A 121,896-nucleotide genomic window follows, 5' to 3' on the forward strand; every position below is an offset into this window, starting at 1 on the left:
TTTTAACTTTTTTAATACTCATTTATTTTTAAGAGAGACAGAGACAGCGTGATCAGGGGAGAGGCAGAGAGAGGGGGAGACACAGAAGCTAAAGCAGCCTCCAGGCTCTGAGCTGTCAGCACAGAACAACGCGGGGTATGAACTCACGAACCGTGAATCATGACCTGAACTGAGGTCGGACGCTTAACCGACTGAGCCCCCCAGGCGCCCCATTTTTTGTGAGCTTAGATTTGTGCAGGACATCAGACCCTTAGTATGAACTAGTGTGTGAGTGGCTGGAATCACAGGGTGGATGGATTGTTGTGTATTTGGTATGATTTCAAATCCACTCGTTTATGACAAAGACTTAAAAAAGTTTATTTTAGGAATATAACTGTTTCAATACCAGAATAAAGTAAGTTGTGTCAGGGTGTCACCATCTGCTCAACCAGTCACTCAGCTGCTGAGGGACCTCAGTTAGGGTTTATCAGTAGGAACATACCAAGAAGCAACTACAGCGGCTCCTGACTGGCTCAGTCCAACTAACAGGCCATTCTTGATTTTAGGACTATGAGTTTGAGCCCCACCTTGAGTGTAGAAATTACTTACAAATAAAATCCTAAAAAAAAAAAAAAAAAAAAAAAAAAAAACAACTATGGCAAGGGACATTTGGACTATAAACACTGAGCATTTGTAAGGACTATCTGACAGTGTTCCTTCTGGGCAAAGCTACAACTTGCTGATCTGAAAGGGCCCTTGAAGACCGTGGGGCTCCCGTCCTGGGAGTAAAGCCAACTTTTTCACTGGTGACCATGTTTCCTAACAATGTGCTGTAGCAACACAGGACTTTTACTTTTGCACTGGCACCTGGACTTCAGCTCCCAGTTAGCTGGGCCACCTCTCCCAAGTACCAACTCCTATGAAGGTACAACTTCAACTATATTTGGACTTTAGTCCTTTCATCTCCCCTTGCCCAGAACAATACTATGATTAATCTACCACTGGTTTGGAATATGTTACTCCTTTATTGGCTAATTAGAAGACATTATCCTATATGCAACTTGCATGTGAAATTCACAGACTGAACCAGTGTTACAATACGTTGTTGCAAAGCCAAAATCTCTGCCTTTACTTGCCTCCCTAAACAAAATAGCCATCAGAAATGATCAGCACTTTTGTGTAAATTAAGCCTTGGAATTAGGCAGATACTAGGTACGCCCAACAGCAGGCTCCTATGTCCTGGCCTTACCCAAACCACCCTGTTCCAGGTCCCTGGCTACCCTGACCTGCACCACCTGGCATTAACAGTCTGCATCCTGTCAGGCACCCTTGGCCAGTACCGACTTTCCAGGCCTGTGGAGCTAAGTAAAGCTCATCCCCAACCACCTGTATTGCCTGGAGGGTTGGAGGAACCCCACCAACCCCATGATGGCTGAGAAGGCCACTGAAATGGGCGACAGTCAGTCCCCATGAGTACTTACCGTTTGCTGGTGTCCCGGGCTTCTGCAGCAATCAAGGTTTCCAAGCGTCTCTTCTTGGAAGATGTATCAGCCAGCTCGTGAAATCCAGCCCTAGCGAATAGGGAAAGGGTTAACATTAGAGAGGGAGAGAGATAAGGGACCTTCAGGGAGGCAGACTGCAGCTGCAAGTGGGAGGCTGACCAAGCTACAATGGCATTGGAGTTGGGGGGAAAAAAGAGGATGAGACGAACCTGCTCCCGACCTACCTGAGCTGGGTGCCGTGCATGAAATCTCACAAACCCTCTTCTGATAAGGCCCCAATAAAAAGTCAGGGACAAAAATCCTTGGCAGGAACCCAGTCGGGACCCCCTCTCATTCTTGAGCTTTATACTTTCTCTCAAGAAACTCTATCGCTTTCCTCACTCTCTGTGGTCCCTGAGATTTTCGACTCCATGAGACAAGGACCAATGTCTCTCCCACCCTCCTGTAACACGAGCAAGGCACCACAGCCTCCTCCAGCTCTGCCTGCGAGGGGAGACGGTCTACGCGCAGGTTAGGGGTTCGAATTAGGCAGACCCCAGGGACCTCCAACACCCTCACCCTGTGATCTGGCCTCACGGGCATGACCCTGTTCCAGGTCCCCGGCTACGCTGACCCCGGTCTCTCGAGCATGCGCAGTTACACCTCCGCAGCTGGCTTTTGGCTGCGCAGGTCCTGCAGGCCCGTGGAGCTCAGGCTGTTCCCAGCCACCTGCTTAGCCTCCACGGTGGGGGCAGCCCATCACCTGAAAATCTTTCTGAGGTGGTAATCAGCCCCCACTCACCCAGGCTGCCTGCCTGATAGGGGTCTGGGGTTCTCCGGCCATCAAGGTTCCCACGTGTCCGTCAGCCAAGGCTACCCCAGCCAATCCCCAGCCCTGCCCCGGGCATGGTAGTCCAGATTCTTCTAGCATTACTTTCCACAAAAGTATGTGCAGTAGGGGCGCCTGGGTGGCGCAGTCGGTTAAGCGTCCGACTTCAGCCAGGTCATGATCTCGCGGTCTGTGAGTTCGAGCCCCGCGTCAGGCTCTGGGCTGATGGCTCAGAGCCTGGAGCCTGTTTCCGATTCTGTGTCTCCCTCTCTCTCTGCCCCTCCCCCGTTCATGCTCTGTCTCTCTCTGTCCCAAAAATAAATAAAACGTTGAAAAAAAAAAATTTAAAAAAAAAAAAAAAAAAAGTATGTGCAGTAGTGTAGGTTAGAATTGGAATTAGATTGGAATTAGTTTGATGCCATGGACACCAAGAGTCCACTCTCAAGACCTGGATTCTCGCGACTTCGCCCATTTCCAGGTCTCTGGCGTCCCTGAAGTGTGCGGCCCGCGCATGTGCATTAAGAACCCGTCAGCTGCCCTTGAGCTACCTGGATCGTCCATGCCCGTGGAGCTCACACAGGTCCCCTACTGCACAGCCTCCGGGGCGGAGGGAGCCCAACCGCGAAAATCATTCTGAGGCGGCAGCTTTTACCAGAAACACAGTCCAAATTTAGACTGGCTGCCTGACGGGGTCTCAGCTTACCAGTTCAAGGCTCCCGGGCGTCTTTAGGGGAAGGGCACTCCAGCCAGTCTGCCTGGCCCAATCCTGGCAAGGCAATCCAGAATCCCCCAGTTTCACCTTCAGGGGGAATATGCATGTCGGAGTAGGTTAGGGCTTGGAATTAGGCACATGCTATGGACCTCCAAGAGCCCACCCCGTGACCCAGGCTTTCCCAACATTTGCCCTGTTTCAGGTCCCTGCCTAGTCGGATCTGTAGGGCACACACATTTGCAGTTTCCCTCATCAGCTAGCCTTGGGCCATAGGGGGCGCTCCAGGCCTACAGAGCTCCAGCTGACTCCAACCAACCTGAGTAACCTCAGGCTGGAGGGAGCCCTCTCCAGGAAACCTTTCTCAGACAGCAGCTTTAAACTGTCAATAGTCAATCCCCATTTACAGCAGCTGCCTGATGGGGTCCCAGGCTTCTCCAGCAACGGGGGCTGCAAGGTATCTGTTACTGGAGGACTCCCCAGCCAGCTCACCCTGCTCCCTCGGACAAGCCAGTGCAGCGTCCTCCAGCTCTGTTTTCAGGAGGAAGATACACATTTGTGTAGGTTAAGGCTTACAGTTTGGCAGTTGCCATGGAACCCCAATAGAGTGTTTCTGTGGCCTGGCTATCCAACACTTGCCTTTCCAAATCCCTCGCTACCCTGACCCGCACGGCCTACACATGTGCATATACACCCTTAGGCTGACATTTGGTAGACCTGTCCCTTCAAGCTTGTTAAACTCCGAGCAGACCCCAACTACCTGCACAGCCTCCGGCATGGAGGGAGCCCACCTTCCAAAATTTGCTGAGGCAGCAACTGCAAATGTATGACAGCCAGTCTCCATGTGGACTTGCTGTCTGCAGGTGTCCCAAGCAGCTCCCAGAACCAGGACTTCTGGTGTCTTCTAACAGAGGATACCCTGTCCTGCCCACCTGGCCCCTGCCTGTAAAGGCAGTTAAAACACCTATGGCACTTCTGTAGGAAGAATATCCCTAGCAGGTCAGCAGACCTTGGGATTAGGCTGACACTTGGTACCCCCAAGAGCTCCCACCTGTGACCCAGCCTTTCCTGATACTCAACCTTGTGAAAGAAGATTCCAAAGGTAAGTAAGCATTGCTAGGAGAGTCGTTCAAAATAGGATCTGGAGGATACTGAGGAAGAAAGGCTTAGGCACATCTCCTGTTTCAAATCTCAGAGCACAGTGCACTTTTGACTTTTGTCAGTTGCCACTCCACTACCTTCTGGATCACATCCTCCTACTTTGGAGGGAAAGAGAGACAATGTAACACCTGTTAGTTAAACAGCCAATTGTGTATTAGATAGTTTAAGTCGGCCCACACCAATCATTCTTTCAAAACAAGCTATATAACCTTGTGGATTTGTCTTGCTCGCCCTTCTTGCAATTCAGAGCAGGTTTTCCAAAAGGGTCAACTCAGTGCCTCCCAGACTGCACTCCATAAAACCACAAATAAACATTTTGGTTGTTTTACATCCTCTTCCTGAACACCCTGTTCTAGGAACCTGGATACCCATGTCTCTGCTCATGCTCGTGCAGTGCGCATCCCTGCAGCAGCCCTTGGCTGCCGGGGACCTCCAGGCTTTTGAAGCTAAGGCCCACCCCCACCAGCCTACATTACCTTAAGGGTGGAAGGAGCCCAACCTTGAGAATCAAAATTCACTCTGAGGAAGCAGCTGGATGGGCAACAGTCTGTATCCATATGGAGTTGCTGTCTGGGGATCCCAGGCTTCTGGGGTAACTGGAGGCTCCCGGGTGTCTTTCTTATTGGAGGATAGGCCAGCCAGCCCACCTGGCCCAGTCCTGCAAGGCATTCAGATTACTCTGGCTTTGTCTTCAGTAGTAATATGTGCACTGCTATAGGCTAGGGCTTGGAATTGGGCAGACGCCAACTACTTCTATAAAAATGAGTAAAGGAAACCTCGTTAAAAACAGTCAGGGGGCGCCTGGGTGGCTCAGTCCATTAAGCGTCCAACTTCAGCTCAGGTCATGATCTCACGGTTCAGAATTTGAGCCCTGCATCCAGCTCTCTGCTGTCAGCATGGAACCTGCTTGGGATCCTCTTGTCTCCCTCTCTCTCCCTCACTCTCTCTGCCCCTCTCCCTGCTCGTGCTCTCTCTCTCTCTCAAAAATAAAATAAACATTAAGAAAAAAGAAAAAAACAGAATCAGGAGCCCTGAAGAGGGAGCTGCCATGTTCTTACAGGCAAAGGGAAGATAATTCACAAGTGAATGTATCTCCTACTTTGAAGAAAAGATCTCCCCCTGCCCCAGCAACAAGGCACTGCCCACCATTTGCAGTCAATGGGACATCACCGCCTCGAACCCTTCTCCAATGAACTGTTATTCAAAACACCTTGCACAGTTTCCTCCTAAAACCTAACAAAAGCTGACCTTCCAGTTGTCTCTTCATACTTGCCTATGGTTTGCCATAGTTTGCTTGTCCCGAATTGCGATCCCTCTGCTATTCCCAGATGAACTCAGCTTGCTAGGAAAATAACTGGCCGTTTTATATTTAAGGTTGACATTAAATGGTGTCCTAGAAATGAGATCCAGAGAAAACCCCCAACAACTCTGAGGCTGGTGAACAACAGGCATCCACAGAGACAGATACCCACAGAGCCTGTTTGGCTCACTGCTTTCTTGCTGACCCTGGACTTTGAAGGAAAGTCTCTCATGGGCTTCTAGCTCAGCTCCTTTTGTTTTTTGGGCTGTCAGGCTTTATTCGAGATCCATTTTTTATGAATTCATCACCCTTCCTGGTGAGGACTCTTTTGTTGCTGTTTGTTGAAGCTTACTAGTATTTACCCATCTTGTTCAAAAAGGGGACAAATGCATAATTTGCAGTGTTTTAGCACAGCTGTTGGGAAATGGGGCCCCTCATAATTAAAATATTTTGAGGACTCCAAAGGCAAAGTAGGTTCCACCTGTTCCCTGGACCAGGCTCTTGTGCTTTTTTGGAAAAGAAGTGGGTGAACTTTTGGATATTTAGAAATTATAATCACTATTCTGGGGCAGGCTTGTTTTAGGTAAGTCCATTTTAAGGGGCAACCTTAACAGAGTATTCCCAGCCTCTCAGAGACAAGGGAATGATTTGATTCATATGTAGAATCTTCTAAAAGACAAAATTGATGAGGAAAACAAAGCAAGAGAAATGTAGCTAAAATCTCCCTACCGCTTGCAGCCCACTGTTAGATATACCTGAAACATACAGAGTGTGACTTTCCTCAAGGAACTCATGGCTGCCTTACTTCCTTAATGTTTTGTTGTATTAAATACTAAAAGTAACTTTACCTTAACAGCTCCTCAAGGTCCTGAAAGCCTTGCTTTCAAATTCCTTAGAGACTTATGCTGTCCCTAACCCCCACTGACTTAACAGTACATAATCAGTCACTCTTCATAACCCCAGTGCAGCTCTTTCTGCCCACGGGTCGTGTCTCTGTACTTCAATAAAATCACCTTTTTGCACCAAAGACATCTCAAGAATTCTTTCTTATCCATTTGCTCAAGAACCCATCAAAAATGGCTCCAACAGGGGTGCCTGGGTGACTCAGTCAAGTAAGCGTCCGACTTCAGCTCAGGTCATGATCTCGTGGTCCATGAGTTCAACACCGCGTGGGGCTCAGAGCCCGGAGCCTACTTCAGATTCTGTGTCTTACCTCTCTTCTCTGCCCCTCCTTGGCTTGCACTCCATCTCTCTCTGTCTCTCTGTCTCTCTGTCTCTATCTCTCTGTCTCTCTCTCAAAAATAAGTATACATTAAAAAAATTATTTTTTAAATGACTCCAAGAACAGTTCTAAAAGAATGGTTACAGCATGCAAACTTGGGCCATAGAGCTCATAACCTTAACTTAGTCTACCTGCCAGAAACACAATTCGGATCCAATTATTTTCTTTTGACTTATATACCTGACACATGGTTAACATTTCTAAACAAAAGCTATAAAATATCTAGGTCTATCTACATGTTATGTATGTCTATGCTATGTATGTTATAGGTACATAATATTTTTCTACCTCTAGATGATATGACATTTAATTCTTTATTTTTTTTTTATTTTTTTTTTTCAACATTTATTTATATTTGGGACAGAGAGAGACAGAGCATGAACGGGGGAGGGGCAGAGAGAGAGGGAGACACAGAATCGGAAACAGGCTCCAGGCTCTGAGCCATCAGCCCAGAGCCCGACGCGGGGCTCGAACTCACAGACCGCGAGATCGTGACCTGGCTGAAATCGGACGCTTAACCGACTGCGCCACCCAGGCGCCCCGACATTTAATTCTTTAATTAATTTAATAAATTAATATTAATTAACAAATTAAATTATAATTTATAATTATAAAATGTTCATTAATAAATTAAATTAATTTGTAAAGAGTTCTAAGTAATTGGCTTAAAAAAAACTAAGAACTTATAGAAGTCAAATATATTCTAAAGAAATACAAAAACTAACCCAAGTGTTTTTCAAGTTCATATGATCCTAGATAATCTTTCATAAATAAACCTAAATTAACATTGTTGGTTTAGGGGCATTTAGGTGGCTCAGCCACTTGGGCATCTGACTCTTGATTTTAGCTCAGGTCATGATCCCAGGGTTGTGGGTTCGAGCTCTGTGTTGGGCTCCAAGCTGAGTATGGATCCTGCTTGAGATTCTCTTTCCCTCTCTCTCTCTCTCTCTCTTTTCCCCTCTCACACCCTACAAATAAGTAAATGAACATAAATAAGATCACAGTTTATACTAAATTAAGCCAAATAATTGATACTCATTGAATGCCTAAATTATTTCCAAGTAAGACAAACATTAAAGGCTAAACATAAGTTTATCTATTTTTGTCTTTGTCATGAGCACACGATGAAGGCACACACAAGTTGTGTCTTTCCACAATGTCAGTTTTATTCAATCATAATGATGGGATCTAAAGTTTGGGTTCCAGAGCGTATGGCCAAGAGAGAATTCTTGAGACATTTTTGGTGCAAACAGGTGATTTTATTATAGTAGAGGGACAGGATCCATGGGCAGAAAGAGTTGCACTGGGGCTGTGAAGAGTGATTCATTATATACTTTTTAGTTAGTGGGGGTTAGGGACAGCATAAGTCTCTAAGGACTTTGGAACCAGGGCTTTCAGTACCTTGAGGGGCTAGCTGCTGTTAAGATAAGGTTACAGTTAGTCTTTAATAAAACATAAACATCAAGGCTTTAAGGCAGGCATGAGCTCCTTTAGGAAGGTCACACTCTGCGTGTTTCAGGTGTCTATTAAGGGGCTGCAAGCTGGAAGGAGATTTAATTTAAGTTACATTTCTCTTGCCTTTGTTTTCCTCATCAATAAAGCCAAGTGAGTCACAATCATAAAGCAGGTCCCGGATTCCAAACTCAGTGACATTTCACCATGTGATTAACTCGGCTTCTTAGAAGGCACGTGGAGCAGAACATAAGATAAGCCACGCAATAAACAAGGTAACAGAAGGATGTAAGAAGTTAACTAACCAAATGCAAAGTCAGTCTGTGGGCCTACAGTTAAGATGAGGCCTCGGTCCGGTCAGGGTCAGCTCTCGGCGCTTACTTACTTATTATGCTCAAGAAGTGAAGGACCTCGGTTCTGTTCAGAGATCAACTGGCCAGAGCCTTCGGTGGAAGCTGCCTTTTTTTTCTAAGTTTTATTTATTTTTTTAAATTTATTTATTGTTTACATTACCCATTTTTCAAATCTTCATTCTGCCTTCTCAACTTTATTGAGAGAGAGAGAGAGAGTAGAGGAGGGGCAGAGAGAGGGGGAGAGAGAGAATCCCAAGCAGGCCTACATTATCAGTGTGGAGCCCAACACAGGGCTCCATCCCTCAAACTGTGAGATGGTGACCTGAGCCAAAGTCTGACCCTTAACCGACTGAGCCACCCAGGCGCCCCGGCAGCTGCCTTTTTCACGGGGTCAGACATAGAGGGCACATGTCTGAAGAGTCTGACAGTTTGCTGCAAAAATCCTCCCCTTTTCAAAGGGAATTCATCGGTCTTGGGCCCCTGCCGACCTCCTTTGCTTCTGCCTGTTATCAGTTCTCGGTCAGCTGATGCAGGTCCTGGTGATATCTTGTAGCTACAACATCTTTGACTGCTTGCATCATTGCTTGACATAGTCTCCTGCTTGACATGAGAGACTCCATTTTGCTCTCTACAGGCTTTTTAACTTTTACAGAGAGACAAAAAATATTTGCATCTATTAATACATGTTTTATGCCATACTGAGAAAAATTTGTTATAAGGAAAAATATGCTTCAAAAAAATTTTAAAGGTCTTTGTAAGTTTGCTAACCTTCTACAGGATGCTAGTATATGATAATTCATATTTGCCTGCTTCCAAATTTTCACCTGAAAATAAAGATTACAAAATTTTTTTTATTAGAACAGCTGAGAATACAAAATGAACCTTAAAATAATTGTCAGAACACTTTTTTTTTTTTGACATTTATTCATTTTTAAGAGACAGAGACAGTGCATGAGCGGGAGAGGGGCAAAGAGAGAGAGAGAGAGAGAGAGTCACAGAAAGAATCTGAAGCAGGCTCCAGGCTCTGAGCTATCAGCACAGAGCCCCATGCAGGGCTCCAACTCATGAACCGTAGATCATGACCTGAGCCAAAGTCAGAGGCCTAACCGACTGAGCCACTGAGATGCCCCAGAACACTTAGAGTAATAAGCATAAGTTAACCCTTCCTTCCTCCCTCCCTCCCTCTCTTCCTCCCTCTTTCTCTTTCTTTTTCTTTCTTTCTTCCTTTCTTTCTTCCTCTCTTTCTTTCTTATACCCTCTCTCTGCCTTTAAAAAAACTCTATATTTTGTTTAACTTGATGGAACATCTCTCTACTTACCAAATGGGATGCTGCCCAAGTCGTGAATCGATTAATAAAACCAATTAGATCTTCAATTTCACTCTGTTGAATTTTTGTTATTTAACAACTGGAAAATCCTCTAAAGAGGATGGATTTTTAAATTTTTTTTTTTTCAACGTTTATTTATTTTTGGGACAGAGAGAGAAAGAGCATGAACGGGGGAGGGGCAGAGAGAGAGGGAGACAGAATCGGAAACAGGCTCCAGGCTCTGAGCCATCAGCCCAGAGCCCGACGTGGGGCTCGAACTCACGGACCGCGAGATCGTGACCTGGCTGAAGTCGGACGCTTAACCAACTGCGCCACCCAGGCGCCCGGAGGATGGATTTTTAAACAATGTCCCAATTAGCCTCTGGGCTAAACATGCAAATGAAGTGGGGCCGCTTCTAAGTGCAGAGCCTGTGTGATTTCTTGGAAAACGAATAAACCATGTCCATCCTTAGCTCAATATACCCTGTCTCCAGAGATGCAAATAATTAACCTTATAATAGATTCTCTCCTGAAACAGGGCATCCTTGTCTTTGCTATTTCATCTTGTAACACCCCAATCTTGCCAGTAAAGAATGAAGGCAAATTTGACTTCAGCAGGAAACCAAATTTACCAATTTATACAGGATCTAAGGACCATAGACTCTTTTGCAATTCCCTGGCACCCTGTGGTCCCAAATCTGGCTGGTCTTCCCAAGTCCTGCAATGCAGCCTGCTTTACAGTAATTGACCTCTGTTCTGCTTTCTTTTCAGTCCCATTGCACCCTCACACTTTACATTTGCATTTAAAGGGAGAAAATTAACATGGACTGGAATACCTCAAAGTTTTGGTGTCTCCCTCGACATTTCCCCAAGTCCTAGAAGCCAGCTTACACTCTATAATCTTGATCCAAGCTTCCACGCTGGTGCAATATGTTGATGACCTTCTGCTCTGTTATCAAACTAAGGGAGGAGCTCTTATACACTCCCTCATTCTCTTAACAGCACTAGGTAAACAAGGCCATAAAAGCTCCAGATCTAGGGACGCCTGGGTGGCTCAGTCTGTTAAGTGTCCAACTCTTCATTTCAGCTTAGGTCATGATCTCACAGCTCTTGAGATCAAGCCCCACATCCAGCTCTGTGCTGACAGTTCAGAGTCTGCTTGGGATTCTCTCTCTCCCTCTCTCTCTGCCCTTTTCCCACTCACACTCTCTCTTTCTCAAAATAAATAAACTTAAAAAAAAAAAAAAAAAAAGCTCCAGGTCTAAATTTCAATGGGTGCAAACAACTGTTAACTACTTAGGACATGACATATCTCCAGGCATTCAAAAGCTGACTGCAAAACACCTTGAGTCAATCCTTGTCTATCCCTTTTCCCAAAACAAACAAAAAATTGTTACTTAAATTTGTAGGGGCCACTGACTACTGTGGCCAATGTTTTCCCAGATGTCACTCCAAAGCTATTTCCTGGCCTGAGAGGCATTAACCTCCTTTGAAGCCTTAAAATGAGCTCTGTCCACACCCCAGCTCTTGGCTTACCTAATTTTGATAAACCATTTCATCTATAGTGACCTTCTGCCTCTCAGCTATGACCTATGGCATATGTTTCTCATGCCAATTAGACCCTGTCACATTGAGCATGTCCCCATGCTTATGTGTGGTGACCACAGCTACTGATGAAGGGTAGAAGGACAAAAGTGTTCACCTTTAGCCCAGCAGGTTGACCTACAGCCTGCATAGTTCCAATAAGGATCAAGCAGGCACTGGCTGCTACATTCTTACGGGATCTCCTGACTGCCTGTACATCTCACCCATAGTTAATGTTGAGCTAAATGATAAGCAGCAGAGAAGTCTTGTGAAAGTAGTTTTATGAGTAGAAACATGAAGAAGACATTTATGATCTAATACCCCCAGCATGTCCCGTCCCCCTTGAACACTAAGCATATAACCACCAGCTTTATACAGGAAAAGTGCAGCTCTTTCTGCCCACAGGTCCTGACCCCATTCTATAATAAATGCACGTTTATGCACGAAAAACATCTCAAGAATTCTTTCTTGACCGTCAGCTCCTGGCCTCACATCAGCTGCCACCTTGATTAACAAAGCCAGTATTCTTACACTAAGCTCCCTCATTCACATGTGAGTTCCCCATGCTGTCTCTGCTCCTTTATAGGTCATAAGACACAGCACCCCTCACACAGTATTAAAAAGAAAACCACAATCCCAAAATGGCATCTCTTAGGCCAAGTCCCCAAACCAGAGGACTCGCATAATCTAATTGCAGTTTCAATCTCCCCCAGAAATGTAGTCTTAACAGGTCAGGAACTTTTCCATTAGCATCAGTGAGTCTGCCACATAAGCCCTCCCTGTCCCCTAGAGGAAGATGAAGTACTCTGGTGGAAACCCCTTGCTCCTCTCCCTAAGGGAAAGCAACCTTGCCTAGAACATTTCTTTTCTTTTAATAACTTTCTTGTCCCACCCTTCTTCTATACAAACCTCCCATTTTGTACAACTCCTCAGAGCTCCCTTCTGCTTGCTAGATGGGATGCTGATCAATTCATAAATCACATAATAAAGACAATTAGACCTTCAAATTCACTCCGTTGAATTTTGTCCTTTTAACAGGACAATGCTATTTCCTAAGTGAACTTCTGATGGCATGTGGGGATAACAGGAGACACAGGAGTGGTACCCCAAGAACCCTTGTGAGGTCACTGTCTTTCTCACCATTTCTGAGGGCTGTTGGTAAGCCCCTCTCAATTTCAGCTCTGGTTTTTTGCATTCAAGCTACAAATCTAATTGGCTTTCCAGTCCGAAGTTAATGGGTCAGTCGAGATTGACGGGAGGCTGTAACAGAGCATCAGTCCTTAGCCCTTGGTTCAGTCTACCATCTAACCTTTCCCCTGCAATTCTTTCCCATCTAACCTCCCCCTGAAAGGAGTCTGCTGGTTTAATCCACACTGGGGATTGCTGGCGGGGCACATGGCCTCCTCTTGGCCAGTCCATAGTCCATAAGGTTTTGGGGGTGATAGTGGGGTTCATGGGGTCCGGAGCCGACGGCCAAAAAAGAATTCTTGAAGACGTCTTTGGTGTAAAAAGGTGGTTTTATTGGAACATGGAGACAGGACCCATGGGCAGGAAGAGCTGCTCCGGGACCATGAGGAGATACTGGTTTTATACTATGGAGTTGGGGGACAGGGGAAAGTCTAGGGGAAGTTTCCAGTGAGATTTTCATATGCTAAAGACTTACAGGATATTGGAGAACTAGCTATTGTCAAGCTAGAGTTGTTTTTCCCCCTAGCAAAGCATTAGCATTAGACAGTAGGGAGTTCCTGGAGAAATATTTTACTCTGCTGGCCTCAAGTATTCATCAATGGGCTGCAAATTGTAAGGAAATTTAGTTCTATCTGCCATTTCCTTCTGCCTTTGTTTCCCACATCACTATCGAGGGGTGATGGAGACTTAGGTCCTTCATGACAGTGATCTCTATCAGTTAACCATTGGTTTAAGTGCCAGAGGAATATCACACCTATCCCACCTGGGGGTGGGGTGGGGGGATGTTTGCAGCAGCAGTCAGCTTGCCTTATGCTCCCTCATCAAGTGACAGACTTTTTTTTTAATGTTTATTTTTGAGAGAGAGAGAGCATTAGTGGGGGAGAAGCAGAGAGAGAGAGAGGGAGACACAGATTCCAAAGCTGGCTCCAGGCTCCAAGCTGTCAGCACAGAGCCGGACATGGGGCTTGAACCCACGAACTGTGAGATTATGCCCTGAGCCAAAGTCAGATGTTTAACCGACTGAGCCACCCAGGCGCCCCAGTAGTGACAGATTTTGATTATTGCTAGTATGTTGAGGTGCACTTGCTTGTGCTGTTTGTGTAAATAAAACTCAGCTATTGCTAGCTGGGATCTCAGAGGCCAAAAAGTTGCAAGAGTTGGTGGGCACATGTTGGGCATTCAGGACCTGTTAGAGCTTGCCACCTCAAGTAAACTCCCATGTTAGATTAAGTCTGTCACAGAATGGATTAAACTGACACCAGGTCACTCACCAAACTCAAGAAAATTCCATACAATGAGGCGTACCGTAAGACACGCACAATCACCAAGCCCCACAGCAGCTCTCTTGTAGGTATTATTTTGGCTCTGAGAATCCCAAAGACCTAGCTAAAGGAAATGGGATTGTTCAGATCCAGAATTGAGCAAACTACCTTCTGGTGTTATGGAAACTGGTCTGGATCACCTGGCAGAATAACCAAGCAGCACTCAGAGATCTTGGAAGGCAGAAGGTTTGTTTTATACCGGTGGGCTCATAGGAGACCATTCTCCAGAGGTCTGAGCCCCGAGCATCAGCAGAGGGGCCAATTTATAGTCTCTGTTACTTCCGCATTCCTCATTAGTAGTAATGTGGCACCAATGGCAAGCAGGGTGGGAAGAAGAACCAGGTAGGGGAGTCTTCAGGCAGGGACTGAAATTCCCCTATCAGTCCTGTCGGCCATCTTGTAACAGATGTTTCCCTATCACTGGCACACCTGTTTATTTTGTGTCTAAAAACTACCATCCCAGAAGTTGCAGATAACTAGCAAAATAGAAAAAATTTACTGAAAACAACGTGGAATTACAATGGCCATTATGGGGAATGTTTCCATTAGATAAGATCATCCATTTAAAAAGTGCCCTCAAGGGGCGCCTGGGTGGCGCAGTCGGTTAAGCGTCCGACTTCAGCCAGGTCACGATCTCGCGGTCCGTGAGTTCGAGCCCCGCGTCGGGCTCTGGGCTGATGGCTCAGAGCCTGGAGCCTGTTTCCGATTCTGTGTCTCCCTCTCTCTCTGCCCCTCCCCCGTTCATGCTCTTTCTCTCTCTGTCCCAAAAATAAATAAACGTTGAAAAAAAAAAAAAATTAAAAAAATAAATAAATAAATAAAAATAAAAATAAAAAGTGCCCTCAAAAGCAAGGATTCCCAAGGTAAGCAGAATGGGATAACTGCTTTAACTGGCAAGCAGAAGCTCCGAAAGGTTTCAAAATTCCAAAATAGTTTCATTAAAAGATTTATTGCAGGGGCACCCGGGTACCTCAGTCGGTTGAGCATCTGATTCTTGATTTCCGCTCAGGTCATGATCCCAGGGTCATGGGATGGAGCCCTGGTTAAGATTTTCTGTCTCCCCCACTCAAGCGCTCTCTCTCTCTCTCTCTCTCAAAATTAAAAAACAAAACAAAACAAAACAAAAAAACGGAAAAAAAAAGGTTCATTGCAAAAAGCATTTGAAAACGTGTACCTAAACAGGCCACAAGACTGACATAACTCCTACCACTCCCCTCTGTCCTTGGAATACTCCTCCTAGTGATCCTGTCTGAATTGCTTTTCTACTCTGAAAATACTGTTAAAGTTACCTTTAAAATAAGATCACATGAGGAAAAAAAGACAAAAGAGAAAATTAACCAATTAACTAATTAATTAATTAATTAAAATGTAAAAAGACCGCTTAAGCTATAGGTGATCTTCAGGTCTCTGTCACTCCTTGGTCAAGTTAAAGAATTTCTTAAACCTCAGAAGTCTTCTCAAGAGTATTTTTTTAAGATTTTTTTTTTTTAATTTTTAAGTAATCTACACACCCAACAAGGGGCTCAATTCTACAACCCCAAGATCAAAAGTCAAATGCTCTTACCCACTGAGCCAGCCAGGCACTCCTTAAGAGTGTTTGTGAAAAGATTACTTTCTGAGCCCAGAGGGGAATAAAATTTCCTGTTCTCTCTTCCTTTCCAAATCCAGATCCAATGGTTATTGTCTTTTTAATATGGTTTTGGAGTGGTGGTGGGGGTTCAAAGCCAACTGCCAAGAAAGAATTCTTGAGATATCGGGTGCAAAAAGGTGGTTTTATTAAAGCACAGGGACAGGACCCCCTGTGCAGCAAGAGCTGCACTGGGGTTGTGAGGATTGACTGATTATATACCTGGGAGTTGGGGGAGGTAAAGGCAAGGGGAAACTTCCAAAAGGATATTCATATGCTAAAGAGGACTCATAAGATACTGGAGGCCTAGCTATTGCCAACCTAAGGTTGTTTTTCCCCCTAGCAAAGTATTAACATTAAGACAGTAGGGAGTTCCTGGAGAAATGTTATACTCTATCTCAAGTATTTGCCAATGGGCTGCAGGTTATAAAGAGATTTAATTTAATTTACATTTTCTTCTTGCCTTTGTTCCCCACATCACTATGGAGGGGAAGGTGATGTTAGGGCTCCAGGAAACTGAGCCTATACGCTTCTGCAGATTGCCTTTTTTCTTGTAAATCATTGAGACAGTTGCAAAATGATAGAGACTCATGTCCTGCATGACTGCGATCTCTATCAGTTAACCATTTGTTTTTCTCCTTCCCGTGTTCTTGGGCAGCCAGAAGTTCCTGAGGAATGTCACACATGTCCTTCCCAATGTGGGAGGGGGTGTGCGGGTTGTCAGCTTGCCTTCTGCTCTCTCCTTACTTTCACTCCTGGGAATAACTATTTCCTTCTTCTGCTGCTTCTTCTTCTTTTTTTTAAAAGTAAACTCTGCCTCCAAGGGGCTCGAACTCATGACTCCAAGATCAAGAGTTCCATGTTCTATTGACTGAGCCAGCCAGATGCTGCTAGCTCTTTCCTTCTTGTTTGTCTCATTTTACATCCTTATGACAGTGGCTTGGCTTTCTGCCTGCCTGGGACATGCAGGTTGTGGGCTCCATCTTCAGCTATCTTTGAGAATGAGCCCACTCACCCCATCAAAGGAGGGATGCGGAAACTCGGAGCACAGTGAAACGAGGCTTTAATCAACATTCTTGCTAGAGGGGTGTCTGATGAACAGGCACACTCGGGGCAGTTACAGCAGACGACTTATCTCTTACCATGCATGTCCCTCCCCTGATTCCTCATTGGCTGAGTGCTACAGAGCTTTACAGCCTTACCCAGTATAGCCTATGCCCACGTAAGGCAAAAACTAGTCTGATTGGAACAAATGTACATTTCCTAAGGTGACAGCAGAGACTTTCCGTCCCTCCTTCGTTCTTTGGCACATGCTCACTGCAAAATCTGAGAAAATAAGCCTGTGAAATGGAGAGGGGAAGAAGAACCAGGAAGTGAAGTGTCCAAGAGTTTGGGACTCCATTCTGGGAGAGAGGGGTGTCATATATATTTCCAAAAGTTGTAAACCTACTGTTAACTAGACAGCACAGCTTTTATTTGGTATTTCTGAAAGTGAATCATCTCCCTTACTTTTCACACTCTAGATCTTTTGAAGATGGTATTTTTTACACTGTCTTTAAGGACACCTCTTTGGTCTATGAGGTTGTTAATACTGCCAGAAATAGTTACTAGTTGTTCTGGCTGAAGCCTGATAAGGTATTTTAAAGGATTTAATAATTCTATGATCAGAAATCTGGCCAGACTGGAAGCCGATATTCAGAGACTTATAGGAAATTTTTTTTTTTAGGTCTTCTTCCCTAAGCTGTATGTACCCAGACAGAGGGAAGGTATTTTCATGGGTGGATGAGTATGTCAGTCCTTTGATACCTTTTAGGTGGCAACTCCATTCTTTGAGGAATTAAAAAGTAGCTGTCCTTTGTTTTACAAATCTAGTCTTCCCAGGCTCCAGAAACGATTCAAACACCACAAATATCCTTTTTATCAATTCAAAAACCTCCCCTTTTTTAATCTCAAAAGGTCTGTAAGTATAAAAATTCTGGTCCTGGAAAAACTTGCATTTATTTTTCCTTGTGCCTTTAAAATGTAAATGTTCAATACTGTACCTGGTATTCTCCAGGAACTCTATCTAGTCTGTCTCTTTTAAATGCAAATTACAGGGAGGTAATTCTTACCAAGAAAAAACAAACAAAGGGAAAAAGTCATTTGGAACTTGAATTGCCAAGGACAAATACAAATCTTAAGTATCTTCTCCACAAATGGAAAAAAAAAAAAAAGCTTTAGCCACCTAAACAGATAACCTTAACTTATTCCATCTACCAGAAAAACAAACTCAGATCCAACTTTTATAACTAGTAAATTTTGTATATATTTCCATATGGCAGTAATTTTAAAACAGAAGCTATAACTTCTCTGTATCTGTTCACCTATGTCTATAAACATGCATTGCAGGTATGTGGTATTTTCTACCTTTAGATGGTATTGCTAAAATTAATTTGTAAAAGAGCTCTACTTAGTTGGTTTGGAGGCAAACGCTTGTAAGGATTGGACATTCTAAAATTCTCAAAAAATAGAAACTAACCCAAATGTTTTTCAAGTTCATGTGATCTGGAAAACTATTTGATATAAAAGCTAGTTTAAGGTTGACAGTTTAATTAAAACAAACATGTCTGTAGAGTCATCAAGATTAAATATAAAACTTTGATCATCAAGATTAAATATAAGACTTTGATTCTACCTGAGTTTACAAGCCAAATAAAATAAATACATGGTATCTCTTACAAGATCTGTCCACAAATAAAAATAATAGCCTGGGATAATGGCCGACTTTGTTTAATGAAGTTTTTTTTTTTTTTAATTTTTTAAAGTTTATTTGTTTATTTTGTGAGAGAGAGGGCACAAGCAAGTGCAAGCAGGGGAGGGGCAGAGAGAGGGAGAGAGAGGGAGAATCCCAAGCAGTCCCTGGACTGTCAGCACAGAGCCTGATGTGGGGCTCAAACTCACAAACCGTGAGACCATAACCTGAGCCACAACCAAGAGTCAATTGTTTAACTGACTGAGCCACCCACGTGCCCCTGTCGCTCCTTTTGATCAGGAGACCAGATATACGTCAAGGTCTTTAGAAGAAAATAGATGTTGCAATTCAGTGGAAAGTAACACTCACCACCTACGCTGCCATCAAAATGAAAGAAAGATCGTCCTGGATGGGTGCAAGCCACATCAAAATAGATCCAGACCATTGCTGTCAAGACAATTGGGAATTCACCGCTACAGGTGATCTTAAATTAAGGATTTCCAGGGCCATCCAGGCCCTAGAAACACAAGGCATCATGAAGTAGACAGCTTTCCCCAAGATCACAGATCAAGAAATTTCTCTTTCACCTACCTTCACTTTTTAAAATCCCCTCTATATATATTAAAAAAGCTCCCCCCCCAAATAAATAAATGAATGAATAAATAAATAAATAATAAAAAGGCCCAAACCTTTCTTATTAATACTTTTTAATTATGATTACTTTTTAATGTGTTAATACTAGTATTAATACATTAATAATAAAAACTTTGCATTAAAGAATTTAATGTAAAGTATTTTACATTAAAGCACATTAATACTTTAGTAATAAAGTATTAATTATTAATACTTTTTAATGTATTAATACTTATTAATACATTTATTAATCATTCATTAAAAAGCTGACTAGAGAGTGCTTGTCCCTATCTGTCCTACTTCCCTTAAGTTTCCTCTGTGGACTCTTTTTTAACCTGTGTCTTGCTCTTACTGACCCTCTCTTTTTCAAAAGGTCAGGTACATGGGAATGCAAGGTGGTGTAGCCACTCTGGAAAACAGTATGGAGGTTCCTCAAAAAACTAAAAATAGAACTACCCTACGACCCAGCAATTGCACTACTAGGCATTTATCCACAGGATACAGGTGTGCTGTTTCGAAGGGACACATGCACCCCCATGTTTATAGCAGCACTATCAACAATAGCCAAAGTATGGAAAGAGCCCAAATTTCCATCAATGGATGAATGGATAAAGATGTGGTATATATATATATAATGGAGTATTACTCGGCAATCAAAAACAATGAAATCTTGCCGTTTGCAACTACGTGGATTGAACTGGAGGGTATTATGCTAAGTGAAATTCATCAGAGAAAGACAAAAATCATTTGACTTCACTCATTTGAGGACTTTAAGAGACAAAACAGATGAACATAAGGGAAGGGAAACAAAAATAATATAAAAACAGGGAGGGGGACAAAACAGAAGAGACTCACAAATATGGAGAACAAACAGAGGGTTACTGGAGGGATTGTGGGAGAGGGGATGGGCTAAATGGGTAAGGGGCACTAAGGAATCTACTCCTGAAATCACTGTTGCACTATATGCTAACTAATTTGGATGTAAATTTTTTTAAAAATTAAAAATAAAATTAAAAAAATAAATTAAATAAAATATAGAAATACAGCTAAAATATAAATGTCCTTCAGATAACAGTAACAAAAAAATTAAGGGAAAACAGCCATATTCATTAATTTGGCATGAAATGAATTAAATATTTATATGACCAATGTGTTTATTTAACTGGGTAATTTTTTCAGATCTCAGGTGCAAATTTGAATAAAGTGTATTGTTAGTTTCTTGAGAATAAAAAAAAAGGTCAGGTACAGGCCAAACACCCTCTTATGCCAGTTTAGCAAATCCTGGCCACAGTAACTGATCCGTCTGACTGTTGGCTCTGTCAACATCTAGATAGTGCAAAAGAACTTGAACTGGTCTTCATTCCTGCAGATGCAGTGTGGAAGATGGGATAAACAACAAGGTATAATATCCACGACCAGAAAATACTCCAGTCAGAAATTAACATCTTAGCCTGAGTGGTACTCCAAAATTGTCATGTCCTAGCTACATGGACTGCCCAACAAGGAGTTTGTGCAATCATCAGTGAAAACTGTTGCTTCTATGTAAACTAAACGGGACAATATCTAACTTAAGTCTGTTAAAGGAAAGAATTCTTATTTTTCATCAGACAAATGAAGCACAGACATTCTGTTGGACTGATCTATTTCCAGCGTTGGGGGGACTGATTTAATGGGGTGTGAGGTCATGTGCTTCAATTTGTTCTTTTCTGTTTGTTCATCTTCATTCTAATCTATGATCTTTTCTCTCTTTGCAGATCTCTTACCACTCAATTACTAGCTCAATTTCTTTCTCTACAGTGACTAGCTCTGCTTTCAGTGTGTGAAACTTCCAGGAAAGTTTCAGAGGAGGGAACTGTAAAGTCCCAAGGCAGGCTGCCCCATGATGTGCCACAATGGCATATTGTCTATGTGGAGTTAAAGTTACTTAAGAAATGGCCAGTGCAGGGGCGCCTGGGTGGCTCAGTCAGTTGAGTGGCCGACTTCGGCTCAGGTCGTGATCTCACGGTCCGTGAGTTCGAGCCCCGCATCGGGCTCTGTGCTGACAGCTCAGAGCCTGGAGCCTGTTTCGGATTCTGTGTCTCCTTCTCTCTGACCCTCCCCCGTTCATGCTCTGTCTCTCTCTGTCTCAAAAATAAATAACGTTAAAAAAAAAAAAAAAGAAAGAAATGGCCAGTGCAGGAAGAGCACTCTGAACTTCCTTTGTCTACAGGAACCAAGAAATAGATCTTCCATGGGAAAGGTGCCATACCCCTACCAGGAAGTAGAAATAAATAAAGGATTCAGGGCTGAGAAGACTATAAACAAACCTTGTTATTTTACCAATTTACAACCCAGCTCCAAATCTTGTTCAGAAGTCCTTACTGTTTGAAACTCCCAAACATAAGTTTTCTTTGTCCTGTCAATTCCTCACAAATTTATTGTCTCTTTGTCTACAAAGTATACAAGCTGGATGCTTTGGTCATTTCTTGGTTATTCAACTTAATTCTTTTTTTTTTATTTATTTATTTTGAGAGAGACAGAGTCAGTGCGAGTGGGGAAGTACAGTGAGAGAGGGAGAGAGAGAGAATCCCAAGCAGGCTCTGTGGTGCCAGTGCAGAGCCTGATGCAGGACTTGAACTCACAAAACTGTGAGATCATGACCTGAGGAAAACAAGAGTCGATGCTTAACCGACTGAGGCACTCAGGCGTCCCTGAACTTAATTCTTAAATAAGCTAGAATATTGAAGATAAGAGTAAAAATTTTCCTCCCCAACAGAGATAATATTAAAACACATTTATGAAATAACATGTAAGAGTGGGGAATTTAGACGGACAGAGATTCAAAAAGCAGTCTTTGCTTATTTAAAAAAGGCTCTCAGAACTGTTAATACATTGACACCAGCTAATAAGGGCTTTAAATGTAGAGTGCCTGTACTCACAAGGGTTTGCAACATGGTCACTATGGACTAAAACACCTCAGGACCTCAATTTTTACCCAATTGCATTTTGGACTCAGAAGTTCCCCTGGCCCAAGAACAGATATCAACCAATTCAAACACTCACCTAGGCACTCTATGAGGCCCTACAAACTACAGGGCCCCTAACAGAAAATGAACTAATTATACTTAAACTCCAACAGCTTATTCTGGAACGGGTAAAGAAGACCCCTGACAAACAGAGGGGAAGTATTCCTGACCATAAAGTGCTAACAGAAATGGTATATTTCCAAGCAAGGCATATAGATGGAGGGTTGACCCTCTCAGTTAATTAATGCCAATGGTGGACTTGCTAGAATCTCTGAGGGGTAAGACTATCTAAGCTCAAGCAGTTGCACAGTATGGAGCACCCTGGTCCCATGGCACTCAACAAGGCGTGTTTGTTTGTTTGTTTGTTTTTATTTAAAACCTTTTTTAATGTTTATTTATCTTTGAGAGAGACAGACAGACAGGGTGCGAGTTGGGAAGGGGCAAAGAGAGAGAGGGAGACACAGAATCTGAAGCAGGCTCCAGGCTCTGAGCTGTCAGTACAGAGGCTGACGTGGGGCTGGAACCCACGCACTGTGAGATCATGACCTGAGCTGAAGTCAGACACTTAACTGACTGAGCCACCCAGGCGCCCCAACAAGGCATGGTTTATCGGTGGGTCAGTCCCCGTAACGCCACATGGAGTCCACTGGCAAGCTGTGGCCTTAAGAGCTAATGAGAGTCAGCACAAGATATTGAAACAAGAGCCATAAAATTGGTACGAATCTGCTAAGGAGAACCAGAATGGGGTCTATCTTTTCTCAAACTCATCAGCAATAGCTAATGAAATAACTCTTTGGTCAGAAACATAGTCAGAAAACAGCTGGAAAATAGGAAATAGGAAAATATGGGGTAAGGACACATGGCAAAAAATATCACCGGCTGACATCTCCATTTTCTTCACACATGTCTCTGGACATCAGAAGAACAAGTTTGAAGTAACCAAATTTGATAACCGGGTAGACAAACTCACTAGGAAAACTATAAAGAGGTGAAGATTCCCAAAGTTTGTGTTTAAAAAACACACTGATGTGTGGCTGAGGAAACCAATTAAAAATACAACCATACATAATAAGCAGAAAGCGCAATGGAACGCACAACCTGAACAGAGATAGGCCAAATGATAGGGTCATTGCACGGCCACATAACCAAACAGGCCTGCTGGCACACATGTCACTAGAGCATAATTGGAGACAAGGAATATGTATGTACCTACCATAAACCTCCGGATTCAAATTTAAAAATGTGGGAATTGATGACAATTTAAAGCTTGGGGTCGTTAATGAATACTCAGATGACATGACAGCTGACAGACCCTTCAAAATTATACAAATTGAGGGGCGCCTGGGTGGCTCAGTCGGTTGAGTGGCCGACTTCGGCTCAGGTCATGATCTCGCGGTCTGTGAGTTCGAGCCCCGCATCGGGTTCTGTGCTGACAGCTCAGAGCCTGGAGCCTGTTTCAGATTCTTTGTCTCCCTCTCTCTGACCCTCCCCCGTTCATGCTCTGTCTCTCTCTGTCTCAAAAATAAATAAATGTTAAAAAAAATTATACAAATTGATTATATAGGATCCATGCCTACATCAGACAATAAACTGTACATGTGCATCATTGTAGACACATGGTCAGGAATAGGATTACTCTATCCTCACAGGAAAAATCATCAAAAGTGCGCCATCAGAGCATTAGAAATAGAGATGCTTGCTATGGTATCCCAGCCTTCATAAAATCAGCAGAGCACCCACTTCACAGAAAGAGTAATATCAGAATGGGTTATGGAACAAGGCACGATGTGGAATTTCCTCTTGTCCTGTAACCCAACTGCCTCTGGGTCAATTGAAAGATATAATGGCTTACTCCAGCAGAAGTTTAGGTTGCTTACTAACGATCCAGATGTGAAAGCTTGGACTGAAACAGTCTGGGAGGTGGCAAGATCTCTAAGCCATAGATAGAGAAAGGACGGAATAATTGGGGCACCTGGGTGGCTCGGTTGGTGAAGCCTCCGACTTTGGCTCAGGTCATGATCTCATGGTTCGTGAGTTCAAGCCCTGCACAGGGCTCTCTGTTGTCATTGCGGGGCCTGCTTTGGATCCTCTGTCTCCCTTTCTCTCTGCCCCTCCCCTGCTCATACTCTCTCTCACTCGCTCTCAAAAATAAATAACATTTAAAAATACATAAATAAATAGGGGTGCCTGGCTGGCTCGTCAGTTAAGCGTCCAACTGTGGCTCAGGTCATGATCTTGTGGGTTTGTGAGTTCAAGCTGCACGTTGGGCTCTGTGCTGATAGCTCAGAGCCTGGAGCCTGCTTCGGATTCTGTGTCTCCCTCTATCTCTGCCCCTCCCCCACTTGCACTCTGTCTCTCTTGCTCTCAAAAATAAACATAATAAACATTAAAAAAAATTTTAATAAATAAAAATGCAGAAAAACACCCATTTAAAAAATGATGGAAAAATTCCTATTGAATTAGTACTGTAGACACCCACAGAGGTAAGAATTAGCACTAATTAATCCAAATCAAAAACCCCAGAATCTAAATTAAAAGGAAAAGTATTGATCATTATTTATTAGTAGCACCTACTGCCAATAAAACCTACTGGGGAACCAAAGGAAAAAGCATATTACATCAATTAAAGAAAATAATATGGTGCTTCTATAAAAATTTCAGGCATGAAGAACACCATCTTTTATAGTAGGTGTCTAATATTTAGCCTAGCATGGTGCAGTACAATCATGCTTTGGGCCATGATAACAGGGTTTCTTGAGTGGCAAGAACATCAAGAAAGAATTAAAAATTTATAGGGCACTACCTTTATTTTGCGGGCATGAATTTGCTATGCATCTTTAACTATTTAAAAAAATTTTTTTTAGCGTTTTATTTATTTTTGAGACAGAGAGAGACAGAGCATGAACAGGGGAGGGTCAGCGAGAGGGAGACACAGAATCTGAAACAGGCTCCAGGCTCTGAGCTGTCAGCACAGAGCCCGACGCGGGGCTCAAACTCACGGACCGCGAGATCATGACCTGAGCCGAAGTCGGCCGCTTAACCGACTGAGCCACCCAGGCGCCCTGCATCTTGAACTATTAATATTCCTAAGCGGGCAATACAGCATGCGGCCTATTGCCATTGTCGGATACCATACCCACTATGGTAGCAACGGATGCTCCTCCCACAGCACCAGCAATTTCCAATTGAAATGCCACCTTCTGGTCCAGATACAAGTCCGCTGTCTGTGACATGCTCCACTCCCTCCACTCACCTTATTGCAACTGAGGACTCACCAGCATCACCAAGCCCCACCTGTCTCTGCCACCCTTCATTATTGGCACCATCTGTTTTCTGGGAAACCTTCAATCCACGAGAAACCAAATACTTAGGGAAGCCGATAACGCAGTCGCAACCTCCACTTTAATTTCTGCAAGAATCAACAAGGATCCTGAACAAGGGAAAATTCCTATTAAATTAGTATTGCAGGCATCCACGGAGATAAGGATTAGCACCAATTAGTTCATCTAAATTAATCCCCCAGTATCTAAATGAAAAGGAAAAGTATTGATTTAAAAACATAATGATATATATAGTACTGGGGAAATTATAGCACCTGCTGCTATAGAACCCCTAAGAGATACTGATGTGGAGAATGAAGATTGGCCTGAACTGCTAACTGGTTTTTGGTATTACAACCCAGAGTATATACCAAGACAACCAGGTGGTGACTTTCATACTTATCTTACCGAATCAAATGCAGCATTGCACACATGGCAAGAGACTGCATAAAAATGAACCCAATTTAATTCCTGATTGACTTTGTGTGCTAGCAGTTCTTTGGGAAAAAAAAGCAGCTGCTGATTATGCAGAATGGGCAATTAGATCTTTAAATATAAATAGACAAAAAAAAAATGGATCATTTACTACACTCTCAATTTATACTCTTTAATCCCTATTCACCTATTACAAAAATAAGGGTAGGGGTGGCTGGGTGGCTCAGTTGGTTAAGTGTCTGACTCTTGGTTTTGGCTTAGGTCATGATCTCAGGGTTCTTGAGTTGGAGCCCCGCATTGGGCTCCTTGCCATCAGCACGGAGCCTGCTTAGGATTCTCTTCCTCTCCCTCTCTCTCTGCTCCTCCCCTGCTCATGTTTGCTCGCTCTCTCTCTCAAAATAAATAAGCTTAAAAAAATAAAATAAAAATAAGAATAGAACCTGGGGTGCGTGGGTGGCTCACTCGGTTAAGCATCTGACTCTTGATCTCAGCTCAGGTTTTGATATCAGGGTCATGAGTTCAAGCCCTGCATTGGGCTCCACACTGGGCATGGGGACTTAAAAAAAAAAAAAAAAAAAAAAGGAATAGATCCTTAGTCACTATGTCCAGACTTTAAAAGAACAAGGACACCCTATAAGGTATATGGAGGACACATAGGAAACTTAGCATAATATACATATCATATCTGTCATGATATATACATTAGACTTCTATCTCACATCACAGACTTCTACCCCAAGAATATGGGAACCTATGTTAATAAAACCTCTCCCAGTTGTATCGGGACCTATATACCCTGAAATAGTAGTAGCCTATACCCTGAAATTTAATATAGACAACTTTCAAGCCAGACACAGATCCCCAAATTCTGCTCAGTTTTATCCACTTTCACTTATGCCCAGTTTACAACCTATGCCCAAAACAGATTTGCTAAAAGGGAAGAAACAGTTACAGTTCCTTATGGGACTCATAGGAGGTTTAATGGGAAGAACAGTGACAGCCACTTTTTCTCAATTTCAGATCGATCAAATCACGTTAGATTTTTAAAATTTTGAAAGCAAACAATCTCGAACACACACGCATGGTAGCTTTGTCAACATTGTGTATGTGGATGGATAAAATTAGCAATATATTACAAAACATAAATGAATTTCATATGGAAGTAAACAGAGCAATGGGAATTTGACATAAAGCAGTTGGAGAAAATGCTAAAAATAATGAAACACTTAAAAAAGTGCCATAACGTATGTTTCTCTAACTGTAGATTGTCAATGTTGAAGTTAAAATTGAAACCTTAGAAAAGCTATAATCTCAGGGCAATATTGGTCACCTGAGACAATAGACAACCCAACCAGAAGTAGAGTAGATACCACACATCCTAAGTGGTTGTGATTCCTTGGATAGCTGTGAAATCATGAAATCAGATATTGATACCTGAAGGGTGAAATATGACATTGGGTATCACACTTTTTCAGTTCCCTGATATCAAAAGGGAGAATGGAGTCTATAGGCCACAGAAAGGTCCCTTATGATGGAAGGAAAACATGTTTGTAAGGATATGTTGTTGGAATGGAACCAAAATACCTTTATAACTGCTGGACCTTTGAATATACCTACCTATGATTACAAGGACCTTTGACTAGGGCCTTGATGCCTTCTTTCCCAGTTACATATAACATGGGAAACTGAACCAGGATAGTATGCCCTAAGCCAAATCTCATGTTAGCCTATTGGAGTCAAGGGAAAAATAAGGAACATGACAAGATAGGATGTGTAAAAATAGAATAGGTAATAAATATGTCAATGGAAGGTAAAAAGGTATTTAGGTCAATGGAAGATAAACTATTAAATGAAAGACAGATACCATATGTTTTCACTCTTATGTGGATCCTGAGAAACTTAACAGAAACCCATGGGGGAGGGGAAGGGGAAAAAAAAAAAAAAAGAGGTTAGAGTGGGAGAGAGCCAAAGCATAAGAGACTCTTAAAAACTGAGAACAAACTGAGGGTTGATGGGGGGTGGGAGGGAGGGGAGGGTGGGTGATGGGTATTGAGGAGGGCACCTTTTGGGATGAGCACTGGGTGTTGTATGGAAACCAATTTGACAATAAATTTCATATATTGAAAAAAAACTATTAAAATAACCAGAGAAATATTAGATGTCCTGAAATTACTTTAATAAATGTAGAGGACGCCTGGCTGGCTCAGTTGGTGGAGCATGTGACTCTAGATATCGGGATCATGAGTTCGAGCCCCACATTGAGTGTGGAGATGAAGGAAGGAAGGGAGGGAGGAAGGAAGGGAGGAAAAGAAGGAAGGAAGGGAGGGAAGGAAGGTACTTTAAAAAAAAAATCTAACAAATGTAAATCATACATTAGAAGTGAAATTGTTTTGGGGCGCCTGGGAGACTCAGTCAGTTAAGCGTCCGACCTCGGCTCAGGTCATGATCTCACGGTTCGTGAGTTTGAGCCCCGCGTCTGGCTCTGTGCTAACAGCTCAGAGCCTGGAGCCTACTTCGAGTTCTGTGTCTTCCTCTTTCTCTGCCCCTTCCCCGCTTGTACTCTGTCTCTCAAAAATGAATAAATACTTTTAAAAAATTTTTAAAAGAAGTAAAATTGTTTTGATACTGATTATGGAAACTTTCAACTTTTAATGCTTGTGGGCCCTGCTCCTGGGCTCCTAGGGAAGCTATACTTCAACAGTTAACAAGGTCAAAATGACTCAGCAAAACCTCAAAGCATGGGCTCTATTTCTGCCCCGAGCACACATTGTACATCTACTTCACTAAAGAAAGTAACCAAAATGGAGCATTCTGAACACAAAAGATAAGAAGGAAGAAACTTCCCTGGTTTCCGTAAGCTTAAAGTCAGTCAGCCCTGCATATACTAGAAACTTAAGGTCTGCAACTTTATGAAATGTCCTTTGTCTAATAATCTGTAACTTTTTCTGTAAAAAATGTATATAAGCCTACACCAAATGTTCCTTTCCCAGATCTTTGCGAAGATTGTGTATCCTGGGCAGATGTTCTACCTTGGGCTCTAATAAAACTCTCTTCCTTTTTTTTTTTTTTTTTTTTCTTCCTTTTTTTAGGAATTCTGAAAGGTTTGTTCATTTTACATCAAAACAAAGTGATACAAAACAAAGTAAGTTGTGTCAGGATGTCATCATCTCATCTGTCCTTGCAGATAAGAGCTCAGTCACTCAGCTGCTGAGGGGCTCCACTAGGGCTTGTCAATAAAAACATATGAAGAAACAACTATGGCAAGCAGACATTTAGAACTTCAAATACAGAGAGGGTTTTTTTTTTTTAATACTTTGCCATTTTTTTTTTTAATGTTTACTTCTTTTTTAGAGACAGAGTGAACAGGGGAGGGGCAGAGAAAGAGGGGGACAGAGGATCTGAAGCCGGCTCTACGCTGACAGCCCGGTGTGGGGCTGGAACTCACAAACCATGAGATCACGACCTCAGCTGAAGTCCGTCACTTAACCGACTGAGCCACCCAGGCGCCCGCCCCATGGAGAGTTTGTGAGGACTATTGGACCGTGTTTGGTCTGGGGGAGGCTACAATTGGCTGAAATAGCAACCTGAAAACCACGGGGCAGTTAGTTCCAGCAGCAAAGGAGGCTCTTTTACCAGCAGTGGCAAAAACCATGCAGCGGCTCCTGGAGGATTGTCTTGCCCATCAACACCATCACCCTTGTTCCCTAGCAACGTGCTCGGGGCTCCATCAACGCAGGACTTTTACTGTCGCACTGGCAGCTGGAAGTCAGCTCCCAGTTGGCTAAGCTGGCTCTCCCAATACCAGCTCATATAAAGGTGCATCTCCTTTATATAAGGTCCAACTAAATTTGGACTTTTTTTTTTTTTCATCTCCCCTTTACTGGAATGATAGTGTGATTCTTCTATCGTTGGTTCGGATTATGTCTTTATGGTTTATTAAAACACATTATCTTGCATGCTATTGGCTTGTGAAATTTGCAAATGCCTTGTGTTAAATACATTGTTGACAAAGACAAACTCAGTCTCTGAGCATTAATTTGCCTCCCCGAAGAAAACAGTCTTCAGGAGGAATACGCACATTTGTTATGAGGGCCTGGAATTCCTCAGACGCCCTGTACCGCCAATTCACCTTGGTGGCCTGGTCTAACTCAACACTTTTCCTGTAATAGGTTTCTGGCCACTATGAACAGCAAGGCCCATTCATGTACCATATATGCTCCCTCAGTTGGCCAAGGACAGCCAGATCCTCCAAGCCTATGAAGCTTGGGCCATCCCCAACCATGAGCATAACCTCCAGGGCAGGGGAACCCACCTCCCAAAAACATCCTTCTGAGGCCCGCACCTTGAAACCGGTGACAGTCCCCATTTGGGCTGGCTGCCTGATGGAGTCCCAGCCTTACCAGTAATCAAGATTCCCAGGTGTCTTTTAGTGAAGGATACCCAGCCCAGCCCATGAGGTTCCACCTTGACCAGGCAGTCCAGATTCTTCCAGCACAGGCTTCAGAAGACAAATATGAACACCTGTGTAGGTTAGGGCTTGGAATTGGGCAGATGTCACGGACAACCAAGAGCCCATTTGTGTTCTAGTCTCTCCTCACACTTCCCCGGTTCCCAAATCCTGCCTTCCCTGCCCTACACATCCTATATGTGCAATACACATCCCATTAACCAGATTTGGGCAGCCAGGGCCTTGCAAGCCTGTGGAACTCAGGCAGTCCACAGCCATCATCATAGCTTCCATCGGCAGAGTAGCTGACCCACTGAAGATCTTTCTAAAGCAGCAGCTTTAAAGCGGTGACAATAAGGCTCCGTGTGGCCTGAATGCCTAATGGGGGTCCTGGGGTTCTGCTGCGATCAAGGTTTCTAGGTATCTCTTATTAGATACCCAGCCCAGCCTTCAGGAAGCAAGTCCTGGCCAGGCAGGCCAGATTCCCCCAGCTCTGCCTCCAGGGGGAGTATGCACATTTGCGTAGACAAAGATTTGGGACTAAACATATGCCACATACCCCAAAGTTGCGTCCTGTTAATCTGCCTCACCAGACATTGCCCTATTCCAGATCCTTGGCTATCCTGACCTCTGCAAACTGAATACACACTGTCCACCCTATGTCATCCAGCCTTGGGCTGCACCTGGAGCCCAACCACCTGATCAGCCTCACAGCAGAGGGAACCCACCTCCCTAAAATCTTGTTGAGATGACAGCTTGAAACCGGTTAACAGTCCCAATACGAACTGGTGACTTGACGGGTCCCAGGCTTTTCCATCAAGCAAGGCTCCCAGGTGTCTCTTATTGGAGGTACCCCAGCCATCCTGTCCGGCCTCACCCTAGCAAGGCAGTCCACATTCCTCCAGCACTGCCTCAGAGGAATATGCACATTTGTGTAGGTTAAGACTTGGAATTAATCAGATGCCATGTGTTCCTACCACCGTCTCTTCTCACCCAACACTGCCCTGTCCTGGGTCACTGGCTATCCGGACCTGCACTGCCCACTCATGTGCAATCCACACTCGGTCAGCATTTCTTCGGCTGCCAAGGCCCTCCGGCCTCTGGAGCTCAGGCAGGATGTCCACCATCTGAATAGATTCCAGGGTGGAGGAAGCCCACCGTCAGAAAACTGCTCCAAGCCCCCAGCTGTGAAAGGGTGCCAGTGACTCTCCACAGACTTGCTGCCTGATGGTCCCAGGCTTCACAAGGCACCAGGACTCCCAACTGCCTCCCAATCAAGAGATACTCTGTCCTGCCTGCCCAGCCTCTCCCTCACAAAGGAGCTGAAAAACCTCCAGATCGGCCTTTGGAGGAATATCACACAATGGGAGGTAGACCTTGTGATCAGGCCAACGTTCTGGCCTTCTCCTAGACCTCGGCCTCTCCTGATGCTTGCTCTCTTCCAGGTCCCCGGCAAGCCTAACCTGCACGTCCCTTCACCCAACATTGGGCAGCCAAGCCCTCCAGGCCTGTGAGGGTAGGGCCCAGGCCCAACCACCTGCATTGCCTCAAAGGTAGATGTAGATCCCCGGCTGAAAATCAGACTGAGACACCGCTGAAGTGGGCTACTGTCCTACCCCTGGAGGACTGGCTGCCTGATGTGGACTGGGCTACAGTGGTAATTAGGCTCCCAGGTATCTGTTATTGGTGGATACCCCAGCCAGCCCCCGGGGTCCAGCCCTGGCAAGGCAGCCCTGAGGACTACAGCTCTGCTTTCAGGGGAATGTACCCATGTGTGTATGTTAGGGATTAGAACTAGACAGATGACAGTTATCCCCCACAGTCCTGCCTGTCCAGGCCTCTCCCAACTTTGCCCTCTTCCAGACACCTGGCTATCCTGATATCTCTCAGCCAGCCTTGGCCTGCAGGGGCACTCCAGGCCTGTGGAGTTCCAGCCTGACCTCAACCGCCTGATTGGTCTCAGGGTGCAGAAAGCCTACCCCCTACGCCCTGAAAAATCTTTGTGAGGTAGCAGCTTTAAACTGGCCACAGTCGGTACCCATTGAGACCGGCTAGCTGATAGGTGAGGCTCCAACAGCAAGTAGGGCTCCCAACTGGCTCTTTTTGGAAAATCCCCTGGCCCGACTTCAAAATCCAGCCTTGACAAGGCAATTTACATTCCTCCAGTTTTGCCTTCAGGGGGAACATTTCCATTTATATAGATTAGTTAGAGGCCATGGATCCCTGCAAGAGCCCTCTTTCGATCTCCTGACATTGCCCAGTTCCAGGTCCTTGGCTCCCCTCATCAGTGCAAACAGTGCACGAGCAGTACGCACCGTTAACAGCAGTCCTTCCCGACCAACTGCATAGCCTCCGGGGCAGAGGCAGCACCCCTCGAAATCTTTCTGAGGTGACGGCTTTAAACTGGCGACAGTCAGTCCCCATTTGGACCGGATGCCTAATGGCATCCTGGGCTTCTCTTGCAGTCAAAGCTCCCAGGTGTCTCTTAGTGAAGGATATGCCACCAGTTTGCCCATCCCACCTTGGCAAGGCAGTACAAATTCGCCCAGCTTTTCCTTCAGGGGAAATATAGGTAATTGTGTAGGTTAGGACTTGGAATTAGGCAGATGCCATGGTGCCCCAGGAGCCTGCTTTGAGACCTTGCCTCTCTTGCCACTTGCCAGTTCCACGTTCCATGGCTTCCTTGACCTGCACAGCCCATATGTGCACAGCACACACTGCCAGCCAGACTTGGGCAGCTAGAGCTCACAGGCCTGTGGAGTTCAAGCCCATCCCCGACCACCTGCGTGGCTTCCAGGACAGAGGGAGCCACCCCTCGAAAATCTAATGGGCGGCTTTAAACCGGTACTATTAAGTCCACATTTGGACCGTCTGCTTGATGGGATCCAGGGCTTATCAGGGATCTAGGCCCAAATGTCCACTGACTGATGAATAAAGGAGATGTGTTAGAGGAGCGCCTGGGTGGCTCAGTCAGTTAAGCACTGGACTCTTGATTTCAACTCAGGTCATGATCTGGTGGTTTATGAGTTTGAGCCCCCACTCAGGGAGGAGAGGATTCTCTCTCTCTCTGCCCCTCCCCCATTCGTGCACTTGCACACACACACTCTCTCTCTCTCAAAATGAATAAACTTAAAAAAAAGATGTGGCATATATATATGTACGTACACACACACTCACACACCCACAATGGAATACTACTCAGCAATCAAAAAAGAATGAAATCTTGCCATTTGCATCAATGTGTTTGGAGCTAGAGTGTATTATGCTAAGTGGAACAAGTCAGTTAGAGAAAGACAAATACCACATGATTTCACTCATATGTGGCCTTTAAGATACAAAATAGGTGAACATAGGGGAAGGGAGAAAAGAGGGAAGCAAACCATAAGAGACTCTTCAGTATAGAGAACAAACTGAGGGTTGTGGAGGGAGGGAGACAGGGGTTGGGCTGAATAGGTGATGGGTATTAAAGAGGGCACTTGTGTTGAGTACTGGGTATTATATGTAAGTGATGAATCACTAAGTTCCACTCCTGAAACCAATATTACACTATATGTTAACTAGAATTTAATTTTTAAGTTTATTTTGAGAGACAGCACACACACAAGCAGAGGATTGCTGAGAGAGGGAGAGAATCCCAAGCAGCCTCCACACCATCAGCACAGAGCCCAATGAGGGGCCCGAACCCATGAACCATGGGATCATGACCTGAGCCAAGGTCAAGAGTTGGATGCTTTACCAACTGCGTCATCCAAGCGTCCTCAACTAACTAGATAAAAATTTGAGGAAAAAAAAAAAAAAGTCTAGGCTCTCAGGAGTCTCTTAGTGGAGGATATCCCAGCTAGCCTGCCTGGCCCTGCCCTTATAAGGCAGTCTAGATTCCTCCAGCTTTGCCTTCAGGGGGAATATGCATATTTGTCAAGGTTAGGGCTTGAAATGCAGTAAATGCCACTGACCCCAATGGCCCATTCATGAGATCTGGCCCCTGCCTACCATGATCGGCATGGCCCACATGTGGGCCCGGTCACATACTCACCTGGTCAGCTGGCCTTTGGCAGCCGCAGCCGTGGTCTCACAGACCTAGAGCTTAGGCTGGTCCCCAACCACCTGTGTAGCCTTGTGTGGTGGAAGGCCACCCACGGAAATCGTTGAAGCTGCAGCTTGAAACTGGCAACAGTCGAAGCACCTGGGTGGCTCAGTCAGTTAAGCGTCTGACTTCGGCTCAGGTGATGATCTCACAGTTTGAGTTTGAGCCCCACATCCGGCTCTGTACTGACAGCTCAGATCGTGGAGCCTGCTTCAGATTCTGTGTCTCCCCCTCTCTCTGCCCCTTTCCTGCTCATTCTCAGTGTCTGTCTCTCAATAATAAATAAATGTTAAAAAAAAAAAAGTCTAAAAAAAACCTGGCAATAGTCAATCCCTGTTTTGATGTGGCTGATGTGGTCCCAAGCTTCTACAGCAATCAAGCCCCTTGGTGTCTGTAACTGGAACATACTCACTCCAGCTTTGCCCTGGCAACGAAGTCCAGATTTATCCAGCTCTGCTGTAAGGGAAAATATGTGCATTTGTGCAGGTTAAGGTCTGAATTAGGCAGATATACCCCTAATAGCCTGCTTCTGTGATGTGGCCTCTGGACCCTTGCCCTGTCCCAGGTCTCTGGCCACCATAAATTGCACAGTCCGTTCATATGCAGTACCACTCAGCACCCTCTCAGGCCTTGGGATATTGTGTCTTCAGAGCCTGTGATGCAGCCTCCAGGGTGAAGGGAGCCTACCCTCCAAAAATCTTGAGGCAGTAACTTCAAACTGGGAACAGTTCCTATTTGGACTGGCTTCTTGATGGAACCCCAGGCTTCTCCACCAATGAAGCCTCCTAGGTGTCTCTTACTGTAGGATATCTGGGCCAGCTAGCCTAGCCCTGCCATGACAAGGCACTTCAGATTCCTCTAGCTCTGTCTTCAGGGCAACATGTGCATTTGTGTAGGTTAAAGTTTGGGACTTGGCAGATGCCCAAGAGCCTGCTCCTCTGACACAGATGCTTCAGACACTTGTTCTGTTCCAGGTCTCTGGCTGCCCTGACTTGCGTGGCCTATGCACGTCATCAAGGGATGTGGTGCCAGGGCTCTCAAGTCATGTGGGGCTTGCACCCATCCCAAACAGCTGCACAGCCTCCACTGTGGAAGCCCCACCCCTGGAAATTCTGTGGCGGTGGCTTCTCATGGGTGCCAGTCAGTCCTTATTTGGACTGGCTGCATGATGGGCTAGCAGGCTTTTCTGGCAATCAAGGCCACCAAGTGACTCTTACTGGTAAGTGGTGATATAAAAGAAATGATAGAAGACACCAAAAAATGGTTTCTTCATGTTGCTATTTTTAAATACTTCTCTACAAATAAACTGCATGGATATAAGCTTCATTTCCATTTAAAGATAACCCTAATGGGATATGTTTTCTATTTAACATTAGATTTTGAAATGTTCAACACCTATGTAAGCTACACATAAAAATTCTGGTCAGATGCATGCAAAAAACAGTCCCAGTGAAGATCACCTTGATGAATGATCACTTTCACATGTTTGTTTTATTTTAACATCAATGCTCATTATGCTTATTGTTTTAACAGATAAAAGTATAACTCCAACAATTAAAAACTGTGAAAGGCTCCAAAGCACCACAGTAGCTAGCACTGTTCAACTGGGTCACTGGCTGGACGATGATAGGTCACAGGTCTGCTGAGCCTTACCACCTGAAGTTTGGAGGCTTTCAAATGAACTACATTGAAACTGTTTTATTAATTTAAAAAATAGAAACAAACAGCATTACTACCTTCAGTGATAGGAATTTCCTGGAACTTCTCTGCCAACTTGGAAGCTAGCTGGGAAACTTAAAGTTACCTCACAGGGGAAAAAACTCCAAAGTCCAGAGACAGTGTCTGATTCTACACCAGTTTCTTCTTAGAACTCTGGTACCACTCAAGAAGCAATTTATATTAACATAGAATGTAGTCATTAGAATTGTTCTGTGATAATAATTAAACAATGATGTATGGTATCATAGGTCCACAAGTCACTGTTCTAAGTCAAAACAAACAAACAAATAAACAAACTGTAAAAGTAATGAAAGGTGAACTACTAGATATGCAAAAGAAAATCTGGAAACTTAAAAAAAGAAGAACTGAATAGAAATGAACTTAAGAGTACATTAGATAATCGATTTTAATTGGTACATTAAAAAAATATAAAGTTTTATGCTTTAAAAATAATCATTTTATTCATGAATAGATCCAGAGCTAATATACTGCTTTTTAAAATAAGTTTTGAAATAGCAAACAGAAAACTGACAATAGCTTCAGATGATTGCACTTACACATGGAAGGAAAAGTGTTTTTTAATACAGGCTAAACATTAAAAAAAAAGTGCCATTTTAAAACCTTTTTCTTAATCGTATGAAAAGGAAATGATGAAAAACCATATTCAACTGAATGAAGAAACTAAAACTTTTGTTTCATCTGTGTTGCGAATCACTGATATATATGCACATTTTATACTGGTTCTTCATAGATCTGAGGTAGCACAGGTCAGCAGACCAACAGAACAATTCTACAAGGCACCATTGGTTTTGTGACAGAATGCTAGCTGACACCTGAGATCTAGAAATACAGAAAAAAAAATTCAAACATTAGTATATAGATTTTTCTTCAATTTCCTCTGATTTTATATTGGATTGATATTGATACTATATTCACTATGGTTTATCTTCTTGTTCAAGCAGGTTTTTCCTCAAATCTATTTGAAAGATTCCTTCACAGAGTCACAAATGAAAATAGTTCCTTTAGGTGTGCCCCTACACTCAACTGAACACCACTTAAGACTGTGGTTAGAACAGATTTATGTGTTTTTCCTGTGACAGATATTTCCAATAGATTCTTCCCCTATGTCTTTGTGATCTCTTTTTAGGTATCAATAAAGATCCCTGTATCTTCCTAGTGTTTCTGAAAATCCTTACATGCTTTAATCATGTGACTTATTTCATGCTTTAATTGGCAATATGATTAATGTACAAAAGAAATCACATGATTAAAACCTGGAAGGATTTTGGGAAACACTAGGAAGATACACACACACACACACACACACACACACACACACACACACATTATATATACATATTCTTCTCTCACAGCAGCAGAGAGGCCGAAACCTAGTTGAAATATTACAGGATCATGGTGATAGTTCCTATAGCCATGCCATGCCATGCCATGCCATGGAACAGACCCTTCGCTGGATCAAGATAATTTTACTAGAGTTCTGCTTTCAGAGCTGCAAGGCAAACCAACAACTATTGTCTCCATAAACACTGTTCTCAATCTTACTTGCAATCACAGAACACGGTCCAACAATTAATACTGGTCATTAAAACCTCTTAGAATCAGGGGCGCCTGGGTGGCTCAGTCGGTTAAGCGGCCGACTTTGGCTCAGGTCACGATCTCTCGCGGTCCGTGGGTTCGAGCCCCGTGTCGGGCTCTGTGCTGACAGTTTGGAGCCTGGAGCCTGTTTTAGATTCTGTGTCTCCCTCTCTCTGACCCTCCCCTGTTCATGCTCTGCTTCTGTCTCAAAAATAAATAAACGTTAAAAAAAAAAAATAAAAAAATAAAACCTCTTAGAATCTATTTTCCATGTCTGCTTCCTTTTACTAAGTATAGTATCTCTTGCATTTCTAACCATCTAGTTAAGAAATGGGCTGCATTATATAATATGCCATCACTGCGCAGCAAGTAAACCAGGATGGTAAAGTTATGCTACCACACCCATATAAAACCTATTCAATTAGTTATTAAACTCTATTCTGCTTAAATTGTACTCAAATTGTCATCCTAGACAATTATAAAACTCCCTTCAGGGGAGACAGAAATGATGATTAAGAGAAATTAACAAAATCATCAGAGAGATGCTTAGCAAATACTGAGGTGCCTGGGTGGCTCAATAGGTTAAGCATCCCACGCTTTTTTTTTTTTTTTAACATTTATTTATTTTTGAGAGACAGAGAACGAGTGGGGGAGGGGCAGAGAGAGAGGGAGACACAGAATCCGAAGCAGGCTTCAGGCTCTGAGCTGTCAGCACAGAGCCCGACGCGGGGCTCAAACCCACAAACGCGAGATCATGACCTGAGCCGAAGTCAGTTGCTTAACCGACTGAGCCATCCAGGCGCCTCAAGCATCCAACTCTTGATCTCGGCTCGGGTCATGATCTCACAGTCACAAGACTGAGCTCTGCGTCAGGCTCTGCTCCGAGTGTGGAGCCTGCCTGAGATTCTCTCCCTGCCTCTTTCTCTATCCTCTCCTGCCCCTTCACTCTCCTGCACACACGCTCCTGTGCACACACTCGCTTAAAATATATATATATATATATATATATATATATATATATATATATATGTGTGTGTGTGTGTGTGTATATATATATATATATATATATACATATATATATATGCTTAGTAAATACTAGTTTATACATTCTGCTGTTCATCTATAGGTCTTTATCTTTCATAAACAGCATGTGTATACAATAAACCTGTATTTCATCCTCTTCCAACTCATGAGTTCTAATACATTCATCATTTTCCTACCCATTTTCCTATCTTCTAAGATTTTTTTTTCACTTAATCAGCAATTTTCAAATTTCATTATCAGTGGAACTCTTTGTTCCAATTATATCTTATGTAGAATCCCACTACCTGAAGCAATCAAATGCAGAACCTCCCTGATAAAAAGAATAGGGTTGCCAGTGGACATAGCTTGGAAATCATGGTTCTAAAACATTCAAGAAAGCGAAGTAAAGATACAGCCAATTGGAATTTCTTCATTTCCAATGGTTATAGTTAATTCCTTCCCTTGTTTCCAATTTTCAAGAACATTTCTTAAGAACAGTTGCTTTTACCTTAGCCCGTTAATGGAATAAAAGCACAGTGCCTTACATACAGTTAAGTACTTGAATTCATATTTCTTTTCAAACTATTCAAAAATGCAAATTAGTAGATGTAATCCCATGACTAGGTTATTAAAATCAGTTTTTAAAATATTTTAATATGTGATAGAAAAAACATTTTTTAAATTATCCTTGCTTCATAACTGTAACTGCTGTAGTTCAGTCCAAACACTACCCAAAAGACTCCTTAGACTCTCAAGAAAACAAAAATCATTTTAGTCATTCTGAGAAGATTATCTTCCCATGCAATCATTCTGTTGCTCTATTTCTGGATTAAAAAAAAAAAAAAAAAAGCCTCAGTTATATATTCTATGCAGATTTCAAACCTGATTTGCTTCAAAGGCCAGGGAAAAAAGTCAAGTTTTGTCAAGCTTAGAAAGATTTTACAAAAGGTAAAAAATGAGAATTTTTTTCTAAAATAAGCTCATTTGTGTTCTCCAGGCTTTTCATAACCTCCTTCCAACAGAAACAGAAGGCTCTTCAACTAACTTTTTAATAAATCTAGGCCTCAAAAACCAACTCCATGCTTAGCTTACAAAAGGCACCCCTGTTCTTCAATGTCCCTCACAGGCTGGACGGGCAGCACCAGGTGTGAAATCCGGCTCCAGAGGCCACTCAATTTGTCAGAGTCCATGTGGTTGAAGGAGCTGGGAGTGTCTGAGTTGGTAAACCTGGCCCAGAGGAAATCTCTCACTTTTTCTTCAGTTTCCCTTGGGCCGACACTTGCTTCTAATGTTTCCTCCTCTAGGAGAACAGTCAGGACCAGGGCCACATCTTTAAAGGCAGCATTCTCATGGTCACAATACTTGTAGAAGATTAAGGTAGAGCCTGCGGGAAGGGATTCAAAGTGGTGCACCACAGCAGCCTTCTGGCCATTCTCAAATCCTGAGCTCAGCTCCGTGTCAACCAACTGCTTGACCACATCACTGTCCTGCAAGGTTCTTGCAGCCCCGTCAATCTGAATGGCAGAGACTTTCTGGGAAGAGGTATAGGCATCCGCAACGAGGTGGCTCAGGCACTTCAGGGTCTCTCTTCCCTCCTGAGCTGCTGTAAATATGATGGTGGCTGGCTCAGTGGGGTTTGAAGCATTGAGGTGTTTCTGGAGAAATTTACGTCCTCTCTGCCACAAAAAGGAACTCTGGCCTGGGAATTTATCCTTCAGTTGGCTGAAATGAACCAAAAAGGCCTCCAAAGCTGGATTTTTGGGCACTTGCTGTGCTGAAGAGGAATAGTAGCTATTACCCCAATTTAGCAAAACAAGAGTCGTGACCACAGAGCCAAAAAAGATGTAGCCTGTCAGAGAATGGGAAAATAAAACACAAAATTAGAGAGAAGGTGGATCAGAAATAAAATCTGTGGTAAACTGAAACGAGTTAGAGATACTGCCAGATTTTACTAATTGTGGTGAGTTTCTTTCGCCTGAATCCTTTAAACTTTGAGCTAATTTAGGTCTACCAGAAACACTTCTCTAATTTCTTAGATTTAATTATTTGATGATACAGTATTTTTGTTAAAAGGTAAGTTTATGTATTTGTTGCTATAACTAATGATGCAATTTAGAAATGATCAGGATAGTCCTCCTCCCTCTCAAAGTACCTATTACTTCTAATAGGCCATTTTTTCCTAAAGGGTCAAAATGTAAAAATGCCACGTGGAAAGTTAATACTCTGTAAAAAGTATTTTAGTTTCTTATTTACGAAAAGTCCTTCCTCCTATGGGAATTCTCATTTTGTTCAGGATGCCAAAATATCACGGTTACCAGATAACCAGGATGGTAACAACATGGTTACCAGAGGGGAAGCGGGTGAAATAGGTGATGCGGATTAAAGAATTCACTTGTTGTGATGAGCACCAGGTGTTGTATGGAATTGCGAATCACTATACTGCACACTGGAAACTAACAGAACACTGTATGTTAAGTACGCTGGAATTAAAACAAAGTAAAATAAAAACAAAAATACTAAAACAATGAAATTGTTTAAATGCTAGTCTTCTAGGTGTTTTCTCTGAGGATTTCTGAATGTGAATCGACACTGCAGTAGGACCAATTTTGTTCTCACCATAACGCAAATAATCCTTTTTATTCATCTTTCTTCTGGTATCCAGTGCACTCTCTTTCTTTTCTTCCAACCTTTGTGTTTCCTGTTGATGACTTTCAGCCTCTGCTGGGGAAAAGGAATGTTCTCCTTAGACAATATGCTAACGGGGTATCATACACTCTAGGCCTCTTACAAAATCAAAGAATTATTAGGCTGAGAGGATTTCTATACTTTCTTATACAAAGCTAACTTTTTTCCTGTCTTTTCCTTAAGGCTATTACTTTTATTCTACGTAGAACAATAAAATGAAGTCCTCACTGGCCCTTACATCAAGGACAAGAAACAAGCACCCTAATATTGCGGCCAAACCTATCTACAATGTATTTCGACAAAATGTTTAAAATTAAAAAGGGATTTTATGGGGCGCCTGGGTGACTCAGTCAGTTGGGCGTCTGACTTCGGCTCAGGTCATGATCTCGCGGTCCGTGGGTTTGACCCCGCATCGGGCCCTGTGCTGACAGCTCAGAGCCTGGAGCCTGTTTCGGATTCTGTGTCTCCCTTTCTCTCTGACCCTCCCCTGTTCATGCTCTGTCTCTCTCTGTCTCAAAAATACATAAACGGTAAAAAAAGAAAAATTAATAATAAAATAAATAAGTAAAAAGGGATTTTAGAAGTGTTAGCTGGGGGCACCTGGCTGGCTCAGTCAGTAGAGCATGAGACTCTTGATCTCAGGGTTGTGTGTTCAAACCCTACACTGGGCACAGAGTTTACTTTAAATAAATAAATATGTGGCAGCTATTAAAAGATAAAGCATACATAATAAAACATTTTTTTAAGAAAGAAGCATTAGCTGTACGCAAGACTCAACATCACAGGGCAAGGACACTCTAATTCCAGGGTTCAAGTCACATGGCTCAAGACCCCAAGCATACACATAACGAAGGCCCTAAGTTTTGAGACAGGAGAGATTACTGTACAGGTACAAAATAGCTCACAAAAGTAGGTTTGGAACTCTTAATGATGGAATCATGAAAAGTAAGGAATACAAGATTAAGAAAATTTACGAACTATGTAAAAATGTAGGTGTGGGGTGAGACACCAATCTTAAAATGTGTGGCTGAAAAAAAAGGAGGGCACTACTGTGTAGCACTCGAAGGCACTCTATGGTATAGGTGTGTGCTTACGGGAAAAATAACTCAAACAGTACACTCTATTAACATAAAGAAACAGGTGGCTAGGTGGCTCAGTTGGTTGAGCATCTATGGCTCAAGTCACGGTCTCATGGTTTGTGAGACTGTGGGATCGGGCTTGCTGCTGTCAGCCCAGAGCCTGTTTCAGATCCTATCTCCCTCTCTCTGTCCCTCCCCTGTTCATGGCTCTCTCTCTCAAAAATAAATTAACATTAAAAAAAAAAAATAAATGAAACAGTTTAAAAAAAGAAAAGAATCATCTTCACCTATAAAGGATAGTGTATTTATTCACATCATACTAAAATATAGGAACTTAAGGTATCATAGCATAGAATATGAAAGGATCTTTAATGATCACCCCACCTTACCTATCCTGACAAAAGGCTGTAACCCCGCCTTACCTATGCTGACAAAAGGCTCAGGGATGGGAAGGGCTTTGCCCAAGGTCACATAAAGAGATGTGGCTAAGTGGGGCACCTGGGTGGCTCAGCCGGTTAAGTGTCTGACTCTTGGTTTCAGCTCAGGTCATGAACTTGGCTTTGTGACTTCAAGCCCCGCATCGGGCTCTGTGCTGACAGTGTGGAGCCTGTTTGGAATTCTTTCTCCCCCACCCCCACCCCAGCCCTCCCTCCCTCCCTCCCTCTCTCTCTCTCAAATAAACCTTACAAAAAAAAAAAAAAAAAAAAAGAGATGTGGCTGAGTTTAGAACAAGATTTCTCATCTGCTAGATTAGTTCATTCCATTATATTAAGCTGCTCTGCATACACAGACTGCATTTTTAAAACAATATTTTCTTCCTCCACTCAGTGAACCTGCATATGATGAAATCTGATGGGACATAACAGTTCATACAAGTCACATTCATTCATTCATGTAACAGCTATTCATAAAGTTGCTTCTCTGTGCCAGGTGCCACAGAGACATAATGGATGAGAGAGAGAGAGTTCTTGACTTCCCTGAAGTTACAGACTATACTAATGATTAATGAACGAAACATGTATTTGAGATAGGTCACTGATTTATAGTGAAACATTAATTTCCAGCCCTTAGTCAAGCCCCTGATGAACAGAACGTGTAATATTTTATGTTCGTTTGCATTGGCCAATAGGCATTTTAGACTGAACTCTTCTAAGTACTTATAAAATACATATCCACACATAGAATTATAGACAGTGAGAGCTGGATACCTCTTGTCCAAATTCTTCATTCTACAAATAGGAAACTGAAGTACCAGGAAGTTAAGAGACTTGCTCAAGGTCACCCAAGCTAGCAAGTGGCAGGGCCACAACTAGAATCTGTGTCTCTTTTGAGTTCCAGCTAAGGACTTAGCCACTAGGAAGACAATATCTTCGTAAGAGAAGATATGATAGTTATTCTCCTTAATATACAAGAGGAGAAAATCATATAGAGAGAAATTAACGGATTTGCTCGAAGTCTTATAAAACTAAAATATGACTGAGTTAAGGGCACTGTACTACTGATGCTGGTTTTTAAATATATCCATCTCTTGATTTATGTAGTGTTTAGTTCCCCAAAAAGTAAAAGCTTTAAAAAATTGTAAATAAAAAATATGCTCCTAAGAATTAAAGAAAAAGCTAGTAAAGTTTTAAAAAGTCAGGCCTTCCCCCACCGCCCCCCCCACCTTTTTTAATCTTACTACATTACTACAAACAGTAAGTAAATAAAAATACTGTTTAAAAATGCAGTTTATGTATTGGAAGCTACGTAAGTAGTGTAGTGAGCTGGTCTAGGAGATGAGAAACCTCATTCTAAGTTCAGTCATACGTCTTTAAGTGACCTTGGGCAAGGCCCAAAGGCCTTGGTCCTATGAAGGAAAGAGAAGCTGACAAAAAGGCCCCTGACCTATGCTGTGTCCTCAGTGACAGAGCAATACGAAACAGAAGTCCAGTGGGCTCCCTTACCTGGTGCCAGCAGTCGCCTCCGCACTGTGCCCTGGTTCTCTGGCCCTGCATGGGAACGATCAGGGCTTGGGGCATCCTGAGGGTCCATGGCAGGTGGCTCCTGTGGAACTCCAGGTCCGCTGCTCACTTCCTCAGGGAGGGCTGCAGAGTCACTTCGTAAGAGCACATCATCTCTTCCCACCTTGTCACTTGGAGAACAGCTGGGTTCTGGATCCAAGGGTTTTTCACCTGGAATTTCTGAATCAGGGAGTTGATGGCCTTGCTCTTCATCCTGAAAGCTCTGGTTGTTCTCATGTTCTGTTTTATCCTTTGGATAGTTCCCATAATTTGTTTCATCTGAATCTTCTGATTGATCACCTGCGTCTGCACTTCCTGGACCTATATTTTCTACCTCTTGATGGACTTTGTTAAGACCAGAGACAGGGTCTGGGGTCTGAGCTTCTTCAGTGGTACTTGCTGTGACTATGGTCTCCTGTGCCTGAGAACTTACTGATGGGTCATTTTTCAAATCCTCTTGAGAGGCTATTGAGATAAAAATTTATAATTTTAATTCAAAATAACATCCCTATTTTTTTGTATTTTAACAAGGTCCCTAACTGAATAATAAGTAAAATGTATATAGATTTTTATGGTTAGCAAGGCACTCTTCCTAAACATTATTTCTCTTGATTTCCACTAAAGGTAAGACAAATTTATTATGTGTTAATAAATCTAACAAATAATACTAATGTAAAACTATTTTGAATAACAGAACCAATTTTTGTGTATTAAACACATCCTCTTCCCTGATGAAATAATGTGTCTAGGCAATAATCATCAACAGCAACTAAAACCATTATGCAAAAGGCTTATGAGAAGTTTTATAATGGATGAACCAGACTCACAACTGCTGAACCCGCTGATCAATCTTTAACATCACAGAAACAGGGAAAACCAGACATCATTAACCTCCCAATTCAATGCAGTAGGAAGTATAGTATTCTTGCCAAACAAACGAACAATACGTATAGTATTCTTGCCAAACAAACGAACTGATATATGATCAAGATTCTAGAGCTACCTACCAGTTTCCATGAAATACAGGGATAGAGGAATATATTAAATCATGCCTCAGAACGTAATTGGTAAAACCCAGGATGGGAAAATTCAAAGGGACAAAAGACTTCTGTTACTTTAATAACAGCAAGAGACAAAAATAAATGGCAAGAAAAGAAAAAAAGGAGGGGTGCCCTATTGATTAAGAGAAATGAAAGAGACCAAATGCACCAATCAAAGGCAATGTGTGACCTGTTTGCATCTAGTGGCAAATAATTATTGAAAAAGTATTTATGAGATAATCAGGAAAATTTGAATGCCAGATATTCCTTCTTACTAAGGAATTACTGGTCATCCTTTAAGTACAATATATTGTGATAATTTTTTAAAGCATCCTTTTAGAGGTAAGTATTCACATATTCATGGCTAAAATTACACGATGTCAACAACTTGCTCAAGAATATGGGTGATAAAAGAGAGTGAGAAACTACAGATGAAACAATATGTTGGCAGCAGATGGAGCCATTTGATGGGAACATGGGATTCATTTCATCTCTCTCTCTCTACTCTTATGTATGTGTGGTATTTTTTATAGTAAAGCCTAAAAAAAAAAAAGCAACCTAAAAGATAAATCAATCAAATACAGAGAGTGGCCCATCATAAAGAAAAAAAAAAACAAACCAAAACGCCAGCTGTGGAGAAAAAAAAAAGATTAAGGAGGCAAAAAAAAAAAAAAAAAAAAAAAAAAGATGTTGAGACAACTGGAGAAGTGTACATACTGATTAAATTTGTGATAATATTAAGGAAGAATTATTAATATATTTTCCAGGTATGATGCTATTTTAGTTACTTTAAAAAAATCTATCTTTAAGAGATATAAACTAAATGATATAATGTCTTGGATTCGTATTTAAATATTCCATGGCAGGCAACAAGATCAACATTATACAGGTTATAACTGAAACTTAGATGATGAGGGGGCCCTGGGTGGCTCAGTCGGTTGAGTGTCCAACTTCGGCTCAGGTCATGATCTCGAGGTTGATGGGTTCAAGCCCCATCTTGGGCTCTGTGATGACAGCTCAGAACCTGGAGCCTGCTTGGGATTCTCTGTCTCTCTCTCTCTGTCCCTCTCTGGCTTGCACTCTGTCTCTCTCTCACAAAAAAATTGAATATAAATGTAAAAAAATATTTAAAAAAATTTAGACGTTGAAATAACTATATTATACACCTGAAACTAATTATTACACTATAAATTATTAACTGGTATAAATGAACTGGAATTTAAATAGACTTAAAAAAAAAAAAGGAACTAAATGTTGAGTGCATGGGAATTCATTATAATATTCTACTTTTATATATTTTAAAATATCCTCAATAAAAGGTCTAAGTAAATATGCCCTTCTCTTCTGAAATATCTACTTCATAATTTGCCTGTTTGATAGCTCTTACATATATATACAAGCAGGATGAAGACTTTAAATTTCATCTTTCCCTAGAATTGAAGGATCTCTAAACAGATGGCACATCTGTTTTCTTGATTTAAAAAAAAAAATACAGCTCTAAAAACTGGTCTGCCATCCCTAAGATGCATGTATTTTTCTAACACTATGGGTTCCTACTACTGGAGTCTCTAAAACATTAACCTTCCTTATAATTCAGGTCTGATGTTATGGTAGACTTCAGCAAATAAAAAAGAATCATCATCATAACAAATTAATCCACTAAGCTAACTTCTTTACTTCCAAACTTCAGGTTTCAGTCACCTGAGATCTTAGTACAGGTCTATATTCCTACAGCATGAACCTGCTGTACAGACTAGTCTTACCCTCTGCAGGATCCCTAAGTCCTCTGTCGGCCATGTTTGTGTTCTAGCTCTTCAGACTTTGGGATACTTTTTGTTAATGTCTGTTTTTTCTTGTGAAGATGTCTTGTTTTCTTCTTGTCCCAAGTCCCAACAGACTCATGCTTCCCGTGGACCCAGGAAACAAGGCATATATAGTGACTAAAATAAAATGAAAAGAATTAAATGACTTTTTATTCATACATGGGAGAAATGCTGATTTCAGCTTCATTTATTCAATCTGTTTACTTTGAGTAGTAGCTCCTCTTCGAAACTTTTCTGGTGAAGAAGAAATGTTTTCTGGTTTTAGTGAGGATCACCAAATCCTTAACTATAAGTAGAAAAAAAAAGTTTCAGATTATTAACCTTGCATGGATGCCATAATCTCCTAATATGTTCCATTGTGTTGAAAGGATCAGAAAGGCCAAGTGGCCAGAATCTTAAAGAGAAGTTCTTTGAAAATGGAATGAAGAGTAATTCTAAGAGTAGAAATTTAAGTCACTGCTCAGTTAATCACTGCAGGTTTCCTTTACGTCTTCAGTTTCTGCCCCATATCAATCTCTCAGCCTATTAGAAGCTTTCACTTATCATTATTAAGTAACAATGCACAGGGAGTATCTACAAACTAAGGTGGCTGCCTTGGTGTCAGGTGTAGGAAATAAACACGGGAGTTATGTCACTGCCTTTTTAGTGGTTTTCTTGCAGTATTCTTTTTAGATCGCTTTATACAATGCCTTTCCGTGCAGTGCTCAAAGACGACTCATGTAGAAGTTACTATGAACTATATACAAAAGGAATCAAAATCAGAGGCAACTCATAATAAAATGTTCTATCATTTTATAGTTAAATCATTTTTTGTCAGGAACAATACTTTCCTTATCTGTAAAAGTGATTAAGGACTGCTATGAGGATTAAATATAAAAATATATGTGAAGAAGAGGTTTAGAAAGTGTTACATTGATAGCCTAGTTGCAAGGCTACCTAACTTTGTCTTTTTCACAGCACTCTTTTGTAAAATTTAATTTTACAAAATAACATTTTAATTCCACACGTATGGTATTAGCCTAGTGTAGAGTAAGAACTCCCTATTTTAATTAAAAATAATATGAATAAATAAATGGATACATGAATGTATAGAGTGGTACCAATTATAAACTTGAAGGGAAGGGAGGAGTTAGAGGCAGGCCTCCTTTCTGCTGGTGTGAATATTTAGGAACACGTCTAAGATTTGGAGAGTTCCTTGTCACCCTTTTATCTTCTTCAATCGCCTGAGACTGGGCTTCCAGCTCTCCTTTTCACATTACCATCATATGCTGCAATGAGGGTTTCTCTTCTATCCTAGTTCATGAAAGAAAATAAAAGGTCCTCAGTCTTTTTCAGATTTCTTAAGACAATTTTTTCCTGCCAGCCCAAACCGAGAAAACAACAGGTAAAACTTTCCTATGCACCAGGACAAAAATTTTAGAAAGCAAACAGGCTATCACACAATAACTATAAGGTATCTCAAAATAAAAATTAAAAGGTACCTGGTAAAAAAACCTAACAACATATATGCAAGAACTTTATAGAGTGGGGTGAGTTTTATGCTATGTAAATTATACCTCAATAAAAACGTACTAAAAAAAAAAACTTTAGAAAGAAAAGCATAAAACTTTATTAAAGGACATAAAGAAGACCTAAGTAGAGAAATATATTACGTGCATAGACAGTAAGACTCTAAACCAATAATGTCAATTCTCTCCAAACTAATCTACGGATTCATTGTAAATTAAAACAAAATCTTAAGACAAGTTTTTGATTGTTGTTTTGTTTCTTACAGAATGGACAAGCTGACCCTAAAATTCACAAAGAGCAGTAAAGGATTAGGAAGAGTTAAGGTAATTCCGAAGGAGGGGGGCTGGCTATCTTTATCAGATATATCAAGACTTATTATAAACCTATAGGAAATAAGAACAATAAGGGCATTGGTGCAAGAACAGACAAAGAGAATATACAGAATATAGAGCCAGGAAATACATGCATACATACATAAAGGAAATTGGCTAAGTGACAAAAGAGAAAGAACGCATTAATGAGTAGTTTGAGGACAAGTGACAACTCAAATGGGAAAAAAAGTTAAGATTTCTACATACCACCTGACACAAAAGTCAATTTCAGATTAAAGACCTAAGTATAAAGAGCAAAACTTTGAATTTTCAGAAGAAAATACCGAATATCTTTATAACCTCAAGGTTTTCTTAAACAAGATATAAAATACACAAGCCATAAAGGGAAAATCTGACAAATGTGATCACATTTTTAAAATGTTAATTTCTATACAAATCATCAAAATCAAAGTTAAAACATAAATTCACTGACCAGAAAAATATCAGCCAACACATAAAATCAGCAAGGGATTAATATCCAGAATACATAGACTCCCCCAAATCAGTAAGAGACAGATAATGCTATGAAAAAATAAATGGGGAAAAGAGGTGAACAAACTGTTAAATGAAGAGGAAACCTAGCAGTCTAATGAATCAATAAGAGTGGTTAAGGAAATGCAAAATAAATAAACAATGACATACAATACCATTTTACAAGCACCGACTGGCAAACAAGTCGGGCAACACCAGGTGTTGGTGAGGATATGGATACACAGAGAGTTTTAAACCCTATTGGCAATGAGGTAAACTGCTATTCAATTCTGGAGAGCAATATGGCAATTATCTGGTAAAGACAAGAAAGACACGCAGATTCTACAAACTGGCAATTGCACTTTTAGACACAGGCTGTAGACAAACTCTCCCTCAAGTGCCCACTGATATTTGTGGCAGCATTGTTTAAAATGAGGGAAAAAATGAGACCACCAAAAAATGTCCATGAATAAGAAAGAGGATTAAAAGAAAAACTGTGGCATATTCTTACAATGTAACATTATATATAGCAATTAAACCAATGAATTACATATCTCAAAAATTTGTAAAAGTGCAGTAACTTTTACATGCAAGTTAAGAAACAAACTTATACTATATAGAGTGATTCAAAAGAAGAACAAATGGCATAAATATGAACTGATACAAGTCACGACATGGATATATCTTAAGAAATGTGAATGAAAAAAGACCCACACATAGGAGTATCTGCCAAATGATTCCATTTATATGAAGTCCTAAAATAGGCAAATGGTTATTTACCGTAGTCTATGGTGACAGAAAACATAGAAGTGGTTACTGGGGGAAGGAGTACTCACTGGAAAAGGGCATGAGGAAAGCTTCTGGGTTTAGTAAAGTGTTTCGTATCTTTATTAAGGTAGTTAACGTTTGTCATCAAAATTAAAATTTGTACATTTTATTGCATGTAGGATACCCTCAATTAATTTGGTTTCCAACAAACAGAACTGAACGCTTTCAAAAATGTATTACTTGCTAACTAGGATGCAGCCAATAAACACTCTGCAAAAGGAACCATTACAGGGATTTCTCTAATCTTAAAACTGCTCAGTAAATACCTTTCTTGTCACAAGGCACACGTTCCTGTAGCCCATTTCATTTAGGCCCTTTGTAACAAACATATCACACTGTTCATAGCTGAAATGGTATTCCCTCAATGCTACAAGAAGTGGTACAAACACAGGGGTTCTTGACACATCCTCACAAGAAGTCACATGGTGGGAGATCTGGAGACCAATATTCCAGAGGCAGGTCAACTTTTTGAGCATTATCCAGTCCATGCCATGAAATGTGTACATTAAGAAACTCTGGACTGCATAATGGAAGTGAGGCAGAGCCTCATCCTGATGGAAAATGGGGATGTTGGAGATTTTGCAGCTGTGGGAAAAACCATTCCATCATTGTGTCCATGATTATACCATCATTTCCATTTGATGGATCTTTGGCAAAAAGGAACTGATGAAGACCTGTGTGCTTCACGTGGCACAAAAGATTTACTTTCAGTGAATCCCTGAAAAGTTCCATTGTAAAATGTTGTTTTTCAATGTCCCACATATGTGGAGGTTATGATCCATTTTTCCACTTTTTGCACTTCCCTGTGACCCTGAAACCTGCAGCAAGACTTGTATTAATTTGCGTTAACAGTCTCAATGTGGGCTTGCAACAGGTTAAACAGATTAGTCTCCATTTATGGAAAATGCTCCAGATGGTAGGCTGAGGGATGCCTTCCTTAATTTCCACATCCTGGGACTTTTGTAAACAAGGACACGAATTTGCCTCACTGCTTCCTCTGCAGATGTGGCTGCCTTGTGTTCTTTTAAGATGTATCCTTTCTGTTCCATCTCATTGCACCAATGGTAATGGTGACTGCTGGGTATATATTCACTGTCCGGTAACGCATGACCTTTGCACTGCAGCAATACAACCAACTTCAGCAGACTCCAACATACAAAATTAAGTGTCGAAGAGAAACTCTACAAATTGGTGCACATCACATTTATGTATAAATGTTACTGATGTTACTGAATAATAAAATTTTGAAAGCAGTCAATTCTTTTATTGTTCTGTACACTGCTTAAACAGATATAAAATAATTAAACACATGAACAGAAAGGATACACATAAACTTCCATTTGGTGCTTGCTTCTGCTGAGGGAAGGGCAGGAATAGGAGGAGGACAAGAATGGGTCTCAACTGTGTCAACTGTATCTTGAAAAAAAAAAAACAATGGAGGCAAATGTGGCAAAATGTTAACGTATTTTAGATCTGAGTACCTAGTGAGTGTTATTTTCTGGATTTTTCTATATGTTTGATGTAGTTAATACTTTTGTTAAATGAGTAATAAAATGGATCAGCTCTGTGAGGAAAAAAATCAAAAGGCAAAGCCTGTAATGGTAACTCTTTGAGCTCACAGCAATGAATTTGTGTTACAGAGGTATACTTCAACGACAGCCTCCCATGCACTTTGTCATAACCAGTTGAAAGGAGACAGGACAAGAAAAAGCTGCCGTTGAGAAGAAAATCAGGGCTGGGAGAGCAGCAAGACCTCACCCAACCTCTATTCATCCTGTAACCTCTATGGGAACCAGTGAGGGGAGGGGACGGAGACCTAGAGACCTGGGGAAGAAGGTAGAGGCAAGTACCAGGAAGCACTGGCATCTGCAACACTAAGTGGTAAATTGGGGGGGGGGGGGGGTGAGGAGGAGGGAGAGAGAATATGAATTAGAAGCCTAGCAGCCAAGATACAAGAGTGTCAGTCAGTCAATCTAGGATGGTAATTTAGACATAAATGCCATCATGACAAATGTATGGTAGTCCGGGCCCAATAAGTATATGTACCTTTTTCTGCCTTTAAACACTTTTATTTTAATGAATCCTGTCATTTTAGGCTCTAGGGATAAAAATCAGGTTCTCTTGGCCCTCAAATAATATATACTTCTGCCATGGCTACAACATATGAAACATCTACAACAAAAATATATAGCTAACATTTATTGAGCGTCTTCTTTATGCTGAGCAGCATCCAAAGCATTTCATGTATTAATTCATTTAATCTTCACAACAGTCTTATGATGTATGGATTAATAGTCTTATTACTATTTTACAGACAAGGAAGTGGACATACAGAGAGGTTAAGAACCTTACCCAAGAACACACAACTAGTAAAGGTAGAGTCAGGATTTGAACTCAATCTGACGGTGGGACCCAAGCTTTTAACCGTGACACTAAAAAAACAACTTGTAGTGAACATACTGCAAAGTACCCTGAATCTAGGTCTGAATTGTGACTCTAGCACATATGACCTGGGTGATTCTGCACATATCCTTCAAATTTTCTCAAACTGCTTATTTTAGTGTTGTGGAAAGTCTCAGGTGATAGAACAAATCACACAGCAATTACATCAACCACAATTATGACTGTAAACGGGCCTAAAAAATGTGACAAGGATTTCCTTGAGAGCATCCATCCCCGTAGGCTTCTTCATCTTTATACCTAACATCACTGGACTCAACTACAACGTCAACCTCAGTACCAAGATCAAGGGAGTCCTTCATTGGAAGGGACTTAAGAAGTTTTTGGTAATTCAGGATTGAGCTCTAACAATTGGATTTAATCCCAGTTCTAAAATTAAGGCTCTATCCTTATCCCTACACTTCTGAGTTCTACCTGTTCTCCTATACTTTTTCTAGTCCTAAAGACTTACTATGTGCCATATGATTGGCATATATTATCACATTCAACCCCAGAACACTATGAGGTAGGTTATTACTGCACTATTTGACAGATGAAGAAACTGAAGAGAGAGGTTAAAATGCCCAAAGTCATTTAACAGTGCCAGAATTCGAAGATGAACACAGGTCAACTGGCTGCAAAGGCCATTGTTTTTCCTCTGTAATAAGCAATTTTCAAGTTGTGTTAAGATTCCATGGAGAATCAAGGGCTGTCAAAGACTGAAGAGATGGAAGGGCATATGGCTCATCTCACTCTTACAGATATATGTAGCATGCTGATTGCCACATAACTCCGGATTCCACGCAATTCTTTTATGCCTTCCTGCCTGCCTGGGCTTCCTTCTCCTATCACTTAGAGGTCTTAACTCAGTCACCCACAACCCAAGATATCCTCCTCTTCAGTAGATATTTCTTTCCCAGGCTACCCCAGCATGTTTCTTTTAACTTTCCACTCCTAAGTCTGCCATCAAATAACAGGAAGTATTCATAAAAGTCATTTTTAAAATGGCCACCATTATATATAAGTAGCAGTATCAACTCTGCCACAGTGTGGAAGTAGATTAATTCGGCTCACATAATCTAAAATGTTGGATAACCCTCTAGATCATTTGTCTTGAGAATTAATTTTAGAACATATTTGTACTTCGAGAAAAATGTGACTGACTTATAACCAGAAATATCAACAGCAACCTTTAGTCTGACACGAAACCTCTTTAAATGTCACTAGCAAAATACAATAATTATCACTACCATGCAGTATTGTGAGTATTCAGTTTCCTTCCTTTTAAAGCCAGATAACTAAACACCACAGAGGTGCTGCCACTGTAATTCTCAAAGTATCCATACAGCACCTGCATAAGAATCTCCTGCAGCACTATTTATAAATGCAGATTCCTGGGCCCCAAGAGCAACCTAAGGAATCAAAATTTCTGTGAGATCAAGAAATCTGCGTATCTTCACAAGCTCATCTAGGTATTAGTCTGGAAATCAACAGTACATATCCATTTCATTTTTTTCTACTATTTAAAGGAGACATTAGTTAAAACCATCTTTGGTTAAAACATTTTGCCGATACTTAAAATTGCACATATGTAAAGTGTTTGTCAGTATGTGTTTGAAAACATTTAGGCGACAATAATACTGATCAAAAGCAATACCTCTAAATAAAACTTCACTTTTTAGAAAGAGCTTTAGGATAGTGAAGGGAGTTATTAACCAAGGGTTAATGATAAACTAACTAGTCTTCACTCAATATAGCAGTCCACACACTTTATTCAGCAATGTAACAAGAGAGAAGTTCCATTTTGATAGACATAAGGCAGATACAGGGTAGATCTCCAGGGTACATCCTTTATACAGAATAACAACTTCAGGTTGCACAACATGTGGTAGGCATTTGTCGCATACCAATAGCCATTCCTCGCTTATCCCTTCCTAAAAGAGCCCTGATTTTATTAGGGGACACAATATATTTTACCCAGGCATTGCTCACCCCATCCCCCTTTGCCAGGCCTCTCAGGCTCTCTTGTGAACCAGTACCTTCTAATGAGATTTAAGAAAATCTGCAAGGGACTTTGGAGAAATATTTTTTTCCCCAAATAAAAAAGACTTGAAAGGAAAAAGCATTCTGTATCCTACTTCTGGCCTTTGATTGGGAATGAAATGTCTGTAACAGCAACAGCCACACTGTACTCACTGGGGAAACAACTATAAGGACAAAAAGCTTCCATAAGGATCCCAGGGGGGGAAGAACAGAAAGAGCCTGGGACCTTACGAACATTGTTGAGCCGCTACACAAGCACTGAATTATCTAGTATCTCAAGAGGGATTTTACAATTGTTCAGTGGCCTCTGAGATGTTTTCAACAGATTTTTCTACGTTTCTCCTATACTGTGGTTCCATGATTCTCATAAACAAGTGAAGACCAGAATGTGGTCAATGTCCAGCAAAACATTCTCAGTTCTGAGAGAGATGCTTCCCCTAGACTGTTCATAGTATCTATGGAGTCAAGCTTGATACCGCCTGTCATCATCTATCTCATATCATAGTATAAGTACTTTTCCATTTCCAGGGGAAGACATTCTAAGTTCAGTCACCACAAAGACAGGATAGTCTTTGCTTATGCAGAGCCAAGTGAATATAGATAATGGTATTTCTGCACGTTTTTGTATAACCTATGTAAGTGTTACCACGGGTTAATGTATAAGAGATGGAATTTAGAACAATGTAGTTTCTTATTGAAATATCTAGCTGTTTTACTGGAATAATCTACAATCCAGCTATTAGGGATGCTTTCCCACAAAAGTTATCACGAGAAGTATCATTATGGTACATACAGTATAGGGCCTCTCCTCCAGGACTACCCTGTCATATGTCCACAATAAGGCTGTGGAGCTTTCTAGGAGGGGTAAGCGAATTCCAAAACATAGGGAACATGGATTAGACTGGTTCTAGATGAATGGTCTGGCTGGAATACTGACTAAATTCATGCTGAACAAAATATGTGTAGACCATGGGAGCAGATCCAACAATTTAATAAGCAGGTCCCCAAGGCAGTGACGGTCTATATCATATTTAGAAAGGAGTCTTTTTTCCATCTTCCTTGGGCTACGAGTACAAAACTCTAGAGTCTCCATGATTTTGAATGTTTAAGAAGTTATTTGTTTTGGCCAAGTTTTTTGTTCAAGGTTTTATCTGTTCTGGTCAAGATTAACTGCAATGCAGGGTTAAAACCAGCTACTCTAGAGTCATGGATCCTTTTTCTAACCAGTGGAGGACCCAGAAGAAATGGGTGGCAAGCTTTTTCAAAGGTCCATCTGGTAAGATTTTGGGGAGCCCACTCAAGTGGGAAAGACCAAGGAAGAACAAGACTTCTATTAGCAGGGTTATCAGGGTAACACTCAGGGCAATAATCAGCTCTGTTAATACGGTCTAAGAATACTTGGTAACATTCATTTTCAACAAGTTCAGTCTGGTACAACCAATGGCCTAGTTCTAAACTAGGGAACCACTGTTGTCCACAGTCAGGGCAATGTGAATTATCTGAGAACATCTGGGCCTAGAAAAACAACACAGAAAGCAATGTAACAGTAAGAGGCAACAATGACACAGATACCCAAATAACCAGTCCTATTACAGGTCTGGTTTAGCAATTTCTCAGTCTGAAAATATTTGGCAACCAGAGTTAAATTTGGCTTGCACCTCCGTGCAATTCTTCAAGATTTCGTTGTCTGTTTTTCACTCAATTGCAACTCAGTCTCTGAACCCAGGGACCGATTTCGTCTATAATGTTGTCAGTCGCTTATTAGCAGCACAGATCTCAGAATAGTTCCTTGAAATCCCAGCTTCTCAAGAAAAGATGGGGCTCTAGTCTAAATTAGTTATTTCTCCTTGTGTGTTATCAGCTGGTGGTATCATGCAGAGGCACTTGGCTTACTCTGCTTTGCTGGTAAATTATTACGTCTGCTTGGTGAAACAGAGGAGCTGACAGGTCCAATGGGTCTTCTGTGGGCGCTGGCACTTGTTGTTGTAACACAGGTACCCAAGTCTTAACGCCTTGGCACTTTACAGTGATGGAGGGGGGGTCAGGAAAACCTGGTAGAGTCCTCTTGAGCGTGGATCCAATGAAGTCTTTCTTGGGAGGACCTTAATCAGGACACAGAGAAGTAGCTGATGTTGAGTTGGTTGGAGGGTCTGGAAATGCTTCACATACCTGTAAATGATAAAACTTCAGACGACTCATATGGGCTTTGAGTTGCTCACAATATTATTAGAAACATGCATTTGGAAATCATTTGAGCCAGTCAAGGTGGATGAGAATTGTCTTGTGGGTTTCTCCATGACAATTTTATATGGGTTCAAACCAATGTATCTGTTGGGAGTTATGCTTATTTTGAGCACTAGGAAGGGTTTTGGTTCATTTAAGATTTGTATTAGCTTAGTATTCTTAGGACTAGGTTTCTTTTTGCTAACTCCTTTTGCATTTTAGTAATAATAAAGTCTGTATAATCATGTTTAATCTGGTAAAACTTTGAGATTTCTTGTGTATCTCTTCTGTGAAATGGGTGACATATATGATATTCCTGTAATGTGTGGGATAACATTAACAATGGTGACAGCCTTTCTACAAAAGACTTCAATCCATCCAGGAAAATGCTTACAAAATCATCAGGAAATATCGTTAAAAGCTAACTATAGGAAGTTGGAGGCAATCCTTTTGAAGGCTGAAAAAGAAACCACGAGGGACAGGTCTTATTACCCACATCTATCTTTATAGGTTTATGCGCATTATAATGTTTAATAAGGCAAGTCAGGCATAGTCTTGAGCAATAGTCCTGAGCAATTCTTGGAAAATATTTAGAAAATAAGTTGGAATTTATAGATACTATCATCATTTTTATACTCCTTCATGACACTGAAGGCAACAAATAAATAAGGTCGGGTACTAGGATGTATGGAACAACTGCACAGCCACCTAGAAAGTACTATGTGCCAGAGTACAACATATACCTTGTTTTTCTGCAGTGTTTTGTGAGTTCTGAGGCTTGATCCTGTCAGAGCACTAAGAGACACAGGGAAAGGTGTGAGTGCTAAGACTATATAAAGATTTGGCCTGAAAAGTAGAGGAGTGAAAGCCTTAGTTGTGGTTTGGCCGAAGCATCTTCCTTACAGACTATCAACGGTAGCTGTGATACTCAGATTTTAAAATGGCAAGTTTAAAAGGTAACTGAAGAGTTTCTGACAGTGCTGCAATACAGGGCTCCTATTCTGATGGGAGCCCCAGATGAGGTGAGAAAGTCAGTAAATATACTGATGTACTTTTTGAGGTTAGGTAACAATGGATGGGTGCGGGCTACCAATTCAGCTCCTCATTCGAAGTGAACAACAGAAGGGACGCAGGGATCCTGACTTAACAACCTTTATGGTGACAACACTGAACACCTGAGGGTCCACTGACAAGAGCACCAGAGTAAGTTTCAGTTATTGAATTGGGAAACCTTGCAGGTCTAGTACATGGAACAAATGAATAAAGCCACACAATCGTGGGGCTCAACATAAAAGTCACTAGTAGAGTTATATGGCTAAGTCTAACACTGAAAAGATAAGAAATTGTGGATTTTTGGCACGAAACGGGAATATGCAATTGAAAGCACAAGACAGTATTCCACATCCACCAGACTGGCAAAAATCAACAAGTCTGACAATCAACAAGACTGCACACTCTCGGTAAAACCACCCCTCCCCCAGGACTCCATGTCTCCACTGGCAGTGTCAAGAGCCAGACCTAAAGCTCCAAGTACTCAAAATAAACCCACCCTTCCCCCAACCTTCATTTCTCAACTTCAAGAGTCCACAAAGCACTAGAGACCCAAGTATTCCTGAATTCAAGAACTCTAGTTTTCCTCATGTTTCAGACAAGACAGCCTCTCCCCTGATCCTCTAAACCACTATGGGCCAAGAGTCAAAAAGGGACCCCAAAGCACTAAGTGCTCAGAGTAAGATTACTTATCACCAGCCTCTTCCCTCATTCCTAAGCCTTACCACTGATAGGTGAAGAGGGCCTCCTGAAATGCTCCTGGCAAGATTCTCAAACTCCACTCCCACCCCCCACCCACAACTTCACTGACATTATCAGCTTGAAAGCATCAGGCCCAACCATGCTCATCATACCTGTATCTCTGTTTATGCTGACCACTAAATAAAGCCCAGGGCCTCGGAGTGGTACTTCATCCCCTGAGTCTCGAATCCCTATATAGATCCAAGAGCAGCCGAGATAACGTCCCCTCTCCTTGCTTTGTTGTTTCCATTTTGATATAGTAAACATTTTAGCCATTTGTCTGTACTGAAACATAAAATCCCTGAGAATAGGGCTTTTTGGCTTTTTATTTACCCAAGTAAATAAGGTTGTATGGAACTGCACAGCCACGTACAAAGTACTATGTGTCAGAGAAGTACTCATGTTTATGTGCCCAATAAACATAAATGGTAAATACAAATAACTTGAATCCTTACACTCTAACAATAGGAGCATAAATTAGTACAACCACTTTTGGAATTAATTTGGCATTATCTAATAAGGCTGAAGGTGTGCATTTCCTAGAACTCTGTAATTCCACTCTTAGGTATACAACCCAGAAAATTTGCACATCTGCATTTGAAAACATGAATGTAAATATTCACGGTAGTACTGTGTGTAACAGCCAAACAGCCAAAATGACTATGAACAGTAAAATGGATAAACAAATCGAGGTAGGTATATCTTGTTTTATTGCACTTTCCTTACTGTGCTTCTCACATACTGCATTTCTTAAAAATTGAAGGTTTGCAGCAACCCTGCATCAAGCAAGTCTATCACTATCATTTTTCCAACAGCATTTGCTCACTTCACGTCTCTGTGTCACATTTTGGAAATCCTCACAATATTTCAACTTTCTCATTATTATTATCATATTTGTAACAGTGATCTATGATCAGTGATCTTTTACGTTACCGCTGTGTTTCGAGGTGCCAGAAACCACACCCATGTAAGACACTGAACTTAATAAATGTTGTGTGTGTTCTGACTGCTTCATTGACTGGCTGTTTCCCCATCTCTCTTCCTCTCCTCAGCCCTCCCTATTCCCTAAGACACAACAATATTGAAATTAGGCCAATTAATAATCATACAATGATCCCCAAATGTTCAAGTGAGAGGAAGAGTTGCACATCTCTCATTTAAATCAAAAGCTAGAAATGAGTAAGCTCAATGAGAAAGGCATGTAGAAAGCTGAGACAGGCTGAAAATCAGGCCTCTTGCACCAAACAGCAGAGTTGTGAAAGTGAAGGAAGTTCTGGAAGAAAATGAAAAATGCTGCTCCAGTGAACACACAAGTGCTATGAAAGTGAAACAGCCTTACTGCTGATACGGAGACAGTCTGAGTGGTCTGGATAGGAGATCAAACCAGCCACAACATTCCCTCCAGCCAAAGCCCAGTCCAGAGCAAAATCCTCACTGTCTAGTTCTATGCAGGCTGAGAGAGGTGAGGAAGCTGCACAAGGAAAGTCTGAAGCTAGTAGAGGTTGGCTCAAGAGGTTTAAGGAAAGAGGCCGTCTCCGTAAGATCAAAGTGCAACGTGAAGAAGCAGGTGCTGGTGTAGGTGCTGCAGTAAGTGAACCCGAAGATCCAGCTAACTTACTTAATGAAGGTGGTCACACTAACAACAGGTTTGCAATGTAGATTAAAACAGCCTTCTATTGGAAGAAGATGCCATCTGTGACTTGCACAGCTAGAGACTATCAATGCCTGGCTTCAAACCTTCAAAGGACAGGCTGACTCTCTTGTTAGGGACTAATGCAGCTGGTAACTTGAAGTTGAAGCAAAAGGCTTCTTTTCCCCCCATTCCAAAAATCCTAGGGCCCTTAAGAATTATGTTAGCGGGGCGCCTGGGTGGCGCAGTCGGTTAAGCGTCCGACTTCAGCCAGGTCACGATCTCGCGGTCCGTGAGTTCGAGCCCCGCGTCGGGCTCTGGGCTGATGGCTCAGAGCCTGGAGCCTGTTTCCGATTCTGTGTCTCCCTCTCTGTCTGCCCCTCCCCCGTTCATGCTCTGTCTCTCTCTGTCCCAAAAATAAATAAACTTAAAAAAAAAAAAAAAAAAAAAAAGAATTATGCTAGCTACTCTGTCTTTCCTATATAAATGGAACAAAGTCTGGATGACAGCACATCTGTTTACAATATGGCTTACTGAATATTTTAAGCCCGCTGTTGAGACCTACTGCTCAAAGAGATTTCTTTCAAAATATTACTGGTCATTAACGATGCACCTGGTCACCCGAGAGCTCTGAGGAATATGTACAATGAGATTAACGTTACTTTCATGCTTGCTAACACAATGTCAATTCTGCAGTCCATGAATCAAGGAGTAACTTAGACTTTCAAGTCTTATTATTTCTTTCTTTTTTTTTTTTCAAGTCTTATTATTTCAAAAGTATGTTTTGTAAGGCCATGACTGCCACAGAGAATGATTCCTCTGATGGATCTGGGCAAAGTAAAATGAAAACCTTCTGGAAATGATTCACCATTTTAGATGCTATTAACAACATTCCTGATTGATGAGAAGAGGCCAAAATATCAACATTAACAGGATTCTGGAAGTGGGTCCCAATCCTCACAGATGACTGAGAAGTTCAAGACTTCAGTGGAAGAAGTAACTGTAGATGTGGTAGAAAACAGCAAGAGAACTAGAATTAGGAGTAAAGCCTGAAGATGTGAGTGAACTGCTGTAATTTCATAATAAAACTTTAATGGATGAAGGAGTTGCTTCTTATGGATGAGCAAAGCAATCCATAGAGATGGTTTCTTGAGATGCAATCTACTCCTGCGAAGATTGTTGAAATGACAACAAAAGATATAGAATATTACATAAACTTTGCTGATAAAGCAGTGGCCCAGTTGAAGAGGATTCACTACAGTGCTGAAAAGAAGTTCTAGTGTGGGTAACATGCTACCAAACAGCATCATATGCTACCAAGAAATCATTCATGAAAGGAAGAATCAATGGATGCATCAAACTTCACTGTTGTTTTTTAAGAAATTGCCATAGCCATCCCAACTTTCAGTAACCACCACCCTGATCAGTCAGCAGCCATCAACATCAAGGTAAGACCCTCCTGGCACTTGTTGGGATGAGCACTAGGTGTTGTATGTAAGCCAATTTGACAATCAATTATATTAAAAAAATAAAGGTAAGACCCTCCACCAGCAAAACGATTATGACTCACTAAAAGCTCAAATAATGGTTAGCATTTTTTAGCAATAAAGGTATGTACACTTAAAGAAAACATAATGCTATTGCATCATTAACGTACTAAGGTATAAACATAACTTTTATATGCACTGGAACCAAAAATCTGATTTGACTTACATTATTGAGATATATGCTTTACTGCAGTGGTAGGTAAAAAATCTTCACTAGTCTCCAAAGTATGCCTGTATTACGTACATATACACACAGATGAAACTCAAGAACATTAACCTAAAAACACTGAAAGTAGTAGAACCCCCCCCCCCCACACAAACTTATACATTTTCATTTACATCAAGTTTCAATATATTATTTAGGAATAAATATTCAATAAAGCTAAAAAGAAAACACAAGCACAAGGAGAATTGTTACTTTTGACGGGAGAGAAAAGGGGATGGGATTGGGAAGGGTATACAGAACATTTCAAATATTGTCACAAATATTTTTTTAACTCTTTGGAGGCACAAGGTTCACTGTATCATAAAACCTAATTGCTTACAGAATCTCTATTCAATGTTATAATTTTTAAAAAGATTAGAGTGGAAATACTAATGGGCTAGAAAAAGAGATTAATAGGCAGAACCAAAATTTCACATTGTGGACCAGAAGAGCGCAGCAGTTACTTTGCCCAGAGGGTGCCTAATATACTGAGGACCAAAAAAAGCCTTGCAGAAGGATACAGATCTTAGTTTTTCTTATAAAATTGTAAACAACTCTCTCTTCACAGAAATGAGACCTACCTAAATACTGATATGGAAAAGAAAGTTTACCTAGGCATACTCCCATAAAGACATGCATCGTTTCGCAGGGACATTATTTCATATGGTGCTTTTGTACTAAATTAGAAAAAGGAACCCTTCTTCTAAGTAAGTTGTAGCCCAGAGAACCTCACTTGGCCAGGTATTCAATAGTAATCCTCTGTAAGATAATAATGCTTACTAACAATAACTAACACTGAGTGCCATTGTCTCTTCTGAGCATTTTACGTGTATTAACTCATGTAATCCTTAGAATAATCAATTTTATGGTAAGGAAACAGAGAGGTTGAGCAACTTGCAAAGGTCACACAGGTCACTGCAGAAAAATAAGTATTTGAATCCAGGAAGACTGGTTCCAGAGCCTGTACTCCTAGCTACTATAAGACACAGCCTTTTTGAAGTAGCAACAGTTAAGCTTTAAGAAGCCTCTTCAACAGTGTGTATATACTGAGGTAGGGGTGGAGAAAATCACCTATCGCAATTTTCCACTTTCACACAGTAAGATCTAGGATACGTTTAGGGGGTCCTGCATCCACTGAAATTACATACAAAATGTTTTATGTACACGTGTTTTTTTCCTAGAAAGAGGTATTTTTAGACTCCCAAAGGAATCTGACGTAGTTCAAAACCATTACGTGTTAATGGTTCCCAATCATTTTACTACCAAATGCAATTTTTATTCCTAGCACACCCTTCCTCAGATCTCATTTTGGAAGGATGTCTAAACAATCAGCATTCCTGTAATAATTGCATTTTCTCATTTTTATCAATTAGACATCTGGCGCTTCTGGGTGGCTCAGTCGGTTAAGTGTCTGATTTCAGCTCAGGTCATGGTCTCACAGTTCCGGAGTTCAAGCCCTACGTTGGGTTCTGTGGTGACAGCTCAGCACCTGGAGCCTGCTTCGGATTCTGTCTCCCTCTCTTTTTGCCCCTTGCCTGCTCACACTCTCTCTCTCAAAAATAAAATAAACATTAAAAAAATTTATCAGACATCTGCCAATGTCAATCTGCCAATCAGAACTTCTAACAAAGAAAGAAGATAGTGTTACTGGCCCTGGTTAAGTAATTTTCAGTATTTTATTTTATTTTATTTATTTTTTTTTTTTTTAAATTTTTTTTTTTTTTTCAACGTTTATTTATTTTTGGGACAGAGAGAGACAGAGCATGAACGGGGGAGGGGCAGAGAGAGAGGGAGACACAGAATCGGAAACAGGCTCCAGGCTCTGAGCCATCAGCCCAGAGCCTGACGCGGGGCTCGAACTCACGGACCGCGAGATGGTGACCTGGCTGAAGTCGGACGCTTAACCGACTGCGCCACCCAGGCGCCCCAATTTTCAGTATTTTAAATTACAGATAAATAGTCAAAATTCCTCTATCATCAAGTTGGAAAGATTTAGATATTCTGGATTTGTTTCCTTCCTCAATTCCATTATTAGCTTAAGTTAAAAGTAGCTGATTTAAAGTAAATATGATTACTATTAGGCTTGTGGAAATACTGAAAATACCTTGAGAACCACCATTAATTACTCTGATTATTAAACGTAATTTTTTAAGTTCCTGAGGAAAACAACCATGTATTAGGCCCAAAGCCACGAACTATGGATACATAAAGAAAATCTTACAGGACTTCTATGTGTCCAGGGAATCCAGAAAGGAAACCATACTTTGGGTAAAGGCTAAACGCCTTCAGATAGATATAAAAAGATTGCATGTAGAGTTCCTAGGAAATTCTGGAAGGCCCACAGAAAAAGCAAGGTTTTCAAACAAATCTTTTAACCAACAACAGTTTTAAAAGCCAAAGTTTAAAGAGTTTCTCCATTGCATAAATGTCATACAAATGAAAAACACAAATCCGGTTTTTTGGTAAGAACTAAAGTAAATTTATAATTCTTCCTGAAACTTTATTAGAAGAAAATTTAGAAAACAGCACTTTAACTGAAAAATGAAAATGCAACTCTATTTAATCCACTGAAATGTATATCTACTAATAATGGCAGCTTAATACATACTAATTACCTTCATTAAATATTTTGATTCTATTTTATTCTTCACTATTTCCTGAATAGATGTTAGGAAGCAAGCTCAAATCTGCCTTTGACAGATAAGAATTGTCTCATTCTTTTTATCATATGATAATCTAAGTCTCAGACTGAGTCAGGATTGGGGTGACTTCTCCAGGAAAACATATCCCTGAGACTACAGCCTTAGCTAACTCTCCACATGATACATAAAATCAAAAGACAGAAACACAAGGGCACCTGGGTGGCCCAGTCGGTTAAGTGTCCGACTTTGGCTCAGGGCATGATCTCAAGGTTCGTGGGTTTGGGCCCTGTGTCGGGTTCTGTGCTGACATCTCAGAGTCTAGAGCCTACTTCAGACTGTCTCCCTAGCTCTCTGCCCCTCCCCCACTCATGCTCAGGATGTCTCTCTCTCTCTCTCTCAAAAATAAACATTAAAAAAAAAAAAAAACAAAAAACAAAAAATGTAAATGCTTTAAACCCTGAATTCCTATTTTGAATATTTTTTCCCATGGAATATTATATTCTAAGGCTAACCAATAATCAAAAATGTCTATTTTTTATAGAAGACAGTATCTCTGATACATTTCACACACAAACTCAAATCTTTTGAGTTTCATATTTTGTAACTAGTTTAGAATTTAGATGACAGGAGATTAAGGAGTATGGGCATAAAAAGGAACTTCTTTTTAAGTTCACATAATCTAAACTAATTCTGTTAAAAATTTATTTTGAAAATAAATGCTCCTTAAAGAAGTCTTCAGATTGTTTTGTGAGGAACTAGCTCTAAGCTGGCAGTCTTGAGATCAGTAGGGAAGACATATGGATGACAATTTCAGTGCTACTTACCACATACACTGTTCCCTCTTATGAAGAACACACGGGAGAACAAAAAAAAATTCGATCCTGAGTTAGAAAACAGCTGCAGAGTGTTCTCCCCTCACCCCAGGAACTGACCGATAAAACAGGTGTATGTATGGATTGCTAGCATACCTTAAAGGGGAACAACTGCTTTAGGCATTTATTGGTACATTTCAACTGACCTTGCCCTAATGGACCAAAAGCCATCCTTCAAATTCCGTTACAGTTTCAATTTCAAACACCAGCAGTCAAACCTTTAAGGTTAATATGAGTCATTCAATAGTGAGACTCAGTGCCAAGCTTAGGTATTTCTATACTTATACCAGCTATTTGTCTGTATTTCAAACTAAATTTCTAAGGCTTTCTAAGTCCTGCCCACTCCTCTGTACCATATTTGTTGTCATAATATGTTAGTATTATTTTCAGAATTTCCCACAACTTCCCAGTATTTCTATTAATTGGTACTTTCATATATTTGAAAGGGAATTTGAAGAAGTACTAAAGAAAGAAAAAAAAAGTACTCCAATTACTTCCTTAGGTAACTGTTTCTTTTTTTTTTTTTTTTTTTTTTTTTTTTTAAATTTTTTTTTTCAACGTTTATTTTTATTTATTTTTGGGACAGAGAGAGACAGAGCATGAACGGGGGAGGGGCAGAGAGAGAGGGAGACACAGAATCCGAAACAGGCTCCAGGCTCTGAGCCATCAGCCCAGAGCCCGACGCGGGGCTCGAACTCACGGACCGCGAGATCGTGACCTGGCTGAAGTCGGACGCTTAACCGACTGCGCCACCCAGGCGCCCCTAGGTAACTGTTTCTTAAATAAGGACTAAATGCCTAGAACAGTTCAAATATCATACATATTTTCTGAGTAAAGAAACTTCCTTTCCTTCTTATCCTTTTTACCCTTCTTAGTCCCTCCCAACTCCCCTGACTTGTAGTTCAGATTTGGGTGGACTAAGTACAGGCAGTAAGCAAAGCACAAAGGATCAAAGAGTTTGCTAATATTTGGGTACACTAATGGATTCCCAGTTTTAGCTCAACTCCACTAATCACCTTTACTATCTACACTAAGTCAACACATTTGTATTAAACTTTTTATTTTGAATACATTTTATTTTTTTAAAGAGGTGTAAGTAATCTCTACACCCAACATGGAGCCTGAACTCAAAACCCCAAGATCAAGAGTCACATGCTCTAATGACTGAGCCAGCCAGGCACCCTAATGATATATATTTTTTAACATTTTATTTTTAAATAATCTCTATATCCAATGTGGGGCTCAAACTCACAACTCCAAGATCAACAGTTGTACACTCTACCAACTGACAGACAGCTAAGCACCCCATGAACTAATTTTAAACTTACAGAAAAGTTGCAAAAATATTGCAGAGTTCTCTTACATCCTTTATCTAGTTTCTCCCAAAGTCAACATCTCATAAAATTGAAGTACAATTATAAAAACCAAGAATCATTGGTTTTTATCAGCTAAACTACAAACTGTTCAATAGTTTCTCTATTAATGTTGTTTTTCTGTTCCAGGTACAACCTGGGATCTCATATTGCATTTAATTGTTAGTTCTCCTGCGTCTCCAAACTGAGACAGTTCCTCAATCTGTAATTTATAGTTTCTTGTCTTTTGTGACCTTTTAGTCTTTGTGACCTTGACACTTTTTTGAAAAGTAATGGTCACTTATTCTGTCTGATGATCCTCAATTTGGGTTTATATAATGTTTTTGCATTCATTTTGTTGCTCCAACTTTGGCCATTAGGAGCTCCTTCAAGTTGGCTCCTGTGTGCCTTCAACCAGGACCCTCAACTTTTTTGATCATTTCCTGAATTTCAAGCACTACAAGATGTTCCAGGCTCCCTGCCCCAGCCCTGGAGTCAACTATGTCTCCAAAAATCCTAGTTCTTTTTATCAAAAGATAGTGTTCAAAAACCAGTTTCACTTCAAGCCAACAATTTTGACAGCCACCACTAGTATTTGTTTCCTTACTAAACTTATTAACTGGAAATCATCAGTGTCATGTTGGAGCATGTTAGAAATGCACATTTTTGGGCCCCACCCCAGACCTACTTAAACCAGAATCTCTGAGAGGCTGGTGCAGGAGTTTGTGTTTTAAGAGGTTCACCAGATCATTCTAATGTTTCACCACAAAGTCTGAGAAACACTGCTTTAAAGAATAGTTTTCTGGCACTATAAACCCTATGTTTATCTCTAATAAAAAAAGTTTACTCAATAATTCATCTTGTATATAAATCATACTTTCATTGATACAATTAATAAAACTATAGGTGAATGCCTCTTCTGTTCAGGCACTCAACACTTCCTTATTCTTCATCATTTTCCCGTAAAAACTGTTTTTAATGTGGTCACAGTAGTTACAAATATTGTTACTTTTATATACAGAGAAATTGTAGGTCAGCCTCCAGGATCAATTCCTATCTACATAAAGGACCTAAAATCCACACACTGAAGCTGCAAAAATAAACCCCTTGCAGCACTCTCCTCTGAAGTAAGACTGCCTAGGCCTGACCGACGGCTCCAGTACCTGGCTTGAACTCTTCTCTATGCCTTCGTTTTCTTAACCACAAAAAGGAGTAACACTACCTAGAAGAAAGAGGCACTGTAAGAGTTAACGAGCTGCATTTGCCATAATGAGGGCACACAAGAAACCCTCAAAAACTATTAAATAAAAGTGTCACTAGAGGTTTTTATTAATTATTTTAATATTTATTTTTGAGACACACACACACACACACACACAGCACAAGCGAGCAGGGCAGGGGAAGAGGAGACACAGAATCCAAAGTAGCAGGCTCCAGGCTCTGAGGTATCACCACAGAAGCCGGTGTGGGGTTGGAATTCACGGATCAGGAGATCGTGACCTGAGCTGAAGTTGGACACCTAATCAACTGAGCCACCGAGGTGCCTAGAGATTGTATTTTTTGAAATGAGGAGAGCAAATGGAAACCGTGTTAAAAGAAAATTATGCTGTTTCTTCACTAGATCAGAATAAAGGCAGACCTAGACAGCTTTATTTACAGAACTAAAACAAAACTCTCAGAAGTTAACCAATCTTTTAAATTTGACTTTCTGCAAAAAAGGTTATTACATTCACATTACACATGCCCACGATCAAGGGCTAAATGAGAGGGGGTGTGTGTGTGTGTGTGTGTGTGTGTGTGTGTGTGTGTGTGATCTTTTGAAAAAATTTTTTAATGTTTATTCATTTTCGAGAGACAGACCGTGAACAGGGGAGAGGCAGAGAAAGAGCGAGACATAGAATATGAAGCAGGCTCCAGGCTCTGAGCTGTCAACAGAGACCCATGAGGGACTTGAACTCATGAACCAGGGATCATGACCTGAGCCGGACAGATGCTTAACCCACTGAACCACCCAGGCGCCCCACAATTTAATCTTTTGAAGTATTATAATTATAGGTGGATTTTCTTCCTATTTTGATTACCAAAATCATGGTGTTAGTAAAGAGGAAAAAGCCCAATTTCCCATCTGCTGGGTCCTTAAACTATCCCATTTAATACTCCAAATAACCCTATGAATCTCTAACTTTGCAGACAAGGAAAGGCGATCAGAGCAATACAGTAACCTGCCCAAGTCACACAGTGACAGAACAGGAATTCAAACACAGCTCTCACTCCAAATTCTATACTTATAACCAATGTTGGGGACACTGTTCTTTATTCACAAAATGCTTGATTTGCTGTACAAAACTTGTGATATAGTCACTCTATGGAATTATCTCTTGTGGGACACAATAGTAGTCATAAGATGTAGAATACTAATTAAATTTTAACACAATTAAAATTCTAAATGCGAAATGAGTAACAGCAGAAGCAGATAGGGAGTCTCTGAGCAAACTTCCCCTTTGGAAATTCAAGAGGCATTTCAGAGAAACGTAGATTTCCATGGTATAGTTTAAAATAACTTCTTAGGCAAAAACAAATTATATACAAGACACAACACCTTATTAAAATACTCAATAATCCTCAAATATTATTAACTAAGTTCATAAGTTACTCTATTCATGAGTTATAGGAGCTCTCAGGCTTGTATTATCTCTATGCTAGTAAGAAAAACAAATGTAATAGAGCTTAAATGAGTCATTCATGGTTATGTGATAAACCAGCAACAAAACTGGTAATCAAGTTGTGGACTCTGCCTTCAGCATAAAAAACATTACTGAGAAGAGGTGCTCACTTAAAAGTTTCCATAGCAAATGTCAGATTTTCAAGCCATTCTAATCCATACAGACTCCTGAGATTTTTAGTTCTTCTATCATGAAATTCCTTTTCTCATTAAATGATTTTCCACTGACCATTTATATGCTAATCATGTGCTTAAAAAATAAAACTGGTAAATATGGATAGATTCCATGGCCCTAATTCTTAAAAAAAAAAAAAAAAAAAAAAGACAAAGATTTCTCATACAGATCTAAAATAAAATGTTTTAAAGTCTAAAAACCGGTAAAACTAAAAGTGGTATATAGAATCAGATTAAGATAACTCATTCCTGTAACGGTGTATAAAGTCTAACAAGCACTACTGATAAAGTAGAGAATACTACACACTTTCTTCTTTTTCCTCTCACTCCCTGCCCCACTTTTTTAGGGAGTACTATACACTTTCTTGAAGAAAGAAAAGAGTAAACTTTCTCAAGAGGTATGAAATACAACTGAGAATACGTACATAATACATAAACAAATGAGTAATTGTAGCGTCTAACTAAACTTCAACCTTGGCCCTTTTTAGCACCATTAAGGCTAAAAAGGTGGGGCGCGGAGGTGGCACTACTTTATAAGGCTTGAGATGACATAGATGAGATCCTGCTAATAAGCACGCAGGTAAAGGGAGTAATCACCACCCACAGCAGTAGTCAGATATCCCGTTTACATTTTGAGCCTTATAGAAATTCTGCTTCTCGTCTCAAAGTCCAACCCAAACATTTATTCCCACCTTAATCTGTTTAACGTTTACAAGACTCTGCTTCTCTTCTTTTACTACCAAAACAAACAAACAAACAAACAAACAAAAAAACGCCCCCAACCTTCCCCGTTTAAGGTTTTTGCTGTAGGGAGGTGGGGGCGGGGAGGGATCGTTTTGGAAAAATCTTTCTAAAGAAGCTTTCAGATCAAATATTAACACATGTAAAAGTTGTATATACATTTTACTTACTTACAAATTCTAGCAGGGTCTTAAATCGTCGACTGTCAACGTCTGGAGAGCCCTTCGGTGTTCTCTTTGCCCCACAACGCCGAGCTGCACCCCACCTCGGACGCGGAGGATCAGAACGTCGTCCCGGTCCCAGTCCACGTGACGAAGACCTTCGTGGGGAGGGGAGGGGAGGGACGCACGGAATGCTGGGACTGGTAGTCGGCCCGCCCCTCCTCCTCCCCAGTCTGCACGCCCCTCTCTCCACTCCCCACCCGCTGGCCAATGCCAGGGTGAGAGGCGTGGCGAATGTGCACCACAGAACCGCCTGGGACCATTATCCCTGCAATCCTACAATAAAGCGCGCATCTCTGCAAGACACCGGGGAACAACCCATGGAACCAGTACTGTGAGGGCACTACCCAATAATGCCCAGTACCAGTTAGACGTGGCTTGGAACTTGGCCTCTACCTTTACAAGGTGAGTGTCCTCAAACGAGTTGCTTAATCTAACCCTCAGTCTGCTCCTGTCAAACGGGGACAAGGCTACTTACAAACCTCATTTGTCCGTAAACATGCTAATGTACCTAACGGTACCTGCTAAGTTATAGTAATAAATGACGAAAAATAGCTATTATTTTGGTCAATCCCATAAATGTGCAGATTGAGAGATGGCAAGGAATTTAGCGAAGAACACACGATTGGTTAGGGGCAAATAAGTCTAAAACTTCTGTACCTGACGTACACTAACTCAAAACAACACAGAAGAAACCTACTCTCCTAAAGCTCAATTTCCCTTTCCTCTTTTTTTTTCTATAACACTTCTGACCAAAACACTATTTTACTTTGTTTTTTATCTGACCCCCGTGGAATATAAACTCCAAGGCAGGGAGGGTTGTCTTTGGTCTACTCTTTCACTACCATATCCCCAGTACCTAGAAGAGGGATTGTGTAGTACATTTCAGAAGATAAACATTTATTCGATTAATGATTCTTTATGTGGTGGTGATTTTTGGTGCCTTCATTTCTCAATCATTCTCTTTCAGCAAAAGTCACAGGATTCCTAAATACTGTTTAATAATTGACTGCAATTTCTAAATCAATAAAGAATAAGTGGAACAGTATTTACTATATCCTACTCATTTCATTGAATTTAACTTCACTTAATTTCAGTATAACACTTCCAGCTAGACATTTTCATTTGCAGTAACTGTCTAAAATACTTTCCATTTACTTGTGAGAATGGGAAATAAATGGAGTTGGCTACTATTTCTTGAACTTGCTTTAATATTTTAATTTTTTCCTTATTAGAAAAGAAGTGTTGGGGCCCCTGGGTGGCTCAGTAGGTTAAGTGTCTGACTTCGGCTCAGGTCATGATCTCACAGTTCATGGGTTCAAGCCCCTCGTCGGGCTCTGTGCTGACAACTCAGAGCCTGGAGCCTGCTTCAGATTCTGTGTCTCCCTCTCTCTCTGCCCCTCCCCTGTTCATACTCGGTCTCTCTTCAAAAATAAATAAAATGTTAAAAAAAAAAAAAAAAAAAAGGAACAGTGTTGCCTTTCTGCTAAGGTAATAGAGTTATTTTCCTATCTGACCAGATAGGTGATGATGCACAATGAATTGATAAATGCTTTCTAAGTAACTAGATTTCTGCTTACCCTAAAAACAAAAACAAACTTCATATACAAAAATTACATTATTTTAAAATAAACTGTGTCCTTTAAAATAGCTGCTTTTTGGGGCGCCTGGGTGGCGCAGTCGGTTAAGCGTCCTACTTCAGCCAGGTCACGATCTCGCAGTCCGTGAGTTCGAGCCCCGCGTCAGGCTCTGGGCTGATGGCTCAGAGCCTGGAGCCTGTTTCCGATTCTGTGTCTCCCTCTCTCTCTGCCCCTCCCCCGTTCATGCACTGTCTCTCTCTGTCCCAAAAATAAATAAATGTTGAAAAAAAAAATTAAAATAGCTGCTTTAAGGGTGCTCGGGTAGCTCAGTCACTTAAGTGTCCAATTGGGTTCAGGTCATGATCTCACGGTTCATGGGTTCGAGCCTGCATTGGGCTCCAAGCTGCCAGCGCAGAGACTGCTTGGAATTATAGCTCTCTTCCTCTCTGCCTCTTCCCAACTCACACTTTCTCTCAAAATAAATCCATAAACTTAAAAAAATAAAGAGAAGAGCGGTTTTAGAAATCCAGCGTCAACAACACTAGATTTCTAGACTCAGGCATAACAGCTAGGTATACAAATTGATGCCATTTAATCTGAATTATAATTTTTAATAGAGATCTTCCCTCATATATGGCAAATACCCTAAGGCTAAAGAATACACTCATTAATTTTTCATATATTTATCAAACATCTATGTTGGTACAGAATAAATGTTTGATAAATATATGAATTAAATGAGTGTATTCTTTGTTATAATCATTTCTTCTCTAACCTGTCTTCTCTTTTGAGCCACTGAATTCCTCCACATTTCTCACGTTCCCAAAGTAATTGTTTAACAACCAGAGCTCATGCCCCCTCTTGGTAATGGTGACCCAGCAAACCCCTTCCACTACTGGCTATGAATCTACTGCCTCTAACGTCAGGTCTTTTGGGGCCACTCTTACAGTTTGGAAAACATCTACAACAGAATATCTGGTTTCATAAGAGTTTAGCCTCACTTCACAGTTAGTGATGAAAGTTGGTGTTTGTAAGACTGCTAGGAGTGGGAGACAATCCTAGCCTATGCCAGGGCTAGGATTATGGATTATTGTCTAGACCAAAGAGGGAAAACCCTAAGCAAATATGTGTTAATGTTAAAGCTACCATGCCTCTGACTTTACTTAATGTTCTCATGATTTGTTTCTTTGGAAAGTGAAAGCCATTAGTTTCTTTCCTAAGCTTTTACAAGCATTTTAAAATTTCAAAACACCACCATACTGATTATTCAACAGGTAGAACCTCTCATCTTCTCTGATTATTCAGCAACATGTAGAACTTCTTGTCCTTTGTTTTTAAATATGTCCCCAAACCTAAGTTTTAAAGTTTGTATCCAAAGTGTCTATGTAGAGACTATACTGGTAAATGTTTTAAAGACGTACTTAATATGCACTGATGTTCATAATATGAACTTTGTATATTAACACTATTAAAGTTTTATATCCTTTAAAAATTACAAGAAAGAATTTTTACAATTATATGTTAATGAGCACTATAATAGGCACCTTACAGAGAAAGGGTTACTTAAATCGTGAATAAAAGCCAGGTATTACCAAGTATCAGTACTTTTCAGCATTTTATCGGAAAAGAATTAAGACTCACAAATTTTCCACATACAATACCACTTATCCCAAGCGGACAAAGGAGAATACTAGAGTTTTAATTTTCCCTTAAAAAGTTTAAAAAAAAAAAAAAAAGCAGCATCTCCTTTGATACAGTTCCTCCAGCTTCTTTGGCTATATTGTATATTGTAAACAGAAATAAACTACTGATCCTAACACTCTAAAACCTAGGTGACTCTCTAAAGCATGTAACTATCTAGCCAAATGTATGGACAATTAGTGAAAATATAATACACCTGAGGCTTTCATTAAATTGAAATTTGTGCCCAGTTTAAGCAAACGAATCACTGAAAAACATTCTAAGGTGATTTAAAATACTTGAAATAAACATCTTCCAAAATTTCAGAATGACTCAGTAATTGGTTTCCAAAATTACAATTTCTTAAACCTACTCACTAAAATAAGTTCTAGAAAGTCTTCCAAGACAAGTGTATATGTTTGAGGGAACAATCTTTTCTCTCAATTATTGACTTTCTATATATCTAAATTTGGCTAGTTACTGCAGGTTATCCACATCTGTAAATATGAAGAGTTGAAACAAACAGCTTTTATCATGCTTTCTTATTCAATAAACTAAACGCAAGAAACCCTAAATCAAAGTCAGTAGATCAAGTCATGCCCAGAATCAAAATAAGAATGGGCCAGAAGTTAAAATTACAGCGCTCTTATTTAATCAAAGTTATTTGTTCATCTCTCAACGTCCATAACACAGCACTAATAAGGTTTCTGAACAGTGCTGCTGGAATACAGCTTTAACACGAAAGCCAGGAATAAGACTGCATACATTCTGCAAATGGAAATCTACCCGAGCGTATACCTGCAGATACGACTTTGCACTCTCAACAGGTGACTTAAAATTTAAAACTGGCTGCCTTCACAAGGGGCTTAAAAACTAAGAAATTTCCAAGAAAAGATAGCCCTTGCAAAAGGATCTTTATATCATCACTCCAGTAATAAGTTTGGAAAGGCATGGCTAAGGTAGCCGTCGATCAAAAAGGTTCCAGGAAAACTGCGCAACAGCCTGGGGGCGAGGACCGAAACTTCTCCCCCCCCCCCCCCATCCCCGACTTTCGCTCGGCCTTCCCCCAGAAACTCGGAACAGGGGGCCAGGACCGGCGTCTCCTGCGTGCGGGCAACAGTTGCCACGAGCAGCTGGGCTCAGGAAAGGCAATTTGCCCAGCCAGTTGTCCCTTCTCCGTCGTCCCCTCCCACCTTCCCCCAAGGCCAAGGACAGCGACGTCGTCCTCCCTCTTCTCCTCCTCTTTGGTGCCTTCAGCCAGGAGGCGGGAGTGACCCGCAGCAGCTGACCCAGCATAGGCACTGCCTCTCCCACAGCCCTCAGGACACACCATGGGCCCAGAGGCGGGTTTGCAGCACAGCAGCGACGACGCAGGCGGAGGCCCCGGCGACTCTCAACTGCCTCCCTGACCGCCGCGAGCACCGCCCGACACCCCGAAAAGTCGTCGCCACCCACGGCAGGAGAATCTAAGGACCCCCAAACCACCTTCGCGATCGACTCAAGCTACGTCAACAACTATGGCGGGCGACGGGAGGCGGGCGGAGCCGGGGAGGGAAGGATGGGGGCTATACGTCACACCCCGGCCCCCCTTGCGGGAGGGTAGGCGCCGGCTCGCCCCTCAAAATGGCGGTGACAGTGACGCGCCTGCGTACGGAATTCCTTCGCCGTCGCGCCCCGGCCGGCGGGAAGTGAGGTTCTCGGAAGAGCCGCCAGAAGTGTACGGCGACTTCGAGCCCCGGGTAGCCAAGGAAAAGTCCCCGGCGAGAAGACGAGTCCCGCTAGAAGAGTTCCGGCCTGATTCTGAGAAAGAGGAAGTGAGAGAAAGCGCCTACTACCTTCGTTCTCGGCAGAGGAGGCAGCCGCGACTTCAGGAAGCCGAGGAGATGAAGACGCGAAGGACTACCCGTCTACAGCAACAGCAGTCACAGCAGCCTCTGCTAGAGCCGTCTCCGGTTACGACCAGGAGAGGGTTACGGGACCCTCATTCCTCTGAAGGTGAGACCGACGGAGGTAACAGTCTCCGCCGCGAGCCGGGGAGCGAGCGCAGGCGCGCGGGCGCGAGCGGTGTGTGCGCGTGTCGGGCGGGCGTAAGCTCCCGCCCAGCTCATCCCTGCCGGGGCTCCAGTGGCTCCGCGGCGCGGATAGACGGGCGCCCCCACGCGGGGTCCGCCCCGACCGCAGGCGGGCAAGAGGTGCAGGCGGCTGAGGGTTGGGTAGGCAGTCGTGCTGAGCGACCTGATCCGGGAGCTCTGCGCATCCCTGTGCGTCGAGCAGGGGCGTCCCGAATTGCCTTTATCTGCAGGCCGTCACGGAGGGTGGACGAGTTAGGTGGCAGGCGCGACATCAAAACACTTGGGACTCCGTTTCACTTCAGTTTCCTCTGTCCTGCGGATGTTGCTACCAAAGCCACTTCCATTTCCTCCTTTAACTCTGAAAAGCCAGAAGTTCCTAGCTGAGAGTTACGGTTCTAATGTAACCTTCCAGTCTTTTTCCAACGCTACCCAGGTCAGGGGAGAGGGAAGGGAAATTTGGGGAGTGGGCGTTTCAAGGGATAGAGTAGTTGATGAATTGATTGAGACCCCTCCCAGGTACTTACACCGAGGTGGGCTAAGTCAATTATCCTGAACTTTGAGCTGATCGCTCTGTCTCACGTGTGGTGATCTCTGCAAAAATTCGCCACTTGAGGTTCCTCAGTGTAACCTCATTGGTTAAGTAGCTTGACGAAACAGGATTCTTAGTTTTTATCTAAATGGGCCAAAAGGATGTTGACAAAGTGAGCGTATAGTTTTAGGTAAGTCACAGGTGAATCAACTCCCTTAAGCCATCCTCTCCCACCCACCTCCCTCTTCCCCTTCTAATCCTGAGTCACAGGTGAAGTTTTGTTTTAGCCTCACGTAAGGCACCTATGAGGTAAAAATCCGAGGGTTTGAATCACAATGGGATTACATAATTAGCGGTAAACCATTGATGGCCAGGAAAAGGAGGTGGATTTTCAGCTCAGAGCAGTCATAGGCAGCACATACCTATTGACACCTGAAGTGCTGACACGTTTGAAGATGCGTTGATGTGGAAAACTTTATGTTAAAGATGTGTAAGTTACTACTGGGTGTAGGGACTCAAGACAGTTTAGCTCATATATAGGTTAGTGTGTGTTTCTTTTAAGGTTAGAAACCTGAAGACAAAGATCCCATCATTGAAGTTAGGTTGTACCTCCTTCAGTATCTGAGGAATGCTTTGCACAAGTAGGCAATAAATGTTACATTATATGGACTCTGCCACAGAACCTGGTGCAGTGTTATCAGCTTTTTTAACACATGAAGGATTTACCTCTATTTTAGTAAAAAAATCTATAAGGGTCTAAACATTTTTCACTCCTCTGCTTTCTCCCACATCATTTCTGAAACTGTAGCCCATCTTTTAAATTTCTAAAGTAGTAGACTTTTATAGTAAAGCATCAAAGGTAAATAATTTGTTTTTATATTGCCTCAAGAGTAGTTAGACCCAAATTCCTAAGTTTTGGTAGGCTTAATTACACATTGCTAAAGAAATGAATTATGTGCATTTTTGCTTTTATATTACCATTAAGGTGCATAATCTGTACCAGATCATGTATTCTGAATTTTGACAGTTGTCATTTCTGTTCTTTAGAGGATGAACCATCTTCACAAACTATTTTAAGCCAAACAGTCTCAAAGAAAACTATCCAGAGGACACAAGAAATTCCAGGTAAGAAGAGTGATTTTATTTTTTGCCTTACCTGCCATCTTTTTCATTTCTTTTTTTTAATGTACACACTATAGCCTGGTTCATCAAGGGTCCCAAATCATAACTTATTCAGAATTACAGTGAATCTTCTCTATAGTTTATTGAGTTAAACCATATAGGTATATGTCAAGAAAAGATGGAATGGATACTTGAGCATCTACTAATTACGAGCCACTTTGGATATGGTAATTCATTCACATAACTCTGCAGGATAGATGTGCCCATTTTATAGGTGAGAAAACTGAAGCTCAGAGAAGCTAAGACCCTTCTCTATGTTTACATGATAATGTGACAGCCAAAATCGGCTCCAGATTTGTCTTCTTCAAAACCCTTTCATTTTCCCCAAGTACCTCATTGTCACTCTCCCATGTAATAATTAGCCACTCAGTGAAATTCATTAAGGGTGGTGTGAGTGAATATGTCTCACTACCTTCCATTTAAAATGGATTAAGTGGGGGCACCTGGCTGGCTTAGTCAGTGAATCGTGTGACTCTCGATCTCAGGGTGGTGAGTTCAAGCCCTACATTGGGCATGGGTCCTACTTAAAATAAATAAGAAACTAAAAATAAAATGGATTGAGTGATCTGTATAGTAAAATCATGGCATGATATGGTCAATATTTTATCAAATCTAAAATGTCATCAGTTGTAAGATCCACCATCGTTTTATGTACCACCTAGAAGGAAGAAATGCTGCCAGTTAAACTGTAACATCCCATAGATTGTATGATGCATTCCAATTTCAGAGATGTTAAAGACTTTTTTTTTTAAAGTTTATTTATTTTGAGAGAGAGTGAGCGCATGTGGGAGGGGCAGAGAGAGAGGGAGTGAGAGAATCCCAAGCAGGCTTCACACTGTCAGCACAGAGCCTGATATGGGGCTCGAACTAATGAATCGTGACATGGTGACCTGAGCCAAAACCAAGAGTCGGATGTTTAACGGACTGAGCTACCCAGGCACCCCACCCCCCTCAATTTCAGAGATGTTAAAGTGTAAAAACATTTGCATTTTGTTATCAATGTAACATAGACTTAGGCTATGTTGACAGTCTACTTAAGTTTTAAAAGCTGTTAAAACTCTTTTGGAAAGCAAGGAAATGGATTTAGTTCAGTTGCTAATGCTTAGTTCCTTTGGTTTTTAGTTCCGTTTATTTTCAGTCTGCTGTTTTTGATATTAAGAAAGTCCCACAACAGTAAAACTCCTATCTTGACTTGTTTCCTTAGCCATTGCTTCTAATAAGATTATGCTTTATGATTTGACCTATTCTGTCCTCAATTTAGAATAAGGTACATCTAGTTCAAGTTTAGTTCTAAGTAAACACGCCCTTTATATTTAATTCCTTGAATTGCCTATGTTACTGGGTTAAGATTATAAACTATCTTAGAAAAATGCTTTGAGGGGCGCCTGGGTGGCGCAGTCGGTTGAGCGTCCGACTTCAGCCAGGTCACGATCTCGCGGTCCGTGAGTTCGACCCCCGCGTCGGGCTCTGGGCTGATGGCTCAGAGCCTGGAGCCTGTTTCCGATTCTGTGTCTCCCTCTCTCTCTGCCCCTCCCCCGTTCATGCTCTGTCTCTCTCTGTCCCAAAAATAAATAAACGTTGAGAAAAATGCTTTGAGTAATAAATGCTATAGATTTTCCCAGCCATGTGGAAAAATCATATTCTTGAAATTTTATCATAGTATATTTATTTGCTTATCTCTTACACCTAGAGAAGCAAACTTTTCTAAAATTTAGAGTAAACGTATAAAAATTATGGTGTTAATTTAAGTAAATTGATAGAATGAAGACTGTTGAACACCAGCCTATAGACCATTATAAAACTGTTATATAATAAAATACCTTGAACAGTCTTTTGGAGTTCACATTAGGTCTATATTTAAGGACCACTAACGAGGTAATAATGTTGCATAATGTTGTGCAAAGCACACTGGACTTTGCTTGTGTTACCCACCCACCTTGAGACACGGGCCTTTATCCTATCATTTCCCCTGCCTAACCTGCAAGGCCACTGAGGAATGATACAGTGCATGCATATTTTATACACAGTAAAACACAGATACAAGGAGTCCCTCCCCCTCCCTGCCCCTTATGGCACTTTACAAGAGGTGTGAAGTTCATAAAGTTTTGCTTAAGCATTTCCTTTTCTCAAGAAGCTTATGTTATAATTAGAAATGGAAAAGAAAAAACATTTCTCAGTATAGATGATAAATTGATGGAACCTATGCATAAATTACCTGGAATGTATCAGTAGTGTAGCGTGCATATAAGTAGAAATGAGGATATTTACATCTTTGGGAGATTTGAGATATTAAGAATTCAGTGGTACATTTATTTATTTCTTTATTTATAAAAGAGCTTTTTTTAAGTTTGTTTATTTTGAGGGAAAGAGTGAACAGGGGAAGGACAGACAGAGATGGAGGAGAATCCCAAGCAGGCTCCATGCTGTCAGACGTGGGGCTTGAGCTCACGAACGGTGAGATCATTACCTGAGCTGAAATCAGGAGTCGATATTCAACCAACTTAGCCACCCAGGCGCCCCAAGAATTCAGTGGTACTTTTAAAAATCATCCTGCAAGGGCGCCTGGGTGGCTTGGTCGCTTAAGCGTCCGACTTCGGCTCAGGTCATGATCTCACAGTCCATGAGTTCGAGCCCTGCGTCGGGCTCTGTGCTGACAGCTCAGAGCCTGGAGCCTGTTTCAGATTCTGTGTCTCCCTCTCTCTCTGCCCCTCCCCTGTTCATGCTCTGTCTCTCTCTGTCTCAAAAATAAGTAAACGTTAAAAAAAAAAAAAAATTAAAAAAAAAATCATCCTGCATCTAGCACTTGGCATGCTTCAAGGAAAGAGTTCAGGGAATTACTGAACAAATGCTTATAATGTGTGTCTAGTGGAGGAATTATGTAAATAGTAGTCACTCTTTGATGGAGTACTACTTTAAGTAGGCCTTTCCCCTTATAGAATAATAGACTTTCTGTTTAACTTTCATGTTGAAAAATAGTGCTGTAATTGTATATAGGACCACTGGTGTGGACTGAGAGAAATCTATCCAAAGATACCCTTAAGAATAAAGACCAAAGCCAACGGGCCACCTTCTAAAACAACGTACTAAAGACAACTACATCATCTGCCTTCCTGTTTTTCTAAGCCAGGAGAAATACTGATTAGTTTAGAACAGGGATACAGATTGAACTCTTACTGTTTGAAGTTCCAGAATTGAAATGTTTTCACATTAAAATAGTCATTGAGGGGCGCCTGGGTGGCGCAGTCGGTTAAGCGTCCGACTTCAGCCAGGTCACGATCTCGCGGTCCGTGAGTTCGAGCCCCGCGTCGGGCTCTGGGCTGATGGCTCAGAGCCTGGAGCCTGTTTCCGATTCTGTGTCTCCCTCTCTCTCTGCCCCTCCCCCGTTCATGCTCTGTCTCTGTCCCAAAAATAAATAAAAACGTGGAAAAAAAAAATTAAAAAAAAAAAAAAAATAGTCATTGAGTTGTTCATTCAGTTCAGTCCATGTATGTATGTATGTATGTATTTATTTGTTTTAATGTTTATTCTTGAAAGAGGAAATTCTTGAGTGAGGGAGGAGCAGAGACAGAGAGAGGGAGATATAGAATCTGAAACAGGCTCCAGGCTCCAACCTGTCAGCACAGAGCCTGACGCAGGGTTTGAACTCACAAACTGTGAGATCATGACCTGAGCCAAAGTTGGACACTTTTAACAGACTGAGTCACCCAGGTGCCCCAGTCCATGTATTCTTACATAACTGTTCTGTGGTCAGATTCATTCCTTTCTGGAAATCATGGAACTAATTTTACAATATAAAATTATATTGGGAGAACTTCATTTACTTTTCCTAAAGTTAAATAGGTATTTTTGTTCCAACAGTTGTGGTTTCTAGTTAAATGATCATAGATAATTATTTTTGAATATCTACCATTTTGTCATGAACATTTGATTCTCTGGCTGCTGAACATTTGATTTTTTTGGAGTATTCGTTCTCTAGATCTTTACTGAGTACCTATTTTATGCCAGTCCCCATGCTAGATGCTGGGGGTGCAGCAGTGAGCAAAAGCAGACAAGGGAAGAAGATTGCTACAAAATAAGGGTACTTGCTCTTTTATTCTTTAATAATATCTCTCTTTGGTACTCTGTCTCCTTGAAGCATCTTCTCTAAGGATATGTACATAATAGAGCATACAGGAAATACTTCTTTTTTTAAAAAAAAAAAATTTTTTTTAACGTTTATTTATTTTTGAGACAGAGACAGAGCATGAACGGGGGAGGGTCAGAGAGAGGGAGACACAGAATCTGAAACAGGCTCCAGGCTCTGAGCTGTCAGCACAGAGCCCGATGTGGGGCTCGAACTCACAGACCGCGAGATCATGACCTGAGCCAAAGTCGGCCGCTTAACTGACTGAGCCACCCAGGCGCCCCCAGGAAATACTTCTTAAAAGATAGGGGAAAAAAATAGTAATTGATGTCTATAGATTAAGTTGAGTTTTAGGTTTTAATTAAGCCTGATAAAGGTGAGAATGCAGAAGAGAAAAAGAGGAAAGTAGTTGTAATAATGGGATTATGAACATGTACAAAATTTATTTTAAAAGCTTTTTTTATAAGTTTTAAATACCTGATATTTGAAATACTAGCAACTGAGATAGATATTTCATAGAATCTTACAGCTGGAAGATTTAGGGAATTCATCTACCCAAAGTCTCTATCAATGCAAGTATCCCTTTGTTAGCATCCATTCATATACTCCCTGATCATTTTCAGTGAGGTGAAAATCATTCCCTCACTATCTGTTCTGTTTTGGAGACAACATTAATAACTTAAGTAATTAAAAGCTAACTTTTCTCTTACTTTCTGTGTGTTGATCTTAGTTCTGCCTTTTTGAGCTACAGAAGTTTAATTGCTTTTCTACATCTCTGTCTTTAAGATATATAGAAACATGTTCAATAAGTGTTTTTCGAACAAACAAGTGCCTGGCCCATCACAGTATCTCTTCTGGATACTCTTAATGGGGAAATTGCGTGAAGTCAGTTTTGTAAAAACAAACATAGGCAGTCAGTGTAATGGCGGGGACCAGTGATAACCAGTTCAGAATGGTTTTCACTGTTCTCCTACAGCGCCAAACACAATGTTGTTGTTGTTGTTGTTGTTGTTTTTAAGTTTCATTTATTTTGAGAGAGAGAGCATGTGCACATGTGCAGGGGAGGGACAGAGAAAGGGAGAGAGAGAGAATCCCAAGCAGGCTTCACACTGTCAGTGCAGAGCCTGATGTGCTCAAACTCACAAATCATGAGATCATGACCTGAGCCAAAATCAGGAGTCTGATGCTTAACCAACCGAGCCACTCAGGGGCTCCATGATGTTTTTTATAAAGACAAATGAAACAAACATAATATAATCCAAATTCAGATATATATTGGACTTTAGATAATGTTGTTTGATTTTTTTGAGAACACATCTTGGCTTTCTAGGTTAACATTTTATATGATGGGATTGGCTTCCCCATTAGCCCTATACCATTGAACCATAGACAGTCTGAAACCCTGGCTAATGGTAACACTTTATTTAAGTTAGAGTTTACATTTCCTGAACACACACACAGGGTTAAATAGTTGGAGGTACTATATTAACTCTCAGGAAGTTAACCCCTAAATTAAAGTATGCCATGAATAATCCATAATGAGGATAAGCCTCAAATGGAATAATTGAGTTGGTGCTACAGTACAAATTTGGTTCTCATATGAGAAATTTAGAAGAGTTTTATTTAGTATTCCTTATATAAATGTGATCTGCTGAGAAAAATTGCATATTTTTTCTATCATGTTCATAAATTTTTTATGGCAGGAAATTGGTAGTTCAGTTTTACATTCCCATACTTAAAATAATGAAGGGTTCAGAAAAACCTTTGTTGAATAAATAGATAATTGTATAATAAATCTAGTATGTTTGACATTTTATATATTTTTTAATGTTCTTTCTTCCTATATTAGTGCTGAGTGAAGATCCTGTAATTAGCCTGTGTAGACGCCCCCTAAGAAGCCCAAGACCTGGTAAGAGATTGTTTTGTCTGGTGGTTTAAATGTTTTATAAATATAGCTTTATTTTTAAATAGGTTAGTACATGTATTCATATGGTTAGAAATTTAAAAGTTACTATAAATACATGGTAAAAATCTCCCTGTCCCTCTGTCCTTTACCCACCTGGCCTCCTCATTAGAGGGAACCAGTGTTTTCAGTTTCTTAGGTCTTTTTTTAGGGATATTTAATGGAGCTACAAAGAAATTCATGCATAAATGATATTTTCCTTCCTTTTATCACAAATGTTAGCCCAATAAACACTCTTTTCTGTACCTTCTTATTGTGTTTTTATTTTTACTTAATCTATTGAGACATCTTTCCATACATATGTGTATGTGTGTATATATGTGTACATACATATATATATATACATATGTATGTACACATATATATATAAAGGCCTTCCTCATTGTTTTTAAGAGGTTTCTATGATTCTTTTTGTTAGTATGATGATTTTAAACTAGGATCAGGGCCTTTTTATTCTTCCCAGCATAATGCTAATAAAAAAATCAAGACCGAGGCTTTATAGCTCAGTGCTATCAAATTTTTCTGCCTCACTTACATTTCTTTTTGATGAAAACCTCTAACAAGTATTGCCCTTAAGTTGATTTCATGACTGTGAGAGATAACCAATAAAGGCATCCAAGCAGTCTACTTCTGCTTCCTTGTCAGAGTTCATTAGCACATAAGGGTGCTTTATCATGGGAACTAAAGAAGAACCTTATTTATCTTCACATTAGGTTTCTACTTCTTGATCCTTCTCTTTAAGAAAGAATTAGGATGGGTTTTTTTTGATAGATAACTGTCGTTTTAAGTATTACAATGACAAAGATCTGTTAAGGTTTTGATGATGAACCTGTGGTAAAGGACCACATGATGCATTTCCTCTTAAGCTCTAATCATTTTCTTGCTATCTCTCTTGCAGATTCGGCATACAAAACAAATGGAAATACTAAAATGAGTGAATTAGGTTTGTTTATCTCTAATTCTTACAGGTTCTTTTCAAGGGTTCTGAGGATCAGAACACAGGAGTATACACAGTTGGTCACTGGCTTGAGAATATTTCTTTGTTCATTTTCTCAGCTTGTGGGACACTGTGCCTATGGCTATGACCTTTCTTATTGCCCTGATTCTTATTCTGTCTGAAATTATGTCTTTTGTTATTTAAGTTCATATAGGAACATGTAATACAAACACATTTTAATTTTTATTAGACTTTGTTAAATTCATATTTCTATGAGAAAAAGGAATATCAGCTTACCAATTCATAGTTTTTCTTGAGTTAGAAAGTGAATTAGAGATTCACTTTCCAGTGTTTGCTTTGGTGTAGGACATGAGATACCCAGATCCACAGCGTTTAGAGAACCTACATTGATTGTGGTTAGACTTAGTTTTAAGTTACAGTATTTTTCTAAATTTAGAGATGAGTCAAAACGAAGGAAACTTCCCCTTTTTTAAAAAAATAGCTGCAACTTTTTTAAAATTCATCTTTCCGTTAAACTCGGGTTGACTTCTTGGAGACTTCAGGATAGTGTCTGAAAGTGATCCTTACAGTATGCAGTTCATCATGTGTACTGGTACCCAGTAGAGTTTCTCAAGTGCTTTATTTAAAAACTTAAAAAAATTTTTTAAGTCATAGTTTCTTAATTGGTAAAGAACTTGAAGTTGAAATAATCCACTTTTACTCTTTATGCTAGAGTTAGAAATGATTTTTATAAGTACTTTACAGTGAGAAGTAACTTTTTAAGAGTGCTTTCCAGTTTAAAGAACATTTCTGTGGGATTAACAGAAAATGGCCTCCTCTGATTCTTTTTTTTTTTAATTTTTTTTTTTCAACGTTTATTTATTTTTGGGACAGAGAGAGACAGAGCATGAACGGGGGAGGGGCAGAGAGAGAGGGAGACACAGAATCCGAAGCAGGCTCCAGGCTCTGAGCCATCAGCCCAGAGCCCGACGCGGGGCTCGAACTCACGGACCGCGAGATCGTGACCTGGCTGAAGTCGGACGCTTAACCGACTGCGCCACCCAGGCGCCCCCTCTGATTCTTTTTTATAGTAATGTTAGTACCTCTTAGAATATCAAAAATGACTGTTCATGGAGCTCGAATACTAGTAATATCCCCAGACTGTTCTTTATACTCCTTCCTGCTGCCCCACTCTGCCTCTGTTCTCAAAAGCATATTGGCATTGAATAATCTTAAAGGTACCACTCTTAAAGGTGTCTATGCTGTGAGTCAGCCTCTAGTTAAAATCTGACCTGCAATCCTGTTTTTGCACAGCCTGTGAACTAAGAAAAGAGACCTTGTGTGGCTAGCAAAGCCTCAAATATGTTTACTATTTGACCCTTTATGGAAAAAGCTTACCGCTCCCTGGTTTATACCGGTGGCAGGAATAAAGACAGCAAATCACCCAAACAGTCATTTGTTTGTTCTAAGAGTAAATTCAGAGAGTTACATACTTGCCTCAACATAGATTTTTTTTTTTTATAGCACTCCACTCTAGCCTGTACTGACAGTGTAAGAAGACGGGAGACGCACGGACTCTTGTGTTCTGTCTAGTCTTCTCTTTGAGAAAGCATCAGAGTCTCATTTGTGAAATCTTCATGTCTTTGTCCCCAGACAGAATACAAAGTATGAGTTCCTTGAGTATCCTTCACTTCACTGCTCACGCCAACACATTCAATAAGTCTCTAGGAATAGAAAACCTTATAGTACAGATATACCTGGAACTTTGTGTTTTCCTTTAAAACTGTAGCTGAGGAAAGGAAAGTGGTATAATTAGTGGTTTGTCTCTGCCTGAAGAGATGGTTGTATGTGATCTATTCTTACAACAAACAAGTGCCCTAGGTCTTCTGAAAGTCCTTTTATTAGTTGGTTGAGATCATTGGAAAAGTGGTACCTCCTTAACAGCTCCTTTATTTATTGCCATTTGTCTACTAAATGCCACAGCCTTTATATTTTTGTTTTTCTTTTGGGCCCACTTTATTTGGGAGCCGGGTGGCGAGGGCTCTAGGCCTCCTGGGCCCACAGCAGTGCTCACTGGCACGTGCCGTGCCACCCAGAGCAGCATACCGCTCCATGCTGTGGCCTGAGTACCACAGGCAGCTCACACCGCCAGAGAACAGGGGGCTGACGGTCCGTAGCTCCTTCGGCCACAGCTGGTTGAGGGCGACCCCCTTGGTCTAGACCGTGAAGACGGCTTTCTCAGAGGTCTTGTGGGCCCGGTGAAATCGCATCCCTTTGTGGACCAGGTGTAGGTGAGGTCAGTGGCCAGTATGTCAGAAGTAAGAGCCAGTGCCATGTTCTCACTGTGAATCTGGGGGACACCAGTTGGGGGAGTGGTGGGTCCTGGGGACCCTAGGTGGTGAAGCTGCCACCCCAGGCCCAAGGCTAAACCCCCCCACGACCCCACCAACCTTACCCAGGATGTCCCCAGCTTTGAGAAGATCTACTGTGACCCAGCCTATTCTCTCTCTGTTTTGCCACAACTTTTATAATATTTTAACTTTTTTTTAATTGAAGGTATTATTACTCCAAATAAGAGTTGAATTTCTCAAAGCTTCTGCATAAGCATAGGGAAGAATAATACCTTTTTTAAAAAAAAAGTATTTTAACCTACACGTAGAAGCCAAGAGGTTTAAAATAAAGGAAGATGAATGCAAAACAGGGAAATAAAATGAAAACTTCTCATGTGGTACTAAATGCTACTGATTCATCATCAGATTGTATTTAAATATTTATGCATTCTTTGTAGCTTGGGTTAAAAAGGTGAGAATGTAGAATGTTTAAAACCTTGCATGAAACCTCATTATTAAGCACTAATTTCACACTATTTTCTTGAGTTGTTAAGTCATGTTTTTTTTGTCATGGTATGAACAATTTTAGCAAAAGTCTTAAAGGTTTTTATTCTGTGATACAAAAGTCTATTCATTTATTAAACAAACATTTATTTTTAACCACCTTCTGTTTGTATCAGTGACTGGCCTAAATGCTGGAACCATAAAAAGCCATGATAATTTTTTCCCCTAGCTCTTAGAGTACATGATAATGGAAAAAAAAAAAGAAAAAAAAAACCAAGTTAGATAAATTAATGTTGTAAGTGTTAAAATGGTGGTATATGTATTTGATAGCCTAGAAGAGAAGTGCCTTATTCTGCAGGAGAGGTTGGGAAGGTTTCATGGAGGAAATGGCATTTAGGAGGACTTGAAATTCCTGACCTTCATGTACCAGAATGAAAACCACAGTTAAAAAGTCTATAGCCAAGACAACGAGTAGACTGATAACAATGATGATTATTGTCAAATGTATAGAACATGTAATTCATAAGATATTATTGGATTATGCATAAGGCACAATATTAGTAATAATATTGAAGACAGCCTTGTTTAACAAGTTATTGTTCACCCTTTGAATATTACTGATATTGTTAGCAACATAAAATTCTTTTAAAAAAATTTTTTTAAGTTTATTTATTTATTTTGAGAGAGAGACAGCATGAGTGGGGAAGGGGAAGAGAGAGAGGGAGAGAGAGAATTCCAAGCAGGCTCCATGCCACCAGTACAGAGCCTGATGTGGGGCTTGAACTCACAAAGCCACGAGATCATGACCGGAGCTGAAACCAAGAGTCAGACGCTTAACCAACTGAACTACTTAGGCGCCCCAGAAACATAAAATTCTAAAGAAAAGACTTTTGGACACTAGATTAAAGTGTTCAGAAATCCACGATGTATTAAATACTTGAAATATAATGATATAAAAAATAAATGGGGAGCTCCCTTATATAAGTCGGTTAAAAAAAATTCTTAAATTCTCCCCATGCTAATTGGACAACACATACATAAACAATAAAGGAGATTTAATTTTACTTTTATATGAGTGATTAATTACTAGGTGATTTGGCTCTGAACAAATTGACCTGGAGTTTAAAAAGTACATGGAAATAAATTATATCAGGATCAAAAAGGGAGGGATTACTGCACTATTCATTTTCTTTCTGGTGACTCAGTGAAGAAACACACAGATTCTAAAATCAGTTTAGCCTAAAATTTTGCTATACCAAATAATTTTTAAACTATATAAAACATAATGTTCAAATATAGTTGTAACTTTAGCAAAGCTACTGTTACATCTTATTTTTTAAGTTTATTTATTATTTTGAGAAAAAGAACATGTGTATGCCCAAGTGAGGGAGGAGCAGAGGGGAAGAAAGAGGGACTCCCAGATGGGCTCAGACTCACAAACTGCGAGATCATGACCTGAGCCGAAATCAGATGCATAACTGACTGAGCCACCCAGGCTCCCTGCAAAGCTCTATTTTAAACGAGTTAACACTTAGAAGTTATTGGAATCTCTTGTATTAGAAGAGTTCAGCCCTCAGCCTTTTCTTTGTCATTAATTCAAAAAATTATTGAGAGAGACTTTTGGTTTTCCTCCTGTTCCACGTGTAAGAAGCTAACCTAGCAACGAATAAACACAGCTAAAGATTCAAAAGCTCTTTTTTGGATCTGTGAGGAAGGAGAGAACGCAGGGCAAACCCCTGCCCTCAAAGTTGGAGAGAGATGCAAATACAGGAAATTGTGGCTTATCAAGAGCTCAGGCTCAAAAGTGGAGATGTCTCCAGGAACCAGTTCTGGGGTAGCAAAATCTGAACTGTAACTGATGAACTGCAGGAGGCTTGGTGTGCAGAAGTCTGAGTTAAATATTCCAAGGGGACCCAGTCATGGGGAGTACCCCACTAGATTTTGAGGTATACCTCAAGGGGCTCGACCAAATTCCCATAGTAAATATCAGAGAAAAGTCCCCTCATGCTTCAGCGAGGGTGGGGGGGAAGAATCAGCACTCTGTTCTTAATAAGGCCTGCCTTCAGGGCAATCTAGTTACCCAGAACCTGACCTACTGGGGTATTATCAGCCCAACTGACCTGGGGAAAGGAAAATACTCTATTCCAGGCCACCGTAGACAACATGTCCCACCTAAGGAGAAAAGAAAAACATTGAGAGCCATTTGTGGCATAAATTCACTAAGAGACTAAGACCTAATTATAGGACTATGAAGCCCTTTCCCTTTCTCTGGACCTCATCATCACATTACTAGAGACCTCGTTACAGAAGTTCCTTTTACCCAGTACCTCATGTCCACCATCAAGACAAAATCTTAACATTAAGATATGGTATCAAGACATAATGAAAGGCAAAAAAACAATTTGAAGAGACAAAGCCAACATCCGAACCAGTATGGCAAGGGTGTTGGAAATATCAGACCAGAAATTTAAAACGACTAAGATTAGTATGCTAGGGATTCTTTTTTTTTTTTTTTAATTTTTTTTTTCAATGTTTATTTATTTTTGGGACAGAGAGAGACAGAGCATGAACGGGGGAGGGGCAGAGAGAGAGAGAGACACAGAATCAGAAACAGGCTCCAGGCTCTGAGCCATCAGCCCAGAGCCCGACGCGGGGCTCGAACTCACGGACCGCAAGATCGTGACCTGGCTGAAGTCGGACGCTTAACCGACTGCGCCACCCAGGCGCCCCAGTATGCTAGGGATTCTAATGGATAAAGTAGCATGCACAAACAGATGGACAATGTAAGCAGAGAGGGAAATCCTAGGAAGCAAAAAGAAATGCAAGGGATTCAAAATCACTGTAATAGAAATGAATGCCTTTGATAGACATATTAGACTGGACTTGGCTGAGGAAAAAATTTCTGTGCTAGAGGGCATATTGATAGAATCCTCAAATAAATGATAATGTGATAGAGGTGTTAACCAGTGCTATGGTGGTAATCAATATATAAATGTATCAAGTTAACATCTACACATACTTACACAGTGTCATATGTCAATTCTCAAAATACAGTTCTCAACCAAAAAGCAGAGGAAACGACTCAACAAAATGGAACATCCAAGGACTATACAACTATAAAATATTGTATATAACATACACATAATGGGAGTGCCAGAAGGAGGAGAAAAAAGGAACAGAAGAAATACTTGAGACAATGATCTAGAATTTCTCCAAATTAATGTCAGACACCAAACCACAGATTCAGGAAGCTCTGAGAACATCAAGCAGAACAAATGCACAAAAAATACACCTGGGTGTTTATCATTTTCAAACTACAGAAAATCAAAGATGAAGAAAACCTGAAAGAAGTTAGAGGGAGAAGACACCTGACCCATAAAGGAACAAAGATAAGAATTACATCCAACTTCTCTTCAGAAACCATGCAAGTGAGAAGAGAGTGTGGAATGAATGATTTTAAGTGTGAGAGGAAAAAACCACCAACCTAGAATTCTGTATCTTGCAGAATTATCATTCAAAGGGAAAGCCTTTAACCAGGCTAAGGATAAAAAAAGAAAAGAGATAAACTAAGGTAAAAGGACACAAATTAGTATAGATTTCATGAAAATTAAAAGGATAATATAGAAATACTATGAACATGTTGAAGCCCACAAATTTGATAATCTAGATGAAATGGACCCTTTCCATGAAAGACACAATCGGCTAAAACAAGAAGAAATAGATAATCTGTTATCTATTTAAATACATCTCTATCTATTTAAATACATTGACTCAATATTTAGTAAATTTCCAAAACAGAAAGCACCAGGCCTAAATGAGTTCACTGGTGAATACTATCAAATATTTAAAGAAATGAATTATACCAGTTCTCTAAGGTACCTTTCAGAGGATAAAAGTAGAGGAAATATTTCCTAACTCATTTCGTAAGGCCAGCATTCCCCTAATACTAAAACCAGACAAACACAAGAAAAGAAAACTATAGATCAATATCTCATGAACAGATGCAGTATTTCACAAAATATTAGCAAAATGAATTTTAAAAAACTACAAAAAGAATTAGGGGCACCTGGCTGGCTCACTTGGTAAAGAACATAACTCTTAATCTTGGGGTTGTGGGTTCAAGCTCCACATTGACTATACAGATTACTTTAAAACTAAAAAAAAACAAAAAACAAAAAATGCTACAACCAAACGGGATTTGTCATAGGTATGAAAGACTGGCTCAACATTTGAGAATCTATCATATTAACAGAATAAAAAAGAAAAAAACACATAGTATTAATAGATGCAGAAAATGTGTTTGACAGAATCCAACACCCATTCATGATAAAAACTCTCAGTAAACTGGGAATAGAGGGAATCTTTCTCAACTTGATAAACACTATCTACAAAAAAAAACCTTACAGGTAACATAATGGTGAGACACTGGAAGCTTTTGTACTAATATCAGTGCTAAAAAGGAATAAGCCATCAAGGTATGATATGAAGGAACCTAAATGGATATTTAGGCATAGATGCCCCTGCTCACCACTTCTTTTCAACATTGTGCTGGAGCAACGTAGCTAATGCAGTAAGACAAAGGGAAGCAAAAGGTATACAGGTTGGGAAGGAAGAAGTGTCTTAAGTGTCTTGGTTCACAGGTAACGTGATCATCTGTGTAGGAAATCCAAAAGAATGGACAAAAAATAGGAATTAATAAGCAATTATAGCAAGGTTGCAGAATGTAAAGTTAATATAAAAAAGCCAATCACTGTCCTACATACCAGCAATGAACAAGAAAAATTTGAAATTAAAAACAACACAATTTACATTAGCACCCCTCTCCCCCCAAAATGCTTACTGGTATATATCTAAGAAGATATGTACAAGATCTATGTGAGAAAAATTATAAAACTCATAAATGAAATCAAAGAATTTACTTAAAACCAACGGAGAGATATTCCACGTTCATGGATAGGAAGACTCAGGATTGTCAAGAAGTCAGTTCTTTTCAACTTAATCTGTAAATTCAGTGCATTCCCAATCAAAATCCCAACAACTTATTTTGAGAAAATGATTAAGTTCATATAGAGTCAAAAGACCCAGCATAGCCAATACAGTAGTGAAGAATAAAGTAGGAGGACTTAACCTCAAGACTGACGGTGAAGCTTCAGTAATCTAGACAGTGTGGTATTGGTAGAAGAAAAGATGAATAGAACAGAATAGAGAACCCATAAACAGATCCACATATAGTCTACTGGTCTTTAACAAAGTCAGTACAATGGAGGGCAGAATCTTTTCAACAAATGGCTAGAACAACTGGATATCTACATGCAAAAAAAAAAAAAAAAATCTAGACACAGACTTTAAACCCTTTGCAAATATTAACTAAAGATGTATCACAGGCCTAAATGTAAGTTTTTTAAAAAAAAAATGTACAAAACTCCCAGAAGAAAATCTAAAGGACTTTGGGTATGCTGATGCTTCTTTAGATGCAAACAAAGAGCACAACCCATGAAAGAATTGATAAGCTGAACTTCAGTGAAGTTCCAAACTTCTGCTCTGCAAAAGAATGAGAAGAGAATAAAAACATAAGACACTGAGAGCAAATACTTGCAAATGACACATCTAATAAAGGACAATTATCCAAAGTATACAAAGAACTCTTAGAACTCAACAATTAAAAAAAAAAAAACCCTGATTTAAAAAATGAGCTAAAGACTTAACAGACACCCCAACAACAGATATACAGATGGCAAATGAGCATATGAAAAGATGTCCTACATTGTATGTCATCATGACATTATGTCATTCTTACCATATGATCCAGCACTTACACTCTTTGATATTTACCCAAATGAGTTGAAAACTTAATGTTTACACAAAAGCCTGCACACACGTTTATAGCAGAATTATTCATAATTGGAATAATTACTGGAATTACTCTACTTGGAAGCAACCAACGTGTCTTTCAGTAGGTGAATGGATAAATTGGCACATCCAGACGGTGGAGTGCTATAAAGCACTGAGCTATCAAGCCATGAAAAGACATGGAGGAACCTATATGACTGTTCTGGAAAAGGCAAAACTATTGAGACAGTAAAAAGATCAGTGGTCATTGGGGCACCTGGGTGGCTCGGTCGGTTAAGCACTCAACTTCGCTCAGGTCATGATCTCACAGTTCGTGGGTTCGAGCCCCGTGTCAGGCTCTGTGCTGACAGCTCAGAACCTGGAGTCTGCTTTGGATTCTGTGTCTCCCTGTCTCTGCCCCTCAACTGCTCACGTTCTGTCTCTTTCTCAAAAATAAATAAACATTAAAACAGAAACAAAAAGATTAATGGTCATCAAGGGTGTGGTGGTGATGGTAGGGGAAGGGTGAATAGGTGGAACACAGAGGGTTTTTAGGGCATGAAAATACTCTGTATGATATCATAATGATGGATACATGTCATTATATGTTTGTCTAAACCCATAGAATGCACAACACCAAGAGGGAACTGTAATGTAAATAAGGGTCTTTGGGTGAACATGATGTGTAAATGTAGATCCATCAATTTTACCACTATTCAACAAATATACCACTCTGGTGGGGGATGTTGATAATGGTGAAAGCTATGCATGTGTGGGGCAGGAAACATAAAGGAAATCTATCTACCTTCCCCTCAGTTTTGCTGTGAATCTTAAGCTGCTCTTTAAAAGAAAATTAATAAAACAAAATAATTATCATTAAGTGCTGAATACATGCCATTATAAATAAGACTGATGCAGTGGTAGATGGGTGGTAGACTAGAAATCAGAAGAGCCTGTATTCAATTCCTTTTTTATCACTTGTTCATCCTGACACCCTTAGTCACGTCACTTAATAACGTAAACCTTACCTATGAGAGTCCTCTTGTGACATTAGGGAATCAGATAGCAGATATGAAGGGTTTTTTTGAAAACTAACTGGCAGCATGCAAATATCAAGGAAGTAACTATTATTAAGATAATGACTAAGATGTAACTATTGGCTTTTAAGAAAACATCTTTTGTTTGCATGCTATGTGAATAGTTATATAAATGAAAATAAACTCTACAAAAGGGATAATATGTGTGTTATGGAACGATATCTTTTTGTATGAGTGGAAATATTAATGAAAAAATTTTAAGAGAATAGCACTAAGGCAAGTTTGATTTTCCATTTTTCTGCTTGAAAAAGAAAATTGAAAAGACAGTTTCCCTTATGACCCTAGATTAAAATGGAATATAATATACCAGGTCCTAGCTTTATAGGAGTGACATAGTATTTGCTGTTTTGGTTAGTTTTTTCCTATACCAAAAATATTGGCAAATGTATTTCACATAGTGATTTACACTTGCCCCTGTCATAGTGGTAGTTTGACCAGTGTTATATTAGTATAATTAAACTGATCTGAAGAAAATATTTCCAAGTTCACTGTATAATGTGTTGGCACTTGCCTTCCACGGTATTGTTTTCCCCTTTTGAAAAGCAAAAGGGGTTAAAAGCAACAGAGGGAAAGCTGAAAAGAAAGATTTCAGCTTTGTGAGCAGTCTGATTCATGCCACTTCTCAAAAGATCACTTAGCAATATTTTAGCCCAGTTGTACAATGCCACCTTTGGGTTTATCTCCCTTAAAATTTTTTTTTTCAGTATAGCCCATATAAAAATACTGTGATACACGTTGCTCATTTATCTTTGTCCAAATTCTCTGGCTCTGAAAAAAAATAGCGTACGTGGACGTGCTGGAGCTAGGGTTTCTCTCCCTTTCTTCTTCTGGACATACTAGTGCAGTAAAGAACTGATTTGTCTTTTCCACCAGTATGATGGGTTTCTCAAGACGGCATGGGGAGTGTGGCAAATGGGAGAATGAGAATTCAGTAAACCTATAGGGACTGGAATATTTATCAATGGAGAATTTCATGCTTTCTGCAAACAGGTTACAGTTTAGAGTACAAACAGACCTGCGGCTGAAAGAAAAATAAACTCTTCCTGATTCTAGGTTGTATCGTACTTATTTCTGAAATAACCTAAAGGGAAATAACATATTTTTTAACATTTAACAGAAGAAAAATTTTAGTTGGTCTGTCTTTATGTTCACTTCCCTAAATTGTGTGTTATAGATTACATATTATATATTATATAGTTATATATTGTTTATTCCTAAGCTTTAGCTTTTGATGTCATGTATGATGTGTTTGCTTTTCTTTTCTAGAAGCCACTAGCAGCCAACAGAAGGTCAATTTTTCTGAAGGAGGTATTTTCTTTTAAAATATTCTAAATTTTTTTTCATTAACATGAACAATTTTGATAGTTACTTAAAGAAGAAAATTTTTCTTCAGGAAAAAAGTTCATGCTTATCTAAATTCATAATTGGGTCTTAGATAAAATGGGATAGAGTGAGTGATGATAGCCTTTATATGCATTTTAAACATCTTTTGTCTGAGTTAATAATTTTAAGTAAAGCCAATGAAAACAGACTTTGGCATATGCTGGCCTTTGATTATGGTATTAATATAATCATTTTTTCTAAATTCTCATAATCAGTCTATGAATAGGACAGTAAAACTTAGTCCATTTTAAAACTCACCATAATCTTAATTACCTGCATACTGAAATGCTTGTATATGAGTATGTGTGTACATCCCCCCCTTTACAACCACAGATACTCATGTAAACACACATGTACATAAACTAATTCTGGCTGAATTTACACACTATATGTAGTCCCCCCAAAAAAGGTAAAATTTCTCCACTATTAATGCTCCTTTGTTTCCTTTTTGACTTTACATTAAAGCCTCAGAATATAATCTTGTAGATATTACTCAGAATATTTGCTTGAGATATAATTATATGCCTCAGATAACATTAATGAGCTCAATTTTAGCTCATATAAAACTTTGTGATCCAGAATAGTAAGTGTAATAAATAGTGATTCTATGTCTGATAATTAAAGAGGCTTCATTTTAATGTTGAATTACTTGTTTTAATCTAGATCTTTAGAGCATTAGAAGAAAGACTATACTACTGTATTATTTCTTTCTTTTTAGAAGAAACTGAACAAGACGATCAAGACAGCTCTGACAGTGATATTACTATTCTTAAGGTCAGATCCGGGGATTCTCTTGATTCTGGAGGTAACATATCTTCATATTCATATGACTTTATCTTAGGAGCTGTGTTTTTAGTAAAAATCTAAAGGTATTTTGTGAATTTACTTTTTTAAAAAATACTTCCGTAAAATATTTTATTAAAACTACTTTTTTAGAAAGTATACTTTTTAATATTTATTAAAATTACTGACTCCATGTGTGCATCTGATTAGTAACATGTAATGTCCATATAATATCTAAACAAGTCACTTAAAAAAATTTTTTTTGTAATCTTTATTTTTGAGAGAGAGAGACAGAGCACAAGCCGGGGAGGGGCAGAGAGAGAGATACACACAGATTCCAAAGCAGGCTCCGGGTTCTGAGCTGTCAGCACTGAGCCCGACCTGGGGCTCAAACTCACGAAAGCGAGTTCATGACCTGATTCGAAGTTGGACGCTTAATTGACTGATCCACCCAGGCACCCCACAAATAAGTCACTTTTTAGCCTGCTTTGATATTTATGGGATGTAAGATATTTTTGTGCTCAAAAGAAGTTATTTGTAGTTTGTTTAAAATGTTATAGAGAAGCGGATCTCATTGGTAGTGGTATTCCTTATATCATCAGGGATGTTAGCTCTTAGGAAGTTTTAATATCCCTAGGTAATCACTTTTATTTCTGGATTGTTCAAATTCACACCAAGTTAGTAGCAACAGTTTATGGCTGTTCATGTGAATTTGTGTTTAAGTTTATTCAAGGAAAGAATTGACTGTGGGGGGAAAATACCAATTGAGGCTTAAGAGGGTGCTGAACCAATTTGAAACTCTGTAAATAATGAATAATATTATATTTTAGTCCCATGAAAGAGTAATTCTCTATTTTCCCCTCACCATCTTTTGAGAATTTCCATAATTCTGTGTTTTACTTTATCATTCCATTTAAAAAATAGGCTCATAGACTGGTTTATGGGCATTTGGTATTCTATATATTTCCCACCCTTCCTCATTGTTCCCCATTCTTTCTTGATACAGAAATCCCAAAGGAGATAATGCACCATTCTAGCATAGTGGTTAAGAACATGGGCTCTGGAGCCAGAATCCCTGGGTTTCACTTCTCCACTACTAGGTTTGTGCCCTCAGGCAATTGCTTAATGTCTGTGTTCCTCAGTATCCTCATCTGGGTTGGTAAGAGGTTAATTCATATGTGCAAGCACCTAGAAGGTACCTGTCACAGAGTAAACACTAAACTAAGTGTTATTAGTTTTGGTATATGTATACATAAAGCTCTAAAAATTAAAAACTAATTAAGCCATTCCTATAGCCAATAGTTTGATGCTATTGCTAGCAGCATATAGCTCTTCGAAACTTCATACACTGAAGGGTCTGTGATCCCTTTAAGAATTCTAATAAATTCTTAATGAAGCACACATACCCACGTGCAGAAGAAAACTCTAGCTAAAGAAGAAAAGAGGGAGCATATTAAGAAGAATACTGATCTTCTTAGATTATTTTCTGAGCCAGTTATCCCTTGAAGAGGTTCAAGAAGAAACAAACAAGCATAGAGAAAAAAAGAAAGGCTAGCCAAGAAACAGACTCAACTGTAGAGAACGAATTGATGGTGACCAAAGGGGAGGAGGGAATGGGGGGGGGTGAGTGAAATAGGTGATGGGAATTAAGGAGTGCACTTGTGATAAGTACCAGATGTTGTGTAGAAGTGTTGAATCACTAAATTGTACATCTGACACTAATATTGCACTGTATGTTAACTAACTGGAATTTAAATAAAAACTTAAAAAAAAAGATCTGTTGGAATGCAAGAAGAGAATATTACAATTTCATGTATATTTATATTTTATTTCATCCAATTAAAATGTCTTTTTTTTATAATAGATACAACACATTAGTTAATACATTATTTCAATAACACACGTATTTAATGTTAGAAATATGTTTTGGAGGGGCGCGTGGGTGGCTCAGTCAGTTAAGTGTCAGACTTCGGCTCAGGTCATGATCTCATGGTTCATGAGTTTGAGCCCCACATTGGGCTCTGTGCTGACAGTACAGAGCCCACTTCGGATCCTCTGTCTCCCTCTCTCTCTGCCCTTCCCCACTCATGCTCACTCGCTCTCGCTCTCTCTCTCTCTCTCTCTCTTTCTCTCAAAAATAAATATTTTTTTAATTAAAAAGAAATATGTTTTAGAAATCAATGCTCAAATTTTTTTTAATAATAGGAGTACACTAACAAAAATATTTAGCTGCCACACCTGGATGTGTCAAATGCTTTTACTTCCGAGTTAACAATCTGATCACTTTTGAACAGAGTTAGTTATAAATTCCACTTTTATATGAAAATAAGTTTTTAAAGAATAGGCTAAAATATGTAACATGTTAACCATTTACAAGAAAAATTTGAGGCAAAATGGGTATTAATGATTTCAAGAAGATCCATTATAAACTTTCAAAGTGTTCCCCAACTCAAAGGTTTCATTATCTTCCTTACCTCATGCCATGTTCTACATCTTCTATTTTTTTTCTTTAGAAAGTCGTTAGGGAAAAGATAATTACTTAGTTAAGTTTTTAGATACAACATGGCTCTTTAGAAACTTAAAAAAAATAAAATGTGTTCCTGGGACACCTGGGTGGTTGGGCTCTGCGTTGCACTCCACACTGAGCATGAAGCCTACTTAAAATAAAAAAATTAAATATTCAACACTGCCCCAAGTGTTGAATTCCCTGGGGTTTTACTGAATATTTTTGTTCTTTTGATTACTTACTGTTCTCTTGGTAAAATATGCGTTTAAAAAGTACAATATGTTTTATAGTGCACTTTATTTCTTTTGTTCTTTCAGATCAAACTACGAAATCAAGTCAATATCCAGAATCACTTTGGCGGTCATCGCAAAGTAAGTAAAACCATGTTTTAAACTCTTGAAATTCTACCTGTGTGTGTGTGGTCAAATGCTGTTTTTATTTTTGAAGATCCTCTTTTAATGTAAAATGTTGAAAAAGAGGTATAGTGAATGCTAAAAAACTCATCCTGCATCTTGAATTTGCTTCATCTCTGTACTCAACCTTGAATTCGAATTTAAAAACAAAAATCTGCTTTCTGTGACTTGTTGAATGTCCTTGTTTGCCATATAAATTTGTTGACTATTCTTAGTTTAATTAACTAACGTAGTTTGAGCCTACTTACATGGACATATTCTAATAAGGATGTAAAATTTTATACGCAGTATGATTTGAGCTCTATTGCAAAAGTTTGGAAGGATGAATAAACAAGTGATAAAGCAAAGTATAATAAGAAGTTAATGGAAAGCTAGGTGGTGTGTATATCAAAATCTTATAGCCTTGCTTGCAATTTTGAAAATTTTCACAATACGTTGAAAAAATAAAACAAAGGATTGGAAAGTAATATACTAAAGTGCTGATAACAATCATTTGTTTAGAATGGTAGAATAATTGGTGATATTTTTCTTTTCCTTTTTTTTCTGTACTTTGCAGATTATCTAAAGTAGATATGTATTTTCTTAGGTTAAGCAGAAATGATGCTGTTTCTTTCCCATGTTTATTTATTTTTTTAATTTTTTTTTTAACATTTATTTATTATTGAGAGACAGAGAGACACAGAGCATGAGCAGGGGAGGGGCAGAGAGAGGGGGAGACACAGAATCCGAAGCAGGCTCCAGGCTCCAAGCCATCAGCACAGAGCCTGACGCAGGGCTCGAACCCACGAACCGTGAGATCATAACCTGAGCCAAAGTCGGTCACCCAACCAACTGAGCCACCCAGGTGCCCCTCTTTCCCATGTTTAATTAAGTCCCAGAATTTGAGTTAATTATTAATCAATCTAAAATATCCTTGTATGTAAAATCTTCAAGGACTTTTTTTTTTCCTTCCACATCACCTTTCTTGAAACATGAAACTGTTTTTAAAGAAAAAGTCTTTGTAAATCTGTTTTATTAATTATTGTATGTATATAATTCCACATATTTCACATTATATATATTTAGTTTTTAGCAGGTTCTGGGAAAAAACTGAGATAAAATAAAAGCCACTGAGACACAAAAATAAGTCCTTTGTGGGGTACCTGGGTGGCTCAGTCGATTGAGCATCCCACTTTGTCGAGGCCTGCTTTGGGCTCTGTGCTGGCAGCCTGGAGCCTGCTGTTTTGGATTCTGTCTCCCTCTCTCTCTGCCCCTCCCCTGCTCACTCTCTGTCTCTCAGCAAAGAGAATAAAACATAAAAACAAAAAATTAAAAAAATCATTTGTGGAAAATTACTTGCTGAATCATCTTATATGTTTGCCCTTTGTTATTCTAAATCTTTGATATTTGGAAGCTCTTAAATGTATCTCTCTATATAAATTATGCTACATGCATACAATTATGAAAAGTGAATATTTTGTATACTAATGAATAGGTGATCGAGGTATATATCCTTGAATTTAAGATGCCATTATTTTTTGTATAACTGAAAAAGAAAAATCATCCAGTTAAACTATGATATACCCTCGATTATAAGATACAGCCCTACATCAGAGGTGTTTTTTTAAAACTACTCCTTGGGGCTCCTGGGTGGTTCAGTCAGTTAAGCGTCTGACTCTTGATTTCAGCTCAGGTCTTTATCTCAGGGTTGTGGGTTCAAGCCCCAGGTTTGCTTCCACACTGGGCATGAAGCCTACTTTTTCAAATCAATGAAAGACATGTTAAAAAACAGGTCTACTGTTTTTCTTTTGTTGGGATAGACTGAAAACAAATCTGGAAGAATATTCATATGTCTTATTCGACATGGTATTCCTGTGTGTAGTAGTCACTTAGTAGATATTTATGAATTTTTAAGTTACACATTTCTAGAATGTTCTATTTCTTGGGGCACCTGGGTGGCTCAGTCGGTTAAGTGTCCAACTTCAGCTCAGGTTATGATCTCGCGGTCTGTGAGTTCGAGCCCACATCAGGCTTTATGGTGAGAGCTCAGAGCCTGGAGCCTTCTTTGGATTTTGTGTCTCCCTCTCTCCCTCTGCCCCTGCCTACTTCATGCTCTGTCTCTCTCTCTCTCTCAAAAATAAATGAACATTAAAAAAATTCAGAATGTTATATTTCTTTTACAGTTAGCATGTATATATTACATTTGTATTTAGAAAAAATAAATTTGAAAAATTTACAATAATACTTGTATCATTGGGTAGAAATAACTCATTTCTTCAGAACAGATTTAGAAATTTCCCTTGTTATAATTGTTTGAAATATCATTTCTAATCATCCCATTTGTCCTTAAATACCATCCCAAAACAAAAAAGTAACTACTTTTTTTACTTCATAACTTTCACTTCATAACTACTTTGCAATGTCCACAAAATTGCTTATATAGTATATGCCATATACACCAGTATATAGCATAACATATATGGACTGCGTGGGTTTGTATCTGAGCTTTACTACTTCCATATTATATACGTATATATATATACTATTTCTATATATTATGTATATACATATGTATGTATATATATTCCATATATTTGTAAAATGGGAATAATGGTGCTGACCACATAAAGTGTGAGAATTAAGTAAAATTATACTTGATGCTGCCATTATTTTGATGGTATTGATTTTAAAGTTGACTTATTATCCAATTCCTGAACACTTTGATGCTTAGAAAAGGGAAAACAATGAATATAGTATATATGTTTGGGACTGATGAAAGAAAGGTTTGATTTTTGTGGTGATTTTTTGGTTTATAGTATCCATAGTATACAAGTATAATGTCTATGCAGTATTTTCATTGTTCTTATTTCCAAGTATTCCATGACCTTATCTCTGTTTTCTGTTATAGGTCGAGACTTCATAACTCTTGATAAGCAACCTTCAGTGCTAAGTAAGTGGTTGGTTGTCTGTTCTTTTATCAGTCAAGCAATTCTGACCTTGTCTTATTCTGCCAACAAAACGTTTGAATAGGATTTTAAGTCATTTTAGCCTCTTTGCCTTTTAATCCACCACACATTGGTATCAAATGTGTATAATTACTCTGTGATGTGGAAATGTGTTCAGGATTATTTTACCTAAAGTAACTTATTTGCAAGAGTGAATGGTTAACTTTTTTCTTCTTAAATACATTGAAACCAAGTTCATGTATTATTGAACTCAGTCATTCTCATAGACCAGAACAAAGGATTGGTACCTAGTTTTGTCTGTTAGGTGATTATATATTTATTTGCTGTCTATTTTGCTATAGGAAGTGGTTCATCCTTCACTGGTGTGATCCTTTGACATTATCTTTTACTTCTGAACCTATTGCTTTTATTGTTTTCTTCCCCAACTTTGTTTTACCTTTCTGATAAATTTACCTTGTAACAGGAGTATGGTATACGTTTTCAAAATATTGAAATGATATCTTGGTATATGCATTTGCTTTAGGCTCGGGATATCAAAAAAAACCTCAGGAACGGTTTGAACAATCCACAAGAATAAGGACTAAGATGCAAAGTAAGTTGCTAAATCTTTACCTGTTACTGAAGTAATTTCACATATATTTGCTGCTTTTCTTTATTACTCAGTATACAAAAATATTTAGTTCTTCAGATAGGCATTTAGATTGTGATTTCATTACTGAAGCAGAGCTATGACTACAAGATATTTCCATCTGCTTGGAATGTCAGGAGATGGTCTGTTGTTAAGTGTAAATAGTGGTGGGAGAAAACCAGTGGATGAAGTTTTCAGTTCTATCTAGCTGCAGTCCAATCTGTACATGATAATGAAATTCTACTCTTTTGACAATACCTGTTTTTTTTTTTTTTTTTTTTTTTTTTTTTTTTTAATTTTTTTTTTTCAACGTTTATTTATTTTTGGGACAGAGAGAGACAGAGCATGAACGGGGGAGGGGCAGAGAGAGAGGGAGACACAGAATGGGAAACAGGCTCCAGGCTCTGAGCCATCAGCCCAGAGCCGGATGCGGGGCTCGAACTCACGCACCGCGAGATCGTGACCTGGCTGAAGTCGGACGCTTAACCGACTGCGCCACCCAGGCGCCCCAACAATACCTGTTTTTTATTTGTAGCAGACATTATTTACTTTTATGTAAATAATCAGAGAAATTCTGCATACCCATTATATTAAGTAATAAAGGATGAAATCTACAAATAGTATTTTCTTGTTTAGGTTTAGGATGGATTAAGTGTCACAGAATCTGAAAAATACCATATATAGATGTGATGAAATAATCATGCTTTGAATTCAGTGTCTATCATAATTTCTGTAGCAGTTTCCACATTAAACCTTGACCGTGTAAAAAAAATTAAGTTACCCTTCACCTTTATCCCTTCTTTATACTCTAACCACAATAATCTCAAGGTTATTTGGTATTCCTTTACTTTTATTTAAAAAAAATTTTTAATGTTTTATTTATTTTTGACAGAGAGAGAGAGATAGATCATGAGCGGGGGAGGGGCAGAAAGAGAGGGAGACACGGAATCGGAAGCAGGCTCCAGGCTCTGAGCTGTCAGCACAGAGCCTGACACGGGGCTCGAATTCACAAACCGGGAGATCATGACCCGAGCCAAAGTCGGACGCTCAACCAACTGAGCCAGCCAGGCGCCCCATCCTTTTCTTTTATTTAGATAATATAAGGGGCTCCTGGGTGGCTCAGTCAGTTAAACATCTGACTTTAGCTTAGGTCATGATCTCACGATCCATGAGTTCAAGTCCCACATTGGGCTCTGTGCTGACAGCTCGGAGCCTGGAGCCTGCTTTGGATTCTCTGTTTCCCTCTCTCTCTGCCCCTCCCCTGCTCACTCTCAGACTTTCTCTCTCTCAAAAATAAATAAACATTAAAAAAAAAAAAAGCTCCATCTCTTGCTCAAAAAATGACTAACTATAATTGACAAAGTTAGCTTGTGTAAACAAACCTCTGTGGCTTTGTTTTACCATCAGTAAAGTAGTGGTGGTCATAATTCATTGTTCCCAACAGTTGAGTTTTACCCCACATGTGAGTTCTTCAGTCTAAAACTGAAAAAACTTTCTGTCCTTGCCTTATTGTAGGCTGTCATTCCTTATTGTTGTATGTACCTGGTGTTAGAAAACTATTTCTTCTTACAATTTGCTCTTCCTGACCTGTTATAGTTAGGAAAGCAAATATTATTTAGCTTACTAGGATTTTGCTTGTAACCAGTATCAAAATTAAAACTTACTTTGAAGATCTAAGAAACAAACTCTTGGAAGTAAAAATGGATGAGTTTAAGTATATTTTCTATGAAAAACTCAGTTCTTATTTTATTTCTTAGTTCTTAACTATTCATTCCGGGTAATTGATAACAGATATATTTCTTCCAGGTAACTGTAGTACACTTTGTTACCAAAAATATATAATTTTTATTTCCTCTGATAAGACATTGTGCAAATGCAATGGAGAAGGGAAAATAATTATACTGAAAATCTGATTAGAATGCAGAAATAGATTTTTTTAGTTGCTAAATTAATAGGTAAGGCGTAGTCTGTTTGCGTCCCTGCTTTGTCTTAGTGTATTTATTATGGCTTAAATATCTGCATACTGATTGATAGCCATCTATTACATATACAGAGCTTTGAGAATTATATAGAAATTATATGCCAGAAGTTTGCACACTGAGGTGCAGATAACAGAATTTTTTAGACCTTTAGCTACATAAGAACTTTAAGGACAGTGAACATGAAAATATTTTTAGTGAAAGTAGAGGCCTGCAGTGATTTTCATATGGACTGACAGATTCCTCTTTAATCCAAGATCATTTAAAATGGTTTTTGCTTAGCATTCTAATAATTTCATTATTTCATTAAGTTTATATTTCCATCTTCTTTAGTGAGAAAAAAATTAATTTTTAGATTTAGGTGTTCACAAACCTGGGACTTTCACATCCTTATTGTCAACCCATGATAGCACAGTTCCTTAGGTAGACAGGTCCCAGTTTGGGTTTCTGCCTGTTTTCTAATCTTTTGGAGAAGATAGAATCACTGTCTTTATTTTTCCTATTTCCCAGGTAATAAAACAGTGAGAATGGGGAAGAGTATCTAGGGAGAGGTCAGGCCTCTATGAGTCTGTGCCTCATTGATATACATGTTTTGGAACCTGTCTCTGAAAGTAGCACAGAGGAATGCCTGGGTAGCTCAGTTAGTTAAGCAACCAACTTCAGCTCAGATCATGATCTCACAGTTTGTGAGTCTGAGCCCCACATTGGGCTCTGTGCTGACAGCTCAGAGCCTGGAGCCTGCTTCGGATTCTGTGTCTCCCCCTCTCTCTGCCCCTCCCTGCGCATGCTCTGTCTCTCTCTCAAAAATAAACATTAAAAAATAAAAATAAAATAAATAAATAAAATAAAAGTAATGCAGAGATACAAAGGAGAGTTTGGAGTTAGAGCTGCAGTCCCAGCTCTTCTACTTACTAATTGAGTGACCTTGGTAAAGCCACTTAACCTTTGTTAAGGTTTTCTTACCTTTTCTTACCTTTAATGTGGGGACAATAGTGCCTGTGACTGGTTATTCTAATTATCTTGTTATATATGTGAACACAACTTTTTAAGTCTGAATACCAAATGAATAATTACTAATTAGTAAATAATTACTAAATGATTACTTATTTATTGTTAACAATATATTGTGTAATCATCAGTAATAACAACTATTCATGTCCTCTGCACTTGACTTTTATAGAGTGATTGTTACCATACTCTTCTGACTGGAAAACCTTAAGCTTTATCTTTTGAAAAGGTGTGTGTGTGTGTGTGTGTGTGTGTGTGTGTGTGTGTGTGTGGTGTGTTTTTTGTTTTTTGGTTTGTTTTAGGAATTTCTGTCACTATTTCTGATGATATTTTTAATAAGAAGAGGGATAGAGATTACCTCTTAGAGAATGCTGTCTGCCTGAACAGTGTATACCCTGCTTATAAGTTTGTGTTCTATGAATTTTAAATTTTTTTTTTTTTAACGTTTATTTATTTTTGGGACAGAGAGAGACAGAGCATGAACGGGGGAGGGACAGAGAGAGAGTGGGAGACACAGAATCGGAAACAGGCTCCAGGCTCGGAGCTATCAGCCCAGAGCCTGACGCGGGGCTCAAACTCACGGACCGCGAGATCGTGACCTGGGTGAAGTCGGACGCTTAACCGACTGCGCCACCCAGGCGCCCCTATGAATTTTATATATATTACATATGTTAGATAGTAACTGTTATTTAGCTATTCTTTATCATTAAAATCATCATAGAAGAGCACTTAACAGAATTTTCTTACATTATCTCATTTGATCTTTGCAACCATGGATTAAGATATACAAGATAAACATTTTCTTGATGGATTTTTTTTCTAAGACTATTGTATTATGTTTCACATGCTCTTTCACTATTGGTTCCTCTACTTGGTGTCCTCATATAGTAACTTTTTAAAACATTTTATTGAGGTATAATTGGCATACATTTAATGTATTACAGGCTTGATATGCTTGGGGATGAGTATACATTCGCAAAACTGTAACCACAGTCTATACTGTTAGCGTATCTTTCACCTCCAAAAGTTTCCTCCCACCCTCTTTATTTATTACTATGTGTGTCTATGATAAGAGCACTTAACATAAGATCTACCCTCTTAGCAAATTTTTAAACATATGGTACAGTATTGTTAACTATAGGTACTATGCTTTGCAGTAGATTGCTAGCACTTAGGCATCTTGTATACCTGAAACTGTGTACCTTTAACTAAAATGTCCTCATTTTCCCTTTCCCCTCCCTCCTACAACCACCATTCCGCCTCTCTGCTTCTGTGAACTTGACTATTTTAGATTCCTCACAAAATGAATTTTCAGAACTTACAGCTGTATTGTCTTATCTGATGCAAAACACTGTAGATTTTATACATATTATTAACACTAGGCATTAAAAATGAAAATACAGTGTAAAAAAGCAATTTGTATTTATTTGCAAGTGTAACGAGTAACGAGTTGATAATGAAGAAGCAGCAGTATGATTGTTTTATGGTGGCCTCGTGTAATCGATACGATTGCCTCATAGTAGCCTAATCGATACACTAATAAATGAATCATTATAAAATTTTTATGGCAGACACTATTACAGTCAGATTCATAATACAGTATTTGGAAACATAATGTTACTTTAAAGAACAAAACAAAACATTCACCTGTGATGATAGGCTGACAGGCAGTTTCTCCAATAACTTAGAGCGAGCGGTATATGGTATAATAATTCCTTGAAAGCAAAGTTAATAAACAGTGAGAAAACTAACCTTATTAATTTTGTATTGATTATCACTCCTCTTATGCCTGGGTGAGGATAGGCTATCCTCTTCCGTACAAGCCTTGCACACAGTGTTCTACACAGTGAACACTTAGGAGAAGATGATGACACAAAAACACTTCGTACAATTCTTGCCATACAGTTTATTAGATTTTCACACCAAGACACTCATACACACGCAACATTGTGCTGCGTGATGGTTATTTACTAGTCATTAAGTGGAAGTGCATCATCATAAAGGTCTTCAACCTTGTCATTTTGTGTTGAGTAGGCTGAGGAGGAGGAGGAAGGGTTGGTCTTGCTGTCTTAAGTGTGGCAGAGGCCAAAAAGGTGGAGAACATGGAACAGGAGGCAGACATGCTCCAAAATACTTAAATTCTGTCTCACTTTTTTTTTTTTTTTTTTTGCCTTCTCATTTCTCTAAAAGTGTGTCTATATGGTTCCAGTTTTTCTTCCACCATTTCCTTTAGTTTCAGTACCTCTATCATAAAAGGGCCCTTGTCGTTAAGTCAAAAGCAGTCTTGAATAACTGGCCACATTATCTAATGTCAGTTTGTTTTCTGCCGCCGCTGTTTCTACATCTTCTTCCTCATCGGCTGGCATCAGATGATGCCACATCTCCGTCAAGGAGAAGCACACCTTCTCCGTCAAGTCGTCTTCTGTTAATTCCTCTGGCGTGTTTGTTAGCTTTTGAACTTCTCCAAGACCCATATCTTTTTTTAAATTCCAGTATAATGAACACGCAGTCTAGTTATATTAGTTTCAGGTGTATAGTATAGAATGACTCCGCAGTTATTCAGAGCTCATCACAGCAGGTGCACTCCTTAATCCCCTTCACCTATGTCACTCGCCACCCCCCCCCCACCTCCCCTCTGGTCACCATGAGTTCTCAACAGTTAAGGGTCTCTTTTGGGGCGGGGGGGCACCTGAGTGGCTCAGTTGGTTAAGCTGTGGACTCTTGATTTCAGCTCAGGTCGTGATCTCACAGTTCATGAGATCGAGCCCCACATAGGGCTCCGTCCGCACTGACGGTGCACTCAGCCTACTTCTGATTCTCTTTCTCCCTTTCTCACTGCCCCTCCCCTGCTTACACTTACTCTCTCTCAAAATAAATAAACAAACTTAAAAAAATTCTTTAAAAAAATTACAGACAGAACAAAAACAAACAAAAAAAATCTTTTTGTTTGGCTCTTTTTTTCTTTGCTTTCTTTGTTAAATTCTGCATATGAGTGAAGTCATGTGGTACTTGTCTTTCTCTGACTTATTCATTTGACTTAGCATTACATTCTCTAGATCTATCCATGTTGTTGAAAATGGCACGATTTTATTCTTTTACACACACACATATATACCACTTTTTTTTTTTATACCACATCTTCTTTATCCATTCATCTATTGATGTATACTTAAGCTGCTTCCACAATTTGGCTATTGTAAATAGTGCTGCAATAAATATAGGGTGCATATACCTTTTCAAATTAGTGTTTTCATATTCTTTGGGTAAATAACCAGTAGTGGAATTACTGGATCATATGGTAGTTCTATTTTAATTTTTGGAGGAACCTCCCTACTGTTTTCCACAGTGACTGTACCAGTTTGCTTTCCCACCACAGTACAACAAGGGTTCTTTTTTCTTCACGTCCATGACAACATTTGTTTCTTGTTTTTTTTCTTTAAGTTTATTTATTTTGAGAGAGAAGGTACTTGCATGTGGGGGAGGGGCACAGAGTGGGGTGGGGGTGGGGCCAGGGGAGAGAGAATCCCAAGCAGGCTCCCCTCTGGTGGCACAAAGCCTGCACAGGGCTCTGTCCCACGAACCACAAGATCATGACCTGAGTTGAAGCCAAGAGTTAGACGCTTAACCAACTGAACCACCTGGGCACCCCTCTTGTGTTTTTGATTTTAGCCATTCTGACAGTGTAAAGTGATATCTCCTGGTGGTTTTGATTTGCATTTTCCTAATGATGAGTGATGTTGAGCATGTTTTCCTGTGCCTGTTGGCCATCTGTATGTCATCTTTGTAGAAATGTCTTCCTTGTTCATGTCTTCTGCCCATTTTTAATTGAATTATTTTTGTGTGTGTTGAGTTGTATACGTTCTTTCTATATTTTGGATACTAACTCTTTATCAGATATGTCATTTGCAAATATTTTCTCCTGATCAGTAAGTTGTCCTTTAGTTTTATTAATGGTTTCCTTTGCTGTGCAGAAGCTTTTTATTTTGGTGTAGTTCCAACAGTTTATTTTTGCTGTTGTTTCCCTTGCCTCAGGAAATATATCTAGAAACAATGCTGCCTGGACAATGTCAGAGACATGTGCTCTTTTCTAGGATTTTTATGGTGTCAGGTCTCACATTTAGGTCCTTAATTCATTTTGAGTTTATTTTTGTGTATGGTGTAAGAAGGTGATGTGGTTTCAGTCTTTTGCTGTCCAGTTTTCCCAACACTATTTATTGAAGAGATGGTCTTTTTTCCTATTTTATATTCTCACCTCCTTTGTCGAAGATTAATTGGCCATATAATCATGAATTTATTTCTGGGCTCTTTATTCTGTTCCATTGATCTATGTGTCTGCTTTTGTGTGAGTACCATACTATTTTGCTTATTCTAGCTTTTTGGTATATCGTGAAATCTAAAATCCATATCTTGATACCCTTCACCCCCCACCTTTCTGCCACATTCATGATCTCTCTCATGATTTCCTTGATCAGCTGTGTTGTAAATCCTATAAGATAACACACATCTGGACACAGTTTTCTCCAGCAGGAATTTATTGTTCTGGGTTTGATGGTTTCTTCTATAACAATTATGGCATTATTAAAGTATATACATATGTTAATTTTATGCAATTATGATTTAATACTGTATATTTAGGGGCACCTGGGTGGCTCAGTGAGTTAAGTGTCCAACTTCAGCTCAGGTCATGATCTTGCGGTCTGTGAGTTCGAGCCCCACTTCAGGTTCTATGCTGACAGCTCAGAGCCTCGAGCCTGCTTCTGATTCTTTGTCTCCCTCTGTCTCTGACCCTCAGCTGCTCATGTTCTGTCTCCCAAAAATAAACATTAAAAAAAATTTAATACTGCATATTTATGTTTGTTTGTATTTCCCTCAGCTTCAAATGGCACCATGTACAGTCTGGGTGCATAAATTTTGATAAATTTTAACTCTACTGTGATTTGTGTGTATTTTATGGTAGTCAATGATAAAGTAGTATCTACATATATTTTATGTATTCATGAAATACTTAACTTTTTCTTAATTTTTAAAAATATTTCTAGGCTATGCATTTCGACTGTTTTTTCAAATTGTTATAAATCTTCAAAAAATTGTTCAGTGTGTTAAAAGTCCACATATAAGTGGACCTGCACAGTTTAAACCTATGTTGTTCAAGGGTTAACTGGATATACCACATTTTCTTTATTCACTCATCCATCAGTGGACTTTTAGGTTACTTCCATGTCTTGGCTATCATGAATGTTACTGCAGTGAACATAGGCGTACAGATATCCCTTCAAGATCCTAATTTCAGTTCCTTTGGGTATATATCCAATAGAGCGATTGCTGGATCGTATTGGTAGTTTCATCCTTCAGTTTCTGAGGAGCCTTCATGCTCTTTTTCCATACTGGCTGCAGCAATTTATATTCCCACCTACAGTGCACAAGGGTTCTCATTTCTCTGCATCCTCTGTCCATATACCTCACTCTTGACTTTTGTATAATACTCATCCTAACAGGTACAAGGTAAAACTTACTGTGATTTTGATCACATAACTCATCACATGTTTCAAGTGTGCTGTAATCACATGGTCTGTTTTTGCTTCTGTTGCCTGTGTTGTTGGTGTCATATACAGGAAATCATTGCCAAAGTCAGTGTCAGGATGCTTTTTCCCTGCATTTTTTCTGGGAGTTTTATGGTTTGGGTTCTTATGTTTAAGTATTTAATCCATTTTGCATTGATTTTGTGTGTGTGTGTATGGTATAAGAGTCCCAGTTTCATTCTTTTGCTTGTGGATATCCAGTTTTCCCAACACCGTTTATTCAAGAGACTGTCCTTTCCCCATTGTGTATTCTTGGTATCCTTGTGAAAGATCAGTTGACCATATCTGCATGGATTTATTTCTGTATTCTCTATTCTCTTCTGGTGGTCTGTATGTCTGTTTTTATGCCAGTACCATACTGTTTTGATTACTCTAGCTTTGTAATGTACTTTGAAGTCAGGAAGTGTGATGCACCCAGCTTTGTTCTTCTTACTCAGAATTTCTCTAGTTGGGTCTCTTGTGTTTCCTTGTGAATTTTAGGATTGTTTTGTATTTCTGTAAAAAATGCCATTGGAATTTTTATAAGGATTATACTGAATCTATAGATTGCTTTAATGTGTATTGAGTGGGATACTGTGTGTTGGCGGAGGGGAGGGCAGAGAGAGAGGGAGACACAGAATCCAAAGCAGGCTCCAGGCTTCAAACTGTCAGGACAGAGTCGAACGTGGGGCTTGAACTCACGAACTATGAGATCATGACCTGAGCTGAAGTTGGTCGCTTAACCGACTGAGCCACCCAGGCTCCCCTAGACATTATTAGAATATTAATTCTCCAATCCATGAACATGGGGTACCTTTCCATCTATTTGTGTCAGCCTTAATTTCTTTTATTAGTATTTCGTAGTTTCCAGTGTACAAATCTTTTACCTTCTTTGCTAATAAGTTAATTCCTTATATTTAGTTCTTTTTGATATTATTATAAAGGGGATTATTAATTTAAAAAAAATTTTAAGTTTGGGGCACCTGCATGGCTCAGTTGGTTGGCCGGCCGACTTCAGCTCAGGTCTTGATTTCACGGTCCATGAGTCCGTGAGTTTGAGCCCCGTGTCAGGCTCTGTACTGACAGCTCAGAGCCTGGAGCCTGCTTTGAGTTCTGTGTCTCCCTTTCTCTCTGCACCTCCCCACTTACACTCTGTCTCCCTCTCTCTTTCAAAAATAAATAAACTTAAAAAAAATTTTTTTTAAATTTAAGATGTTCTCTGAGTTATGTAAATATTACATGTTATATAATAACTGTATAATGTTATATATTATAATCAGTATAATATATATTGTAGCTATATGTTATATGTGTTACAGAAAATGTCTCATTTGATTCTTTTATATAATAATATGTATTATAATTTAATGATTTCAGGAATAAAATGTAGTGATTCAGTATTATAGTTTTATATTATTATAGTTATGTATTACTATATTATAATATTATATACTATCTCATTTGATCTTTGTAACCATAGAGTAAGGTATTCAAGATAAATATCACTTGATGGAATTTACTTGTTTTAGTAATTCAGTTGTTAACTTTGGTGACCTAAGTTACAAGTTTCTAAATGATGTTATTTCCTAGGCTACACTAGTAATTGTGAAACAATATGCCTTAAGGTTGATGTCATTTTGTTTCATTTGAGATTTTTTGTCATATAAGCAAAAATAAGGCTATTTCTATACCTTAGCGGTGCTAATTTTATACCTCTAGGTTAGTCCTGTGTTTCTCAAATGAAAGCTCTTGGTAAATACCAGGAAGGTCATTTATATATATGTAAGTTATAAAATCCCAGGCAAGTGATAGATGGCAGTGTTAGCAAATGTAGGTCATATGAATTAGTAACTCTCTCTCTTCTGAGAGTTGCCCTTCCATTTCTTCTCTCTCTTATGTTAAAATCTGTGGTCATGCCAAGAAGCACTGAGGGAAAAAGGAAAAATTTAGGATAATTTTGTTTGCTAAAATAATGATAGAAGTAGAGATTTGATGGAATCATGAGAAAATTATTTTTGAAATCTGACCACAAACCTAAATAAAACAGAATTGTCTATTAATAGAAATGGTGAAAAGTTTGTACTATAATTTAAAAAATATTACTGATATTTGAAATGATCAGAAGCACCAGAGTAAATATTTGAATCATTTTGAGGTAGAAGGTAGGATTAAGATTGAGTTTTACCTTAAAACCCCTTATCCAGTAGCTCAATAATCCATAATCCATATTTTGTCCTTTTTTCCCCTTCTTACAGCATCATCACCAGACAGGAGTTCAATATATGGCAGTTTTTCAGATGGTATAATACGTTTTATTTTCTTTTAGTTGTACTTATTTTCTTTGTTCTATTAACTTTGTGCTATAAGTTTCGCCACTTCCATTAAATAATTTGGATCAAATACTTTTTTTTTTTTTTTTTTAATTTTTTTTTTCAACGTTTATTTATTTTTGGGACAGAGAGAGACAGAGCCTGAACGGGGGAGGTGCAGAGAGAGAGGGAGACACAGAATCAGAAACAGGCTCCAGGCTCTGAGCCATCAGCCCAGAGCCTGACGCGGGGCTCGAACTCACGGACCCCGAGATCGTGACCTGGCTGAAGTTGGACGCTTAACCGACTGCGCCACCCAGGCGCCCCTGGATCAAATACTTTAAGGCTTTCTCACAAAACAAATGTATTAAAAGTATGCTTTATACTAGACTATGGCATGCTGTGAATAATTATGAAAGAAATAACTTTTGAGTCTCAAGGAGCTGTCATTCTAATGGGTGCTTAGATCTTCCACTTTTTCTTCTATTTCTGGCTGATTTCTGCCTCATATTCTCATGGTAGAATTTGTATTTTCTTTCTCTGTTGGAAATACTTATATTATGAACCATAAATTGATAAGTCTTTATTACTTCTATCATTAGATGACAGCATTCAGAAATCAGAACTTGGAAACCAGTTTCCATCAACTTCCAGCCAAAGTAAGTTTTTCTGTTCAGTTTTTATAAGCAAGTTTCTGAAACCGGCCATTCATAATTGTTTTAATTTTTTTTTTTTTTGACAGCAAAATGCTGTTTGAAGAATTGTATTTTAAACACTTAAGAGGAAAAAGTATATATTTTACTAGCAGTGAAATTCTTTAAGGACAAACTATATGAAATAACATCCATAAGACTAAGAGCAAAAGTTAATAAGCAGCACTACTAATAATAACCAAATGAACCTTGCTGAATCAAAAGAAAGATGGCACATAGCATGACATAATAGGATTACCATGGGCTTTAGAGTCTACAGACTCGACCACTTTAGCCTTCTGTGTAGCCTTGGGGCAAGTTTCTTTAATTCTCTAAGCCTCCTTATTGTCCTGAATAAGTACTAAGAAAAATCTTCACAGTGACTCTCAGGCTTTGGTCTCATATCGCTTTCTACTAGCAAAATTAATAAATACCTAAAGAATATATATACATATATATATACACACATATATATGTCTATACACATATACACATATATATATACACATATATGTTTATATGTGTGTATATATATGTATATATACGTATATATGTATACATACATGTATATATGTATATGTGTGTGTGTGTGTGTGTGTGTTATACCTGTCTGTATTTACCTGGAAATTAAAATTGAAAAATTTTTAAAGTGCCTATTTATTTTGAAATAATTTAGTAAGAATAGTGACCAGTTGCTTGTATTTTCTAGTCTCTTTAATGCCTGGCTTAATAAAATAGAGCTGGATTCTCATATCTCCTTCTTCATTCAGTATGTTACAATATGTTGTTTGGTTGCAGTATAATCCACATTCCAGCTTTATACTGATAATATAGATTTTTAATAGTCTTCAGGTAATTGTGGATATTCTGATAAACTCAACAAGGTACTTGAAATGTGAAACCTGAGACCATATTAATGAACTTTTTATGTTGCTACCTTAAAATCCATTGGTCTTTCTTATACTTTGAATGGAATATCATGTAGTGATCATTCGGAAAATACTGGTTCACTAAGTTATGTAGATCTTCCAAATGTTGACACATTTTTAATACAGTATAAAAAGATAACATTTGTTGATATCGCCACCAATCTCAAGACAAAAGTTCTTAAGTATTCAGGAGCTGTCAAGCTTATAGTGGCAGATACAGTATTTCTACAATCCTAATTTTCACTTTAAACCATGAATTCTGTAATTGGCAACAAATATTGTCAGCTGTTTTTCTAGAAACAACAGACTTACTTTGTTCATCTTCAAGAAAATGTCTGCCAAATACTCAAGTCTGACTAACCATTCTTTGTCACTTGTTCTTAAAAGTACTAGTTCAGTTCAACTCAGCTGCACAGAGTTCTTTTCCTCGAGACAACTACTGTGCTGTGCTAGGTAGCAGAAGTACTTTAAGTATATTTCCCAGTTCTGCACATAAAATATTAAGATTTGTGCTCAAGAGTTGAGAATTAATTAAATGAAAAATTTTGCTTTATGAAGCAGTTTCACTGATACCCTTAAATGAATGGGTGTCAATACAAAAACTGTATTAGCACTACCCTGATTCATGCTAAGGCATCAGTTGTTTTTCCCACCATTGCTTTCTTTGCACCATCAATGCAAATGTCCACATGGCGGGAAATGTCGGATAACATTTTAATGTTGTGAGAATAACTTTAACCTCAAGGACCTCCTTGGAATGATCTCAAGGTACCCACCAGTCACACTTTGAGAACTATTTCTCTAAAAACTCTGTAGTATAAATAAATAGAAGGTATAAAAGTATTATTGTTGTTTTCCTGTTAAATGAAGTGGTATATGAGAAAGTCTTTTATTAAACTGGAAAGTGCTAGGTAAATGTAATTGGTATCATTATTGCCAATAATAATTAAGGATGAGTTGCAAACTCAATTTTTTTAATGTTTATTATTTATTTTTGAGAGAGAGAGAGAGAGAGAGAGAAAGAGACAGCACATGCAGGAACGGAGGAGGGGCAGAAAAAGAGGGAGACACAGAATCTAAAGCAGGCTCCAGGCTCTGAACTGTCAGTACAAAACTCGACTTGGAGCTTGAACTCAAGAACCATGAGATCACGACCTGAGCCGAAGTGGGACACTTAACCCACTGAGCCACCCAGGCACTCCATGAGTTGCAAACTCAATTTTACTGGTGTTAACTTGCATTCCACAAAAGATAGGCATCTGCAATTAAAGGGACAGCTACCTATTATAATATATGGAAGATATTCACTTACAGTGCACTTACAGTGCATCCTTTTTTAATCCCTTTGTATACTTCAGAAACATTCCACCTTGGATGATCAGCTACATGAATTCTGAGCATCTAAATTTAAAAATCTATTTTGTATTTTGGTATTATTAACCTTTTAGTATTGTTTATCTCTCAAATATTAATAGTAGTAATAATAGTTAGAAATTATCTTATTTCTGACTTATGTCATTTCATACATTTAAATTCTATTTTTTTACTCTAAGACTTTTTATCATTTTGACATTGAAGAGACATACGCACACTTACGCACATAACTTAAAACCTAGGGGTGTGAGATTTTCTTGAATACACGTGATAAACCTTTCTTTAAGAAAATAAATTACCTGCTCCGTTCTTTAAATTCCTTCCACTTTTAATGTCTATGGAAATTAATATTGGTCTTACAAGTCGTTTGTCCTTGAATCTAAGAAAATGATCACTGGCATTTCTTTTTTTTTTTTTTTTTTTTCCTGAGCAGAAGCAGCTGGACAACCCAAAAGTGCATCTTTTGTCAAGATGAAGTGGGGTTGCCTGCTCGTTCTGGTAGCTTCTTTTGCCATCGGGAGTTTTCTCTTCGTTCGTACTCCTGAGGTAAAAACCACTCCTGTTCAAGAGTTCCAGAACCAGATGAAACAACTTATGAATAAGTACCAAGGTCAAGATGAGAAGCTGTGGAAAAGGAGCCTTATATTACTAGAAAGACATCTGAATAGCTCCCAGCCTCGGCCTCAGCCTGCTATCTTGCTGCTCACTGCTGCTCGAGATGCTGAAGAAGAACTGAAGTGTCTGAGTGAACAAATTGCCGATGCCTACTCTTCTTTCCACAGTGTCCGTGCCATCCGGATTGATGGGGCGGACAAAGCTACTCAAGACAGTGATACTGTCAAAGAAGAGGTAGACTGGGAACTGAGCAACGGGTTCACGAATGGCCAGAACGCAGCGGTGGTACATCGCTTTGAGTCACTGCCTGCAGGCTCCACTTTGATCTTCTATAAGTATTGTGACCATGAAAATGCAGCCTTCAAAGATGTAGCCTTAGTCCTGACTGTCTTGTTGGAGGAGGAGACGCTTGGAACCAGTCTAGGCCTAAAGGAGATTGAAGAAAAAGTAAGAGATTTCCTCAAAGTCAAGTTCACCAATGCTGACACACCCAACTCCCACAAATATATGGACCCGGATAAATTGAGTGGGCTCTGGAGCCGTATTTCTCACTTGGTCCTGCCTGTCCAACCTGAAAATGCCCTGAAAAGTGGCATCTGCTTATAAAGGGTGACAGAAGACAAAATCATGTCTCAAATTCGGAGAATTTTTCAGCCTTTCTAACCAGAGACAGAATTCAGAGCTCTTTATGAAAGAACTGGTTTCTTTTTAAAGGATGTTAAATTCTTAGGTAAACATGGAACATCTAACTCATTTGTTCACCCTAATTATCTGTTATTTGAGAGAATCATTTCCCTGTTTCCATTAAGATCTGCGTTAATAATCTCTGAGGACTACAACTTACACGCAGTCCCCTAGTCTGTTTAGACTCGGGGTTGAATCATTACTGCCGTGCTATGACCAGACCAGGTTGGGGGGTACTGGGCTCCTTCCTATGAATCCTCCCAAGTTTATAAGTTAGATTTTTTCACAGAGTTTGCTATTAGTAAGGCAGCTCTATAAATGCAACTGTGGGTTTTCCCATTATTCTCTTTTACCATCATTTAGGTGCGAGTTCCTTAGTCAGTTTCCACTTTTAGGAGCAAGAGTAATGAAAGGTCATCTGAGTGTGTTTGGATTGTTTTCTTTGTTTTTGGAGGGCAGGAGAAGGAGGCAAGGAAAAGGAGAAATTGTGGAATGAGGAAGGTAAGGGGGAAAATCTTCAAGATGAAATTTAAAATAAGCCACTGAGACTTAGGTCATTCAGGTATAGCCATATGATCTCTATTCTCAGTGAATTCTGCTGGGGTTTGTTTTTCACGTGTCCTTTTCCTTTAAGAAATTTTTGGTCCTCCCAAGGATTTTAAAGCATGTATATAATAAGATTTAGCATATTTGTTCATTTGACTCTTAAGGGTGTGGTCAGTTCAGAGCAGTTTATTTTGGACATATCCTGAAGCCTTTGTTTTGAATTAAGAAATATAATCGCAGGAATTGGTAAATCATTGGTTAACCGGCTTTCCTGGGCTATCGAAGAAGGATTTGATTTTCTGAGTGCAGTTCTACAAATATAAAGATGTACTATGCACGTGATAAATTTTATTAAGAGTGCCTCGAGCCAAAGAGAAAGCGAACTTTACCATGTGTGGAGAATGTTGAGATGTACTACTGTGCATTCCTGTACCGCTACAATTTCAGTTGTAACCTGGCATCTATAACTGACCTTTCTCATCTGTTGACTGCTTTGTTATTCTTAAAATCGTAAGATTCTAGATACACCTTTTTTTTTTTTTTTAATTTCTACAAACCTCAAATGAAAATACTGTTTTTAGAATACTAGAGGCAGTCATTGGCTTTATCATTCACCTGTTGAGGATCCTCCCATGCCTGGTAGTAGAGTGTGGTCCGGTTCCTTCCAACTAGGACAACCCGTATTCATAAATTTATACCCTTTATTGAAAATTGTTCCTGACTGTCAGAAGTCAGGTCATCTGATTTATAGAGGATTCTAAAAACAAGAGTTTTTGAAAAGGCTTATTTTGTACACACATATTATATGGAGAAACAAATGTTTTTATTAAATGTTTCGCTGACCAAAATAATTTTAAAGAAATTAATGTTACTTATGTCTTTCAGGAGAAATAATTGTAGCAGCTGATCTGTAAATGACTTTAGAAGCTATTTTAGTAATTTAAATAAATTTACTTTCTTGGTTTGTACTCTGTGTGTCGTAAACTTGATGATTCATGAACCTTTTTTTTTTCCCAGTTAATCCTAGAGGTTTCTTTACACTTGAACAATTTTAGTAATTTCTGCTAGGAGAAACAAAGGCCAGAGAATTGTAGCCATTTACAAGTACATTGGTTAAAAATATAATCACCATGCTCTTCTGTTTCATCCAGGGATTTTTGAATTATCACTATATTGGAATTAATTTAGGTTTTCCTGACTTGGCAAAAGAATCTACAGCAGTGTTTCTCAAATTTGTCCTTCTCCCCTCCCTAAAGAGTGTTTTCAGATTTTTTTTTTTTCCCTAACCATCTACCCCCTTGAAATTTTAATACCATGCATATACCGTATATCTATCTCTGGACTATATACATTTTTGTCCCTTATACATATGAAGGGAAAATTTAATAACTCATCAGCTTGAACATAGGATTAGGGTTTCTAGAAATTAGGCACAGTGTGACTTTGGGTGGCAAGGTCGGCTCAGGGAAAACCACAGTACAGTACTGGTCTTACAGATTTCTAGAAACTTAATTTGCTTCCCTTCTTTTAATGACCGTCTTGTATTTAAGGAAGTTTTCTAAAGCTCCAATTCTCAAGACAAAGATTGGAAGTAAACTTGATTTTCATTCTATAAAGACAACTGTCATTTAGAAATGAGTTTGCATAGTTCATGCCATTAGTTAATGCCTAAAGATACAAAAATCCAGTTTCCCTTTGATCTTGGGTCTTTGGAAAGTGGACTTTATGTTGGCAACGTAAGGAAGCATTTCTCTTGAGTAGATCATGGACTATTCTATATTGTCCTTATCAAAGTCATAGAGTAACATCTTACAGTATGAGGATTCTACTGGCCTTAGCCACCTGGGATGAAGATGTGGGTTCCGAGTCGGAAAACAAGCTGAGGTAGCTGTTGACTGAAAGGAAACTCCTGCCTTGAATGCCTCTCTCTCTTTGGCGCAGATTCAGAGAAGTCCTGGTGTGCTTGCAGCCTCTTCTGGATTGTAGGGAAGATAGAGTCTGTCACCTGAGCATAAATAGGGCGAAACCCCTCCACATTTTCATATTGTACCCTTGTCTTTTGCACTTTCTTAGACTTTCAAGGCCCTCTCCCTTCCCCCAATTTCATGCTTTGCTAATTCTTATTTGTTCTTCAGGGCTGAGTTTTTTAGGCAGAACTTCACTGAAATCTTCACTACTTTCCTTCCCCCAATACTATTTTGGTGCTTCTTTTTTATGCTCTCATTCATCATGTATTACCCCTGACACCACAGTTAGCACGCTTGTACTACCATATGCCTCTTGAGAGCGGGAGAGTATCCTAAATATATGCACAGTGATAACGACAGAGACTGCTCAATCGTATTGGTTGAATAAAAACTGCACGCCCTACCTAGTTAGCTAAAAATAGGTAAGTTACATCTTACTATATTCTTTGCTTTTTCCTGTTATTCTGACCCTTTTTCTAAAGCGATATAACTACTTCAGCCTCAATTCAATAGTGCTGTGAGTAATTTAAGGAAGGGGACCAATGCCCTGGGAAACTAGTTCTTTTCTGGTGGAAGCAAGGATTATTAGGGAGGGGTTTTCAAGGGGAAGGTGAATGTTAAAAGACAAAACTGGGAAGACATGAGGTCTTTATGTTGAGATGTGGAGTTTGAGTTTTCTCTAAAAAGCAAGTTTCCTGGGACACTTGGGTGGCTCAGTTGGTTAAGCATCCAACTCTTGATTTCAGATCTCATGGTTTGTGGGGTTGAGCCCTATG

The 121,896-nt window shown here is 39.7% G+C and overlaps 3 protein-coding genes, 1 long non-coding RNA gene and 1 pseudogene across 11 annotated transcripts; 2 read left to right on the forward strand and 3 right to left on the reverse strand.

Moving 5' to 3' along the window:
- Positions 1-7,940: 7,940 nt before the first annotated feature.
- Positions 7,941-13,496, reverse strand: LOC123584877. The gene is made up of 3 exons (XR_006705718.1): positions 13,460-13,496; positions 12,317-12,319; positions 7,941-8,050 (listed from the first exon to the last, which is right to left on the reverse strand). It is a non-coding gene; the product is annotated as an uncharacterized LOC123584877 (long non-coding RNA).
- Positions 13,497-36,382: 22,886 nt separating this feature from the next.
- On the reverse strand, positions 36,383-77,037 carry LOC123584896 (torsin-1A-interacting protein 2-like). 4 transcript variants are annotated; one of them, XM_045452548.1, is made up of 5 exons: positions 76,832-77,037; positions 47,135-47,311; positions 44,275-44,796; positions 41,184-41,288; positions 36,383-40,416 (listed from the first exon to the last, which is right to left on the reverse strand). In XM_045452548.1, the coding sequence occupies exons 2-5, from the start codon at positions 47,166-47,168 to the stop codon at positions 39,656-39,658; spliced, it is 1,422 nt and encodes a 473-aa protein (XP_045308504.1). In that variant the 5' UTR covers positions 47,169-47,311; positions 76,832-77,037; the 3' UTR covers positions 36,383-39,655. The 4 variants fall into 4 exon arrangements, with proteins under 4 accessions (XP_045308504.1, XP_045308507.1, XP_045308505.1 ...); XM_045452551.1 differs by lacking the exon at positions 76,832-77,037 and adding an exon at positions 76,071-76,174 and having other exon boundaries at positions 41,184-41,285; XM_045452549.1 differs by lacking the exon at positions 76,832-77,037 and adding an exon at positions 70,929-71,032 and having other exon boundaries at positions 41,184-41,285.
- LOC123584898 (torsin-1A-interacting protein 2) lies at positions 54,567-71,041 on the reverse strand. 2 transcript variants are annotated; one of them, XM_045452552.1, is made up of 2 exons: positions 70,929-71,041; positions 54,567-57,024 (listed from the first exon to the last, which is right to left on the reverse strand). In XM_045452552.1, exon 2 carries the CDS (start codon positions 56,362-56,364, stop codon positions 55,969-55,971), a length of 396 nt encoding a protein of 131 aa, XP_045308508.1. In that variant the 5' UTR covers positions 56,365-57,024; positions 70,929-71,041; the 3' UTR covers positions 54,567-55,968. The 2 variants fall into 2 exon arrangements, with proteins under 2 accessions (XP_045308508.1, XP_045308509.1); XM_045452553.1 differs by having other exon boundaries at positions 70,925-71,036.
- On the forward strand, positions 59,980-61,951 carry LOC123586570 (annotated as a pseudogene).
- On the forward strand, positions 71,116-120,121 carry TOR1AIP1 (torsin 1A interacting protein 1). Of its 4 annotated transcripts, XM_045452544.1 has the most exons (12): positions 71,116-76,230; positions 77,884-77,961; positions 83,991-84,050; positions 85,003-85,047; positions 96,068-96,109; positions 96,903-96,989; positions 99,791-99,844; positions 102,774-102,815; positions 103,355-103,423; positions 114,260-114,304; positions 114,916-114,972; positions 117,742-120,121. In XM_045452544.1, exons 1-12 carry the CDS (start codon positions 75,753-75,755, stop codon positions 118,527-118,529), a joined length of 1,845 nt encoding a protein of 614 aa, XP_045308500.1. In that variant the 5' UTR covers positions 71,116-75,752; the 3' UTR covers positions 118,530-120,121. The 4 variants fall into 4 exon arrangements, with proteins under 4 accessions (XP_045308500.1, XP_045308502.1, XP_045308501.1 ...); XM_045452546.1 differs by lacking the exon at positions 114,260-114,304; XM_045452545.1 differs by lacking the exon at positions 85,003-85,047.
- The last annotated feature ends 1,775 nt before the right edge of the window (positions 120,122-121,896 follow it).

The sequence above is a fragment of the Leopardus geoffroyi genome, chromosome C3, assembly GCF_018350155.1.
Source record: "Leopardus geoffroyi isolate Oge1 chromosome C3, O.geoffroyi_Oge1_pat1.0, whole genome shotgun sequence".
Lineage (NCBI taxonomy): Eukaryota > Metazoa > Chordata > Mammalia > Carnivora > Felidae > Leopardus > Leopardus geoffroyi.

Coding starts and splice junctions, on each gene's coding strand:
- TOR1AIP1 (XM_045452544.1), top strand. CDS start 75,753: ATGGCGGGCGACGGGAGGCGGGCGGAGCCGGGGAGGGAAGGATGGGGG. Junction 96,110..96,902: donor GGTCAATTTTTCTGAAGGAG/GTATTTTCTTTT, acceptor CTTTCTTTTTAG/AAGAAACTGAACAAGACGAT. Junction 114,973..117,741: donor TCCATCAACTTCCAGCCAAA/GTAAGTTTTTCT, acceptor TTTCCTGAGCAG/AAGCAGCTGGACAACCCAAA.
- LOC123584896 (XM_045452548.1), bottom strand. CDS start 47,168: ATGGCCGACAGAGGACTTAGGGATCCTGCAGAGG. Junction 41,289..44,274: donor GAGGCGACTGCTGGCACCAG/GTAAGGGAGCCC, acceptor CCTTTTCCCCAG/CAGAGGCTGAAAGTCATCAA. Junction 40,417..41,183: donor AAAGGATTATTTGCGTTATG/GTGAGAACAAAA, acceptor ATTCTCTGACAG/GCTACATCTTTTTTGGCTCT.
- LOC123584898 (XM_045452552.1), bottom strand. CDS start 56,364: ATGTTCTCAGATAATTCACATTGCCCTGACTGTGGACAACAGTGGTTC.